Here is a 142345-nt window from a genome sequence, read left to right as displayed (position 1 = left end):
GCAGGCAAGATGGAGAAGAAGTTTCTGCGAGCAATTTCACCGTTTTATATGTTTTGTCTGTAACCACATACATGTACAGTATATAATAAAAATTATGCATGGAGAGGAAAATGTCGGCAGTCTAAATGAGTTTGATTCATACATTGATATATCCTTCATCTTATTAATGATATGATGGACTGAGCACTGCTGCAGTTCATATAAAACACTCTCCCCTGCAGAATGTGCATTGTTAGGGGCACATTTTTACAACAATATCTTAGTTTTAATGGCAATATGTCTTATCTGTGATGATATTTTCAAAAGATACTGCCAAACGTGCAGTCCGCCAATAAAATTAGAACAAAAGCAGTAGGAACGTGCACTAGCGTCTTCACAGTATGGGACTAGCTATATCAAGTGATAAAGTCGCTGCATGTGTGAACAGGGTTAAATCCTACATTTCCTCTGACCCCTAAATGACTCCATTGGCAAAAAAAAAAAAAAAAAACTTATTTGGGTATTCTTTTTCAACCTGGTCTCATAGAATCAAGTTCCATGATCACATTTTTGCAAAATGATTTTTATGTGGCTTGTTGTACATATCACTGCAGTGAGATAAACACAAGGCACTACAACACAATGACTGTTATTCAGTTTCACACAAAGCACTTGTTAAAGGGCAGATTATCACTTCATAAACACTTTTCGCCCTGTTTCTTACACAATGCTATCTTTTGACATCTAAACAATTTTACTATAGCATATGACTTGTAAGTTGATACAATTTTACGCTTGCATTACGTAATCAACTACATTTATAAGCTTGTTCAAACCTGATCAAATTCGAGCATTGCACTTGTGATGCAAATGATGCGAGTCCAGAAGAGCACACGAGTGGCAGGTGGGAGAATTTGCTTTTAATGGCACTATCGGTTAGGTTTAAGGTTTATAGTAGGGAGGTATGTTTTGTTGATATAAAACTCACTAGAGTGTTAGCCTTAAAAACCTCATCGGTTTGGGAGAAAATGTAAGTTGCTTTTAGCGCCACTCTGTGGACATTTAACCTCAAAATTGCTGCGAAAATTGCAAGAAGCCACATAATATAATTTTGCAAATATGTCACCACTGTCAAGTAATTTTCATGAGATCAGGCTGTCCTATTAGAAAACCTAAAATATAGTTGATATATGTAGTCTAAACCACCAAAATCTGTAAATCAGTGTGTTTTAACTTAATCTCATATGATATAATCCAAGTTACAAATGGTCAAATGAAACATTTCTTCATGTTTTCAGTTAGCTTATGATTTACAAGCTAACTGCAAGGCAATGGCTCTGACACTGGGGATGTTTTTAATCGTGACAGTTAATGGGGGTCATGCAAGATTCACAAACACACTCATCCCTCAATCTGATACAGTAGGGTCATTTGGTGCTATAAGCATTAGAGAGAGAGGGGAAAAATAGATTATTTGCGAGAAAAATATGGCATCTGTAGACAGATGGACACACACAGCTGTTCGCTACGAGCATTTCCCCAGCGTACGACCTCCACCTCCATTAATGAGCTTTCCGACAGCTGTAGTGTGCTGTTATTACACCTGCCCGCTCACACTAGAGATGTACACCGAAAAATACTATGAGTTCCATCAAAGCATGAGAGCATACTGCAGGCAGATCACTTTATCATAATAAATGTAAGAGGCTAGGGGTTACCAGGACCTGCTTTGAGCATATAAGCCTGATAATCGGAGAGCTGTTCTAACTGAAGACTGGATGACCTCTGTGACATACAGTGTCCATATGTGTGTGCATGTGTATGTGTCCACACGTGCCTATAGTATGTGTGTGTGTGTTCTAGTCATAAGCTGGATAGAGTTGCAGATGGTGCTGAAAGAGCATAACTGTTCATCTGTCATTTATTGTTTCAGAAACAATCATTTGGTTAGGCTGCTGTTGCAGGTGCAACAAGACAAGAATACCATTCGACAATGAGTGAGGGACATTGCATTAAACAAAAGACAATATTGACCGGGCTCTGATGAAATACTGTCTTACAGGATTAGCAGGTTGCCTCAATGTATATGTTGTGTTTAAATGTGTTACTATAGAATACAAGGCTTCTCCATTACAGTAGAAGCTGAGTAAATACAAACTAGATTTTCTGAAGAAAATGTGAATGGTGCTTGCCCATGCAAAACTAAATGGGTGGTTGACAGGGCTTTACTCTGCAGTTTGTTAAGGTGTTCTGGTTGTTTTTTTTATTTTATTTTTATAGATATGCAGTTGCTTAGGTGTCCTGGGTGGTAGTTAAGAGTTTTGCTAGGTGGTTGCTAGCATGTCCTGGGTGGTTGCTAGGTGACTGCACTGGCCCAAGAACAAAGAATCCAGCCCCAAGTCTCTATGATATTCTGGTCCCCAGTATTGGGGAGTAGTTACACAACTGTATCAAAAAGTAGTGAAGCTACAAAAATTTTCAGTAGCGTGACAGTAGCTCATCTATAGTAATGAGCTACATTTTTCAACAAGTACTACTGTAAATCATTTAAGTGAATCTTTTTTTTTTTCCTTTCAGAGAGTTCATGTAAATTAACCTATTTAAATAAACGATTCTCTTACATAGCATTGGGAACTCCGATTCATTTTAGTGAGTCGGTTCTTTCGGATAGTTCATGTAACTGAACTTTCGAAGGGAAATATAGAGTTAATTGCCATTGTTTATCACTGTATCTTGATTCAGTTATATAAATAGGGTTTTTCTAGCTTTATTAGTGTATATTAAGCATAAATGTATTTTAAATGTTATGTTGTCCCCCTATTTGTTTCACCCTTACACAAATCAACCATGGTTTTACTCTAGTAATACTGTAGTAACTGTGACTGTGGTAACCATGTTTTTTGGTTTTACTATAGTAATATTGTATAAATGTAGTGTAGCTACATTTATATTCTTCTTTCAAGAGGGAAATTTGTCTTAATGAGTGAGTTCAATGGTTGTCGTATCCAGGTGTCCACTGCTTGATGAGATTGCAATAAACATGCAGCAGTCAGAAGTTTTTCTAAGAAATATGAATGTTCTTCATTAAAATGATTAGAATCTATTGGCAAAAACAATCGACAAACTTTAACTCTGGTGAACTCTTATTCAATAGACGGGTTTGAGGAAAACAGATTATGGTACGCGTTGACCAGTCAGTGGAAACAGGAGTGTCAAGGCCAACCCACATGTGAAAAACAGATATTCAAGTTATAATCTCGGTTTATATGCACAAATTAATTTTTTTTCTTCTTATTTTTAGCTATTTCTTTTTCAATTGAAAAACAAGCAGATACAACATAAATTGCTGTGATGTGATGTGATGTGATAAAAAGAGATAACCAAAATGTGATAAATGAATGGTTTGTTGGTTATTTAGTTTTGAAGACAAAAATGAGAAAACAAATTATCCGAGGGTACACGGACCCCGGGGGCGTGGAAGCAGATTTGAATCTCTTTAGTTTATATTAACATTCCAATGACGTAAGCACCAGTGTTGGGGTAATGCAATAAAAGTAACGCCCATTACATAATCAGATTACTTTTTCAAGTAACAAGTAAAAAATATTTTTATTTTAGACCATAATATCTGAATTATGTTTTAAATAAAGTAACGCCTTGCTTTTGTACACCTCTACTGTCCCTGTATTGCGAGAAATCAGAAGTAAAAGTGTGCAAACTTGGAGTAGGAGACGTAGTGCATGATGGGTATTGCTGTTCTATAGAGTGTGAGGCCAGAATTGGAACGCCCAACCAAGAAGCTCTAGCACCCAACAGTTAATGGATGTAGAAAGGAAGTCCCACCTTGCAGGTAAAAGAGCCAATCACTTTTAGATACAGACATCGCCTGTCAATCAACTTGCTAATGCACATGCACATTTCGTGTTTTAGAGTAATATGAGGTCAACATTTAAATACACACTGCATTAAAAAAATCAGTAAATGCGTTTAGGCAGAGGGATTATAAGACTAGTCTTCCACTGGCCACAACATGATACACAGGGTGAAATACTCGCTTAATTCACAGACTTATGCAGCCAAACTACTCCATGTTAGAGCTCCCTGTAATTGGGAGAATGTGATGAGAAAAGCTGACTCTGGATCAGTGGCTCCGAGCAACATTCTACATCGATTGTGTACACAGAGAAAATGTCTTAGTTTCTAAAAAGATTATACATTTTTGTTTTATAATGTAATAAACATGTAGTTTGATTCATGAAACAAACCATTTAAATGACATTTTGGTGGCATTAAAAACGATTCCATTCAAGTTGTATCAATATGTGCCTTTGAAGTTGTGGCGTCTGTATGCACCGTGGATCAACTCAAAACAAGTGTGCACTGAGATGACTTAAGTGAAAAATATTCATTTATTCATCAGACTTATTCCTTGAACATGTTAGACTGGCATTCCCCACTAAATTTTATCCTGGCTTCTTCCTGTTCTGGTTGCTTCTGGCACACTGCATGAGTGTTTGTTGCTTGCTAGCCTGCTTAGCATTGCTTATTCTTTTACGTTCATCGTTTTATCTTTTGCCATTTAACCACGTGCTTCGGATTTTTCCACTTTTCTACTGTTTCAACTGCGTGTATTTTACCGCACGCACCCGTTTTCTCTCTTTTTTCTTTTCCCACTTGTCTACATTTTGCTTCTACAGATTTTGTGTGCATTTGTTTTCTCCACTGTGTTTTACAAGGATTATTGCATCAATCTCAAACACCTGCTGCTCAGGAACCACATCAAACCACATCGATCTCAAACCCTCACCACTCAAGAACAACCATAACAACAACAAACAATTGCGGTGAGTCATGGCATCCGCTCATATTATTTCTTCCTGCATTGCACTCTTGATAGTGTTGCCCCCCTTCGATTAAAGAAAATTCAAGAAAAAAGCCCCGCACTATGATACAATGATCACACTCATGCTCTCAAGAGAGCAGCTCGGAAAATAGAGCACAAGTGGAAGAATACAAAATTAGAGGTATTTCATGGTGCATGGAAGGATAGTGTCTTTAGCTACAGAAAGGCATTAAAAGCTGCCAGGTCAGCATATTTTAGCAAACTCATAGAAAATAACCACAACAATCCTAGGTGTTTATTCAGTACTGTGGATAAACTGGTTAGGAATAAAGCATCGACTGAACCAGATATTCCATCGCAGCACAATAGTAATGACATCATGAATTTCTTTACTGATAAAACTGAAATAATCAGAAATAAAATTGGAACTATGCAATCAATTGTCACAGCACCTCAGAAAACAGTGTCTCATAATTTTCCTCACGAGCAACTTCTATCCTTCACTGTCATAGGTCATGAAGAGCTAACAAAACTTATCAAAAAATCAAAAGCAGCAACATGTATGTTAGATCCAATACCAACTAAGCTCTTAAAAGAGGTATTTCCTGTAATCTCAGAATTTCTTCTTAATATTATTAACTCCTCGCTCTCCTTAGGACATGTCCCAAGAAACTTTAAAATGGCAGTTATCAAACCGCTTACTAAGAAGCCACAGCCTGATCCTGGAGAATTGGCTAATTACAGACCGATTTCAAATCTACAATTTATGTTGAAAAGGTAGTGTACTCCCAACTCTGTTCATTTCTGCAGAGAAATGGTATATATGAACATTATCAGTATGGATTTAGGCCCCATCACAGTACAGAGACTGCACTTATCAGAGTTACAAATGACTTGCTCTTATCATCTGATCACGGCTGCATTTCTCTTCTAGTTCTTTTAGATCTTAGTGCTGCCTTCGACACGATAGAGCACAACATTCTCTTGAATAAGCTGGAGAATTATGTTGGCATTAGTGGACTTGCATTAGCATGGTTTAAATCCTATTTATCAGACCGCTACCACTTTGTATGTGTAAACAAGGAATTGTCAAATCAAACAAAAGTTAAGTATGGAGTGCCACAGGGATCAGTTTTAGGGCCTCTACTTTTCTCCTTATATATGCTTACCCTGGGAGATATTATCAGGAATCATGGAATAAGTTTCCACTGTTATGCTAATGATACCTGTCACGAATCCCGCCTCTGTAGTTCCTCCCACTTACCACCTGAGGCTCCATCACCTGAATATTGACTTTTACACTCTGAAATCCATTTCCCATAATTCCTGTACCTGGCACTGATTACCTTGCTCACCTGTTCCTCATCTACTCAGCTATTTAAGTCTCACTCCCACTCACTATCATTGTGAAGCCTTGTTTTGCCCTGGCTGACATTTCTGAGCGTGCTCTGAGTTTATTGTATTTCCTGTGTATGATCCTGGACTGTTTACCCTGTTTTGACCCATTGCTGCCTGCCTACTATTACTGCCTTGTTTACCTGGATATAACCTGTGATTGTCTGCCGCCTGCCCTGACCTCTTGCCTGTTTATTGTCTACCTCTCTGGATTACCTAGGATATTACTGTTGCTGGTGATTGACCCCTGCATATCTGTATTACTACGTTTATTGTTATTAAAGCTGTACATGAATCTCAACTCCATTGACTCATCATTACAGAAGACTTCGCCACCAACTGATCCAGGTCTCAGCGCAAGCGAATGTACTGGCCGTACACCACCAACAGCTTGATCAGCTGACATCACTAACAGAAGAGCTTGTTAAGACTTTGCAAAGCCTCCATTTACCAACACCAAACCCATCAGCTTCTTCATCTAATCCAGTGACTCACCCGGTCTCACCTAGCACGTTCGCCGCAAACCCACACCTCACCTTTCCTGAGAAATTCAATGGGTCACCAGCTAAATGTAAGGGATTTCTGCTCCAATGTTCCCTGTTTGTTAACCAGCAACCCGCACTATACCCCACTGATGAGAGTAGCATTTCCTTTGTTTGTTCACTGCTCACCGGTAAGGCTTTGGACAGGATTACAGCAGTGTGGATCAGTGACTGAACAACATTCCCTTCGTTCAGTTGCTTCCTCCAACGATTTCTTGCTGTGTTTGAACATTCGATACTCTTGATGCTGTGGGTGGAGGACACTTTAAAGCTGCTTTTTCGGAAGGGACTGAACTTAGAGCTTCAATCAGAGCTGGCCTGTCGCGACAAGGTTAAGACTTTGGATCAGTTCATTGAATTGACTATACGTATTGATAATCTCCTCCAAGCATGTAAACCCAACACTCCTATAACACATGCTACCACTGCATTCAACCCAAGTGAATCTGAACCCATGCACATTGGACACACACACCTTACTTCTATGGAGAGAGATCATCGTATTAAGAAGCATCTGTGTCTGTACTGTGGTCAAGCCGGACATCAACGGATTTCCTGCCCAGTTCAACCTTTTTGAAATCGCTCCACTAGGGTGAGTGCCTGTATTTTATTAAACCCCTCTAATTCATGTGTTGAAATGCTTGTGATATTAACCTTTTCAGGGAGATCTGTCTCTACCACAGCCATGCTGGACTCTAGAGCAGCAGGCAACTTTATTGACAAGGACTTCACCAGGGCTCATAATATGCCACTTAACCTCTGTGACTCTCTTTTGGCAGTAGCAGCGTTAGACAGCCGCCTGCTTGGTCATGTGCATCACACTACCAAAAATATCACTCTGCAAGTTGGAGTACTGCATACTGAATCTATTCGCCTATATATCATCCCATCACCTCATTACTCTGTAATTTTAGGTCTACCTTGGCTGCAAAAACACAACCCTCAAATCTCATGGAGTGATCAGCAAATTACCCAGTGGTCCAGTACCTGCATCTCCACCTGCCTAAAGCCCATTCCTTCCAGGACTATTAGAGCCGCTGCTGTTCGAGTTGAACCCACTTCAGTTCCTAATCTACCTCCTGGGTATTCCGACTTAGTTACATTTACATTTTTACATTTATTCATTTGGCAGACGCTTTTATCCAAAGCAACTTACAAAAGAGGAAAACCTAAGCGAATCATCTTAGGAGACAGTGGTATGAAAAGTGCTGTATTACAAAGTATCACTAGCATCATAATAGTATTCAAAACAGAATAAAGTGCAACAGGAATTTTTTTTTTTTTTTTTTTGTTTTGTTTTTTTTAATGACTGGTTAAGTGCTCATGGAAAAGATGTGTTTTTAGTCGTTTTTTGAAGACAGAGAGTGAGTCAGCTTCACGGATGGAGTTGGGAAGGTCGTTCCACCAACGTGGTATGATGAAGCTGAAAATCTGGGAAAGTGTTTTGGTGCCTCTTTGTGTTGGTACAACAAGGTGACATTCCTTAGCCGACCGCAGGCTTCTAGTGGGCGTATAGCTCTGCATAAATGATTTTAAGTATGCTGGAGCAGACCCAGTGACTGTTCTGTATGCCAGCATCAGAGCCTTGAATTTGATACGTGCATCAACCGGCAGCCAGTGGAGAGAGACAAGGAGTGGTGTAACGTGCTTTCTTTGGTTCATTAAAGACCAGATGTGCTGCTGCATTCTGGATCATTTGCAGGGGTCTAATTGCACATGCAGGGAGGCCTGCAATGAGAGTGTTACAGTAGTCCAGTCTAGTTATGACAAGTGACTGGACAAGCAGTTGTGTGGCATGTTCAGAGAGGAAGGGTCTTCCTGATATTGTAGAGTGTAAATCTACATGATCTTGCGGTCTTTGTGATGTGGTCTGTGAAATTTAGTCTGTTGTCGATGGTTACCCCTAGATTTCTGACCGATTTGGAAGGCGTTACTGTAGTTGCACCCAGCTGCACGGTGATGTTGTGTTCAACAGCATGTTGGCTGGAAAGACCCTTCAGCAAAGCCAAAGCATCGCAACTACCTCCTCATTGCTCCAGTGATTGTGCCATAGAACTTATACCTGTTTCCTCACCTCCATGAGACAGAATCTTCCCCTTGTCTAAACCTGAGTCCGAGGCCATGAAGTCATACAATGAGGAGGAACTAGCCAAGGGATTTATCAGACCCTCAACTTCATCTGCATCAGCCGGATTCTTCGTGTGTAAAAAAGGAGGGCTTCGCCCATGCATTGATTATAGTAGTCTCAATGAAATCACTGTAAAGTTTCTTTACCCCCTGCCATTGGTTCCATCTGCCCTTGAACAACTCTGCACTGCCAAGTATTTCACCAAACTCGATCTTCGCAGTGCTTACAATCTCATCCGCATTCGTGAGGGGGACGAGTGGAAGACAGCTTTCTCAACCAGTACAGGCCACTATGAATACCGGGTCATGCCTTTCGAATTAGCCAACAGTCCTTCAGTGTTCCAGGCATTCATCAATGATGTCTTCCATGATCTACTGAATCAAGGGGTAATCGTACACATTGACGACATCCTCATCTACTCTAACTCTTACGAGGAGCATGTCAAACACATCAGGGCTGTTCTACAATGCCTCATCGCCCATCAACTGTACGCCAAGGCTGAGAAATGTGAGTTCCATCAGACCTCAGTGTCATTTCTTGGATATGTCATCAGCCCAGAGGGCGTAGCAATGGATGATAACAAGGTGAGAGCAGTTTTGAAATGGCCACAACCTACTACGTTAAAAGAATTGCAATGTTTCCTGGGTTTTGCCAATTTCTTCAGGCACTTCATAAGATTTTTCAGTACTGTGGCCACGCCTTTGACGTCTATGCTTAAGAAGAAAAGCTCACGGCTCTTGTGGTCTCCAGCTGCTCTCCAATCCTTCAAAGATCTCAAGCTTGTTTCACCACTGCTCCCATTCTTCACTATCCAGATCCTGATCGCCCATTCATTGTTGAAGTAGATGCATATAACACTGGTATCGGAGCCATCCTCTCTCAGCAGTACGGTACACCTCCTAAACTCTTCCCCTGTGCCTTTTACTCATGCAAACTCTGCTCTGCTGAACAGAACTATGATGTCAGGAACCGAGATCTACTAGCCATGAAAGCAGCACTCGATGAGTGGCATCATTGGCTGGAGGGAGCCAAACACCCTTTTCTAGTCCTAAAGGATCATCGGAACCTAGAGTACTTACGTACAGCCAAGAGACTCAACCAAGACAAGCAAGATGGGCATTGGTTTTACTAGCTTCAACTTCACTTTAAGAACGTCAATGCCGACACCCTCTCTCGCCAGTTTGAATACTCGCTTCAAACTCCTACCGAAGAATCCATCTTACCACCCACACTGATCATCGCTCCGGTTCAATGGGACATCATGACAGAGATAATTAACGCTCATTCCAACGATCCACTGCCTTCTGACTGTCCACCTGACAAAACCTATTTTCCACTCCTACTTCGTGAGAAGGTTATCCAGAGGGTCCACTCTTCGCTCAGCTCTGGTCATCCAGGCATCACTGCCACTCTCCAGTTGGTACACAACCGGTTCTGGTGGTCCACATTGCAGGCAAACACCATCCGTGAGGTCCAGAACTGCTCCATATGCAACATCAACAAGTCATCTAGACAACTCCCAGCTGGGTTACTGCAGCCTCTACCCATACCTCAACGTCCTTGGTCTCGTATCGCCATAGACTTCGTCACGGATCTTCCTCTCTCTCAGGGCCACGCTACCATTTTCACGGTAGTAGATCGCTTCTCCAAGGCTTGCCACTTAATTCCGCTACCCAAGTTACCTACTGCCTTTGAAACTGCTGAGCATCTATGTAATTACGTTTTCAGATTTTATGGCCTACCTGAAGACATAGTTTCAGACCGAGGGCCTCAGTTCACCTCCCACCTATGGACAGCTTTCTTTCGACAACTCAAGATTAATGTCAGCCTAACCTCTGGGTACCATCCACAATCCAATGGCCAGATGGAACGCATGAATCAAGAGTTGACCCGCTTCCTCAGAATCTTCTGCAATCAGAACCAATCTGACTGGAGCCGCTATCTACTCTGGGCTGAATATGCCCAGAATTCCCGCCGCAAACCATCAACTGGCATGACTCCCTTCCAGTGTATTTTTGGGTTTCAGCCTCCCCTATTTTCTTGGTCAGGGGAGCCCACAGACCTTCCTGCCAACAACAACTGACTTCTCAGAAGTGAAGCCACCTGGGATCAAGCTCATGTCCATCTTCAACGGGCTGTCAGGAGACAAGGGGAACAAGCCAATTGTCATCGTCGTCCCAATCCTGAATTCAACCCCGGTCAGTGGGTCTGGCTTTCCACCTGTGATCTCAGACTTCATCTACCCTGCAAAAAACTCAGTCCCAGGTACGTTGGTCCTTTCAAAGTGCTTAGACAAATAACTCCTGTTTCATACCGCCTTGCCTTGCCTCCCACTTACCGCATCTCTCCCACTTTCCATGTCTCATTGCTCAAGCCCGCTGTTCATCCAAGAGGGGAGGAGGAGGAGGACGGGGACCAGGGTCCCCCACCCATCATCGTGGATGGTGAGGAGGCGTATCAGGTACGAGATCTCTTGGATTCCAGGCGCCAGGGCAGGACACTGCAATAACTCGTTGACTGGGAGGGGTATGGTGCAGAGGAACAGTCCTGGGTCAATTCAGAAGATATTCTCGACCCCACACTCATTGCAGAGTTTCATAGGACTCACCCACTTAGACCGGCTCCTCGTTCTCGCTGTCACGAATCCCACCTCTGTAGTTCCTCCCAATCACAACCTGAGGGCTCCATCACCTGAATATTGACTTTTACACTCTGAACTCCATTTCCCATAATCCCTGTACCTGGCACTGAGAACCTGCTCACCTGGTCCTCATCTACTCAGCTATTTAAGTCTCACTCTCACTCTCTATCATTGTGAAGTCTTGTTTTGCCCTGGCTGACATTTCTGAGCATTCTCTGAGTTTATTGTATTTCCTGTGTATGATCCTCGACTGTTTACCCTGTTTTGACCCGTTGCTGCCTGCTTACTATTACTGCCTTGTTTACCTGGATATAACCTGTGATTGTCTGCCGCCTGCCCTGACCTCTTGCCTGTTTATTGACTACCTCTATGGATTACCTAGGATATTACTGTTGCTGGTGATTGCCCCCTGCCTATCTGTATTACTACATTTATTGTTAGTAAAGCTGTACATGGATCTCAACTTTGTTGACTCATCATTACAAAACCCATATATTTCTTCTAAAACCAATGAAAATTCACAATTCTCCAAATTAGCAGAGTGTATCAGTGAAATCAAAGACTGGATGGCCAGAAATGTCCTTCTACTCAATTCAGACAAAACAAAGGTATTAATTATTGGACCAAAAACCTCTAAAAATAAGCCACTAAAATATAATTTGTACTGTTACGTCGTCATATACAGCGAAAAACTTGGGTGTTATTTTTGATACCAATCTGTCCTTTGAAAATCAAATTTCCAATGTTTGTAGAACAGCATTCTTCTATCTCAGAAATATTGGTAAGTTACGACACATGCTCTCTGTTGCTGATGCCAAAAAACTAATTCATGCGTTCATGACCTCAAGACTAGATTATTGTAATGCATTATTGGGAGGATGTCCAGGAAGTTCAATAAATAAACTTCAATTGGTTCAAAATGCAGCTGCCAGAGTGCTGACTAGAATCAAGAAATATGATCATATTAGCCCCATTTTATCATCGTTACTTTGGCTACCTGTTTAATTTCTTATTAATTTAAAAATTATTTTAACTACATACAAAGCTTTGAATGGTCTAGCTCCACAGTACTTAAGTGACCTTCTGACACACTATATTCCATTACGTTCATTACAATCACAAATTTCTGGCTTGTTAATAGCTCCTAGAATATCAAAATCCACAAAAGGAGGTAGATCCTTTTCCTATTTGGCTCCTAAACTATGGAATAGTCTCCCTAACACTGATAAGAACTAATATTGACTAATATTTATGTAGTTAAATAACTAGTCAGTCACCATGATTTTGACAATCTTGGAAGCTGGTCTGGGATAAATTGGCCATATTGAAAGCAGAATGTTGTTGAATGATGATCTCATAACTAGCCGAGTTTGCGGCCCCCCACTTCAAAACTGGTTCTGGCACCAATGGTCTACACTAGGGCACCGAATGAACAGTTAGAGGAATAGTTTGCCCAAAAATGACAATAATCTAATCATTCTCATGTCATTCCAAACCTGTATGTGTATGACTTTCTTATGCAAAACAAAAAAAGGAGAAAAGTTAATGAATATCCTTGTCTATCTATTCAATACAATGGCAGTTGATAGTGACTCACTTCAAAGCTTTTAAAAGCACCCAAATGTATCATAAAAGTAGCCCATGTGCAGGGGTGTAGCAAGGTATCCTTTCCTATTAAAAAAAATAAAGTTTAGAATTTGTTGTGGGGCCCCCCTGGACCTGTGGGCCCCTAGAATCAATACCACCTTTCACCCCACTAGCTACAGCCCTGTCCATGTTACTCGTGCATCATATTCCAAGTCTTTCGAAGGCATGTGAAACAAAATTTAAGTCATTCTTCAGTGAAAATCTTGATGTCCGCTGCGCGTTCATGAGTGCCGGAGAGAAGCTTGTTCACATTAGCACTATTTGAAGTGCTTAATAGTGAACAAACTTCTCTCTCATAGCTCTCATACAGGTTTGATCGACATGAGGGTGAGTAAATTATGACAGAATAATAATTTTAGGGTGAACAATTCCATTAACAAAAGCATTATATAGGCCAGGAACAGACCATGATGTAAAAAAAAAAAATAAAAAAAATACATGCAACTGAAGAGGATTGCGGTTTATATCCTGTTACAGATTTGTGTTCACAATCAGTCTTAATCACCGCACAAAATGTCAAATTCCATCAAACGGCATCCACTTAAATGAAATGAAAGTCTATGTGAATAAAATATTTCTCAAAACAAACATTTTGACCCTTGCTATCTTCTTTATACCTGTCATGCCACAGGCAAACGCTCAGATGAGAATGCAAGGTGTTCAAAGAATACAATGTAAAGCAATGTAATGCATTCACTTTCAAAGAATTCAAGAGCACCGAGATATTCACATTCATGAAAAATTCATTCTTGGGTACTAATCAAGATTTGCCACTTTGCAGTGGCTTGTTATAGATGTGAAATTCAAGCAATAATAATAGGGTCTCTTAAGAGCTTGTAGACCTGAAAAGTCTGTAGCTTTATTTCCTGTCAACTTATTGATGTGCTTATTTGGCAAGAGCTTTTACATCGCTATATACTGCTTTATACAGAGTCTGCAAGTGCCAATTCCATCCTCTATTCATCTGGCTCACACTCAGGGCAGAACATAACTCATCTCATTTAAGTCAGGTCTTGGACTGGCTCTCCTGTGCACTTTGTAAAGGAATAAAATGTGTGCACACAAATACAAACAAAACTGCAACGACACTCGTAAAAGTCTGTTTCCACGCTAAAACACGGTTCTGAAATACTGCACGGATGAGCAACTCCTCGACAGGAAATCTCTCTGAGTGAGTTTTAAAATTCAGGTTAGATGTACAGTTGCACTCAGTTGGAAAGTAAATGTTGATCACCAGTTAGACAAAAATGATTGGACCTGAAAGAGAATTACACCTATAGACCAGCTGGACCATGAATGCAGTTTGACTTGCATCCCCTATTGAATCTCTTCCCAAAGAGGAATTAAAGTGTAAGAGAGTGGGAAACAACAAAGAGGTTTAGCATTTGGCTAATGACCCCTCAGGCAGTGGCATAAATATGTATGTATTAGATTTCATGCCAATGTTTTCCTAAAGGGTATAGAGTAGTGATATCTCTTACACAGTGCCCAAAAGCAACAAATGAGTGATGGCTATATTACTACCACAGACACTGAAAGTAACCTAAGGACTTATTTAAGCTACAGAATTGTTAATACAGTGAGTGTAAAGGAAAATATCAGCACCAAAGAGACTCTTGAAAATTACTTGTAAAATCTCTATAAAATTACGTGCAGCAATATGCATTCATTCTCTGAAAAAAGTGGTATCCTGCAGTGTTACATTAAGGAGCTAATTCTACTTTGACTTTTGTCTTCGCAATTTTTCTTTATATATAGTATTTGTCTTCATAATTTTTCATCACAATGTAATTCCTCGCTCTTCCTCTTTTCACGATCCAGTTCATCCAATCTAGTCCCACACATTTTTTCTCATTGAATATCTTTTTTCACTTTTAAATACTGTATGTTACATTACATAAGTAAAACAGGTTGCATATGTTGTTTCATGTTGATTTTAAAAAGAAATGCTTATGTTTAATCAACTGAAATGTCATATTACATAACTACTAGCTATAGTAAATTCCACATTACTCTTATATTATGAAACTCCAGGATGCTTAGACATTGCATTACACTTGATCATGACGTTTTCACTTATGATGACGTTATAGTGACATAACAGACTAGTGGTTTATTTCAAAATACGTAATGTACAGCATAGTAACTTCAGTTTAACTTCCAAGGTCCTTTTATAATACCATAACAACAACACAGGTATGACAGCTGGATAATCTCCCAGCTGTACAAGCTCAGATTAAATTCAGATAACACCTTTTGTACCCTGCACACCCTGCTTAAACAAACACACACACACAAAGAAGGTCAGCTGTTCTGTTGTTGCTGACGGATAAAGAAATTATATGGCAATGGTTTTCTGAAGCAATAAGCCATGAGAGGCTGTTCGTTACTGTAAATGATTCTTAGCCTAGGCCTAAAATCCCACTACCTATTTTAAAAGCACAATAATGCATAGCCTTGAGTGGCTTATTGCTGTTATAAAACAAGGGCAACAGAAAAATGATAAAACACAAGTCAGATATTCAGACTGTGAGAAAGTCAGTCAGTGAGTCAGACAGACTTTCAGATAGACAGATAGATAGATAGATAGATAGATAGATAGATAGATAGTATGGAAAATGCTCATAAAAACAAAAATGAGTGATTTGTCAATTCTATTCACCTTGTGCTATATTGAAAGCACTTCAACAACACAGTACTTGATGTTTTACCATGTGAATTTGATTGTTTTTCTTCTTTTTTTATATACACTCATTTGAAATCAGATTATTGCAACACAGTCCAAAAAAGTTGAGACAGGGACAAAAGTCTCATCTGAGATGGTAAATAGAACAGAGGAATTGTGTTTTGTGGTTTGACGGGTCCACCTTTCAAGTAGTTTTTGTAAAAAACAGCCGCTGTGTTTCCAGGCCAAACAGGAGAAGTGCCAACCATGCAGTTATCAGCGTTAGGTCTGAAAGCCAGTGTCTGTCATGGCACGGGACTGTGTCAGTGCCCATGGCATGCAGAAAGATATGTACAAATTTTGGAGCAACATATACTGTCATTAAGGTGTTGTCTTTTTACAGGGACGTCCCTGCATTTTCCAGCTGGACAACGCCAAACCACATACTGCCCAGATTACAAGTGCATGGCTGTATAAGCAGACAGTGTGGGTGATAGACTGGCCTGCCTGCAGTCCTGACCTGTCTCCAACTGAGAATGTGTGGTGCATTATGAAGCACATAATACAGCAACAAAGGCCCTGTACAACTGTGCAGCTGAAGCCCTTATAATTGATGAATAGGGGAAATTCTGCTTGCTAAACTTTAAGGAATAGTTCACCAAAAAATGAAAAAATGCTGATAATTTACTCACTCTCAGGCCATCCAAGATGTTCATGACCTTCTTTCTTCATCATAACAGCATTTAAGATTTTTAGGAAAGTATCCCAAGTTTTTAGCTTCATCCAATGCAAGTGAATGGACACCAATTTTTGATGGTCCAAAAAGCATATTTAGGCAGCATCAAAGTAATTCACACGACTCCAGTCGATTAAGTAATGTCTTCTGAAGTTAATCGATACGCTTGTGTGAAAAACAAATCGCTTATTAAAAAGTTTTTAACTTTAAATCTGCGCTACCGCCAGCTCTCTGTAGCTGTTTGAATTAACCCAACCCTCGCATGAAGTACGTTCCTCTGTGGTAAACCGAGCGGAACTTCTGAAATCTCGTGTGAATGCGCCAATGTGATGACGTCATGCGACAGCGACGAGAGGCATTGAGTGTTTACAGGAAGTCATTTTTTTTAAAGTTAATAAAGTTTTAATTAGCAATTAGTTTTTCACCCAAATGTATTGATTCACTTCAGAAGACATTACTTAATTGACTGGAGTCTGTGGATTACTTTGATGCTGCCTAAATATGCTTTTTGGACCATCAAAAATTGGTGTCCATTCACTTGCATTGGCTGAAGCTAAAAACCTGGGATACTTTCCTAAAAATCTTAAATCCTGTTCTGATGAAGAAAGAAGGTCATATACATCTTGGATGGCCTGAGGATGAGTAAATTATCAGCAAATTTTCATTTTTAGGTGGACTATTCCTTTAATAAAACTTGTGTCTTCAGTGTCCAAATGCTTAACAAGTGTTATAAGAAGAAATGGTGATGTTACACAGTGATAAACAGTCGACTGTCTCAACTTTTTTTGGAGTGCATTGCAATCATGTGATTTGAAATAAGTGTATTTAAAACATTTAAAACTTAAAATTAAAGGGATAGTTCACCCAAAAATGAAAATTCTCTCATCATTTATTCACCCTTATGCCATCCCAGATGTGTGTGACTTTCTTTCTTCTGCTGAATACAAATGAAGATTTTTAGAAGTTATATAATACTGTAGGTGTAGGTGAGAAACATATCAATATTTAAGTCCTTTTTTTACTATACATCTTGAATCCTGTGAAATGTGGAATTCACTTCCATATTATTCTTCTTTTGTTTTTTTGTTTTTTGGTGATTCGCACTCTTCATGCATATCACCACCTACTGGTTGGGCTGGTCAAAGGTGGAGATTTATAGTAAAAAAAGGACTTAAAAAAGAACTTCCTTTTGTTTTTGTTAGCATTTTCTATACTGTCTCAACATTTTGGGAATTGGGGTCGTACCTTGAAAGCTCTAGGAGGTGTTAGTATTAGAAGTTTTTGTATCGGTTTAGGGATTTTAAAAAAAACTAAACCAAGTTTATAGGATAAGACTATTTTGGCTTTATCAAGTCAACATAAACAATTCTTTTGCCAAGTAATATAGCTCACTGGCCTAAATGAATGTTGTTTATGGTTGCCAATCAAAGTAACAACTTGACATTAATATAGAATGTGCAGTTAATTGGCATTAACTCAGAATCTTTAATCTAAGCTATCCATTTAATAAAAAAAAAAGTTTAACAATTAGCAAGAATTATATTCAGCAATAAAATTTCAGACAAACCTGTCAAGTTAGTAAAAAAACAACAACTGCAAAATAATTTAAAAACCACTGATGATTAACAAATTAATTCATTCTTGTCTCAAACCTGCACCTGCTTGAAGTTGTTAGGGGATCCATTTTGAGCTTCTGTTGCCAGGTTCAGTGGCGTCTCCTGCCAACCAGTCTAGAACTGCCTGACTGTTCAACCAGGAGAAGTCACAAACACATAAATCCCCTCACAGAGAGCTTCATGCTGCTTCCCATTCCTGAGATCTACAGTATCTCCTCAAACTGTGCCTGAAGGTCATTAGTCATGATCAGGGTAGAGAGACAGAAAGGCTACATGAGTCAAACAGTAACAGTTTAAGTAGTGATATTGACAATAGGGATGGTGCATGATGTCCAACAACCGACTAGTCGATTAGTGAGGTTGACAAGTTTATCTAGTTTTGTTGTTGTTGTTTAGTTTTGATATGTTTTAAATTAAATATCTTTAAATTCATACCCTTTAAAGCACAGGCTACACCCATATTGAGACTGACCTCTTTGGCCATTGGGTCAAATCTCACACTGTTTTTGAGCATTTTGCCATGTGTGTTTTAAAACAGCGTGTCAAGTAAAAAAAATATTTGTCTCAAGACCCCTGCATTCTGCTCCATTCTGTTGTTCTTTTAGCTGTGTTTTTTTAAGCAAGAATATGTCTTTTGTAAAAACCTATAAAAAAATGCGTCATATCAGGTTCAGGTAAACTTGAAGCCAGAACAAACTAAAAAATGTTAACTTAAAAATATGCCTCATATGGTAACATTTGAATTAACTGGTTTGACTCAGGTCAAACATATTATTTAACATCACTGAATCAACCTGAACACATTAGGTTACACCATCAAAACTAAATTTAAGGGTTAGATCAGGTTGAAATAGCTCCTTAAGGTAACAATTGCAGGTTACCACTTTTTACAGTGTTATAATTAAGGGCTTTCTTAAGACCAATTAGTTGGCTTGTCATTTAGGAAACCCAACTAGTTAATTTTGAAAATATAACGTCACATCCCTAGCTGTCAAGGGCTTGCATTATGGTACTTTTCTGTACTCCGGTTTGCACATTAGTTCAAGAGAACCTGAATTATGGAGGCAACGTAATTAGAATGTTATTTCTGCTTTGGATTTCCTATTTTTCCTCTGGGATGTGCAATGCAATGGAGTGAAGCAAAGATAGTACATCACTAATTCCCCCAGAGATACCTGTTGCTGGAGTCTTTCTGCAGATGTAATTCCCACTGACTGCGATTTGGGCATCAGCTCTCAGTGTAATAGCTGGAGGAATACAAGCAGCATTTCTCAGAGTCTGATCTTATTCATGAAGGAGGTGATCAAGGTTGTGAGCAATTCAGTATTCAAAGTCTTTATCCCATCAATACGGGAAGATGTCGTCAAGCATCAACACTAGGAGCAATATACGTAAACGCCTTAATTATCAGAGCAAAACATTAGCTACAGTATGTATATCTTGTCTTTAATACTGAATTGCTCAAATCCTTGATAACCTTTTCAGTAATAAAATGTACAGTCAGCTGGTAATTATTGCAAAATAAACCTCAATGGGGTGATCAGAAACACGATGCAAAGTACACTGCACAGGTTATGTCTAACATCTTGGAATAGTCTCAAACGAAAGCCTCATACATGTGACACTACAATAAGGAAAAATGGTTTTGGACTATTTTTGTTCTTGTCACTGCTTTACTAAGGCCAGCTCTCCTGGGAACAAGAAGAACAGGAAATAACAGTATTTCAATCAACAGACAATGACGTAAAACCACCCAGAGTTATTTGAACATTTCTGCAATCTACAACTCAGTCTGCAGTCACTTGTCTAAACCTGTGAATTCTGGGAGCCTGGCTCCTGGTGGTCTTCAGCCACTTTACAACTGCTATACAAATCACATCTGCTGCTCTGACAGACGCTTGTTAGAATAGCCATATTGAGCCCAACCACTGACTTGTTCCAAAAGCCTCCATTACCAACATTTCACAATCTGCTAATAACAGCAGCAAAAACAGACAGTATAACGACCATAAGCAAAAGAGTACCAGCTGCAGTAATGCCTCTAATGTGTAGTAATTTGAATACAGCTTAGTGATTTTCAGTGTTTTTGTGTGATTTCAATTAAATTAAAATGTATTTTAATAGAATTTTCTGCACATGTATTCAGTGCTGAATCTACAGTGTACACACTGCTGCATTTACAGCACCAAGGCTAAAGAATTTATGTTTTACACAATTTTGTATTCTGAATTGAATGTGATGAGAGTGAAAGACTGGGTACCACAAAATAACACAAAAGAAATAAATAGAAAACACATTCCTACTGTGCCTGAGAGCATAACGGATTTTGTGGAAGTTTCCATTAATGGAAGCAGAATGTAGTGCAGCTCATTCCCATTTTTAACACCACTGAAACACTGAAAAATGGCTGAAACGATAAGTCGACGTAATCGACAACGTCGACAATAAAAAATTGTCGACAAAGATTTTCGTTGTCGAATAGTTGTTTGATCTCATTTAACATAACATGAGATCACATTAAACTCTAATGATGAGGCGCGAGAGCAGCACTGCAGTTCACGCCTGACTGAGGAGAGGATGAATTACACAGCTCACAGTCCAGATACACTCTAAACTTTCAAAACAGCTTCAGGTAATGTAGGTCGCAAAATATGAAGGTAATTATACTGCAAAAATACAAAATAAGTAAATACAGAAGCATTCTCGTTGTGGAATAAGTGGAGCTGGAGCTGCCGATCTGCTGAAGCAAAACTTACGTGTCGAGCGTCTTTAAAGGAAACACCTCATCATTACATCTTTTTAATGCAGTTATATTTAATGTGTTATAGCTTTGTTAAAGTTCAAATAATATAGAAGCAGATCATGTAAATAACTACAAACTCCGAAACTGGCAACTCTCTGTGCAGTCAGCGCCTCTTCTATGAGTTGAACGAATGTCCTGATCTAAGGGGTAGAGATTGAAACTGCACCCGGCTGATGCAGCGTGGGGACGCTCATCCCTCGAACGCGCACACTTAATGCAGCTAGATTATAACGTGATTGCTCACGACTTATTGAATCATAATATATGTCACTGTGCATTTCTTATCGTGAAGAAAATTGGCAATACGCAGCTTTATTAATAAGAGAGAGTGTTTTTGTGAGTTAAAGATCGATTGAAGTTAACAGAAATGTGAGAGAGGTAGTCTTCGCCCCATTATACACTGCAACAAAATACATTTTTTATTTGTTTTTGTTTTGGCTTGTTTTACAATATAAATGTCTAAAACTCCTTTAAAACAACATACATTTTCTTTAGCAGCTATACTGCAGAAGAAAAATTGTTATCTGAGAATGTTGAATATAATATTAAAAATACAAATATTTTAAAATATCTAAAAATCCTTTAAAAAAAAGATGCATTCATCTGAGCAGCAGCATATAAGATATTTAAACTTGCTTTTAGAGAATAGATCTTGAATATAGGTATATTTTGTCTTTACTGCACTCACAGAAGTATAAACAAGTGAAAAAAACACACTTATAAACAAAATACACTTATATTTAAGATACATTCTCTTAAAGCAAGTCTAAATATCTTATATGTTGCTTCTGAAGTAAATGTGTCTTGTTTTAAGGATTTTTAGAACATTTTAAATGGAAAACAAGACAAAAACACTTGATAACAATAGGATTCTTTGCAGTGAATTTCTTTACTGAATTAAACATAATAAAAAGTATTTTGTTCCCTTTAAAACAGTGAATGTCATTTAGAGGTATTTTTAAAAGATGATTTTGTCCTCTTTAATGTTAGTAAGCACGTTTAATACAACCTTTTAAGTTGGGGCACAAGCTGAATAATCAGTTAAGAGCTAATGATTAATCATTGCAATAATTGAGAATAGTCGAATAATCATTCTAATAATCATTAGATTAATCAATTATCAAAATAATCGTTAGTTGCAGCCCTACATCGAAATGTGCCAGACTCAAATGTCACCCTCCATCCTACATCGTAATTGCCCAGGGCACCACTGTATTCAGGTCAAGGAGAACATATCTCTCACTTACCGGGTCTATGATGAAAAAGAAACAGGCTTCAGGGTGGGCAGTTACTGCCAGACCTCCAAAGTGCTGACCCTTATGGCTGTCCAGACATCAGCCAGGCATGCCAACATCAGCACGTCTTCATGACAGGACAGCAAGACAAGTAACTCTTTCCGATTACATCTGAGATGAGATTTGGATTCAAACTGTGCAAACTCATGGCTGAGGGAGGCCATATTGTACACTTACTAGTTTGTAGATTTACTTTGATGAATGCATAACACACAAGACAGTGTCAAATCCAAATAAATTCAGATTTATTTTAAATTACTGTAATTAACTTACCTAATGGATATTGCAAGGATTCAACAGCATAAAATGTTTCCAAGTGTGATCAAAAATTTGCAAAAAAGTATGACAAAGATTGTAAACGACTACTTGGCTATATTCATACACTCCATGTTTGGGATTGACAACCGCATTTACAAACAGGAATGACTTTCAAATTGTTCTGTTCATACAACAGCAGAACCTTATTTTGCACTCTAAATCTGAACTGATTACTGTATTCTGCTGCTATATGTGTTTTCACACTACAGCAGTGATATTCCCAAATAAGGATGAAGTATTCCACCTATTATTTAGAGGAAAGTCTTAAGAAGCTGTGTTAATGGTTGGGTGAAAGGGCAACAGAAAATATTTCAAAAAATAATGCTATTTGAGACGTTATGGAGCCCACTATCCCATTTCCTGTTGAGATGAGGCCAAGACTAAAAATACACATCCCCTTTCATCAGAACGCAAATTACCCCCTCAGCATGAATTTCTCCTTCAACCGCTATCATGTTGCACAGAGCACAGTCTCAGAGTAGGAAATGAGCCCCCACAATCCCCAAGCCTCCGATCAAATGTGCCACGCTGTTGGTTTACTTTGATCCTGTAATGGGTTATGTGCTTTTACACTATGTTGACCTTACTATTCCTCTTGACGTAACTCAACATTGTTGCTATGTTGTGTCAGACCAAAGGAGGTCTGAAGGCTAATTGAGTGCATTCAATGGTTGCTCTTATTTCGTATAACATCCACATATCTTTTGAGACAACTTAAAGTATACTATTCAAAATAAGAATCTAATGTACGAGTAAATGATTTTAAAGTTATAGCAGCCCTTGTGGTTCATCCAAACGATCAACAAATATGCAAAGTAATGCTTAAGGAATCAACAGACATCAATTTTTCAGTAGAATTGCTACATAACAAGGCATTGAGTCTAAAGTAATTTTTTGTATATGATTCGCTGGCTCTTACTCACCTTTGCAGTGCTATCTACAGAATTCTGTTTTCACAGCAGGGGAGCCTGTTAAGTTAGTTGATAACAACAGATAACTCCTGAGTTTGTGAGTCTTTCTGTCTGTCTCATTAAAAGGTGTGCCTTAATCAACATTACCACAAAGAAACTATACTATCCTGACTAGTTTCGATACCCTGACATTGACCACATTCTACCGAGTTATTGACAAGGACCATCTCCCATGTATTGCATCAATTCAAATGTGTTTACCTTTTCCTGTGGCCTTATTGATGGCACATTAAGAGAGCAGCCTTATGTACACACTACAAAATTTTGGGAGTGACAACCACATTTAAATGTGGGAGTAAATCCTCTAAATTTTAATTTCATGTGTGAACGGAATACAGGGTTGACTCCCACAGTTGGGATGATTGACAAGTGATAACCATATCAATGCTTCTGCGTCTCGTGCCTGTGAACAAGAAACATGAATGCCACCAGCTTAATCCATTCTGTGCTCGCTATTTTTGAGCAAAGAGATTATCCACCAGAGATGAATTATCATCCGACAATGTTTAGTTAGCTGCCATCAACAGAATTGTCGTGTTTTGTTTATGCGTGTCTAAGCGACTGTTGTTTGAGAACGCAGGGCTGATGAGAGAAACATCAGTGGAGAGAGAGACTGGAATATATGAATGAATGAATGAAGACACATACCTCTTTTTATTTGATTAACACCAGGAGAAGACGGACACATTTCACAAGCACGTCATTAACAACTAGTTGTTAAATTTGGTTCCGTACACACTGTGTGGAATTTCTGAAAATGCGGTTGTCAATACCTGAATTTTTCGGGAGTTGATTCGGTTGTAGAATGCGGTTGTCACTTCAGTATTTTATCGAACTGTGTGTGTACAGAACAGGATTAAGCACTAACAGGTGAACTGATGACTGAATTTAGCTGCAGTGTGTACGTGGCCTTAGAAAAATGGGTTCTAGTCCCAAGGACACCAGGAAGTAATCACGTAAACATTATCAAAGTTGAATGTGTTTTCCTCTAAGATTAAAATTTTACTTCACTGATGGGGTTTTGTATGGTTACTAAAATATGCATTCATGCATATTTATCATTTAAAACTAAAAATACTTCATTGTATAACTCACTTTTGGAGCCACTCTGTGAACAATTAAGTCAGAAACGTAAGTGTATCTGTTTGCGTCCTGAAAGACCATAAGGAACACCCACTAAACAACACACCAACTACAACGCAGTCCTATTAGCTGAAAGAACTTTAATAATCCTATAAAATCGCAGTATGATTCATGTATGATTTGTCTTAACTGTGTAAATATGATAAAAAAATGACTTTTAAATGATGTGTCACATACTGTATCATATTATTAAAGGGAAGCAATAAATGATGAAAATAAACATTTCTCATTCTGTTTTCTCTAGTTAGCTCACAGGCTAACAAGTTAGCCTACTAGCGTAGAATACCGCTAGCCGATTAGCCTGGTAGCAAAACAGTATAACAACTTATTCTCTTTTATTTTCATAGGTTTTCTCTTCACTGTTTCCACCTAGTGATATGGTTATGATTCTATTCACTAGAACTTTTAGGTTTCTGTATATTCAATAATTTTACAAACTTTAATTTTTTTTATCTTTGTGGTTAGACTTAAGGTTATCAGTCTGCCTCATTACACTGTTCACATTTAATGTTTGTTGTTGTGTGCAGCCAGTGAACAAAACACAATAAAATGGTGTGTTTATTTTTAGTTCTATTTATTGCAAAACTCTGGTAACATATCATTTTGTTTTATATACTGTAATCTTTAATATATTTCTTTACATAATTTCTTAACAGTGGTGCATGAAACACTCAATGACACCTATCAGCATGGAGGCAGCATCATGTAAAAGGGGGGGAAATGCTTTTTTTTATTCTGTTAAAAAATATATACTTAAGTGTAAACTTTTTTAAATTAAATGTTTTTTTGTTTGTTTGTTTGTTTGTTTGTTTTAAAGTTCAATACTCTTGAGTTGATGTAACCTTTATTTGAAAATTAAGCTTGAATCCAGTTCATTGCTTGTTTTTGTTTTGTTTTTTCCTGAGTTTGTACAGGGAACTTCTTTGTGTTGGTCTCCACATTTCACAAATCAGGAAACTCCTTCACAACTGCCTTTCTATTTGGTCTTCCTCTGTTTCCCCTGCTTATCTCTTTCTGCTGCTAAGTCATCCTTAAATACCCAGTATCCCTCCAAATTCCACAGTGCCAATGAAAGGTCGTGCAAGACACGACAGGGAAAGGAACTGACTCATAATGTCACAGTCCTGTCACTCTGGATTTTTGTCTGACAGGACTGTGGCATCATCATCCTATGTCTGTCTTGTGTTTTGTTGTCTGTCTTGTGTGAGCGCATGGTTTCAGTTGTATTCCCTGCCATGCGCTCTTCGGTCTGTCTTGTTTCATCTCCAGAGCGTGGTGTCTGGATCTCCTGACTACCTGTCTGGTTCGGTTTCGGTGATCCGGACACTCATGCTCCATGTCTGTCTGTTATTGACATGGGTGCATTGCGCTTATGTCATCTTGGCAGCATGCACTCACGTCAATAGTTTGTCTGTCTCTCGTGAACGCGGGTGCACCTTGTGTTGCGCTCGCGTTGTGTTGCGCACGCGGGTCGCGAGCTATCTTCATGTTGCGCTGAGGTTCGGTCACTTTAGTCTAAGGTGTCGGGTGTGTGTGTGGCTGAACTCTCACACAGGTCTTGTCTTGTTTTTGTCACCTGTTGCGTGCACTGCGTGCCGTTTGCCTCGCGATGTACGCTCAGGTTTCATTTAGTGTGAGAATGAGTGGCATCGCTTTGTTTGCCGTTGCTACGCATTCTCTTGTCTTGTTTGTAAGTTGGCATGGGCGTATAGTGCCTTATTGTCTTGGCGATGTGTGCTCATGCGATTCGGGTGTTTTGTTGTCTTATGAGAGCATGTGGCTTTGTTTTGTTTCTGTATCGCCGCATGTCTCTCTGTCTTACGTCATACTCTGAATTTCGTGAAACACAAGAAAGCAGTGCATTTTGAAAACACGACAGACCTGAAAAGTGGTCTATGTGAATACAAATACCACTATCTTATCACTGTGGCTGTGCTGCAGCCCGGATGAGAAGACCCACTGAGTCAGGCCAAACCATCAAAATTCCGCAAGAACATCAGGCTGGACATACTGTGGGTCAGCAGGACCTCACTGAAATAGAGGCATAAGTACTTGAGACATTTTGTCCACAACTTAACTTCTCAAATGAGTTCTAAGAAGAAGGAAAATGGAATACCATGCTAAGCAGGGCACTTGTGCATTTTCAGACTGAACATGATTAGCCACAGACATTATATTGCTCTTAAGTTTCTCTGCAGCCAGCAAACATTAAAAACATCATGACACTGATTGCATTTACTCACAGAAAGAGTCTAACCAAGAAACACTTCAGTACACACGGAAAAACAGACACATCCACCATACACATTCAGAGAAGAACAACAGTGGTTCTGAAAGAGCTGCTTAGAATCAACCACAGTGCGCCTGCTGGGAGTAATTGGCTACCCTTTCAGCAGTCTACTGGAAGGTGTGGGGTGAGGCTGGCTCTGGGTGTTCAATGGAAAAGGAAGCAAGGGCTTCTCAGTGGGAGACAAAAGCCACATCCTCCCTTGAAAAGGTTCACAAGTTCACAATTACATCCCACAGTGCAGCCACAATTGAACTGAGTGGAACGCAGTGGTCAGGTGAAAGGCAGGCACATGGCCTGAGGGTTTGAGGGATTTTCCCTCAAAATGAATGCAGAAAATGAAAAAAAAAAAAAAAAGGCTGCAGATTCCATCTGGGCATGCTTATTTCTATTACAAAACACTAAAAAGTAAAAATATTAAGGACACAATTGTAGTGAACTAGTATTTTGTGTCAAAGCTGTGACTACATTTTGGATTTTAGCATGGCTGTTTCGTTTTCTTGACCAATGAGCATCCAGGACCAGAACTGCACATTCTATTAAACTAAAGCAGTCCTCAAATTAACAATCTAAAACTATTTGAAGGCATTTTTAATTGCAGCACCACTTACAGTCTGCTGCATTAAAAATAATGGTACATTTAAATGTAAAAAGTGATGAAAAACTGTTCCTCCAATTTTCACATTTATATCTTGATGAACTTGATTACAGTGGGAACTTTAATATATTCTAACAACTACCACCGACATCTTCTTTAACTCTGAACAAGTGCCATGACCATTAAGAGCCAATACTATCATTAATGTCCATTAAATCACAGGTCAGTAATGTGGATGTTTTATGGTCCAGTGTTTCCACAATAACCTGTGCCATAATGCTACATTTAATGTGCAGCAAACCACAGTTTCTCTATACAGAGAACAATCAATCCCTTATTGTTATAAAAGGACAAAGTGGATGAGATCCACATTATTTTCAGCCTTTCACCAGTGGCAAAGAGGATCAAATGCTTCTAGCCAGTAAAGAAACAGCACAGTGAGAATTAATGAGACAACTAATGAGCCCACGAGATTTCTAAAAGAAATCCAAGAAAAAGCCCTGATGGGAGATTCTTGCCTTACAGAGACAATGCATCTTGTGTCTCAAGTACTGATCCTATACTTTCAAAGGGTGCTGTTAATGGCATGCAGAAACTATATAGCCCTTGAGTCACTGTCATCCTCTGTTTTCTTAGCCTTCACTTACATGAAGAGTAACTTTCAAAAAGAAGCTTTTCTTTAAGTGAGAAACATAAAACACTCGCAATCTGAGATCATTTTGAACAACATTCAGACATATCAACCCCCTCATACACATCTCTCACATGAGCAAATACACTCACATTAATATCAAACACTTATCAGCGCATCTAAGAAAAAACAATCCCTGACCCCACACTTGACCTCATGTCTCAAGACTTCCATTGATCAATGTGTTTCTTTGAATAAAGTGCGCCCCTGAAGGGATTCAGCAGGACCAGCAGCCTGATTGCAAACAGACGGTTACAGATGAACCCAACCCGGTTCACACTTATCTTCTTATATAACCAGAGCCACCAACATCAATGGCATAGAGAAGACCAGGACTGAAATACATGGATTTAATGGTCTAGTACAGAAGTTAATGTAAACCACAAGTAACACTTTTTTTTGTCACAATGTTTCCTTTAGACAGTAACTTCATAGTATCATCGCTAAGACACAGATTCTATAAAATATAGATAGGTTTTTTAATCCATTGTTTTGAAATGAATGAAAACACAAAATTATTTCAGAACACTATGCAATTCTACATGAATGAGAAATTAAAGTAATATTCTGGGTTCAATAAAAGTTGAGCAAAACAGCATTTGTGGCAGCAATTGTTGATTACCACAAAAAAAAACAAAAAAAAACATTTATTTTGACTCGTCCCTATTTTTCTTAAAAAACAAAAACAAAAAAAAAGCAAAAATCGAGGTTACAGTGAGGCACTCACAATGGAAGTGAATGGAGCCAATCCATAAACGTTAAAATAGTTACTGTTTCAAAAGTATACGTGTTAAAAATATGTGTGTTAACATGATTTTAGTGTGATACTATCACTTACTAACCTTTTCTGTGTAAAGTTATATCCAATTTTACAACTTTGTTTCCATGACAACATAATAGCATAAACTGTACAAACGACGATTTAAACAACTTTACGGCTAAAATGATAAGCAAGTTTTAACAGAATTAATATAAGTGCTATATAATAAGAATATACTAAGAATAAGAATAAGAATATAATGGTCTTTATGTTTGGGTCCCAAAGACCTTTAGACCCTCCAAAAATTTGGCCCCATTCACTTCCATTGTAAGTGCCTCACTGTAACCTACATTTTTGCTTTTTTTAAGAAAAGGAGGGACAACTCAAAATGTTGTTTTGTGGCAATCAACATTAGGCTATGCCACAAATGCTGTCGATTGAGCTTAACTTGGAAACCAGGAAAATCCTTTAATTAATAGACCAGATCTACTCAAAGAGATTTCATTTATTATGATGTGCATTTTAACATGTAAAAATGCATGCAATCACCATGAAACCTTTTTTTTTTTTTTTTTTAAGAAAAAAAAAAAGCATTCATCTTCGACTTCATGCCCAATTTTATTTTTGCCATCCATATTAAAGCAGTGAAGCAAGAAGAAATATGCTGCCGTCTGTTGGTAGTGGTGGCTTTATAAATTTCGTATAATGTGGCACACCAGCAACATTAGTACAGTATGGGATTCTTTGCAGCTTTAATCTAATCCATTAAATAATGAGGCTATTAGTTTATACCTATCATAAAATTGCGTTGTTCAAATGTTGATACAGTCGCCTTTCGATAAAAATGTAAACATGCCACTTTTTTACGAATTGTTTACAAGACATCGTAGCGCCAGTTGATACAAACTGCTTTTGGACAAATAGCCGTCTATTGCAACCTAATGCAGATGGCATTGCCACTCGGTTGCAGTTGTGGACAATAATTTTGCACGGAACACTTTTAGGCACGCTAGTCACTGATCCCTGTAGCCGAGACAGTAGAGTTGCCTGTGAGTCGGATTCATGTCCCACTCTTATAATACGCGGCTTCCTCGAGCTCTTCCTCACTGGCAGCTGAGAAAAGGTCGTCAGTTTGAACAATAGCATCGCATGACTTTCCAAACAGAATTACTGGAAGCGCGCACATCCGTAGAGCGCGACACCTGACCCATACAAACATTCGTCACAATCGCAAAATTCGTATCAATGCATTCATGAAGTACAGTTCAAATTACAACGAGGCTGCACAATGACCCAAATCCTGCGAACTGTAATTCAAGGAACGTCGTATATGCAACAAAAATGCTATTGTGTTATTTTACAATTACGTTCTTTTATATAACATGCTTACTTATGGAAATTGCATTAAAGCGTTGTTTTATTGTTTATTTCCACTAGGTTTCTTTTTCGAATATTCCACATATCCCAATTAGAGAAACCCGTTATTTCGCGCGTGGTTTTGATGGAATGTTTACAGCAGTTCAGACTGCAATACGAGAGCCAACGTTCCGTCATTAAGAATAAAAAATATGAATATTTAAAAAAGCAGGACGCACTGACGGGTGAAGATATCTGGCTTACCTTGTCCAAGAAGCACTAAGTTACCCTCGATGTGTTGATATGATGCGGAAGCAGAGCAGGATAAGCAGGGCACGCGCCTTCTCTTACACGGTCCAGCGAAACTGTCTACTGCTGCCACGCGCTGCAAACCATGTTACAGTCGGATGCCCCGCGAGATCACCAGCCACAGCGGTGCTCTGCTGAACGAGGAGGCTGTGCTTCTAAACAACTGCGCCGGAGGAGCGGATTTAAGGCAAGGGAGGAAGTTAGTACGATTACGTGGTGCCGTTTTAATAATATGTCACTACGCCGAATGGGATCGCTTCTATGGTGTCAGGGGCCCGTGCCCTCACGCTTTCTTTCAGAGAAGCATAGCAGCACCTTCTAGAAAAAGGAAAGCGCAAATATGAGCCATGATAGCTGACTTTATTTTGCAGAGAGTGGTTGCAATTTACTCACATGTTCGGTTTTGACGACTTCACTGTCTTTATGTTTGGGGTCTCAAAGACTCCAGTGATTTATGTGTAAAAGAACAACAGTAATTCAAACATTAACCTATTATTTTCCCTTTAGATTCTTTTACTACAGTTGAAGTCAGACATTTACATACACTTAGGTTGAAATCATTAAAACTCATTTTTTTACCCACTCCACAGATTTCATATTAGCAAACTATAGTTTTGGCAAGTCGTTTAGGACATCTACTTTGTGCATGACACAAGTAATTTTTCCAACAATGGTTTACAGACAGATTGTTTCACTTTTAATTGACTATATCACAATTCCAGTGGGTCAGAAGTTTACATACTCTAAGTTAACTCTGCCTTTAAGCAGCTTGGAAAATTCCAGAAAATGATATCAAGCATTTAGCTTTAGCCAATTAGCTTCTGATAGGAGGTGTACTGAATTGGAGGTGTACCTGTGGATGTATTTTAAGGCCTACCTTCAAACTCAGTGCCTCTTTCCTTGACATCATGGGAAAATCAAAAGAAATCAGCCAAGACCTGAGAAAGATTTTTTATGGACCTCCACAAGTCTGGTTCATCCTTTGAAGCAATTTCAGTATGCCTGAAGATACTACATTCATCTGTACAAACAATAGTACGCAAGTATAAACACTATGGGACCATGCAGCCATCATACCGCTCAGGAAGGAGACGTATTCTGTCTCCTAGAGATAAACGTATTTTGGTGCAAAAAGTGCAAATCAATCCCAGAACAACAGCAAAGCACCTTGTGAAGATGCTGGAGGAAACAGGTAGACAAGTATCTAAATTCACAGTAAAACGAGTCATATAGCGACATAACCTGAAAGGCTGCTCAGCAAGGGAGAAGCCACTGCTTCAAAACCACCATAAAAAAGCCAGACTACAGTTTGCAAGTGCACATGGGGACAAAGATCTTACTTTTTGGAGAAATGTCATCTGGTCTGATGAAACAAAAATTGAACTGTTTTGCCATAATGACCATCATTATGTTTGGAGGAAAAAAGGTGAGGCTTGCAAGCTGAAGAACAAAATCTTAACCGTGAAGCATGGGGGTGGCAGCATCATGTTGTGTTTGCTGCAGGAGGGACTGGTGCGCTTCACAAAATAGATGGCATCATGAGGAAGGAAAATTATGTGGATATATTGAAGCAACATCTCAAGACATCAGCCAGAAGTTAAAGCTCCGTCGCAAATGGGTCTTGCAAATGGATTATGACCCCAAGCACACCTCCAAAGTTGTGGCAAAATGGCATAAAGACAACAAAGTCAAGGTATTGGAGTGCCCATCACAAAGCTCTGACCTCAATCCGATAGAAAATTTGTGGGCAGAACTGAAAAATCATGTGCGAGCAAGGAGGACTACAAACCTGAATCAGTTACACCGGTTCTGTCTGGAGGAATGGGCCAAAATTCCAGCAACTTATTGTGAGAAGATAGTGGAAGGCTACCTAAAACGTTTGACCCAAGTGAAACAATTTAAAGGCAATGCTACCAAATACTAAAGAAGTGTATGTAAACTTCTGACCCACTGGGAATGTGATGAAAGAAATAAAAGCTGAAATAAATAATTCTCTCTACTATTATTCTGACATTTCACATTCTTTAAATAAAGTAGTGATCCTAAATGACCTAAGACAGGGAATGTTTTTTACAATTAAATATCAGGAATTGTGAAAAACTGAGTTTAAATGTATTTGGCTAAGGTGTATGTAAACTTCTGACTTCAACTGTATGTTTCTCTGACCTAATTTAAGCACATTAGACAGCTATTTTTAAAGCTTTCACCCTCTGTTGTGTCCAATACAGTAATGCAATTTCTGTTTTGGGGTCAATTTCACCTTTGCAAAAACACAAAATCCAAATTAACACGAGTGAACTGTTACAGTTTTTACACCAATCAGAAAGTCAAAAATTTTTCCATATTTGATCCCAAACAGAGTTAGCAGACTAACATTTTTTCATGGATGATGTGTGATCAATGATATCAAGTCATATCAGTTAATATAAGATTAGGAAACATCATAAAAATTAATAAAGCCCTTAAGTTAAGAAATAATAGTTATAATAAGCTATAGTAATAAGGGAATTATCACTAAGGTTTTTTTTTTTTTTTTTTTCAACTTAAAGGGATAGTTCAACCAAAAATGAAAATTCTGTCATCATTTACTCACCCTTATGTGGCTCCAAACCTGTAAAGCCCATTCACACAACAAACAACATAGTTGCTTGGTGTCACTTGACTCTGCGATCTGTCGCTGGTGGGCGTTCCTACTGCTGTCACTTTAATGTTATTGGTGGACTGCATGTCTGGCCATAGTAGCTTTGTAAAGTTAAGTTAAGACTTTCTTTCTTCAGCAAAACACAATATATATATATATATATATATATATATATATATATATATATATATATATATATATATATATATATATATATAATTGACAAATGTCTCAGTGTTTTTTTTTTCCACACAATAAAAGTCAATGGGGTCCAGTGCTGGTTTGGACTCCATTGACTTTCATTGTATGGACAAAAACTGTTCAAACATTCTTCAAAATATCTTCTTTTGTGTTCCGCTGAAAAAAAAAAAGGTCTTGAGCAAGATGTGGGTGAGTAAATGATGACAGAATTTTCATTTTTGGGTGAACTATCCCTTTAAGGGGTTTGGTACAACCGGCAGGTGATATTTCAAAGTTAAGCATCTTTTTTGGGGTGTTTAAAGATCTGTCAGATTCCAAACAGAACATGAAGGCTAAATGTAGATATAAATCGGAAATGTCAATCATTTAGTTTATGAAAAAAATTATAATTTCAAAGTAGTTTTCAGATTTAAGTATTATTAGGCCTACTTCTAAGATTTCAAATTAATCACAACTTTAAGAAGTATAAATTAATTTCGATAAAAATCTACTGGACTGTTACTGAAAATTCACTTGACATACATTTTTTTTTATCACTCATTAATTAATATTCAATGAAAAAGAGGTACTGTAGATAGGCGGTATCACCCTAGGTTCAGCAGGCCTATAACTCATTAATAGACTAATTCAAATATAAAACATTTGATCATAAATTATACAACAATTTAAAATTATTGCTTTTATGACAACTACTAAAAAATATTGCAAAAGAAAGCAGATAATGGGAATATGTGGTTCTAAAAGTGTTTTTAGGATATTAGAGACTACAGCCTGTCAGATGTAGACAACACCTGAGACATGACACCATTATTTTCTCGCTTTCTTGGGTAAGTAGCCTGGTGCATGATTTAATTTCTCACCCCGTTTTCCTTTTTCTTTTTTTAGAGATAAAAGGATTAGTCAAAATTTCCTTTCTTTAAATAAATGGTTGTTTGAAATACAATAAGGCAATGTGAATCCAAACCGTGACATCTCTCTGGTGCGAGACTAAATAGCTTTAAAAATTCTTAATGCACAATCTTAAAGGCCACCAGCCAGACAGAGATTTGACAGGAATCCAGCTAATTATCAACTTCCCAACAGGTTCTGCCCAAGACACTATGAGTACCCACCAGGAAGCAAACATCAAGACAAAAATCTTTTTTTTATTTTTTTTATCACATTTACTTGTCATTACTTGCACTATCGCATATCTTTTGGCAGTTTTTTGTGCAATAATGCATGTTAACATGAGCAGTTTTACATTTATTCCTTTGGCAGACACTTTGATCCCAGGCACTAACAGTGCATTCAAGGTATGCATTCCCTCAACATGTATAATTGTTTGGGAATTGAACCAATGACCTAAGCATTACAAGTAGTATGGTTTGAGGTACAGGAACATTTAATCAATTCTATAAAACTTGCCATTCTTAGTAAATCATTTTAATCTTTATAAAATGAGAAGTAGCGGTGTTGAGTTTAGTTGAGTATACTTTATTGTGCCATAAGGGAATTTTTTTTTGGACTTCATACACCACAGCCAAAACACACACAAAACTTGAACATACTCACAAATATTAGATAGCAACAATATCATAATGCAACAACATATACTAAATAAAAACAATAAAACCATGAAAATATAAGTCTCAGTTTGTCTTATTTAAAAGTCTAATTGAGGTACATGCTCAAAAGAGTTCACAAAACGATTTGACCTACTAATTGGGTTTCTATATCGTCTCCCAGAGGGCAAAACCACGCAATTGCGTGGTGCCCTGGACCTCGGGGTGGCCCCCGAGGAAACTGGGGATTGGGGCCCCAGAAATCCTAACCCCACCCCTGTATATAGGAGCTGCGTTTTTAAAAGTAAAGTTTTACATTTCATTTCTAACTAATTAAAATGAAATGTCCATTATATCACAAAACATAATAGGAGCCAGAATGGTTTGCTGTAAACTCATTCAACTAGTCATTACTAATTCTGGTCCCTGGAAGCATGACTGAAGAGTCTTTTTAAGGTACACTTGGCAAAGAACTAGAAATGGCATTAATCAAATCCTGGGAGAAAAGATCCCAAGGCTGATCAAGTTATGATCTATGAGAGCCTGTATGTGTGTGCGTATTTGAGCAGCAGTGTTACGGATATATAGAGATGGCTGGTGTAGAGTCTTATCCTAGGCCAAAGCTCTGACTCAGCTGTTGCTGATTGCATTAGTGTTGCTATATCTTCAGCTCCCTTGTCTCATTTCTCTGTCTCACTCCCCTCCCTCTCTCTCTCTCTCTAAATGTGAATGTGAAACTGATGTAAATGACTTTCTCTTCAGCTCCTCACCTGATTCCACTTCTTCATTTGTTGAGGCAAGCATTATTCTATTTCTTGGGGAAGCTCCAGAGATGGGGATGCATTTTCTCTCCTAATGTTATGTGTATCTGTACATCTGTCTTGTCCTCTCTTCTTCCAAGGTACGCTAGGTACATGGCCAAAATTATGTAGACACTCCCTCCTAAGGTTTGGCAATTAAAGGAATAGTTCACCCCAAGATAATTTAGTCACCCTCATGCCGTCTCAAACTCGAATTAGTTTCTTCTATGGAGCACAAATATTATTTTGAGGGATGTATGATGTGTTTTTTTCCATATAATTTCCTCTAAGTCAACTGTGCACAAAGCTAGGTCCATAAAGAAATGGGTCAATTAATTCCATTGTTTTTTTAAATTAAATGTTCAACAATGATATATGGGTGTGGCATTCAAGTTTCTTATTTTTGGCTATATAGTGTTTTTGTAACTCAAAATGACAAAAGACGGGACTCAAATGCCCAGAACTTATCGTTACAGTCAGGAAAGCAAACACATTGGAGTGAGTCATAAGAATTCAACAAAAAATAAAAAATCATCACTGTGTTAACATGCACCATCTTACACTGATTATGCTTAATAACCCAATGACATGTAAGGTCATGCAAATGTCTTAAACAATGTTCTTTTTTCCAGTAAAGTTCTTAAACCCTTGGCACACCTAGATTTTTGCCCATTATGCCGATTTAACTTTGCATGTAAACACTTTCACCTTCTTTCTGGCTGCTTATTCAAGGTGCGCATGTGAGTTTACGTTTTAACAGCAAAACTGGACAAAAAACTATGGTATTAAAACCTCATATAAGCTTGTTTTCTTGCATTGTCAGCTTATATATATATATACACACAAGGTTGGGAGGGTTACTTTTTAAACATATTCCACTACAGATAATAGAATACATGCTGTAAAATGTAATTTGTAACATATTCCGTTAGATTACTCAAGTTGAGTAACATATTCTAAATACTTTGGATTACTTCTTCAGCACTGGTAGATTTTTTTACTTGTTTTGACTATAAAAACTCTGCCAGTACAGTAAGACAAAATACATGTTAAAAATACATTCTCTGAAAAACCTAAATATCTTATGCAGTGTTGTTTCTAAAACAAGATAAATCAAACTGATCTTGTTTTAAGGATTTTTAGATATTTTTACAGGAAAACAATACAAAAATTATTATCAAGAATACGATTTTTGCCCTAATATCAAAGGTCTTATGGACATTATGATCCAACATGAATTTTCTTGATAAACAAATATGAGTGTGTCTGGTAACATGTGCATGTAAAATGGCTAGAAATAGCATTTTAGTTTAACGTAAAGCTGACAATTTACACAAGGTTTATTTCTATTTCTTCTGCTCCAAACTTACTTCAAACTTACTTCTCTGTCTGCTCGTATGAATGTAACACATCATAAGAAAGTGTTTCACCGCTGTTCAAATGCACTTTTGAATGCATCATTTATATGTAGAAATGTTTTCCATCTGAAAGGACTAAATATTAAATGAAACAAATGACAATAAACTGCAAAGTAATCTCTTCAGTAATCAAAATACTTTTTGAATGTAACTGTATTCTAATTACCAATGATTTAAACTGTAACTGTAGTGGAATACAGTTACTTATATATTGTATTTAAAATATGTATTCCCGTTACTTGTATTCCGTTACTCCCCAACACTGTATGTATATATATATATATATATATATATATATATATATATATATATATATATATGAGCAGATTTTTGATAGTTAACAGCTTTTGTTGTACATGTAAACACACTCAAAATGTGCTTTTAACACATATAGCTCTCAACAGTTAAATTTTATGTAATTTTTCTGTTCATAGTTTGTGTGTAAACAGGATCAGTTATTGAAATGCTGGCAAATCTGCTTCGGCAATTTTCCATCATTAAAAGGTCTAACATTTCCAGAAAATTTCCTTATTGATGCTATGTGTGAACAAAGGCATAAAATTAACCTTTTGAGTATCTACAAGGTTAGTACACTTACTGTACACACTTACACTTGCATAGTACACTTTTGTATCTATGCTGTCAAAATGGACAGAAGCTGAAACGCAAAAGCTTCTCTCCATCTAAGCGGAGCCTTTTTTGGCAAATGACTACTGTTTTAATGGTATTTTTGGTGCTGATGTGTGAATGACTCTCAGAAAAAAGGTACCGTTTGTGCTGTCATTCGGGGGTATACTCAGTGGGACCTAGTCTGTACATCTAGTTAAAATGTATAACTTATTTTGGGTGCATAATTTTACCCTAAGGACCTATTGTGTACCTTTAAAAGGTACTTTTATATATTTCGTTCCTCTGGGAACAAAACATTTTTTACTTTTTTGTCTACTTAATGGTACAAATACGTACCCAAAACAAAGGTATCACCTCAGTGGTGCCGTTGTACTTTAAAATGTGCCATTGTTTTCTGAGAGTGATATGGATAAAAGACAGAAAGCCATGGCATGTGAAAATAGCAGATGTGGTACAGATGTGTTACCATAAAAGATAATCCAGCAATTTTACTGCAACTGAATGAGTTTCATGTATGAAAGTATTTCCTCAGTGTTATGACATTAAAATTAACATACACTAATCTCTTAGTTTTCAGATATTTCTCTCTTTGATGGCTGTTCTGCCCTGTAAAACACATGATCAAAGGAGACTGTGCGAAGGGTGAGTAGTATTACATTTCTGGCTGACACGGAGACCTGTGAAGCAGGAGGCACTTTCACCTGGCCACAGTCTCATTCAGTGACAGCTAATCCTTGCGCAGTTTATGTCACCTCTGCTCAGTTAGGGGATTATCTGGTTGAGCTATTTCTGGTGAAACAGGACAAGCTGCCCCATAATCTTTATAGAAGCTTGACCAACCCCAACATGGTGGCTACTGAAGACAAGTAGACAGTGTTTAACACGCTGCCTCTCAGGGCTCAAGGTGAGGATTGATTTAATGTGCTTTTCACAGCCGTAATGCTTTGACTAGGTAACACCTTTCAATTAACGCCTCTGAACTTGAATGGAGCACATTTTATTTAATGCACATTTTACTAACCTAACACCCTAACACAAACCCCAACCCTAAACCTAACAGGGATTAGGGTTGGGGTTTAACCCACTAACGGGGAGTAAATTATTATTATCTTTTTTATGAAAATGCAACCTCCGAATCAGGCTTACCATTGCTTATGTGAATGTGTTTACTTCCTGGTTATGAATGGGATTGATTTAGGGTAAATTAACTTTTCGAAGCAACATGAGGATTTCCCATGTCTTCATGATGGGTTTCGCCAGTAAAATCTAAAAAGAAGAAATTATGCCTGAATGCTTTAAATGTGTATCTTTTTCATTATAATTGGATATTGTTTGGCTTAAATATTCTGAACAATGTGAAATTTTAATGAAGTGTGTGATAATATTTGTTCATATCAATCATTCAATCCTAGAGAACTGTTATAATATCTACAATATACTGTATTTCACAGATACTGTGTTCATAAATCAAAACCCGTAACCATATCCATCTTATCAAAATGCCATATTTTAAATATAGTGCAAGCTGTGGATCTATAATGACCAGATTGACTCATAAAAACATTGCAACATTGCCACTAATATCATACAAGAATTTATGATGTGAAGAATCAGCAGATAATGAAAAAAAAATAATAACAATAGTAATCAATTTAATTGATTAAATTTATACCATGATCAGTGGAAATATGTAAATGCTGCAATTGATAGATAGATAGATAGATTCAGTATTATCGTATCATGACCCAGATATCAATATAATATTGTACTGGATTCCAAAGTTATATGGCAGGTTTACCATTCAACACAGGTTGCACAAAAAGGACAATCTGCATGCTCAACATTCATAGATCAGGATCAATATCAAGTATCAATATAAAGTAGTCAATTTCTATTGTGATGTCAGTATGGAGGTGGGACCAATCTGACCATCTAATATTAACCTGAAAACCAAAAAGCAGTTACATACTGCTGTAAGTGAGAACCAGCTTTGAGATATACAGAAAGAGCACTTGCGGTCAGACTGTGTGAATTATTAAATTGTTTGTCTTTCCCATTACAATAAGCTGTAAATTGCCTTAAAGGAATAGTTCACGCAAAAATTTAATTCTTTCTTCATTTACTCACCCTCAAGTTCCAAACCCATGTGTCTTTCTCTCCTCTGTGGATCACAAAAGGAGAAATTGTGAAGAATGTACTGGTTGTAAATACAAAAGCGTTATTGAAGATTAGATGAAAAAGACACATTATGATGACAATTAAACAATTTTAATTAAAGCATACTGTTGATGAAAATTTGACGAGAAAAAAAGTATTAACAGTCCACAAACAGAAAAAGAAACATCTGTTTTTAGAAGAAGAAAGATGGAATTGATGAATATAATCCAGTAACCGAGTATGTTTCCTTTCCAGAGCTGTGTGAACAAAAACTGCTGAACACCGGAAAAATTAACCGCCTTACAAACGGTTAATTACCTCACTCAAACGCATCCTATTTACATATGAGAATATTTTCTATATCCACAACATACACTCACTGAGAACTTTATTAGGTACACCTGTACATCTACTTATTTATGTGATTATCTAATCAGTCAATCGTGTGGGAGCAGTGCAATGCATAAAGTCATCTAGATACGGCCAGGACCTTCAGTTAATGTCCACATCAACCATCAGAATGGGGGGAAATTTTTATCTCAGTTATTTCAGTTATTTATTTTCAGTTATGATTGTTGGTGCCAGATGGGCTGGTGTGAGTATTTCTGTAACTGCTGATTGTCAAGTTTTCTTGTGTTTTTGTTCATGTCTTTTATTTTGAAAACTAAGCTCCTTGTTCCTGTAATGTGATTTCTTGTTTCTGCCATGTTTTCATGTGTTTAGTTCTTATAGGTTCCTTGTCATGTTACTGTCATATGACCCTCTTGTTCCACTGTTTATTAGTCCTGTCTCCTCATTGGTTTGTGTTCATGAGTCTTGTTATCAGTTTTGTTATGTCATTGGTTCATATGGTTATTGCTTGTTTATCTTGTTAATAGTTTAGTCTTGTTATTGGTTCATGTTTCATTGTCTTGTTAACTTGTTTATCTAGTCTGTGTATTTATAGCCTTCATGTTCTCTAGTCTTTTGTTGAGTATTGTTTTGGTGTAATGTTGTTCAAGTCAAGTCAAGTCTCTTGTTTTGTATCTTAATGTTTTGTTGGCACTGAATAATAAACTGCACTTGGTTTCTCACATTCATCTCGTCATCATCTTCATCCTGCTCATGCTTGCTCTGCCCTGCCTGAAAGTTACAGAATACTCGACCACCAACATGAACCCAGCAGATTGCAGATTGCAAAACAGTTATGCCAGGGAAACCGTTCCGTGGAGGAATATGTGGAAGATTTCTGTGCTCTGGCTAGTAAGGTGGATTTCAATGAGATCGTCCTCAAGTACATTTTCCGTTTTGGGCTAAATGAGCCCATATCCTCCATGCTGCCTGGAGGCAGATATAGTTGGAATTTGGTCGAAAATATTGAAATTGCTCTTTGATTGAGTGGCTAAGACTTCACTGTGGGAGTGGCTGATGAGGAACACGGCACTCCTACAGTAACCGTCTCATCCGAGTCCTCAGCCGCCCTGATTTCACCATCGTCCGAGTCCACCAAGCCAGAGTTCCCCGTCATGGCCACCAGGCCAGAATTCCCTGTCATGGCCGCCAGGGTCCACGAGCCAGCGCCCACGCCTGCCATGGTTCACAAGCCAGTTCTAGAAACCTCGTCCGTCCCAGAGCCAGCATTGCAGGCCTCGTCCATCCCAGAGCCAGCGTTGCAAGCCTCGTCCGTCCCAGGGCTAGCTCCTGAAGCCTCGGCTGCCACATCTGCCTCATCATGACATGTTGCCACATCTGACATGTCATGCCATGTTGCAACATCTGCCACGTCATGCCATGTTGCCACGCCTGCCACATCATGCCATGTTGCCACGTCTGCCAGGTCATGCCTTGTTGCCACGCCTGCCACATCATGCCATGTTGCCACGCCTGCCATATCATGCCATGTTGCCACATTTGCCAGGTCATGCCTTGTTACCATGCCTGCCATGCCTAGTCAAGAGGCCCTGCCTTGCCTGGTGGCCACGTCAACTACATCATGCCATGTAGCCACGTCTGCCTCGTCATGCCATGCTGTCCCACCTGCCATGTCAAGCCAAACCACTATGCCTGCCATGCCTAGTCAAGCAGCCCTGCCTTGCCATGTCGCCACATCTGCCCCACATTTTCAAATCGGCATGCCTATCCCATCATGCCAAATCACCATGACCCCTAAGCCTGCCACGGCTCCGTCTTCCTTCATCAAGCCTCCCATGGCTCATTAAAGAATGAGTTACTTGTGTGACGAATCTGTTTCTGTAAACACATGCAACATGCAATGTAATATCCTGAACTGGCTAAAACAAAACAAAAATTAATAACAGTCTCTAAAGCATGAAGTTTTCAGAATACAATAATTAAAAAAAAAAGTAGCTAAAAATTCAGTATTTCCATTATAGGCTATTGTGACGAGGAGGAGGGCAGGGCCGGGCCGTGACTACGCACAACCAGCCCCCGATCGGGCTAATCAGCCGAGGAGAGGGACAAGAGCAGCAGAATGTGGCAGTTCGAGAGAGAGAGAGAGAGTCACATGCAGCTGCCATGTGTGCGTTTATGTTTTTGTATCTTTTTAAGTTCCTATTAAAATATTACTTTGATTGTTCAGCCAGTTCACGCCGCCTCCTTTCCAATTTCAACCTTGTTACATTGGTGCCGAAACCCGGGGAGGAGGAGGGATGCGCTGTCATGGAGTCCTCACCACTGCCATCCACCCAAAGGAGCAGCCAATTAATTGAAATTCACTGACTCGATTCAAAAGAACGATTCATTCACAAATCTGACATCACAATTTCTCTCATGAACGCACCAATGAGAAGCTATAGGGCAGTTGTCAATATTTTCAAAGAATAATGACTTAAGTTTAAGTCTGTTGGCTCCTCACATTGTATGGCTTCAGCAAACTTGGAATATAGCACACAAGTCGTATGGCCTACATTTATGATACTTCTATGCTGCTTTTGCCTCATTTTTTAAGCTTGAAAATTCCAGTCCCCACGCATTGTAATTGTATGAAAAGGAGCAACCAATACATTCTTCAAAATTTCTTTGAAGGATAAAGTTGTTGATGGAATGTTAGCGGGAAACCCTTGTTTCACAAAAAAATCCCATCGTAAAGCCAAAAAACACATGCGCACGACTGTGTGCATCTGCAATGCAGCCCCGGCTATTAAAGTCTTGTATAACAGCAGCTGAGCAGCAAGAGAATGAAAAATGAAAAAAACAAAACAAAACTAAATTAATAATGATGGTGGAGCCCACCAGCAGCAGGAGTGTTGCTGCAATATTGATGAGACCTGAATAGGAGCAGAGTCTGATTTTAAAGCTTGTCTGTGCAGAGGCTTAAATGCGTCATAAAAAGCTTGTTATCACATTTAACATATACTGTTATCTGCTTATTAAACTACATAAGGCTTATTTTTGCCTGCCTCACTTTTGACCCATTTTGGGAGTCAGCAAGCTTTTACCAAAAAAAAAAAAAAAAAACAAACAAAAAAAGAGTTACATAAAGATGTAGTTCCTTCTGCAGTGTTGGATGCAAAGTAATACGTTTTCTCTAAAAATTGGAATACATTTCTTCAAGCATATAGAATAACCCACACAAGCTTTCCTCGATCAAACATCCTTGAAATTACACATCACTTTTTTTTGTAAAGCATATATTGTAGCTGGTTTATTAACCAATAGTGTTAAAAGCATTTAGATGAGAACTGTGGGAAAAGTATTGAAATAAACAAGTACCAATGCATGAATAAGCACAAACCATTTGAAACCCAGAGACATTCTTGAAGGTTGATTAAGAAACCATTCTTCCTAAGCCTTTCCCTTGATTTCCTTTGCCTTGCTACTGGGTGCAGAATAGATACAGAATGTTCCTCATAAACTGTGTTCTTCACTGATTATTATGCAAGCGTATGATGACCATTTTGTCCAAAAGGGTGAAGTGTTTCTCACAGGACCGAAAATGGCCACTTATGACAATGATTAATGATGCCAAGGAATAAAACTGATGTGACCATTTGTTCTCTCACACAAAGATACACATTCACCCATCATTGCAAACCTCTCATCAACAACCTACACACATACAGACAGAACACAGAAAAGCAGTCAGACTAATAACATACAGCCATAATAACGCAATGAGAAGATTCTTTGTGGTCATTTGCTTCATATTGCTTTGCAATATTTTGTCTCATATAAGACTGGAAGACATACAAATTACTCAAACCAAAGGTCTGTTGAACTCATTGCATAACACAGTGATGAATCCTGCCATGAATATGGCTGGAAGACTAAGTGGTTGGGAATAAAATTTTAAACAAGTGGTATAATTTTTTTAGGCATAATACATTTTGGAAATATAGAGTGAATAAAATGAAATATAACTTAAAATATAACAAAGTTGTTTAAAGTTTTCTGTGTCTTAGCTTTTTCAATATTCTTTAACTTTTGATCAAAGTGTCTTGATCTTTCCATAATAAGTATGGATAATGGATACAAAAAAATTCTAAAACAATTTTACGATTCCCTGCAAATGAAGTAATTATGAGAGCACAATAAAAGAGACATGTACAGAGCTGCCTTCTTGCTGTTCAAAAAACACAGCACATGATCTTTAGGTCTAATATGTTAGAAGTAATGCATGCTTATAAATGTGAATTCTTGTTAAAGGTGCACTCAGATAATTTTTCCTCATACATTTTTTCCCCTAAAGAAATAAATAGTGCTAACTGGTTTAAAATCATGTACAGTCACAAGCTGTTGACATGTTGAGTCCATATGACCAGTCGAGTACTACTTATTTTGTTTTTGTAAGCTCCTAGTATCGGACTTTCGCTTGTGGAGTAAATTAAATATGGCTGACCATCAATAGCACATTTCTAAAATGACATGACCGAAAACTATTGCTTTTGCATAATGCTTAACATAGTCGCATGACAACTCTAATAATTCTTACATTATTACATTACATTATACTCTTGTAATTTGTACAAGATGGAGAAATCCTAAGATATCGTCTGACTTGGCTCGTATGAAAATGTATGACTTTTATGCATAGAAATAAACCAATCAATATCCAGAATTTCAAATCGATGCAATACAGGCATCAAATTAGCCTCCTATCCAACACTTTATTTTAAGAAAGGGAACATCTGCGAACAAATTTGGTTACTCATTCCATATTTATCTATGCAATAAAACATTTATAATGTATGTCAATAACCTGTAATACACTTCACTCGTCTCGTTCCAAACCCGATGTTTTCTTGTTTAGGGTTTGGGTAAGGGGTTACATTTTATGGTTAGGGTAAGGGGTTAATCATCCTACTAACATGCCCATTGTACAAAAGTGCCTCAGTTTGTTCCTGGCAGGCAGCAGATACCCTAACCCCGCCCCCACCCTATTCCTAACCAAATGGCACCTGTAAGGCTGAGGAGCCTGCCAGGACCAACATCTGGCACCTTTCTTCCATCGTGCAATAACATTACTCATTGGTTTGTTTAATTTTCTTCATGTGAGTAAAAGTTGTACACTTTTGTACAAGTCATTTGTACAAGTCAACTCATAGGATTTCACCATCACGTGCTATTATTCTGACTTTTCAAGAGACTGCGTTGATAATGCATGTGCAGGCTACTAGGTGTTACTGTAAGTCCAAGACAACGGCCATACTGACCATCGCAACATAAACAAATCATTACAAAGTGCACTTTAAATTAAGCCTCACTATGCAGCAGACACCTGTCTTTGACCAGTTTCCTTGTGTATAACAGCAGCAGTAAATCCTATTCAAGTGAGGCCGTATTGCAATAATTGGCTTGATGCACTTCATTGACTCTTGTGACAAACTTTAACTCTCAGTTGATGCTGCACCTCATTGAGATGGGTCAATGTGATCTGCATGGAATCTTCTTTTTAATGGGTCTCATGACTCAACAAAAACACTTTGGGACCACCTATTTGTTCAGATCAATATTCATATCTTCTGTGGACATCAGAGTGTGTTTCAGTAGTGATAATTCTTTGGAGGTTTACTGGGCAAAAATTGAGTGCATATCTCTTTACACGTCTCTCAGCTGTTGGGTGAGTGGAACATGGCTCATCAATAATGCATGGCTAGTAATGCACACTTTGTCCATACTGTAGAGTCCATCTGTTAAAAGATGAAAACACTTTTAGAAAAATTATCTTGGATGGATATTAATTAAGAAATCCTCCTCCAGTTCTAAGACTGATACAAACTGTGGCCCAAAACAGTATTTGGGCATTTAATATTTAAAAATATAGGAATGCCTTTATATTAGATAAAATAAATCAAGTAGCTTTACACTTTCTGGTTGTCAAACCGGAACAAAGTTAATGTGATGAACTACATTTGCAGTAACTCTGCCTGGAAATGTGTGTACTTAAGGGGAACTGTTATACATCCTTAAAAATGAATGCATTTACATGCACAATCTTGCACTGATTATCCTTAATAAGCCAACAACGTGGCTTCTGGTCATTTAAACACCTTAAACGGTCATAAACAGTTTAACAATAAACCGACTGTCACACGTAGATGTTTGCCCATTACCCCAATTCCGTGTTGCATGTAAACACGTTAACTGATGTTTTTCCCGCCTTATCCAATAGACCTTATTCATGCTAGCGCCATCTTTGATTTTTAATGGGAATGACAACAAGGCTGTGAGGGATAGTCTTACAGTCTCTTCCATGGCACGAACAGTATAAAGCTGTATAAAGCTCCTAGATCACATCTGATTTTCCACAGCTCATGTTGTCTGGAGTTCTTTGTATACTGAATGATATTTTATCAATGTTTTGTCTGCAGAACGATCCAAAAACACTTTAAACTGCAGTACAGCCCATTGAAGAGACTGTAAGTCTATCCCTCACAGCCTCGTTGTCATTCCCATTAAAAATCAAAGATGGCACTAGCGTGAATAATGTCTATGTGCGCAAGTGTTGTGTGCATTCCTCTTCATGTTGTCATGTCAAATGTTGAAAATTATCCTATCATTTCAAATCTCACGTAAAAGCAGTTTTCTTACATAGCAATTTTTCTGAATGTGACAGGGTAAGTGGTAGCTCCACCTCCCCTTCCTGATGATTAATCAGTCGGGCACCATTGTTTGATCTCCCAATGGCTTATTAGTGTTGGGGAAAGAGCGTATTTATAGATCGCATTCTTTCACCAGGAATTGTCATTGAGTAACCGCCCTTTTTCCGGTGTTACACGTCATTGTCAGAGAGGTAAGGCTATGAGTTACGTGGCTAATGAACGCTTGTGTTTGGTGTGTTGACTAATGTTAACCTGCTTGTTTTGTAGTGGGGTTTGGAGATCCTTTGTTTTCTGGCCATTGGCGGGTTTGATCGTTGCCCATCCACAAGTAGGAAGATCATTTTGATTCCGCATTAATGCGCTCATTCTCCCCTTCCTGGGGTGTAGGTTTATATATGACAAATGGTATGTTTTCTTTCCATCTACAGTGTGTATTTCTGATTTGTTCGGTGTTGATCTGTGTTTGACGTTTCCTTTCGCTCCTGGTATGTAGCCCTTTTCATACGATTGTTCTAGAATTAATATTTATTCTAATCGTAAATATGTGTGTTCTAGGCGACCTGAGTGCATTCTCAAACAGGGTCCCTTTGCCGGGGTTGCGGGGAACTCTCGGTCTTTAAGACGCTTCTGTCTTGCTTTGTTTCATTTTGCGTTGTTTTGTTAACAATAAATGGAGCTGCCGCTCGCCGTCTAAGGCCAGTGTTTCTCTGTACGCTTAATGATTTCTGGTCTTTCAGTTATTTCGGCCAGTGTGTGAACTAAATATCAGCTTTGTGACCTGCTTTGGACTTGTTGGAAGTCACAGTATCCTGTTTAACTCCTCTGAGCTAAGTTGCGGTTTCAGCCCATGCGGTTTGAATTAGTGTTTTAAGTGCTTTTGATCTTTTTCCTATTTTGTGTTTATGTATGTCTGTAATGCTCATTGAGCAATATTGCATTCTGTATGTTATTTTTGTTTAATAATAATTTTATTTTATTTATTTTACTTATTTTGTTTGTTAATTGTGTGGGGAACTTTTATTCATTTTTGTGTCTGTGTTTTGGTTTGTTACAGGAGCTGAGGCCTGAAGAGCAGGGGGTTGGACTGCTGGTGGCAGTGTTTCATTTTCCCTTTTGTGTTCAACTGGCGTGCGTGCATGTATGTGAGGGGGATTTTGTTTTTGTTTTAATTTTTGGTTGTTGATAACATGTTCATTCAGCCTACTCCCTGCTGGCAAGCCTCAGTCTCGTAATTGTGTTTTTCTTTTCTTTTCTTGTTTTTCTGTCAACCCGATTCTGAAGATGTTGTGATACCTGGACATTTTAATAATTTATTGTCTCAGTGCTGCATCACTTTTTTACTATTTACTGCTTGTGTGTTGTGCCCCTTGCATAGGGCAATAAATGTTTTAGACTCTTGTGTAATAAAGAAACTGTCGTGGTTACTGGTGTAACCTCCGATCCCTGATGGAGGGAACGAGACATTGTGTCGATGTAGTCACACTAGGGGTCACTCCTGGGAGCCCGAGAAACCTCTGGTCTTTGATAAAAGGCCAATGAAAATTAGCGAGTGGTATTTGCATGCCACTCCCCCGGACATACGGGTATAAAAGGAGCTGGTATGCAACCACTCATTCAGGTTTTATGCTGAGGAGCCGATATAAGGTCCGGCCATTTCAGCGGGTAGTTCAGCGTTGTGGCAGGAGGGACACTAGTCTCGTTCCCTCCATCAGGGAATGGAGGTTACACCAGTAACCACGACGTTCCCTATCTGTCACTCACTCGACGTTGTGTCGATGTAGTGACACTAGGGGTCCCTATACGAAACGCCACAACAGGCTGAACTGTGTTACGTGAACTGGCCGTGTGTGGTGGGCAGACTGCTGCGTGCCTCATAGCCAGCACACCAGGTTGACACGTAACCTCCCCAACATAGTTATGAGTGTCGAACGGCCCTTTTTGGGGACAAGTCGACTACCCAAAGATAGAGACAGGCTTAACCCAGTCGTGGCCTCTTTTCCCCTTCTCTTTTTCCACTCCCTAAAAAAGAAGGGGGATTATCCAACTGGGCCACCAGGCCTAGTCGGGGGGTGTCCCTCCCAAGGGGAAGATACCGCGGAGACCACACCCCGCCCAAAGAGAGGGGGGGATATTTAAGTGGAAGAATACGTCACACAGTCTTTCCAACCATGTGGAGAGCCTTCAAGGTAGATCCTGCCCAATGGGGGAGGAGTTACTACAAACATGGAGACTGGGGCAGAGGGGCTTTGCCCAAGGAAGATGCAGTTTGCCAGCAAGGAAATAAACTAGCAGAAGATATATATCGCATGGGGTTAGCCTTACCGGGAACCGCCACATGCAGAGCACCTACCCCAGAACAGGGCTCTTAGTTAGTGCGTGTACTGGGCTGGCAGCGAGTCTCTCCGAAAACTCGACTGCCACAGGGCTCGGAAGAAGTCAACCAGGGAACAAAGTTTGTGAACACTACTGGGAATTAATGGTGCACGTCTTCAGCTCCAAGGGAGGTGGAAGGCGCTATGTGCAAGTGATACACCCGGCCAGCTATCCCGGGCTTATCCGCTTGTGTTGCGTGCCACTACCTGGGACGAAATCAGTTCCACCCGGAGGTTGTAGAACCTTGCACAGATGTTGGGTGTTGCCCAGCCTGCTGGCTCTGCAAATGTCTGTTAGAGAGGCACCACTGGCCAGGGCCCAGGGAGCCGCTACACCCCTGGTAGAATGGGCTGGTAGCCCTACTGGGGGCAGCATGTCCTAGGCGACATATGCCATAGTTATGGCGTCAATGAGCCAGTGGGCGATCCTCTGCTTGGATACAGTGCTTCCTTTCCGCTGTGCACCAAAGCAGACAAAGAGCTGCTCAGAGATTCTAAAACTCTGCGTGCGATCCAAATAGATGCGTAAAGTGCGCACCGGACACAGCGATGACAGGGCTGGGTCTGCCTCCTCCTGGGGCAGCGCTTGCAGGTTCACCACCTGGTCCCTAAAGGGGTGGTGGGAACCTTAGGCACATAGCCCGGTCTGGGTCTCAAGATCACGTGAGAGTAACTTGGACCGAACTCCAGGCACGTTTCACTGACAGAGAACGCTTGCAGGTCACCTACCCTCTTGATGGAAGTGAGCTCAAAGAGGGCTCTCTGTAGACCCTGAAGAACTATAGAGGTCCAATGAGGGAACGAGGCGTGGTCTGGAGGGATTCAGCCTCCTGGCGCCTCTTAGGAACCTGATGATCAGGTCGTGCTTCCCTAAGGACTTACCATCGACTGCGTCGTGGTGTGCTGCTATTGCTATGGCAACGTACACCTTCAACGTGGAAGGGGACAGCCTCCCTTCCAACCTCTCTTGCAGGAAGGAAAGCACTGATCCGACTGCACATCTCTGGGGGTCTTCCCGATGGAAAGAACACCACTTAGCGAACAGACACCACTTAAAAGGCATACAGGTGCCTCGAAGAGGGGGCCCTATCCTGAGTGATCATGTCTACCACCGCAGGTGTTCCGCATCCCGTCCAGGGGCCAGACATGGAGATTCCAGAGGTCTGGGCGCGGGTGCCAGATGGTGCCCTGTCCCTGAGAAAGAAGGTCCTTCCTCAGGGGAATTCGCCAGGGGAGAGCTGTCGCGAGGAGCATGAGGTCCGAGCACCACGTCTGGGTGGGCCAGAGGGTGCTGCCAGGATGACCTGCTCCTCGTCCTCCCTGAGGGGAGCTGTCGCGAGGAGCGTGAGGTCCAAGCACCACGTCTGGGCAGGCCAGAGGGTGCTAAAAGGACGACCTGCTCCTCATCCTCCCTGACCTTGCACAGGGTCTGTGCAAGCAGGCTCACTGGGGTAAACGCATATTTGCGCATGCCAGGTGTGCCAGCGCGTCTATGCCGAGGGGGGCCTCGGTCAGGGCGTACCAGAGCGGGCAATGGGGAGGATTCTTGGGAGGTGAACAGGTGCACCTGTGCCTGTCGAATCGACTCCAAATCAGCTGGACCACCTGAGGGTGGAGTCTCCACTCTCCCCTGAGGTTAACCTGTCCTGACAGCGTGTCAGCTGTAGTGTTGAGGTTGCCCGGGATGGGAGTGGCTTGCAGCGACTTGAAGTGCTGCTGACTCCAGAGGAGGAGACGGCGGGCGAGTTGTGACATACAACGAGAGCGCAAACCACCTTGGCGGTTGACATATGCTACCGTTGTCGTGTTGTCTGTCTGAACTAACACGTGCTTGCCCTGGATCAATGGCAGAAACCTCCGCAGAGCGAGCAGAATTGCCAACAACTCATGGCAGTTGATGTGCCAATGCAGTCGCGGAGCCATCCAGAGGCCGGCGGCTCCATGCCCGTTGCAAACAGCGCCCCAGCCCATTTTGGAGGCGTCTGTTGTGACCACGACGTGCCTGGAGACCAGTTCTAGAGGAAAACCTGCCCATAGAAATGAGAGGTCGGTCCAAGAGTTGAAAAGACGGTGACAGACCGGCGTGATGACCACGCGATGTGTCCCGTGGCACCATGCCCATCTCGGGACTCGAGTCTGGAGCCAGTGCTGAAACGGCCTCATATGCATCAACCCGAGCGGGGTGGCCACCGCCGAGAATGCCATATGCCCCAGGAGCCTCTGAAAAGGTTTCAGTGGAACCGCTATTTTCTGTTTGAACGCCTTTAAACAGGCCAGCACCGACTGGGTGCGCTCGTTCGTAAGGCGCGCCGTCAAGGAGACTGAGTCCAACTCCAAACCAAGAAAAGAGATGCTCTGAACCGGGGGAGCTTGCTCTTTTCCTAGTTGACCTGAAGCCCTAGTCAGCTGAGGTGTGAGAGCACCAGGTCCCTGTGTGCGCACAGCATGTCTCGAGAATGAGCTAGGATTAGCCAGTCATCAAGATAGTTGAGAACGCAAATGCCCACCTCCCTTAACGGGGCAAGGGCAGCCTCTGCGACCTTCGTAAAGGCGTGAGGAGACAGGGACAGGCCAAAAGGGAAGACTTTGTACCGATACGCATGACTCTCGGACGCAAACCACAGGAAGGGTCTGTGTCGAGGAAGGATCAAGACGTGGAAGTATGCATCCTTCAGATCTACCACTGCGAACCAATCTTGATGCCAGACGCTCGCCAGAATGCATTTTTGCGTCAGCATCTTGAACGGGAGTCTGTGTAAAGCCTAGTTCAGAACTCACAGGTCCAAGATTGGCTGCAACCCACCGCCTTTTATCGGTACGATGAAGTAGGGGTTGAAAAATCCCTTCTTCATCTTGGCTGGAGGGACAGGTTCTATCGCGCCCTTCCGTAGGAGGGTTGCGATCTCCGCGCAAAGTAGCAGCGTTTTCGTCCTTCACCAAGGTGAAGTGGACACCGCTGAACCTGGGTGGACGCCCGGCGAGATGAATCGCGCAGCCGAGTCGGACGGTCCGGACCAGCCCTCGCGACGGACTGGAAAGCGCCAGGCAATGAAACCTGCTGCTGTCCAAGTTCCGCGCAAGGGGGACTAAAGGGACAACGTCATCGGACGTACCGGCAGGTGGGGCGGAGCTCGAGGTGCCACACCACATCGTGGCCGTGCTGAGTCTAAGGACATCGAAGCACTTACCTGGCTCTTTGTGACCACCCCTGGAACAGCCTGGGAAGGGGGAGGAAGAGGCCTGTCCTCGTGACCCGTGGAGACTGTCACATCGGGGGCAGATTTGTGCCACAGCTGGGCGCTCAGGGGTGGGAGACTGCCGCTGGAGTGCCAAATCTGCCAAATAGTGTGGTGGATGGTGGTCGTGATGACAGCCGTGCACACCGGATACGTGACCCAGGGAACAAGGAAACCGCTCTTGCTGAGCTCTTGAGTACTGCAGCCACTTGGGCATGCAGCGCAATTAAATGCAAAAGGTAACAAAAAGATGGAGATCTGCTTACTAGCTCCAGAGCAGCAGGTTTCGTTGTCCCTGGGTCGCCCGTCTCAAGGGCACTTTGAAGCCTTTCACGGGTTCTGGGCGGCCGTGAGATAGGTGGCGTCTGCTTCCTGCGGTGGGCTCCACGCTGGGGCCGTCATCGCAGGGGGATGCCCTTGGCAATGAGTAGACGGGGTGCAGGATCTTGAGCCATGCTGGGGCAGGATATGCCGGCTAGCATCCATCTACTGCTCTACCATAGAAAACTGCTGGGCAAAGTCCTCGGCGGTGTCGCCGAATAGGCCCGCCTGGGAAATGGGGGCAGCAAGAAATTGTGTCTTGTCGGCCTCACCCATCTCGACCATGTTGAGCCAAAGGTGGCGCTCCTGGACCACTAGTGTGGCCATCGTCCCCCCGAGAGACCGCGCCGTGACTGTCGCTGAGCGCAGTTCCTGCATCAATCCCGGGGCGGAACTACCCTCGTGCAGTTCCTTTAGGGCCTTGGCGGACTTGCAGGAGAGCCATGGCTTGCAGGGCGGAGGCGGCTTGTCCAGCGGCACCGTAGGCCTTGGCCGTCAGAGACGACGTAAACCTACAGGCCTTGGACGGGGGCTTTGGACACCCGCGCCAGGTGGCAGCGCTCTGCGGGCATAGGTGCACCGCAAGCGCCTTTATCCACCGGGGGATTGCCAAATAGCCCTTGGCCACCCCACCATCGAGGGTAGTGAGGGCGGGGAAGCTGAAAAGATCGGGACCGGGCAGTAAAAAGTGCCTCCCGCGACCTTGTCAGCTCTTCATGCTCTTCCGGGAAGAAATGAACGGGGGCGGGGCGTGGCTTTGAGCGGCGCCGCGAGCCCAAGAACCAATCACCGAGCCACAAGGGTTCAGGGAAGAGCAGTTAGTTCCACTCTAGCTGACGCACGCGGCTGCCCGGGAAAGCATGTCGTCATCTCCGCATCAGCCTGTGACTGGGCAATCGACCCCGAAGGGAGGAGCCCAGCTGAGGCTTCCGACTGGACGAGCCTGCTCTCCAATGCTGCGCTCGAGAGCTCATCACTTTCGCGGGCTCCGAATAAGAGGTCGAATTCGCCGTGAGACGAGCCGGCGGACTTATCCGGAAGCCCGATCGGGGCAGACGAGCGTGCTGGGGAATGGGAGGTCCGCGGGGGGATATCCGGCGGAGGCGGTCCCATTGGGGTCCCCAAATCGCCCCCAGTGCTAGCTGCGCTGGCTTCATACCCGTGGGTAAAATGACCGAGGCAGGAGCCTCTGGGGTGGCTCGCTTTCTTACAAAGGCAAGCCGCGACCGCAATGTTGCCATGGATATATTCTCGCAATGAGAACATGACCATCCATGAACGCTGTCTCCGCGTGAGCAGTGCCTAGACATGAAAGACAGTGATCGTGACCATCAGAAGGCGAGAGATAACGAGCGCAACCAGGAATAACACACGATCAGAAAAGCATCTTTAAATAGACGCGTCTTTAAAAAGATGTTCCGTGTGTGCCGCTCTTTTAGAGAAATATACTCTTTTATTTCTGCCGAAGCGCCCAGGGGCATTCTCTGCAGTGCACCAGTGCAGAGGGGGGAGAAGCCGCTGAAATGCGCCGTCAGATCCAGCAGAGGTGAATGAACAGTAGTATTCAGCTCAGTGAGCATGACCGTTCGGCTCCGAAGAGAAAATCTGAATGAGTGGTTGCATACCAGCTCCTTTTATACCCATATGTCCGGGGGACTGGCATGCAAATACCACTCGCCAATTTCCATTGGCCTTTTATCAAAGACCAGAGGTGTCTCGGGCTCCCAAGAGTGACCCCTAGTGTCACTACATCGACACAACGTCGAGTGAGTGACAGATAGGGAACATTATTTTGTACACCTGCGTTTCCTGCCCTGTTAATGGGACCAGGACTTGTGTGGCCTTATTATTGGTCTTCGCTTGAGAATTCCCAGGGTGGAAGTCCCTGGGTGGCGTAGTCGTTAGTTTAACCTTGGAGTGTGAATTCCTTGTGCCCTCTTATGCCACATTAATACGATTATTTTTGGTTATCAGTGATGGAACCAGATGGTTAGAAGTAAATGCAAAAATGCCAAAGAAAAGTGAAGTTCGTTCTGAGAAAAGGTCTAGCATCATTTGTTTGTACTTTAATTGATTGCCACTTGATTTGATCATTCATTATCTTGTGCAGTGACATTCATTTATAAGTGTTGCTTAATAGTCCAAATACTTTTTGTGGCCACTGCATTTCAGCTGTATTGTTTTATAATCTGCAAGTTATAAAGAATTCAGAGGAAAGACCAGAGGGGTATTCCAGAAAGCAAGGTTAACTTACCCTGACTTAAACCCTGAACTTTCGGTTGATTAACCCAAAAATTGCTTAGCCTACTCGCGGACGGTATGTGAGTTCCAGAACACCTGCGCGGGGTTAGTTCACTCAACCGTGAGTTTGAAACTCAGAGTTTGTATGCGTTGACGTTGAACTCAGAAAGGCATTCTCAGCAGATACAGAATTCTCAAGTCACCATGAAAACAGACGCCAAGCAGAATTTCATATTTCAGTGGCAGAACATGAAGTTTTAATGACTGCATCATTTTAGGACTGAGAGTTTGCTTGACAGAAAGTATACTGAATAATTGCATGAATTTTTTAATTAATAAAACTATAAAGTTTTACATGTAAAAGCTTAATTCAACATTATTATTAGACCTCTTTCGCCTACCTTAATGTTTCATAGGTCAACCATTATGTTATTTGTTTGCATTGAACTTCATTATAAGAATTAACATTCATATTCTATTAATATTATGATAATAGTCTATAGGTTTACTATACATTTTAATTTTAAGATTAATTTTACTGGTATTTACCATGTTCTGTGCATGCTAATTTTATTTTAATGTATATCATGTGAACTGAATGTATTTCCTTTATTTTTAATACCATTTGATGTACCCAGCTGGGGTTTCTAAAAACTTCATATCACCTTTAATTTCCCACAGTTGCTGATGGTGTCATTGCATTAATAGACCCTCTTTCAAATGTAGGATCTCCCACAGTTGTCATAAATTTCCATAGATTAATTGTAATGTTTTTCAGTAGGCCACACATAATTATTCATGTGCATTGTAAGATGAAGATCTGCTGTAACAGAGGTGGACAATGATAGGAGTTACATGTCCATTGTGTTCTTTTCCTATTTGATGTGGCATTCTCATGTAGAGGAGGGTCCATCTACCTCCAGCAACGTGGTACTGAATGAAATGATGTTGTTTTAATTGAAGATCATGTGTCTGATTATACATTATAGATGTTCATGATTTCAGCATTAGGGAAAAGTAACTCATCCTTTCCTTATTTATAGGAAGCTGTAAAAGGTCCCTATTTAAAGGTAGATTAAAAATGTAATTTAGAGAGGGACTATGTACAGCTTCTGATGGAGTAGAGGAGGCTGAGCATCAGAAAGATACATCTTTTCACTGAATCACCTGACCACCAGCTAAATGAGGGCACTGTTGGTGACTTTAAATGACAGCATGTCTCATTTGAATTTTCAGATAATAAAGAGAGTACAATGAACAAATCTGGAAATGTGTGCATTTATATGTACAGTACATGCATTAAAGTGATAAGAAATTAAATCTCTAACCTATATGCTATATCTGTGGAGCATGAAATTATCACATATCTAGTTAGTGAAGAAGAATAATGAGTGATTAATTGCTTAAGCTTTTAATTGTTAGACATTTCATACATATTGATACTATGGAATGTCATTTTATAAATAACATTAATATTAATTTGCTGAAGGAACTGTAAATATAATGTGGGTGTGTAACAACTTCAGGGAAGCAGGTTTTCCAGGCTCAGGTAAGACTTTTAATCAGCCACTTCAATGCTTTACAACTTCACAAACTCATCAGCTTCACAGGCACATAGTCACTTAAACACATCAGCTTCACAAACACAGATTAAACGCAACAGCTTCAGGAGCACCGTGGCCTTCCTTGTGCCAGACTCTCTCTCCCCACTGCTGGTTGCGTGGCTGCTTATATGCCGCTCTCCCCATGCTCACTGGAATCAGAGACGGGTGTTAAACATAATTTAGCTCAGGTGCAAGCGCCCTTGCCGCTTTCTCTCTCTCTGGACGGACGCTTGACCACACCCCCGCTGCCACATATCCCCACCACCCGACTCAGGCCAGGGAGATATCCGGCCTGTCTACCACTCTCCCCCATTTCTGGAAAGGATGTTGGCAACAGCCATCTGCGCTCTCGGTCTGTGGACCACCTTGAACTTAAACGGCTGAAGAGCCAGATACCAACGGGTGATCCGCGCATTGGTATCTTTCATGTGGTGGAGACATTGGAGTTGGGCGTGATCCAAGCAGAGGGTGAAGGCCCGCCCCAACAGGTAGTACCGGAGAGTGAGGACTGCCCACTGGATGGTGAGACATTCCTTTTCTACGGTGCTGTACTTAGTCTCCTTCAGAGAGAGCTTGCGGCTAATGTACAGCACCGGGTGCTCCTCCCCCTCCACCACCTGCAAGAGTACGGCCCCCAGCCCTCTGTCTGAAGTGTCCGTCTGCAAGACAAAAGGGAGAGACAAATCGGATAAATGTAAATGCGCCCCCCCCCCCCACACAAAGTGCGGCTTTAACCTGCGTGAATGCCTGTTGACACTGCTCCGTCCACTGGACCGGGTCTGGAGCTCCCTTTTTAGTGAGATCAGTCAGCGGGCTGGTGACATCCGAATAATTAGGCACGAATCTCCAGGAACTGTCTCAATGCCTTTTTGGTCTTGGGCCTCGGGCAGTTCGCAGTTGCCGCAGTCTTGTCAATTTGGGGACGCACCTGCCCGTGGCCCAAGTGGAACCCCAGATACCGTACCTCCACCCGCCCAATTGCGCACTTCTTGAGGTTTGCTGTGAGTCCCGCTCATTGCAGCGGTCGCAAAACCGCCCTCAGATGCTACATGTGCCGCGGCGTAAGCCGAATGTGGTCTGAGGATTCGGTCCATGAGATGCTGAAACGTAGCCGGGGCTCCAAACAAACCGAAAGGAATCGTCACAAATTGGTGTAATCCAAACAGTGTGGAGAAGGTTGTTTTTTCACGGGAAATTGGTGTCAAGGGGATCTGCCAATAACCCTTTGTCAAATCCAGTGTCGAATAAAATCGAGCAGTGCCCAACTGATCGAGCAACTCGTCAACGCGAGGCATTGGGTACGTGTCAAATTTAGACACTGTGTTGACTTTTCTATAATCCACACAGAACTGTACAGACTCGTCACTCTTAGGAACTAGAACAACTGGGCTGGACCAATCACTGTGGGATTCCTCTATTACCCCCATATCGAGCATTGCATCCAATTCTTCCCGGACAATTTTCTTTTTGTGCTCGGGCAAGGGACGGCTACATACCACCACCTCCAGCTTGGTCTTGATGTGGTGCTGGATGAGGTTTGTATGACCCGGTAGAGGGGAAAACACATCTGCAAACTCCTTTTGCAACTTGGAAACCTCTGCGAGTTGATACGGTGAGAGGTGGTCTTCACAAGTGACGGGTGAAATGATTGTGTTTTGTATTCACCTCTGGCCCGAGCTCCACCCTCTCTGGAACTACCGTAGCCAACGTCACAGGGACTGCCTCCCTCCACAATTTCAGGAGGTTGAGGTGATATATTTGACGTGCGCCACCTCTATCGGTTCGCTTAACCTCATAATCGAGATCCCCCACTCGTCGTGTGACCTCAAAGGGTTCTTGTCACTTGGTGAGTAATTTGAATGCTCGATGTGGGGAGTAATACGAGTACCTTATCTCTCAGTGCAAATTCCCGCAGCCGAATTTCCTGTCATACAGTCAGCTCTGTCGTTCTTGAGCTTGGAGCAAATTCTGCTGTGTTAGTTTGCCTAGAGTGTGGAGTTTTGCTCTAAGATCAAGAACGTATTGAATTTCATTCTTACTGTTTGAAGGTCCCTCCTCCCAAGCTTTGCGTATGACATCAAGCACGCCGCGCGGGCGCCACCCAAACAGCAGCTCGAATGGGGAAATCCCAGTGGAGGCTTGTGGGACCTCTCATACTGCGAATAACAGGGGATCGAGTCATTTGTCCCAATTTCTAGCATTCTTGTGCACAAACTTACGAATCATGTTCTTAAGGGTTTTATTAAATTGTTCCACCAGGCCATCTGTCTGTGGATGGTAAACGCTGGTGTGGATTGATTTAATGCCCAATAATTCGTAAAGCTTGCGTAGTGTCCGTGACAAAGGTTGTGCCCTGATTGGTGAGGATTTCTTTCGGAATCCCCACCCGGGAGATTATTTTGAAGAGTGCCTCTGCAACACTACGTGCTGAGATGCTGCGTAGAGGCCCTGCTTCCTGATATCGTGTTGCATAGTCCACTAGGACCAATACAAAGCGATGTCTGCGTGATGACCGCTCTAATGGCCCGACGAGGTCCATGCCAATTCTCTCAAAGGGGACCTCGATCAGCAGAAGGGGGTGCAATGGCTCTTTTCAGGTGGCCAGTGGATTCACCAGCTGACATTCGCTGCATGACGCACACCACCTGCAGACAATCGCCGCCAATGCCCGGCCAATAAAAACAGGCTATTAGGCGGTTCAGTGTTTTTCCTTCCCCTAGATGACCCGCCATGGGATTATAATGTGCCGCCTGGAAGACCATTTCCCGACGGCTTCGCGGTATTAAGAGCTGGGTTGTATCCTCCTTTTTTGAGCGTCCTGCATCATTCTATACAACCGCTCATTTATAATTATGAAATACGGATATGAAAGTGCAACATTCGGCTGGAGTTGCTGACTATCAATCACTCTCACTTCGTCAAAGGTGTGCTTGAGGGTTTCGTCTCACAACGGCTCCAAAGGGAAATCCCCTGAGGATGGGAGTGGCTGCAGCCTCTCCCCCCCTTATGTCATCCTGACATGGAGCTGATGAAGATGGCCCCGGCTCCGCCTCCCCTGCCAGAGCATCGCACATTTCACATCTAATTGCTTTTGTGCAGGACCCATCCGCGCATATTCCCTTTAATACATTTCTAAATTCAGGCCAATTAGTTGAGGCAGGAACTAACCGCGGCCTCCAATCTATGTTTTGTTCCCTGAAATTTGATCATAAGGGTCACCACGGGGTAATCATGAATATCCCCATGCACACACTTCACCCTCACCCTTTTGGTTGTGCCCAAAGCCTCACTTTGAACCAAGCGGACTCATTCCGCAGTCCTCTCCAGTAGTCAACGGATCAGCTGCTCCAGCGCCACCTGGTCGATAATTCCCTCGATGCCGTGGTCCCCCACCAGCAGCCATTTTCAGCAGGCACCTCGAAGTCGTTGGGAGAAGGCAAACGGGTGGCCGGACTTTTCAAATTCCATAGACCGGAAGAGCTGCCGGTACTGTTCTGGACTTTGGCCAACCCATTGCAGTATGGTCTTCTTTAGGCCACTGTAGTCCAGGAGACTAACTGTCGGCAGTTGTTGGGCTGCGAGTTGGGGCTCCCCGGACAACAAAGGAACGAGCCGGGCCACCCATTGAGCTCACAGCCAGCCCCAGATCTCAGCAGTCCGCTCAAAGAGGTCAAGGAAGGCTTCTGGGTCATCCGCCACCCCCATCTTCATGAGCATGGGCAGGGGCATGGGGCTACTGTTGTCCGGGGCCGCAGCCGGGGCGTTCCCCTGACTTAGGAGGCTCCAGATCGCCTGCCGGTCCTCTGCCTGAGCTCTGAGAATCTCGTGGAACCGACGATCTTGGTCCTGTCAGAGCTCAAGCAGGGCCTGTTGATGGGAATGGTGTAGGCTGGCGAGGGACTTGAGGACCTCGGCCAATGGTGAGGACATGAGGCGTACTGTCTTTAATCTTGATTCTCAGGTTTCGGCACCACTTCACAGCAGAAGGGAAGGAGAACACAGGGAAGCGGGTTTTCCAGGCTCAGGTAAGATTTTTAATTGGCCACTTCAATGCTTTACAACTTCACAAACTCATCAGCTTCACAGGCACATAGTCACTTAAACACATCAGCTTCAAAAACACAACAGATTAAACGCAACAGCTTCAGGAGCACCATGGCCTTCCTTGTGTCAGACTCTCTCTCCCCACTGCTGGTGGCGTGGCTGCTTATATGCTGCTCTCCCCATGCTCACTGGAATCAGAGACAGGTGTTAAACATAATCCAGCTCAGTTGCAAGTGCCCTTACCGCTTTCTCTCTCTCCGGACGGACGCTTGACCACACCCCCGCTGCCACAGGGTGCTATAATAATTTTATTCTATGAAATGTATAGAGTAAAAATGTGTTATTAGCAGGCCAAAAATAAATACATAAAGCTCTGTCTTTGCAGTGAAGTGTGTGGAGGCCTTTCCAATGTGTTCTACGTTAAAAATATTTCAGTATTAAAAACTTCCCATTAAAAAAGCACAATATACACAATTTGTTCACTTTTGAGTGCAAATCTGAGGTGTGTGAGACTGGAAATTCCGGGGTAAAGAAGATTGATGTTTACCATAATATTGCTTTGAAAGTATAATATTGTGTATACATCCACTGTGTCACTATCAAAAGGGGCACGCATGCGCTGACAGCCTCTGAAACTTACTGACATCTACCTGATATAAACTAACTTTGAAACATAACCTACTCCGGAGCAGGTTATGTTCAGAGAGCAAGTTGCTATGGCTACTAGCATACCCTGAAAGTTACCTCAGTTTTTGGAACTGAAAGCTGAGGTTATCTGCTTACTCTGAGTAAATTTACCCAGATAAGTCGCTTAACCTGCTTTCTGGAATACCCCTCAGTACTTGTTGCTTGTTTCGAAGAGTGTTTGTTTTTATTGTATCTGAGCTGTCAGCTCTAAGCCTTGGACCAATTTCTCTTCCAATCCCTCATTAATATCCCATAAACGTTGCTTTTGACAATATCGTGTTGACTTATTGTTTAACCTCTTTCATAATATCCTTTTATGTCCATACACTTGGAATGGGATACGTATTTTGCTCTTTACACAGAGCTATCAAACTCATTCCTCAATAATTAAACTCGGAACAAAAGTGAATTGAAAATCAAACCAAAGCTTATTGACTTCTACTCCCTAAAGTATGCTCACACATCTGTGTAAGAGCCTTATGATCAAAGAGCAGAGTGCATAAGATCCATCTATGAAAACATCAATCACATTTGCACAAGTCCTTCAATTTGAGTCCAATTTGAGACCAGCTTCACATGGGAGCGATTTTAGTTAATATGGATTGCCCTAATTAGCCTCTTTGTGACTGTCTTAATTACCAGGACAAAAACCGGGACACCCCAGTCTGAATTAGCATCATGCTAGAGGATTCTGAGCCTTATTTTTATGCGACGTTCAAATGTTTTCGTTCTGCTCTCCTTGCATTAATGAGAATGAATTTGCATGTGTATTGAATTAGATTTGACAGATTATTGTTCCTTCGCTAATCTCTGCCATTGGTCTCCAGGGAGTATTTTTGAAAATAAAACTCAATTAAGCCTCAACAATGTTGAAGGTGAAAAGTTTTACCTTGTATTTATGAGAAATAGCCATTGAATGAGTATTGGAAACCTATCTTCTAGGTACAATAAATGCATTAGGCTTCACACATAATATTTCTAAATTTCAACTGCATCCCAGGCTCTCAAAAATGAAACGTGTAATAATACAATATGAGAAAGCCTCTAAACCTGAAACAGAGGATTTGCGGAGCTCCTAAAGTCAGCCTGGCAGACAGCAAAATACATTACACTTTAAGTCAAAACAAACATGACTTGACAGAGCTGATGCATGCAAAGTCATATGCCGAACAGCCTTTGGCAGCTCAGGAGCTTTAATTAAATGGAGATTGAAGAAATAAAAGCTTCGCCAAAAGTACTGAGCTTCCATGGCAACAAAGTTGGGATGGTTTAATTTATGTGTGGGATCTTAAGCATTTTCTTGCTCTCGCTCTCTTTGCCCAAAATATGAGAAGTCTCAATAAAGGCATCAGTGAATAGTGATGACATTGCTTCTATTGGAGGGCCTTGTCACCCAGGGCTACTCATTGGTCTGAAGATATAGCTCATCAGGCACTGTGGATTTGGTTATTGGTATGGCCTAAATATAGTACCAGCGCAACACGAGACATGAGCAGACAATTGGTCCCTGGAGTAAAGGGGTATTTGTAGAGGCATTCAGGCAGAAGATATCTAATAGAAATGTAGATATTGTTGGGCCTCATGTATTCAGATAGAAGACAAAGGCAGGCCTAACAGTCGTAAAACCTAACTCAGGCCCCCACATGACAAGTTATAAATCTTACCGATAAAAACTGCACCAAAATCAAACAAAGGGAGTCCAAAACAGACTACAAATCCCATGAAGCCTTGCTCACTAAAGGATCGAATTTTCAACTCCTATTGGATGAGGCACATGACAGAACGCACCTCAACCATGACATCATCAGGAGTAGAAATACCTCTGAAATGCTTCCGCGTTTGCTTCCAGCAACTTTGCTCACCGTGTGTAGACGCAGCTCATCGCTGCTCTCAGGTGCAGCCTCGTGGCACAAGGAAGTAACGTCCGATTTGAAACTGTGGCCATACAATCTCCATCTCGCTGGACGAGTTGAGATTACTCTGTGTTCCACCGAACACTCTAACGGATCCGAAGGAGACCGCCGAGCAATCCGCATCTTCATCCGTTTGCCTGTAGAAGTGAAGAGATAAAAGATTTCTCTTCCATCTTCAATCAAGTCAATGTCGCTGATTTCTCCGCCAGCCCGCCGAGAATCAACAGCCATACCGCCCCTGACAGAGCGAGGAAACAGCCTCCCGTCATCACCCAAGCCTCAAGGAACCGGGTCAGAGTTAAAGGACGGATGAACACACATTCTACGTCCTCGTACAATTCAAGTAAAGGTTTACGTCTGGGCAGAGATAGAATATTATAGTGTGTTATTCTTGTGTATCAAGGTTATTGCTTGTACAGTTTACAGACCGCCATGTCTGCTCATTGCTAATACTCAGGGTATTAATTATCACGAATTTGATTTGCTGTATTGTAGTCCAACCACACTGGACTGTTGTGCATTTCCACCATCGCGGGTGAGACTGGCAAACTGAGTTGATCCATTAAAAAAAATCAAAGACCGCGGGACGGTTTACGAGCCGTCCACCGCGTCTCTGAGTGATAAACTAACAACTGCTTTCTCTCCCACGATCGCGAAACCGGCTTTGGGGCCATCAGTTTATTCTCTCTCTCTCTCGTACTAACCACACACACACGCGAACCTTCACAAACATTCTCGCATACATTTTTGGCTAGTAGATAGCTTTGTGATAAAGCTCAGCTTTGTCCCTAAGCTACCATTGACTGGTTTCTCTCTGCCCACATTCGCGGCCATATTCTCTGGCCGGAAGTCTCGCTCCACGAGAGTCACGTCCGCCATTTTGTGCGCGTCCCTTCTTACACACACACACACACACACACACACACACACACACACACACACACACACATCCTCATGTGTTATAGGATTATTTTGATTTCCATATCTAATCATATCACTGTTTAGTTTGTAGTTGTAAGTCGGAAGTTTATTGATTGCATTGTATTAATTATTAATTGATATTACTGCATAAATAAACTTTGTTATACTTCAAAGAGAAGTGTTTTGGTTTGTTTTGCATACATCTGTGTCATGCTGATGGGATGTCAGTGCTCGGATTCAAGCCTTCATTCATTGTTTTTTTTTCTCCGAAAATCGATATTCTTCGGATGTCAATTTTCCTAAGAAAACAATCTAATATTGAGACTGTTATACTATCTGGTTATTAGTCCCTGATTCCAGGGTGGTGCCCCGTCAATATTGATGCTTGTTAATATTCTATTGATTTTTGACAATTGATAATTATCTTTGATGATTGTTGAATTTGAATGATCAATAAGCTAGTGTTAATTTTAATTAATGTTTCATCGATGTTAATGATTGGTGATTATCTTTGATAGTTGTTGATTTAAAGGATTAAAAAAGCTAACATTGATTCTCATCAATGTTCTATTGGTTTTAATAATTAAAAATTATCTTTGATAATTATTAATTATTGCTAATAACCAAACCCGCTCCTAAACGTAGCGCACTACATTTTCTGGAGCCCCATATGAGGTTTTAATGAGTTAGATTCAATTAATGTAAATATTAATAACTAAAGAAATAATACCAATTATTTCTGATAGTAACACTGATCTAAACAACCAGTAAAGCCCTACAATATAAAGTAGGAGAATGGACTGGGGTTTGTATTTCATTTAAGTACAATATTGTTTAGAGACTTTCAAATCAAACATAATGCTCATCATCAATTAAATGGCCAAAAGAATTTTAAACAATGGCCTTATTGGAAATATGAGCTTATATTAAAGGGATAGTGCACCCACAAATGAAAATGCTTTCATCATTTAATTACCCTCATGTTGTTCCAAACCCATATAACTTTCTTAAGTGGAACAAAAATAGATGTTAGGCAGAATGTTAGACTCACCCTTCAATGCTGATTTCATTGCAGTGATTTGGTCACAGTGAATGTCGAGGAGTGCAGAAGGGTTTGATCCAGAAGCAGAGTCTGTCCATCGCACTCATTCCCACATGAAACCATGGTTTCTGTAGTAAAACCAACCAAGGTTATTTTTTCTAAGGTAAGGTTAAGGTTAGGTTTAGGGGTAGAGGTTAATGTAGTTTGTCTGTGGGACTCTAAATGAACACAAACACAATGCAGTGATGCCTATACTGTATGTTAGCATTTAAATATGGGTGCAAATATTATCTACCATTAATTGCACCAGGGTACAAATAATATCTACAAAGTTTACAAAGTTTTTGAAAGTGAAACCATGGCTGAAGCCCAGAGGCCTACAACTGCCATGGGGCCTAGCTCGTGGACGATTCAGCCCGTATAAGCTTGTTTGTTAATGCGCACCTGCTTATTATTATTTAATATATAGAGGACAATATTGCAACGAGAAAAATTATTTTGCGCAATTAGTCATGCAAATGTTTAAAATAGTAACAGCTTGTGGAATGTTCTGCCATACAGTTTACTGCATATTCTTCTAGGATTTTTATGACGTGAACGAGCTGTGCTCCCAAACCACACATTTACGATACACTGTAAACTTTAAAATTCGCCACGGTTTCACTTTCAAAAACTGCGAGTGAAGCGAAAGAAAAATAAGCAGATGCTCACTCCCATTTAACTGAGCTAATGGGATTTTTTTTGTCCCTGAAATCTTTCCTGCTAAAACTACTAATGGTTAAAATGTTTCAGCAACATATATATATATATATATTTTTTTTTTTTTTTTTTTTAAATATCAAGTTTACCTGTGGTGGCACAGACTGTGTTGCTGTCGACTGACCTGCCAGGACTCCAGTGCTGTGAGTCAACCAATGACACGGTGGCTTTGAAAGAATTTATTGACCGTTATATTTAAAAACCAAAAGAGCGGGAATAAAGAAACACTAATGCCCAACACAAATAACCATTTCAGCACAAAAGGATTCTTTAGGAAGATATGGTTCTAAATATAACTATTAAGGTCAGTAAAGAACCTTTTTTAGAATGTAGCATGCACTTGAGCTAGCATGGACTCCACAAGTTTGTGCCAAACCTGATGATCCACATTATCCAGAATGATTTCAGAGTGTTCCATAGAGCATCTTGTGTGCTTTAGTGGAAGCATTAAAAACTGACCTTTAGTACTAAAGTTAACTTGGTCAATGTCACAAATTTGATTAGTGACCTAGAAATAGTGTAATTGGAAATATTTCTTACTCATTCTACATCATAACTTTTTAAAGGAGTATTCCGGTTTCAAGTCAAGCTCAACTGAGAGCATTTGTGGCATAAAGTTGATTTCCACAAAATTTCCCTCCTTTTCTTTAAAAAAGCAAAAATCTGAGTTACAGTGAGGCACTTACAATGGAAGTGAATGAGGCCAATTCGTAAATGTTTAAACAATCACCAGTTTAAAAGTATAGCCACAAGATGTAAACAATATACTGTATGTTAACATGATTTTAGTGTGACAAAACTGCTTAACCTTTTTCGTTTAAAGTTATGTCCAATTATAAAACTTCCTTGCCATGACGACATAACGCTAAAAACGACTGTAAAAATGGCAATTTAAACAACTTTACAATGCAAATAAATCACAAGCTTTAACAGAAAAATGTGTGCTTTTATTTAAAAAAAAAAAAAAAAAACTGTGACCCAGATAATACTATATATATTTATTTTTTTTAAAGGAGGGAGTCGAAATTAATTGTTTTTTGGAATTAATAAATTTGTGGTAATCAGTATTATGACAAAAATGCTGTCGATTGAGCTAAACCTGTATTGAACCCAAAATATTTCTTGATGAGTAAGAAATGAGTATGAAATATTTACAATTCTGCACTTATTCTACACAATTTCTAGGTCAGTGTTTTAGTCTTGAGAAGCAGCATCTCTAACATTTGACACGTGATGTATGTGAAGTCACTATTATTTTGTAATCCCCTTTTCCAAGAATGGCCTCATAACAAGGCATTCTGGAGGTCTCCACCTCTGAGTCATGTTGACTCAACATGGGAACTGTTGATGTTCGGGTGAGTAGAGTTTGGAGGGGGGTACCAGATGTAATGCATTTTACAAAATGTTTTTATATTCCTCATCATAAACCCAGGGAAATAAACTGGTGCTGCAGTGGATTAAAGATTATTTTCATTTTCTTTTTACAGTTGTTGCTAGCAATATGACTCAGTGGTACTCAGTTCTTTCTAAAAGGGCCATCTAAACAGATTCTTGAATGAACCTTACACCATATGATCTGGATGCAGCCCAGTGCATAAATAGGTTGCCATGGTGAGCAGGGAGAAAGGTTCAACCCCACGGAGACTGACTCAGACAAATTCGAATCAGGCAAAAATATGTTGCTGTCTGAAAAACCTTGAGTCTGAGGGACTTGTTAAAAGGACAAATTTATAACAATGTCTTGGGGGAAGAGAGAAAATGTGTACTTGATCAATCTGAAAACAAACCAGAGAGAAAGAAATAGTGAGACAATTGTCATCCATCTTATTGGGACAAGGACCTCATCAAACATCAGCTAGTAAAATTGTGAGACTGATATACTTTTCATTCAGGAGAAAACCTGCTGATAAAAGCAGCCTAAGCTGGTTTGCTGGTCATAGTTGGTCTTCAGCAGAGACTATTTAGCAGAGATGGGCCACTTCTATTAAAATGAACGGGAGAAACTGGAATGCCCAACAGTCAACGGATGTGGAAAAGGAAATCCCGCCTTACAGGTAAAAGAGCCAATCATCTTTTAGATACAGACATTGCTAGTCAATCAACTCGAGAATGCACAAGCACATTAGCTAGACAAGCTAGGAAAATTGTGTTTATTACGTAATCTGAGGCAAAGAAGCACAATTTATGATACCATTGTTGTAAGATTTTACCGCTGATTTGAAATATGTTCTTTGATCATAATCTTAACCAACCATTTTGGAGATTTCGTTCTTTCCCTATTCAAGAAGATAGGAGCTGTACTTACATGCCACTTGTTTTCATAGAAAAATAGCTGCTGTTCTACCATTGCTTTAGTATTTGTTTGATCAAGTTCATCCATTTCATCTGCATTTGCCCCCGTTTCTGATATACATCCACTGTTCAATTGCCATTTTGCTTGATTTATAAAAAAATAAATAAAAAAACTGTATACGCAAGTGGGTTTTGAATCTGGGACTACTCGCATCAAAAGTAAAGAGTGTACCACTTGACCAATATATTATATATTATAAAGGACTATTGTGTTATTTATCTGTATGGGTCAATGACGCTATTTTTATTTATTTTTTTGTCCAGATCTATTAATTTATTCAAAACATATAACATATGCAATTAACACAAAACAGTGACTTGAATACACCTCTGCTATGATGAGTTCATGTATTCAATTACTGAATTCAAAGTCATATTGATATGTTTTCTGTGGCTTAAAGTAAAAAATCTCATGTGCATGCGGTGTAACAGTCCATAAAAAATCAATAAAAAAAAAACCTTTTTAAAAGTCTCATTTAAAGCTCAAATTCTTGAAAAGATAAATGCTGGCATGAGTACTGCAGAATAATCTTGTATTATATATATATATATATATATATATATATATATATATATATATAAAGCATTGAAACTATTGTATTTTTTAAATATGATTAATATTTGAAATAAAATGTCCACCAAGTCATGTGGTATAACCAACATGTACGTGAACATTTTGTTGTCATGTGACCAATAAATCAATAAAACAGAGAAGACTGTTTGCGAAGTTTAAAAATAATCAGTCTTTTATAATTTCATTAATTACTTATATTCTGACATTTTTATAAAAAGGCTAATTTTGTTCAGGTCATTTGGTGTAATGCTGAGAAAACTTTGACTCCAAAATGCATGATATTTGTAAAATAAATAAATAAATTCACCCTGAAAAATGTTTATATATGTTATATTTATAAATATGTTATGTTTAATTAACGATTGAGTTCCATACACCCTCGTTTATTCAAGATGCAAGGAAAAATATTTTAATACATTTTACTTGATGGTTACCACTAGAAATTTGTGAAACCAACATGGACTCAAAGATTACATTTCTAGGAATTTGACACATGCATTTTAAAATTGATTTTTAAGAGATTTCTCATTATTATAACCTCGGACAACCTTACAGTATACAGGTGCATCTCAATAAATTAGAATGTCGTGGAAAAGTTCAATTATTTCAGTAATTCAACTCAAATTGTGAAACTCGTGTATTAAATAAATTCAATGCACACAGACCGAAGTAGTTTAAGTCTTTGGTTCTTTTAATTGTGATGATTTTGGCTCACATTTAACAAAAACCCACCAATTCACTATCTCAAAAAATTAGAATACATCATAAGACCAATAAAAAAAACATTTTTAGTGAATTGTTGGCCTTCTGGAAAGTATGTTCATTTACTCTATATGTACTCAATACTTGGTAGGGGCTCCTTTTGCTTTAATTACTGCCTCAATTCGGCGTGGCATGGAGGTGATCAGTTTGTGGCACTGCTGAGGTGGTATGGAAGCCCAGGTTTCTTTGACAGTGGCCTTCAGCTCATCTGCATTTTTTGGTCTCTTGTTTCTCATTTTCCTCTTGACAATACCCCATAGATTCTCTATGGGGTTTAGGTCTGGTGAGTTTGCTGGCCAGTCAAGCACACCAACACCATGGTCATTTAACCAACTTTTGGTGCTTTTGGCAGTGTGGGCAGGTGCCAAATCCTGCTGGAAAATGAAATCAGCATCTTTAAAAAGCTGGTCAGCAGAAGGAAGCCTGAAGTGCTCCAAAATTTCTTGGTAAACGGGTGCAGTGACTTTGGTTTTCAAAAAACACAATGGACCAACACCAGCAGATGACATTGCACCCCAAATCATCACAGACTGTGGAAACTTAACACTGGACTTCAAGCAACTTGGGCTATGAGCTTCTCCACCCTTCCTCCAGACTCTAGGACCTTGGTTTCCAAATGAAATACAAAACTTGCTCTCATCTGAAAAGAGGACTTTGGACCACTGGGCAACAGTCCAGTTCTTCTTCTCCTTAGCCCAGGTAAGACACCTCTGACGTTGTCTGTGGTTCAGGAGTGGCTTGACAAGAGGAATACGACAACTGTAGCCAAATTCCTTGACACGTCTGTGAGTGGTGGCTCTTGATGCCTTGACCGCAGCCTCAGTCCATTCCTTGTGAAGTTCACCCAAATTCTTGAATCGATTTTGCTTGACAATCCTCATAAGGCTGCGGTTCTCTCGGTTGGTTGTGCATCTTTTTCTTCCACACTTTTTCCTTCCACTCAACTTTCTGTTAACATGCTTGGATACAGCACTCTGTGAACAGCCAGCTTCTTTGGCAATGAATGTTTGTGGCTTACCCTCCTTGTGAAGGGTGTCAATGATTGTCTTCTGGACAACTGTCAGATCAGCAGTCTTCCCCATGATTGTGTAGCCTAGTGAACCAAACTGAGAGACCATTTTGAAGGCTCAGGAAACCTTTGCAGGTGTTTTGAGTTGATTAGCTGATTGGCATGTCACCATATTCTAATTTTTTGAGATAGTGAATTGGTGGGTTTTTGTTAAATGTGAGCCAAAATCATCACAATTAAAAGAACCAAAGACTTAAACTACTTAAGTCTGTGTGCATTGAATTTATTTAATACACAAGTTTCACAATTTGAGTTGAATTACTGAAATAAATGAACTTTTCCACGACATTCTAATTTATTGAGATGCACCTGTATATCAATGACACATTTATAATACATTTTTGATTGACCATTTATTTTATAAATGTTATATTTTTGTTTGTTTTTTAACATATCAGTCATACAGTACTATCACAGAATGGTTTAAACATAGGCTATAATGCTTTTAGGGAAGGGGGATTGAGTTATGTCATATTTAACGTAGGTTACTAGAATCACCACCAAATTTTAGGGTTCCCCTACCTCCAAAATCCCTAATTTAAGTGCTGCATACATCCAGTTTCAAATTGCTCTCAAGTCTCTGGTGACTTAGTGAATAAGATTCTAAATTATGGTTTAAGGTGCATAATTTGGGTGACAGCAGAGGAGATATGTTGTGTCTGTGCACCCAGGTTTGCTGTTATAACATTAGCCTCTGTTTAGTCACAGAGAGGAGGATGAGCTCAGCCTTATGAGGATAGCGGTGCAGCCTGACAGGGACTGAAGATAAATCAACAGTGTTAGGGGGAGATGCCTGTTGCTCAGGATCAAACTGACAGAGACATCAAATAACCCTGATTTCCAGGAACAAGCATTTCACACATAGAGCGAAGTGTGACTCAAAAGTGAAAATGTCACTGGGAGGTGAATGAGTGACCTTTACATCACATTTTGTTTCTTATAAAAAGATACTAAAATTAGGCCATCAAAATAACTGTTGGAGGATACATACAGAGATGCATATCTGGGGGCCGTTTAAGTCTATCAACTCCCTTGGCCATAAAGTCCAGCTGGTTTGTATTTGTTTAGCTATATTCTGATCTGTCACAAGGCTTTGGATCATCACATTAATATGCTAGATATAAAAGCAAATATAAAAAAATAAAAAATAAAACTGTTTGACATCACAACAAGCATCACTGCCTAATTAAATGTTGTTCTCTAAAACATCAAGGAGTGAGGTACTAGTTTCCATCAGGCCACAAGCAAATGTAGGAATTTAACTCAAATTCCATGTTGATGCATGTAATCAACCAGTGATGAGTGAAACATATGGAGATGTTGTTTACGGGTGATCTTAACTCTCTCTGCATCATCAGACCGCTCCTGACTGAACAGACAGATGGGGAGAGCTATTTAAAAATCACTGAAAAATGTAAGGAGTTAGATTTGTGGAAACATAAGTATTTTTGAATAATTGTTTGACAGCTCTTGCCATAGGGGCTGTCAAGCTTCAAAAAGGGGGAGAAAAAAAAGAGAAAAAAAAACAAAGTTGTCCATTCAACTTTGTGTGCTATATGGTTCTCAACCTTTTTTACTCCAAGGCCCCCCACTATCCAACAAAATATATGAAGGCCCCCACCCCCTGCCCCTGTAAAGTATTAATATATAAATGGATTCAAATGATTAATCACAATTACTTTCATAACTCCAGAGGTTTCAGGAAGTGTCAGTTTATAAGCTGTAGGCCTCTATCTTTATTTTTTAAGCATTTTAATTAAGTTAGATAATTTTAATACACAACATATTTTAAATAATTTTTAGTCATATTGCGGTCCCCTTGGAAGTTCGCTGAGGCCCCCTAATTGGCCCCAGCTCCCTTGTTGAGAACAACTGCTAATCGTACTCCACGCAGTAAGGATATGAATAGCTGAATGCATAACATTTTTTTCTTCAATTATTATTATTATTATTAACATCAAGATTTTAGATTATACATTTTTTAAGAATGTATAGGGGGAAAGTGAATATCTAGGTGCCAATTTCAACATTTTATTATTCAATACTTCATTTTACACTCAAAAAATATTTTAGCCAATTTCAATTTCCATGGAGTCTCTTAATTAACATGAGGAAATAAAAACTACATGCATTATGATTATAAAAGAATGAGTAAAATGTTGTTTAAAATAGGACTGAGTAAAGTTGTTTAAAATAGGAATGAGTAAAACACTTTAATAACTGCGCTTTTAATTCAGAACTGTTGTAAAATATTTTCAATTTGAGCCATTCATGTGCTACACAAAAAATGTAGAGTTGCCACAAAAAGTTTGCCATGAACTTTTGATTTTTGTAAGAGAAAAGGCTTTATATTGCTAATAAAGAAGGCATGTTCAGCAACCGTAAGGATACAGTGCATCCGGAAAGTATTCACAGCGCTTCACTTTTTCCACATTTTATGTTACAGCCTTATTCCAAAATGGATTAAATTCATTATTTTCCTCAATTCTACAAAAAATACCCCATAATAACAACGTGAAAAGTTTGTTTGAAATCTTTGCAAATTTATTAAAAATAAAAAACGAAAAAAAAAAGAAAAAAAAAAAAAATCACATGTATATAAGTATTCACAGCCTTTGCCATGACACTCAATATTGAGCTCAGGTGCATCCTGTTTCCACTGATCATCCTTGAGATGTTTCTACAACTTGATTGGAGTCCACCTGTGGTAAATTCAGTTGATTGGACACGATTTGGAAAGGCACACACCTGTCTATATAAGGTCCCACAGTTAACAGTACATGTCAGAGCACAAACCAAGCCATGAAGTCCAAGGAATTGTCTGTAGACCTCCGAGACAGGATTGTATCGAGGCACAGATCTGGGGAAGGGTACAGAAAAATTTCTGCAGCATTGAAGGTCCCAATGAGCACAGTGGCCTCCATCATCCGTAAATGGAAGAAGTTTGGAACCACCAGGACTCTTCCTAGAGCTGGCCGCCCGGCCAAACTGAGCGATCGGGGGAGGAGGGCCTTAGTCAGGGAGGTGACCAAGAACCCGATGGTCACTCCGACAGAGCTCCAGCATTTCTGTGTGGAGAGAGGAGAACCTTCCAGAAGAACAACCATCTCTGCAGCACTCCACCAATCAGGCCTGTATGGTAGAGTGGCCAGACGGAAGCCACTCCTCAGTAAAAGGCACATGACAGCCCACCTGGAGTTTGCCAAAAGGCACCTGAAGGACTCTCAGACCATGAGATACAAAGATTGAACTCTTTGGCCTGAATGGCAAGCGTCATGTCTGGAGGAAACCAGGCACCGCTCATCACCTGGCCAATACCATCCCTACAGTGAAGCATGGTGGTGGCATCATCATGCTGTGGGGATGTTTTTCAGCGGCAGGAACTGGGAGACTAGTCAGGATCGAGGGAAAGATGAATGCAGCAATGTACAGAGATATCCTTGATGAAAACCTGCTCCAGAGCGCTCTGGACCTCAGACTGGGGCGAAGGTTCATCTTCCAACAGGACAACGACCCTAAGCACACAGCCAAGATAACAAAGGAGTGGCTCCGGGACAACTCTGTGAATGTCCTTGAGTGGCCCAGCCAGAGCCCAGACTTTAACCCGATTGAACATCTCTGGAGAGATCTGAAAATGGCTGTGCACCAACGCTCCCCACCCAACCTGATGGAGCTTGAGAGGTCCTGCAAAGAAGAATGGGAGAAACTGCCCAAATATAGGTGTGCCAAGCTTGTAGCATCATACTCAAAGACTTGAGGCTGTAATTGGTGCCAAAGGTGCTTCAACAAAGCATTGAGCAAAGGCTGTGAATACTTATGTACATGCGATTTTTTTTTTCGTTTTTTATTTATAATAAATTTGCAAAGATTTCAAACAAACTTCTTTCACGTTGTCATTATGGGGTATTGTTTGTAGAATTTTGAGGAAAATAATGAATTTAATCCATTTTGGAATAAGGGTGTAACATAACAAAATGTGGAAAAAGTGAAGCGCTGTGAATACTTTCCGGATGCACTGTATTTAAACTGCGTGATTATTCTGCAACTTCAGGAGAAGCGAGTTTGTCACTGAGACAGCAGTGGTCAGTAAGTTTGTGCTCAACCTCATGAGACCTGAGCATGACTGCTGTGTGCATTTTCCATTTCTGATTTGAAACTAGTACCACCTAATAAACAAGCGGGAAAAAATCTAGAGCAAATAGTTTTCCTAAAAATTAATGTCCACATATTTTTCAGCTTTTGCATGAATACACTAATTTTCAATGTGAAAATGCACAGTACATATATAGGAATGCATTTACTAAAGTTAATGAATAGAACCGTATTGTACAGTGATAAAATAAAATAACAAAATGTATATTAAAATTAAGCGAAATGACCCACAACTGTGATAAAGTTGAAAGTTATTCAAAATAACATGTTTTTTTCAACTTCTTAGTGAATAAGGTTTTTCCACACGTGGCTTTCTTGTTTATCAGTGCGCTGACGCGTGAAAAATGAATGGATTTTTTTAAAGGGGCATATCAATTGAAACTTGAGACGTTACTCTTTACAACCAAACATGAACAATGAACAAACTTAGAGATTTTTTTTAACCAGAGGCACTTTTGTTGGCACTCAGTGTCGAATTCTCACGGCCAGCAAAGCCTTCTCTGCTGGCCTAACATGCCAAAAAATATATTAAAAAAAAAAAAATTCTCATCCTTTCATTCTAATTCACCTTTTTGCCTATGTATTTTTAACCGCTTTCCACTCTTAATTAATCTACAAACAAATAGAGAAAAACAAAAAGTTTATCCAGTCTTACAAGATGCTTACAAGCAAAGTGTGACAACTGTTTCACAAATCGCATGCCCAAAGCAGCACGTGAGTCTGAGCTCCACCCCCTCAGGCCTTCAGAATTTCTACAGAATCTCTCAACAGTGCAAATGTATAGGCATCTGAAGTCAGATTGTCAGATTCATCAGCCAGTCACATTGATTTATTTGTTCTTGGTAGGTGTGATCTTTAGGATATGTCTTTATTCGGGAGACATTCATTTCACAAAACAGTCATGCTGCAGTTAAAATTGGGCTTGCTTGAGCATTAATTGTCTTTTCAAGTTCTAGCTTTTGTGCGTGGATGTGTTTTTAAAATGTCAATTGGTATTACTAGTTAGCTGCGACATAATATGATGCCCAAAGGCATAGGGTGTCTTATTCATTGTGAAACTGTGTTTTCTTAATGGCATGAATCACACTGAAGGCCTAGAATTTAAATGCACAGCCCGCCACTGTTGGTTCTGCACCCGTAGAATCGCTTCAGGGAAATCAACGTCATGCTGTTGTCACGTGACTCGGTGAGCCAGAAGTTTAACCCTTAAATGACGGTATAGAGTGTTGTGAACAGTATTTAGTCAGTTTAAATACATTTTAATTGTGCGTTGCATGTAGCGAAGACAAAATATAAATGTCCACACATGTGGACGAGGGGTCACACAAGAATAATACTTTGCTTGTGTTGCTAGGACTAGTACCTGTTGCTAGGAAGAAGTAAATTGTGCTACACCATTTACTAACTGCACTTTTAATTCAGAACCGCCGAATAATTGGAGCCATTCATGTGCTATAGGCTTTATATTGCTAATTGTGAAGGCGTTGACGAAGGTACTTGCGGACCTGGAGGATCTCGCTGTAATATGTCGATCGATTACGGCAATGGAAAAAAAATTCTCTGAGCTAGTCACAAGAGTGACAGATGTTGAAAAACTAATCGATTATTTGGAGTCATCAGAGAGGGAATTAGCCGCTAATCCGCCCACGACCAAAGTTGATTTGGAACGTGTTCTTGAAAAGCTTGAAGATCTTGAGAATAGAAGCCACAGGAATAACATTAGAATTGTTGGCATTCCTGAGCATGAGGAGGGCAGAGATATGGTGAGATATGGTGAAATTCCTAGACGAGCTTTTCCCGAGTCTGCTCGACATAACAGGCCACAAGCTGGAAATTGAGAGCTCACAGAGTCCCAGCTCACAGATCTACTGAGGGAGGAAGGACCCAATCGATTCTGGCCAAATTTTTTAAATCATCCGATAAAGATCTCGTGTTGCGCCAGGCAAGGAGCAAAGGAAAGCTTTCTTGGAAGAATTACAATATTTTCTTGTTCCCGGACTTTGCGAACTCGACAAGGGAGAAACGCGATCGGTTTAAAGAATGCAAGAAACTCTTACATCAGCGGAAGATCACTTTTGCTCTGATGTTTCCAGCCAAACTGAGAATAAACACCAAGGATGGCAGCAAAGTATTTACATGTCCCAATCAGGCAATGTCTTTTATTGAAACAATGGGTGAGTAACCATTGGGTGTTTTTCTTGTGAGTGGATTGACTCACTGTACATACTCTGGCTTTCGGAGGAAGCTGGGTGCCATTTTTGTTTCTTTTTGCGTTGGCTCTGCCGAGCGGCTGGAGTTTGTTTTGTTTTGTGGATTAACACTTTTCCTTAAAGAAACTTTTCATTGACGGAAGATCACTTTTACAGTGAAGTTCCCGGACATATTGTGAATAGACACTACGGATGACCGCAAAATGTCTACATGCCCACACAAAGGATGTCTTTTATAATGTTAGCAGACTGTGTAAATTATGGGATATACTTTTGTGGCCTCCATGTGAATTGACTCTTGACCATCCGAGGAACCAGGATGCCGGTTTAGTTACCTTTTGTGCTGGTTCCGCCTAGCGATTGGAGCTTGTTTTGTTAAATAACACTACTTCGGGCCAGTTATGGATGAATCTGTCAGTTCCTTGTGCTTATGCCTCCTGTTGGCTGGAGTATGATTTGTGGAGTATTTTCGTGGGACATTGGAATGATTATGTCATCTGCTGCACTCATCAGCTGGCTCACTGAAGATTCGTTTGTCTGACCAGGAAACTGAACGGCTTTATATTGGCTGGAAATTGTTTTTTGAAGGAACACACCTTCAAGACAGTTCTGTGAATGAGTCTACACATTCTTTGTGTTTATTCTGCCTATTGGCTGGGGTTTGTTGTACAATATATTTGATGTTATGTAATTTTGCCTTACAAATTTGTGAGGCAAAATTGAGCAATCCGATGGCAAAGTTGTCGTGGGGGCTCTCGTAGGCGTACATGGACTCTGAGTTTAAAAGGATTGACGCCGGTTGGTGCTTTGGTGCGCGGGGTTAATGCGCACGTTTTTCTTTTTTCTGTTTGTTTTGTTCGGGGGGGGAAGTTCGGGGTTTTATTGTTGCATTGATGTTGAAATGTGGTCTTCATAATTTTGTTTTTGGCACACAATTAATTTTTTCTATTATATCAAAATGTCAAATGTTGGTAAGAGTGTACTCTCTCTCTCCACATGGAATGTGAATGGGTTGGGGCACCCCATAACAAGAAGGAAGGTTATTTCTTTTCTTAAATGTAAGAAACATGATAGTGTTTCTTCAAGAAACACATCTTTCCCCATAGGAAGCTGAAAATTTTGGGAAGATATGAGGTGGACATGTTTTCTTTAGTGTTGGCTCAAGTAAGAACAAGGGGAGTCATTATATTGGAAAATAAACATTTACAATTCAAATTTCTCAAACAGCTTAATGATACATTAGGAAGAGTCATTATTGTTTTAGCAGAAATTCAGGGGCAAATTCTGATTTTGGCTAATATTTACACACCTAACGTTGATGATCAGAGCTTTTTATAGATCTTGAAGGGATGTTGCAAGCTGCTGGCACCCCTCATGATATAATATTGGGAGGAGACTTTAATCTTTTGATGGACTCAGTCCTTGATCATAGTGAAGCAAAATCTGTAACCCCCCTAGAGCAACATTGACGCTTCACAGGATGTGTAAAAATCTTGGTCTTACAGATATTTGGAGACTTTCGAACCCATCTGGTCGAGACTATAAATTGTTTTCATCAGTCCATAAGATTTATTCTGGAATAGATATATTATATATATATATATATATATATATATCCAAATCCCTCATTTCATCTGTTGTTGATTGCTCAATTGGAAACATCTTAGTCTCGGATCACGGCCTGGTGAGTTTAGAGGTGTTGCCATATATAGAGAAAAAGAAATCATATAGTTGGTGATTTAATGTATCCCTTTTGCAAAATCCTGATTTCCAACAAATGTTGAAGACTGAAATCAGTGTTTATATGGAGACCAACTGCTCCTCGTTATCCTCTGTGGGCATGGCTTGGGAGGCACTTAAGGTGGTTCTTAGGGGTCGGATCATACAATATGCCTCATTCATCAAAAAATCCAAAGCACGAGAACTCATGGAGTTGGAAGAAAATATTAAAAGTGCAGAGGCAGAGCTGAAGTGCCGTATGTCATCTGATGGCCTCAGAAAATTGACCCAATTGAAATATAGATATAATACCATTTTGTCTTGGAAGGTGGAGTTTTGGTTAGACTGGGCAAGACAGTCATACTTTGAGTCAGGGGACAAAGCAGGGAAGCTTTTGGCTAGATATATAAAGCAAAGAGTCTTTTTCTACCATTCCCTCAGTGAAATCTGCTGGTGGTGAAATTTTTACCTCAGCCATTGATATTAATAATGCCTTTAAAGAATTCTATCTTGATCTTTATAATTTGTCTACTGATGAAGATATTAGAAACTTTGTGGAACCATTAGATCTTCCTAAACTGAAGACTGAGTAAAAAAAACACTCTTGATTCTGAGATATCCTTGGAGGAGCTTGATGAGGTAATTAAGTCCCTACCTACTGGCAAGGCTCCGGGGCCAGATGGTTTTGCTGCTATCCTATGCTACAGAACTGGCTCCACTTTTGTTAGAAGTTTATACTGAATCATTAAAGAAGGGAAAGCTTCCTCCAACCATGACACAAGCCCAGATCAGTCTGATTCTTAAAAAGGACAAAGATCCAAGCGAGTGTAAAAGTTACCATCCAATCTCCCTGATCCAACTAGATGTAAAAATTGTGTCAAAAATTCTGGCTAATCGATTAAGTTATGACATCACTTATACATATAGATCAGGTAGGGTTTATTTGAGGCCATTGCTCTTCTGATAATATTAGGCATCTCATCAATATCATGTGGTCAGTAGCGAATGATCAGTCTCCGGTCGCTGCCATCTCTTTTGACGCCGAAAAGTCATTTGATATGGTAGAATGGGATTATCTTTTTAAGATTTTGGAAATGTATGGGTTCGGGAGTACAATTATTGGTTAAGTTACTTGATTAACAACCTGTAGCAGCAGTACAAACAAATGAACTAATTTCAGATTATTTTACTCTGGATAGGGGCACTCGGCAGGGTTGCCCTCTTTCCCCATTATCGTTCTGTCTTGCCCTGGAACCATTAGCAGCCACTATAAGAAAGGAGGATGATTTTCCAGGGGTGACGGCAGGAGGTGTGGTGCATAAGCTTCTGCTTTACGCAGATGATATTTTATTATTCGTCTCCGACCCCACTAGATCTATGCCTTGCCTCCACAGAATTATTAATTCCTTTTCCAAGTTCTTAGGATACAAAGTCAATTGGTCTAAATCCGAAGCTTTGGCTTTGACAGCGTACTGTCCAGTAACGGCCTTCCAGACGGGCGCATTCCAGTGGCCCAAACAGGGCATTAAGTAATTGGGAATTTTGTTCCCAGCAAATTTGTCTGATTTAGTCAGAGATAATTTTGATCCCTTAATAGAAAGGTTTTCAAATGATGTGGACAGGTGAGCTTCATTACATTTAACGATGATTGGGAAGGTTAATGTAATTAAAATTAATTGTATTCCAAAATTCAACTACCTGTTACAATCTCTCGCTATAGATGTCTCCCACTCTTATTTCAAGCAATTTGATAGCATAGCAAAGTCCTTCATTTGGAATGGTAGGCGTGCCAGGTTAAATTTCAATAAGTTACATAGGTCGATTGACAAAGGTGGGTTAGGCCTACCCAAGATTGTTTTATTATTATGCATTCGGTCTCAGACATTTGGCTCATTGATCGCTTCCACCTGAGAGAGCCCACTCCTGGTTTTGTATTGAAAAGGAAGCTCTTGCCCCATCTTGCCTCTGCATAGCCTTTCGATCAAATTAATCGGAGAAGTTAAGTCACACCCTGTTATTTTGCAATTACACTCGATATGGACAAAAGTGTCCAGAGTGTTTAATTCGGATATTTATTTAAACATAGCCTTGAGCATATGGCAGAATCCTAAACTATGCATTAATAACGGACGGAGCTTTAAATTCCCTCAAAAGATTATGGGAGGAAGATTTAAATTTGTTTTTGGAGGAAGGAGTGTGAGCTAGGATTCTTAAAAATGTCAAATCTGCACCTAGAGATGCAAGGGTGCACCTTATGCAATTTAAGATTCTACATAGATTTTATTGGACCCCTTCTAAATTGTATAGACTTGGTCTTAAAGACACACCCACCTGCTGGCGATGCCATTTAGAAGATGGAGACACCACCCATGTTTTTTGGGGGTGTCATAAGATACAGGCGTTGTGGTTGAGGGTCCAGAATTTTATGGCCGACGTATTGGGTACTCGGATCTCCTTTTGTCCCAGGCTCTGTATTTTGGGTGACGGAGTGGTTATTGATGTAGGAGATAAGTACATGAAGAACTGGATCCTGGCCGGGGTTATGGTGGGCTGACAGATTATCCTTAGAGGATGGAAGTCAGCTGGAGCCCCCTCGTTTCGTGAGTGGTGCGAGGAGATGGGCAGGGTGGCAGCTTGGGAAGAGTTGTCATATAGAAGGCTAGGCAACATAGATATATGTTCATCAGGAGGTGGGGCAGCTATTTGGCCTTTTTGGAGGGCTCTCAGGGAGGGACAGTGGAGGGAGAAGTGTTGTTTTAAATGTGTATGTTGTAGCCTTTTTGTTTTTGAACATATACTTTTTTTTAAATGTATTTCTTAATATTTTCTTCCGTTTTATTGTTTGTTTGTGTGTCTTTGTCAATTGTATTTGACCACTGGGGTATCCGTTTGTGTTGGGTGGTGGGGTGGTTAATGTTCGGTAGGAAGGGTTGTAAATAATATAATGTGATTCCAAATATTCTGTTATTTTTATTTATATATATATATATATATATATATATATATATATATATATATATATATATATATATATATATATGGGTTTTTTTTATGTTATATGGAATCAATAAAAACTTTTAATAAAAAAAAAATAATAATAATAAAAAATTCAAAAAAAGCACTAAAGCAAGGCATATAGCTGTCATGGAAACATCAAGACCGAATTTGTGTAAAGACCTGCGAGTCTACCTGCGCAAGTCCAGCAAGCAGAGACTCTGACAACGCACACAAGTATCACTCTTATTACCTTTCACTTTCTCCTTTTAGTTGTTTTTCTCTCCTGCTCTACCATGTGCTTCCATCACATTCCCACTATCACTCATACTCATGCTTCAGACACAAGAGCAATCCTAACAACTTGTGCACTCTCTCCACTTCCTCTGCTAAACCTCTCTCTCATTCTATCGGCCTTTGGAACTGCCAGTCAGCTGTAAACAACGCTGACTTCATTCGTGTCATTGCTAGCAATTAGCACTGCCCCCTCGATCCTATTCCCTCCCATCTCCTCCAAGCCATTTCCCATTCAATCCTACCTGCACTCACACACATTATTAACATCTCTCTTCTCACTGGCACATTTCCCTCTTCAATTAAGTTGGCTCAAGTAACCCCACTGTTTAAGAAACCCACACTAAACCCTACGCTCTTAGAAAACTACAAAACGGTCTCCCTTCCCATTCATAGCAAAAACACTTGAATGTGTCGTGTTCAGCCAAGCCTCATCTTTTCTCTCCTAGAACATCCTGCTAGATGGCAACCAGTCCGGCTTCAGAAGCGGACACTCCACTGAAACAGCCTTGCTGTCCATTACTGAGGCTGGCAAGAGTAGCATCTAAATCACCGGTCCTCATTCTACTGGATCTGTCTACTGCTTTTGACACAGTCAACCACCAGATCTTCCTTTTAACCCTCACAGTAATGGGCATCACAGAAAGTGCTGGTTTGAGTCTTACCTCACAAGTAGGTCCTTTGGGGTGTCTTGGAGGGGAGCGGTGTTCAAATCACATCAACTAGCTACTGGGGTACCTCAGGGTTCAGTGCTTGGGCTGCTCCTCTTCTCCATACTCATGACATCACTGAGATCTGTCATTCAGGCACATGGCTTTTCCTATCATTGCTATGCCGATGACATGCAACTTTACCTCTCATTCCGGCCTCGCATTCCTACAGTAGCTGCACAGATCTCAGCCTGCCTGGCAGATATTTTGTGTTTGATGAAAGAACACCACCTCCAACTCAACCTAGCCAGAAATCTTAGAGTTGTGTTTGATGATTAGTTGAACTTCACTTTTACCACTGTCTCTCACCTTTCTCTCCACTTGTGCTTCTCTTTGCAGTTTGAAACTTTGTATTACAGCACATCTCTTATTTGTGGCTCCTTAGGATGAATTGCTTCTGTTGAATTTGTAAGTCACTTTAGATAAAAGTGTCTGCTAAATGAATAAATGTAAATAGTTTAGATGGAGTTTTGCATGTCACACCACAGGACAGTCAAAAAGTCTTTACTTTCAAAAAGTATTTCTTGTCAAAGTCCTAAATATAGATAACCGAAAGAACAATTTTCACTGAATTTTCAAAAGACAAGCTAGACAGTTTGTTTATCTAGACTGAATAGAAATCACTACTGCAGTGTAGATCCTCCTTGTGGACCTTAAAACCCAAAGCAAGCCACCCACCACTAACCTGTCCACCCACAACCTGACAAAAAGTTAAGTCGAGGTGTAAGAAATATGTGTCTGAAAGCTTATTTTGCCAATTCTCATTATAAAACTCCGACTCTGCATTCGGATAAAACACATTCCATTTTCACAGAGTTCTCTAGACTTGGAAAAACAATGAGTTAAATTATAAAGGTGTTAATTGTTTTATTTTAATTTTTTTTTTAAAGATCCTGTTTTTTGGCAGAGCCCAAGCCAAGTCATGGATGATTGCTCTAACAGTGCTACTTGGGCTCTGGTTACTATGGAGACAGCAGTAAGCGGTTTCTAATTTAATAAATACTGTAAAGATTGACCACAGATTGCCCACACCGTGGGACAACTTCATCCTGTTGCCATGGATACCTCCCCCGGCCACTAACGCCAGGTTCAGTATAGCAAGATATTCAAATACAGTAAATGAATTAACCACTTTAAATAAGAATAAAAGCTTGAAGTTATATAAAATGTTTAAACACTACAAACATATCAGCAATTAACCAAGATGTCAATAATAAGTAACTAAGCTCGATCGTCTCTGTTTCCATGAGACTTGATTCTGTGCCACTCAGACATCAGCAGAAAAATCGCTGTTCTTTTTTTAGAAACAGGTAAAAGAATGCATTTAACTGTTGCTTTCAGTCAGAATGGAAATCAATGTTCTACGGTGCATGAGCTTATTGATTCGATCTGCATGCTTGCTTAAGGAGACATTTCAGTAGAGCTGTTGCTATAGAGAGGAGCTCTCTACCAATACTCAGCTTCCTCCACCAGTGTCAAATGTTCATGCCTGTCATCCACAACTGATCGCTCTGTCTGTTCAGAGGCATTTTGACAAAGCTTGATGGATCTGTCTGGACCCATTCATTCTCAAATTGGGTTGTCGGTCTTGGTCCATAGGAGTCCTGACATTGGTCTGATGAAGAGACGTCTGTGTTAGGGCCAAAAGTGAGAGAACACAGTGAGAACAAAGAGAAAAAGGTGATATTCTAGCTAATGTCATATGTGCTCATGAATGTGGATGCACAATGTCCCTCTCAAATTCATTGTCACTCTCAAAGACATCCTAGCCTATTAATTGCACAGTAACTGATGCTCTTTTCAATGTATAATTCTTTTCAACTCCACATGGAGTCTCTTTGCTCTTTCCTCTATGTCCAGTGTTTGCACCCAGGGGTCCATAATGGTACTGCAGGGAGTCCACAGAGAAGATATATAAAGCAAACAGAACTTTCATTTTTCTTTAAAACTATTAATAAATCTAGTTGAATGAACATTAACTAATGATCTGGTAAACATTACAGCATATAATGTAATAATGTTAATGTTTTTCATGAAAGTTACTATAAAATGTTGCTAAGAAAATCTAACTTTTAATTCTGGGGATCCCTGGGCTTGTAAAGTTTAAAAACTCCTGCCCTGCACAGACTTCCACTCACTGATTTTCCGGTGTACAGTTGTCATACTTTTTGCTCAAGTTAATATTTCTCACGTATTTACACATTCTGTATATATATATATATATATATATATATATATATTTTTTTTTTTACATAGGTATGTGGCTATGTAGTTGTCACACTATTTGGGGTAAGCTGTCACAGTTAGAACCTGAATTAAACCAGTGTTATATGGAGGTGGGGGGGGGGGGATAATGAAATAATGAAATTTATTTGTGTTTTTCCAACTCCAATTTTTTATTGTTACTGTGATAACTAGCCCCACTCTCCCTTATTTTATGTTTATTTATTCCTTTAGTATCATTAACAGTATGTGTACATTTATGATTGTAACTGTATTCATGTGAAGAAAATCAGTACTGGAAAAAACATTTTCTTTAAAGCCAAATATCATGGTTAGGTGTTATATTGGATTATAATGATGATTAACTCGCTGGGGCCATTCCCCATCCAGTCTCCACATTCTCCGTAATTAATTTCTGCAGCTGCTGATAGACTAAATTATTGTTATTAGTTGAAAGGTATTTGCCAGACTTACTATTAACTCATTGCCACGAAGGCCAATTCATTAGCCACCATCAGAGGGGCATTAGGCCACTGATTTCAGACAGGATATTAAACATTGGGTCTATACAGAGCTTGATGTAGCCCATCTGATTAGAAGCAGTGGAATGTATTTGCTAAAACAGTGGTTTGAATACATAAACATAACAGTGGAGACTAAATGATTAACTTAACCGAGGCCATGCTGAGGGAGAGTGTAACCTTCATTGAGGCAGAGAGATGGAGAAAACAAGTGATAAAGAACAAAATTGAAATGAAATGTATATGGAGGTCTTCACTCCTGTCCCAGCCAATAACAACAGGTTACAATAATTGTTACAAGTTTTTCTTCCATAAACACAAAACAAAGTATTAAGACTTCAAGAGGGGACCAGACCAAAATAATAGACTTCTAATAGAATCTACTTACCTTTACAAATAAAAGAAATGGAAAATTAACAACAAGTCTAGTCTTACTCCCTATCTAGCCATAAACAGGAGAAAACAGGGTTAACAAAAAAATGGCACCCACCCCTCTACTACTTGCATAAATGGAAGGAAATAAGCACACACCCAACAAAAGATTTTATACTTACGAGGTTTAAAGAAAGGTAACTTTTTATCATAGAATGCAACATCAAGTCCTTATTAATAAAAACACTAAACACCAAAGCTACACATGCTGGGACAGAAGGAAAGAATCTCTTCTAGCTGACTTTCCACCTCAGCTTTAGCCACATGTTGTCCACCAATCAGAACAGCTCAGCGCTTGCCCTTAATCATTGGCAGCTGATGTCAGTTAATCTGGTTGGGAAAATGACAGAGAGAGAACACAAGGAAAAACAAGGAAGACAACATAAAACATACAAACACTGTATAATCAATATACAATCAAGAACTACATCCTGGAACGTAACATAGCAGAATTTCCAAGCTGCTCTTTTCCACACAATAAACATGAATGGTGACCACGGCAAGCCAGGAACATTGTCATGGCAATATGTTCAGTGAATAGTAACCTCAATTTCAGTCTCAAACAAAGCTATCATATAGATTTGGAAGACTTAAAATATAGTGCATGAGTCCAGTCATGATTGTATGGTGTTTTTTGACATTTTTGGAGCTTGACAGCCACCATACGTTTTCATTGTTAGTAAAAGAGCAGTGTGAACATTCCTCCAAACATCTACAGAAGAAAGTCAAATGGGTTTTGACAACATGAGGGTGAGTAATTGATTAATTAATTTTCATTTCGGTGTCAACTATTCTTTTAAGCAAATAATGTATGCTGACTTGATGTTATTAAAACAATTCAGTGTTAATGCAACACTATATTAATATTAATGCAACATAAAATGCAATACTGTGTGCCGCTCAAAAAACATGAAAAAAATGCAAATTTGCCTCAACTCATATTGCTTCACTCTTTGAGACTTTATCAGGCCAGCACCAGGGTTGGGAGGGTTACTTCTGAAATGTATTCCACTACAGATTACAGAATACATGCTGTAAAATGTAATTTGTAACGTATTCCATTAGATTACTCAAGGTCAGTAACGTTTTCTAAATACTTTGGATTACTTCTTCAGCACTGGTAGATTTATTCACTTGTTTTGACTATAAAAACTCTGCCAGTACAGTAAGACAAAATACACATGTTAAAAATACATTCTCTGAAAAACCTAAATATCTTATGCAGTGTTGTTTCTAAAACAAGATAAATCAAATTGATCTTGTTTTAAGGATTTTTAGATATTTTTACAGGAAAACAATACAAAAATTATTATCAAGAATACGATTTTTGCCCTAATATCAAAGGTCTTATGGACATTATGATCCAACGTGAATTTTCTTGATAAATAAATATGATCGTGCCTGGTAACATGTAGATGTAAAATGGCTAGAAATAGTATTTTAGCTTAACGTAAAGCTGACAATTTACACAAGGTTTATTTCTATTTCTTCTGCTCCAGACTTACTTCAAACTTACTTCTCTGTCTGCTCGTATGAATATAACACATCATAACAAAGTGTTTCACCGCTGTTCAAATGCACTTTGGATCGCATCATTTATATGTATAAATGTTTTCCATCTGAAAGGACTAAATATTAAATGAAACAAATGACAATAAAATGCAAAGTAATCTCTTCAGTAATCAAAATACTTTTTGAATGTAACTGTATTCTAATTACCAATGATTTAAATTGTAACTGTAGTGGAATACAGTTACTTATATTTTGTATTTTAAATACATAATCCCCTTAAATGTATTCCGTTACTCCACAACACTGGCCAGCACACAATGAACTGTGTGCAGAACTTCAGGAAGGAAATAAAAATGTTATGGATTTATTTTCCTGAAAGCATAAAACATGGTATTCCCAGAGCAGCAAAACTAGTTACAACATCACCACTGATTTGCAGTTAGAATTCAATTTCTGCTTAAGCTTTATCACACAATCAGTTCTACATGTCTACATGTAGCCAAATTACTTTTAATAAGTATCCCCATTCATTTAGATTTGTCACAATAATGTGTGAATTATGGTAGAATTTAAAATAGCAACAGTTCAATATATACAGTATTTAGTCTTCCATTTTAACACTAAAGTCCAGCTTTAGTCTTGAAATGCATAGAGTATGCCTGTTACAAAACACATATTTATTCATTCATTCAATCATTCATTCATTAATTTGGAGGGGTAAATGTAAAAAATTATTATATAATTAAAGATATATTCTGGGTAAGCTCAATCGACAGCATTTGTGATATAATGTTGATTACCACAAAAATGTATTTAGACTCGTCCGTCCTTTTCTTTAATAAAAGCAAAAATCTGGCTTGCAGTGAGCCACTTACAATGGAAGTGAATGGGGCCAATTTTTGGAAAGTTTAAAGGCAGAAATGTGAAGCTTATAATTTTACAAAAGCCTTTACGTTATTTCTTCTGTTAAAACTCATGTATTGTTTGAGCTGTGAAGTTTTTAAAATCGTAATTTTTATGGTCATTTTAGGGTTTACAGTGTTTCAGCGCCATGGTAATGAAGTTGTGAAATTGGATATGACTTTACATAGAAAAGGTTAGTAAGCGATTTTAGCTCACTAAAATCATGTTAACATATTGTTTATGACTTGTGGCTTTACTTTTGAAACATTGAGTATTTTCATGTTTCCGGATTGGCCCCATTCACTTCCATTGTAAGTGCTTCACTGTAACCTCGATTTTTGCTTTTATTAAAGGAGGGAAAGTTGAAATACACTTTTGTGGTAATCAACATTATGCTACAAATGCTGTTGATTAAGCTTAACTTGTTGCATTGAACCGAAATATTCCATTAATGCAAATTAAAATAAAATACAAAATAAAGTAAAATAAAACACACTGTTTTTGAATTATTATTTGATTTATTTGTTTTGCTGTGATTCAATCAATTCTCAATGCAAATCATAAAGATCTATTAAGCAAAAGAGTTTACTGTGCTTATTTAAAGAAGGCTTGAGAATGGTGGATTAATAAAGTGAGCCAGATGTCAGCGGTCCCTCCTCAGCACTTATCCGTAGTAATAAAGTGTAAATGGTCTCTGATCAATCACTTCACACAGGGTGGACACGGTTGGCCTCATTTCCAGGATGGCGTCTCAGAAGCACAGTTGCTTGATAGCCCTCTGGTTTATCAGAGAATCTGTGCCTGTGGTTAGTAAGCCTGTTGGTGCTCAGTAATTGGCATCAGTCAAGAGTGCATTCATTGCATCTCTTTTTCATTTAAAAAATGAGCCAGCTGAGCTGTAATGTGTCTTGTGTGTCTGACTGTACAAGAGCACCTAGTTGAATTTTTTGTAATAAAGGTCAGAGGTCATGAGCCTCCTATTTGTATTCTGAACAAAAAAGTCTTCATGCTTCAATGCTTTAATGTTGCTAAAAAAAAATTTGAGATTATGGTAACGTTGTGCTTTCCTCGACTTAAATCCTCTGCAACCATTCAGGATACCATAAAACATTGCTTCCACCTAATGGTATGCTGAGGAGGTGCATGCCAAGAACACAAAATCAAAACTCAAAAATACTCTTTAAACTGATCAAGAGACAGCTTAAATACAATTATACATTTGTCATTTCTGGTGCATTTGTGGAATACATTTATGCTGTCCTAATAAAAATGTGCATTTCTTGAAATTGTATGCTGTATCATGATTTTAAATGTTAATTTTCCCCTAATGCCTTGCACAGAACAGCTATTTACCATAAAACTAGTCACTTCACAGTGAGCTTGCTCTTGATCTTCCAGAATGCAACATTTTTAACAGCAAACTACTGTATTTAAGAATCACAGTAGATTGCTGTAGGAATTTGGCCATAAATTTACAGCATTTTTTTACAGTGAAGATATGCCATTAGGGTTGCCACTTTTGAAGTTTTATAATAAGGGACACTTAAATGTGGGGCCACATCCTCCACACTTTTAGCAATAAATGTGTTGAGTTAATATGCATTATTAACAAAATTGTATATCCTTTCTTATATGCTAAAATGAGAACTTTCCTGATCCATGACTTTAAAAAAATACATCATTTATATTTTAAAAATATATTTATTTTTATTGTTTTCGATTATTTGTCTTCTCTATCTTATGTAAACATATTGGATGGTTCATATTTTTTTTTATTATTATTATTATTTTCTTATCATTTTTATTTATTTGTTTATTTTTTTCATTCACCTGTACTTGTCTTTATGATTGTATTCATACATTGTTTGATCTTATTGAACATTTTTATAGAAAAAAAACTCCACAGTTTTACCACCATTTGTGGACTTTTCAGACGGTCCCTTAACACACTCTCCACAGTATTAGCACGTTTTAGCACAATGTGTGGACTTTTCAGACGGTTGGAATTTTCCAACATATATTAATGTTAAATTGCTGATCTGGAACGATTTCACTGCCATCTGACCAGCTTAAATACGGGACAAAATACGGACGCATCATTTTATCTTTAAATACAGGACGATCCGTTATTTTACAGGATGGGTGGCAACCCTATGTAATTGTTTTAGAATCCACAGATGGCAGAGAAATATTAGGCTGCTTGGCAAAATGAACTTTATCTTGATGACAATGTTCATTATTGTAACTGTAATTATGCACCTCTGATTACACGTAGTGTACTAAAAAAACATTTTCTCATACTAAACCATACTTTTTCTATTACTGTACTTGTCCCTCAAAATGTATACATAACAATATTAATCTTCTCCCTGCAGCTGCACAACTCCATTATCAGGAGAATAACTGGAAGGTGAAAGACAAATTATCTCTGAAATTAGCAGACACTTAGAGTAAGCAGCTAAACTAAAGAGAGCGGAACAGCTAAACAGCTAAAAGGCTGCGCTGTCTGTGTGTTTTATGTTATGTTTAAGTTCGTTCGTCATTAAAGTTATGTTGACTGCTCAGCCAGTCCCTACCTCTTCCTTGCCCATCCTTTAACCATTATATTGGTGCCGAAACCCAGGAAGGAGGAGGGATGCGCTGTCGTGGAGTCCTCGCTGCGGCCATCTGCCAGGGGATGGAGGATTCGCTGCTGGCTGCCGGGAGTCAAAGGAAGTGCTGCCGTCCACCAGGAAGGGGAGGAGCCGTTCGGTCCGCCAGATGTAGGAGGACTTACTGCCATCCGCCAGGGGAGGAGCGGCTGTCGTCCGCCAGAGGGCGGAGGAGTGGCTGAGGACCAGGCGACGGCGTGTCCGGGGACCAGCGAGCGAGTTATTCTCTCTCCTCTCTGTTTCTCCCCCTTGCTCTTTCCCTCTCCCCTCGTCTCTCCCAGGGCTCCAGAGAGGCGGGGAAGACCTGCCGGCAGTAGGACTGCTGGAAGGGCAACACCTCCCCTCCAGGAAGGGAGGGGAGTACGTCATGCCGGAGGTTTCCCTGGCCTGAATCGGGCGGTGGAGGAGTGTGACGAGGAGGGCGTGGCCAGGCCGCAACGATGGACGCCCGGCGCTGAATCAGCCCAATCAGCGAGAGAGGGATAAAGAAGAGCCAGAGGCGCCAGTTCGAGAGAGAGAGAGAGAGAGAGAGAGAGAGAGAGATAGAGAGATGCACGCTGCCGCGCTGTATTGTGTGTGTGTGTTTTATGTTATGTTTAAGTTCAGTTATGTCATTAAGAATTTCGTTGACTGCTCAGCCGGCTCCCGCCTCCTCCTTACCCGTCACACTGTCACAGGTATCATTTAAAGTAGATTTAACAATGGGAGGGTAATTAATTAAAGGATACAGGCTAAACAGTGATGTCAACACAATTTGTTCCAATAATATTTACAGGATAATATTTACAGCGGTTACAGCTCAGCGGTTAAGGCTCTGGGTTACTGATCAGAAGGTCAGGGGTTCAAGCCCCAGCACTGCCAAGATGCCACTGTTGGGCCCTTGAGCAAGGCCCTTGACCCTATCTGCTCCAGGGGCGCTGTATCATGGCTGACCCTGCACTCTGACCCCAGCCTAGCTGGGATATGTGAAAAAGAAGAATTTCACTGTATATGTGCAAAATGTATAATGTGTGATAAATAAAGAAAATTATAAAAAAAAATATTATAATTATAAAATTATTATAATTATAATTATTATTAATTATTATAATTATAAATTATTATTAAATTATTATTATAAAAAGGATGAATGCTGCTCAACATTACTAAATAGCACAGTGAAACAGGAAATCAAGGCACCAGAAACATGTGAATAAACAATCACATCATGAACAGGGAATTATGTCATCACAACCCTAAAGTAAAAGTAATTTGCTGCCAATTCAGAATGAAAAAGTAATTTATTTATTCACTTTTATTTGTGAACAAGGATTATTAACTCCATGATTAATGAATCTTCTTGGAGAAATATTATGCAGTTTAGAAGTGACTTCTTTCTTTGGTTTGACATTTGTAGACATATCCTTCCACTGTATTTCCATTATAAATTCTGTCATAAATTGTAAAATAGGCCCAACTTTTTCAAAATTTCTGGGCTGGGAATAAATACAGTATGTATTTATTATTTACAGTACATTAATTTATCACATATTTTATTCATAAGGCCCATAAGCACAGCTGGATCAACCCACAGGGAATTATTTAAGTGCTGCAGGTGGCAAATCCACCACTTTATACAGAACACAAAAGCAATCACTGACAAACAATTGTTTTCTGTCAAAAAATATCTTATATGCACATTAGGTAAACATAAAAGCACTGTTTGACTTTACAGATGAAAATATGACATTCACTACTATTAATAGTTTTAAATCTCTCTAGATTATTTCATTCTCAAATGTAAAATATTACAGCATTTTTGCAATGTTAAACGTTGCATTTAAGGACTAGCACTCCATCCATTATATATGGCCACATACATTAGATCACATGAAAGAATACTGTAGCTTTGCTCACACAACACACACATACAGCACACATAAACAAGAGCACAATCACAGTCTATTGCTGGATTAGATATAGTGGTTAAAGCACACAATGTGTATACTGATAATACACCATTTCAGGGTATCAGTCTTTTTCCATTTTCAATTCACCGGAGGAAAACTAATGATGGCTTACAAGAATAGCTGCACACATTCAGTTTTAACAGTCAGCTCAAATCATGTGCACTGTGCACTAGCTATTGAAGAGAAGCTGCACCCAGACAATGCTTAGAGGAGGAAGGCATGGCCAGGCCGTGAGGATGCATGCCTGGCACTGAGTTGCCACAATCAGCGGGAGAGAGAGATAAGGAGGAGCCAGGGACACCAGCTAGAGAGAGAGAGAGATACATGGCGCTGTGTTTGTGTGTACGCACACGTGTTTTGTTATGCTGAAAAGCAATTTTATGTTTGTGCCTTTTTGGTTGATAACCCGGTTCCCACTTCCTCCTTTCCGATGAACAAGAGGCTTGTTTGCCACACCGGTGCCGAAACCCAGGATTGGAGGAAGACGCGCTGACGGAGGATCACGACGCCGAGGATACACGATCCGGTGGTACTGGAGTGGTTCGCCAGGAGGCGGAGGAGCCCGATGCCGTCAGCCAGGAGGCGGAGGAGCCCGATGCCATCAGCCAGAAGGCGAAGTCTAGTGTCATCGCCCAGCGTCACAGAGGATCGTTGCACAGCTGGCTGAGGACCAAATGGCACTGTGGTCGGGAACCGGAGTGTTTTTCTTTTTTTTCTCTCGCTCTCCCCTCTCTCTCTGTTTCTCCCCTCTCCCACCCCTCATCCTACTCAGGTTCCCAGGAGGCGGGGAAGACCAGCTGGCAGTGGAACGGCCGAAAGGGCAACTCCTCCTCTCCAGGAAGGAGCTGTGTTTGTGTGTGTGCACACATGTTTTGTTATGCTGAACAGCAGTTTTATGTTTGTGTTATTAAAGTCTTTTTGGTTGATAACCCGGTTCCCCTTCTTCTTTTCCGATGAACAAGAGGCTTGTCTGCCACAGTGACTTTTCTTTGTAGTGCTTCGGCATTGCATGATTTTTGAGAATTGTAATATATACAGAATAATTGATTGTGGGGCTGCTGTAAAAGAGCTGTAAGCTTTAAAAAAGAACATCACAGTGTTGAATCTTCAGTTGAGTATACTCTATGTCAATGAGTAGTTGTGTGGCCTTATATAGGTCACATCGAAATAAGGCAAAGAAAGAGATCTGTCCCGATCCAACGTGTGCATAACTAAATTTACAAGATCTGCAACTTAAGAGTCTCTACCAAAATAAGAAGGAAATTTGCCATATGTTGCCTATGGCATCTCCTTAATTTTTCCAGTCTGTTATTTTGATGTATTGGTGCTTTTCTTATGCGGGTATTTCTGTGCGATCCCATAGGGCACGTGGGCGGCAATGGCACCCATCTCTGCAGCCCCCTCCACGTGGAACATCTGGTCATCAAAGTAGATGTGGGGCCGTATTTTCTCTAGCATGGGGCCTTTAGGTGCCCCAGCCAGGAAAAGAGCCTCATCGATCTCTAGTCCCCAGGCACGGAGAGTCTTTAAGGCACGGATGCCTGAGCTGGCTGCACTGCGGGCAGTCACGAGGTAGGTGCGGATGGGACAGTCCATGCGATGGCCTTTAGTGTAGAATTTCTTCTAAAGCTTTCCAAGCACTTCCAGGAAACCCTTCAGTGGGCCCTATGACATGGAGACATTATATAAAACATTTACTGTGGCAATTATACTAGAGTCAGCTACACTCTAGAACTAGGATGCTCAGTTCTCCTCCTGGAGATCTACCTTCTCACCCTTAATAATAAATGTTCCAAAAAAGTGTTTACAGCCCGATACCATAGGTAGGAGAACCTTTATCCTTCATGTTCCATGGATTTTTAGAAAACTACCTATGTACCCAGGAGGGCTGATCTGAAGAACGTACGATGTAACATTAAAGGTACTGTAAGCGATTTTTTTCATGAAAAAGTATGCAAAACATTTTCCTACTCCCTTAAAAATATTAATGAAATAAGTGTCCTTAGATATCTCACCGGTCTCTGTGACAGCTGTAGACTTTGTAAACAGCAAACAAAAATGTGTCCGCAGACCTCTGACATTGACACTTTTCAACTGTCAATCATTTTGCTCGTTCTCATAGTGTTGTATTTGAAGCAGATCACTGAGGCTATGACTCATAATGTTTGTCAGTTGAGGGCGCTATTGTGCCACTGTTGAATTTGACAGACACAGGAACAAACAGTGCTGCTCTTTTGCTCAGCTTTTGTCTCAAAATTATCTTTGGAGGACAGGGTTTTGGAATGAGGGGGCATGGCTAATTCAAGGGCTCAGTAACGCAAATGCTTCTGATGCTTAAATCGCTTATAGCCCCTTTAAGACCTTTTTTCATCCTATAAAACATTCAATAGTTTTTGATAAGAAAGGTGATGAGTTCATTGCAAAACCTAAGATACTGCAAAGAACAATTAAATACATTTTATATTATTAGTTTGGTTTCAACACTGCTTTAACACACCAGCATGTAACTTTCAGTTGGACTCAATTAACTTGTTTAGATCATTAGTTCAATTTATCTCCAGGTAAATGGTTGGGCGATTTTCACAAAGCCTGTCAAGAAAATGCCCTGGTACTATATTACTCCAAAATCAAAAGAAACAAATAAGAAATTATATTTTGCATATAGAAAATAAAGCCTAAGTTGTTTTAAATTGTGACATCATGACAGCTGCGTATATTTTACCCTCCAATTTTCATTAACACAATGTGAATTTTTTTTTTACCATGATAATATTCTCATTTCCGCAACATGAAAAATATTCTTATATTGTTTAAACTGTAAAGATTTATACATCATAGTAGTACTCCCTTGGTACCGTCTTTCAATTACGCAAATTTTTAACACATTATTATTCAATTGTATAACAAAAAAAGAGAGACTGTGACGGTAATTTGAATCCTCATTGAAAATAATGGGAGTAGTAAAAGTAAAACGTCCCGATGCAGTTGTGAGAATTGGGAGATAAAATGTGTTAAAGTGTCCTGAAAATAATGTCAGGATTTAAAAAATCTTATTTGTCCAGTAGGCTTAATTTTCTTTATGCAAAGTAAAATTTCATATATTTCTTTTTTAATATCTTTATATGGGGGTTTAATATGACCAAGACATTTCTTGACAAGCTTCATGAGAAGCACCTTTTTCATTTAATTATTCAGTTAATTTCTGCTCATTTAAGATGTCACAAGGAGGAAGAAAATCATCTCTCAAAATAGTCTTGTAATGCATAATAACAAAATGTCAATCTTATCAAATAACATTATTACATACAGTATAATGTATTATTTAAACATTCATTTTGCATGTGCACTGTAGCAAAATAAACAGCACAAAGGAGTAGCAATGAAATTCATGTACATACATGATCTAACAGTGTGTTTTCATTTTCCCTCTCATGCTCGAAGAACTTGTCCAGACCATGGGATTTAAAAATACGCTCAGACTCATCAGAGAAGAGAACAGCATCTCCATCGAATGCCACTCTCAGCTGGGACTCTGACACCTCTATTTGTTTTTCCGGCATAAACATGGTGGCTGCTGCAATCTCTGTTAGCAAAAAAAAAAAAAAACTTTTACCTAGGAAAAAGCAGTATGCCAAATGCCAGTAAAAGGGTGTTCTTTAAAGACATTAGTACCCATTTAGCCACTGAGAAGCAAATAGGTCATTGGATTGTAACACAGTCGGTTTGGAGCACAGGATAATGGACAATCAACTTGAAGTGATATAAGCCTTATTAAATGAATGGGTAAAAAGCTTTGAAAAAAATCCTGAAAGGTGCACTAGTTGCTCACAATCCTTAAAGTTCAGTGTTTTTCCATCAAATCAATTACTTTTTTATTATGTATGCAATATATCAATTTAATGAATGTGATACTGAGTAAACAAAGCATTACATGATGCACATATGCTTACAGGTTGATTTGATGTTGAGATCTATAAATGGCAAACTGCAAATGCAATTCCTTTGGAGGCACTTTGACCACTCAGTAATTTGGTACTTCATTTCAAAATAATTGACAGGTTACCTCTCAAATCTCTGTCTAAATATACCACAACAGGTCTAATGTCTGTGAAGAGCACCTGTTTTTGATTTTCAGTGCGTTCTTTGATTTTTTTTTTTGGCAAATTCCTGTGTTGTCAATGAAACTTCTAGAATCTACAGTTCCATTAAGGCATATTATATTGTTTATATACCTATAAATGTACTGACACCAATTCTGTATCACATATGGTGAGTAAAAGTGATGTGAATCCGGTTTAATTGAAACCTTTGTAAGCAAGTTTGCCATGCTGGCAACATCATTGTATTTCAGTCATGACAACTCTCAGAACGATTTAACATGTTAATGTGGGTATGACATATTGATAGGATATTGGTCTTGGTGGACTAGATCTTCTATGCTGCTGCTGCTGCTGCTGCTGAGCAAGTACAGAGACTTGCTACTGCTAGAAAATACACAGACATACTGACTTAAGCATGTGAACATGAGCTGCTGCTGCACAATTAGACAAAATGCAAGATATGCTGCATCAAGCATGTATGACAAGCTGCTGCACAAATAGACATTACAAAGAATCCACATGTAGCAGATTTAGACAGGTGAAGCTGGGATGGAGGAGGGTTTCAGAGAAAAAGTCTTGCAGCGCACTGCAGTGAATCCGGATTATCTGCAAAACTGAGCAATTGAAATGTTACACAAAAAGAGAGATGCAAGTTGACTGGGTACTCGATTACATGTCAAAGCACCTATCAGCTTACACTATGTGGGCCGATTGGCCTATCATGTCACATATGAGTGAGCCAACTGCCTAACAAGTAGTCAAAAACCTATCAGCTTACACTATGTGAGCCGATTGGACTATCATGTCACATATGAGTGAGCCAACTGTCTAACAGATAGTCAAAAACCTATCAGCTTACACCATGTGAGCCGATTGGCCTATCATGTCACATATGAGTGAGCCAACTGTCTAACAGATAGTCAAAAACCTATCAGCTTACACCATGTGAGCCGATTGGCCTATCATGTCACATATGAGTGAGCCAACTGTCTAACAGATAGTCAAAAACCTATCAGTTTACACCATGTGAGCCGATTGGCCTATCATGTTACATATGAGTGAGCCAACTGTCTAACAGATAGTCAAAAACCTATCAGCTTGCACCACATTGAGATGCAGGGCTGAACTTTGATCATCTGAATATACTACAAGATTAACTACAAGGCATTTGCATGTGTTATCTCGTATTTACTGTTTACAGTGTCCTAACCTTCAGTGAGAGCTTCCTGAACTTTTTCAGCATCAGCAGACAGATACAGGTTTGTATGCCACGCTTTCAGGTACCCAATGGGACTGCTACCTCCTGTCATGCAGAACCGCTCAATGAATAGATCTGAGGACAAAACAGGAATATTAATCAGCAGTTAACATTTACATGAGTGCCAGTTATTATTGTAGCCAGTGGCCAGCCTAGACCACAATTGTCATTTCATTGACATTTTACAATGTGCTTGTATATCCATTAACATTAGTTAATTAAATAGTTGACATGAACTAATAATGAACAACGCTTTTACAGTATTTATCAATCTTGGTTAAAGTTTATTTTCTAAATAAACAAATTTTTACAGAAATACTTCAATAAAATAAAGCTTTACGTAAAATATATACAATTTAATTTAAAGCACTTTGTTTGAGATTTTTCCAGTTTAAAACCAGTTTAAACAGTGTTTTAATCTTTTCAATTAGCAGATTTCATAGTTGATACACCTCAATGTTGATAGTTGTAGAAGTTGAACTGTTTAACAGATGGAAAGCTTAGACTGGTGGGAAATGTTGGGGTTATGTGCCCCTTTTAGCCTCTGACACACAAGTGCATGAGCAGTGCCAGCTCAACTTATGCATCATCAGCAGGTGTAGTTTACATGAAAGTGTCAAGCCAAGTTTGTCCAGGAAGGAACAAGATGCAATATGTAACATACTGAGAATAGGCCTAAATGAGACTAGGGTACGTTTACACGACAACGTTTTCAACTAAAAACGGAAAACTTTTTATGCGTTTTGGCTGTCGTTTACACGACAATGCCGTTTTTGGGCCTGAAAACGCAAACTTTTGAAAACGGGTTTCAAAGTGCAAGTTTTTGAAAACGATGCCGTTATCGTCTCTGTGTAAACATACAAAAAAGCGAATTTGTGAAAACGATGATGTCATGCACACGCATATTACGTGTTCAGTCTATAGGCATGCGCGCGAGTACTTCAAAACAACGTGCGAGACATTCAAAACTACAATGGCGGACTTCAGGACTGTGTTTGTGCTGCTCGAGACTTTGAGTTTATTGACGCTTCTCCAGCAAAGTGTAGATTTACTGCATCACTACTATGACCAGCGATCGCCATCTTCATTGTTTGTATTCACCGCTCAGTGGAGGAGTGCTTATGTGCGCAGGCGCGTAGTGTTTCTTTACAAAGTGACATCTCCGACTACTGGCCTGGCATGCATAATACAGCGTTTTTAGTCTTATTCGCTGATCCGTGTGAACGGGGATCGTTTTGACAACGTTGTTGTCTGTACGCGAAACTTTTCAAAAACACAAAGGAAAAACGTTTCCGTTTTTAGTACATCGTTGTCATGTAAACGTACCCTAACTGCAACGGATAAAAAAGTATGAAAGTTTCAGAAGAGGGCAGCTCAGTATAACTTGTTTCTGCTGACTGGACCCTTTCAAGAGATTTGGGTTAGAGGTTTCATTACAGCACAATACAACATGTTCTCCAATGAGATTAGCATTGGAACCAGGGTTTCTGCAGGTTTTATGAAGCTAAATTTAAGACTTTTTTTAAGACCAACTAAAGAAAATTTAAGGAATCAACTGAAGGGAACACAATACGTCAATATGTTCTCTAAATGTAAATGTCTAGGGAGCACATAAAGAGTCTTATTTATAGCAACACTTCAAAGTTTAAAATTGCAACTTTCAATAGATCTCCATTACTTTTTAACTAATTTTTCAAAAAGTCTCTTAAGGCTTGAATAACTCTGCTCCCAACCACCAGAAATTTAATAACTTTTACCTTCTGATCAGACCCATTGTATCAGCTATACTCCTCTACAACACTGACGCTTACTGACAGATGAAGCAGCACATACCATCACCTATAATGTATACTGTTCAATGAATATTTAGCGATCTAATGTAAGCCGTGTGGTGCATTTAGAGTGAGGCCTAGTCTTCACTCTAAAATAACTTAAACAGGGTGACCAGATTTTTAAAGTCTCAAAACGGATGAGACATTTGTGTGTGTTTGTTTGTGAGTGAGTTTACATTCCTTTGGTTTTTAATATGGTGTGTTGCTTTCTCGATGATCAATGACTGTTTGTGTAATAACTGTTCATGAGTCCCTGCTTTGTCCTGAGCAGTGAAGATGTCCACTTTTCTTAAGAAAAGTTAGGTCTTAGGTCACCCTACTTAAATGCAACGAGAAAACAATCCCTCATGCAACATTTAATGCCATGACCTTATGAATTTAAGACTTGTTGCTCCAATTTAAGACATTTTTAAGGCCTTATTTTGCAGAAGGGCGAATTAAGACTTTCTAAGACCTGTGGAAATCCTGGGAACATTGGGGACCTTCTTAATATGCTCTTGGTATTTTAGCTCACATATTCTTTCATATAATCTGATTGGCCTGTTTGAAAAAAAATAAATAAATCTGCTAGATTTGTTTCATAGCCAAAAAATATAGACATTAATTATTTGGCTTGAGTTCAGTGGATGCATTGTTTTTTGTTGTATTTTTAGGGGTTCAAGCCTGAAGGGCTAGAAACCCTATTATTTTTGTCAGGATTTTTATTAATTTTATTGTTATTCTGCTCTAAAACTGATCGTGCAGACTAAACCGTAAGGCCTAGAGACTTGAAACTTTCAGGGATGGTAGTACTCCGGCAGGCTAACAATACATATGGAATCGCCCTGATCAGCCCATAGGTGTCGCTATAGTGAACAAAACAAAAAAAAAAATCACATTTTGGGCCATAACCACTGATATATAATATAGAACTAGATTGCTCATGACGTCATATCAGTGAAACCACTGAGCCACCATATTGCTATGACCAAACATTCCAATGTCCCTATTGACTTAACAGGAAATCATCTCATTTCAGTGAGTAAACATTAGTCATTTAATCACCAATTTTATATCTGAAATCTGCATGTTCATCCCTACAACGCAAACGTCCTACACATGTAATTATTTTTTTAAAGTTGTGAATTTTTCCTGTTTCTTGAAAGCCAGAGCAAGTTATGTGTATCTATATAACAGTATCCACCTCTAACAATCTTCATCAGTGAACAGATCAGCTGAATGTAAACTAGTTCACTGAAACTGAAGTAAGATTCAGACTTATTTATTGTGAACATTGAAGTGTTTGTTCAGAGTTACTTGTTTTATGGTTTTATCAAAAAGTGCCTTGATCTCGACATGGCCGCCATCGACCAATCAGATTTTAGCAGCTATTTGACAAGGTTAAAGAGCACCTATTATGGTTTTTCAAATATTACCTTTCATGTAGTGTGTCATATAGCTGTTTCTGAATGTAAAAAAGTCTGCAAAGTTTCAAAAATCAAAGTGCAAAAATCCAGACTTCCTGTACTAATCTTTTTTTATTTTATTATTAACAGAATATAATATATAACAGTATACAGAAATATACATAAATATACCAGAGTGTACAGAACATTAATTCCTTAATCAAAAAAGTAGCCACGAAAAATACTACAAGTTTTTTTTTTTTTTTTTTTTTTTTTACTTTTTTGTTGACAATATTCTCCAAGCAGGTGCTGTAGTTCTTGATCTCCTGGAGAAAATGAATGAAATTTGGCTTGGACCCTGACCATTTCTGCTTATGTATGTGGAACTTCCCAAAAATAATAAAAAGTTGTACAAGAAAAATACAATTATTATTATTGTTTTCATTGGAATAATATATACATATATCAAAATTATTAAGCTTGAATATAATTTTGGTTTTCCTTCTGATAAAATGTTCCATATCCACCCAAAAAATCTTAGAGTATACACAATTACAAAAAAGATGGACAATAGATTATTTTTCTATTGAACAAAAATCACAGGAATAATCAATATCCAAATGAAATCTCTCTAATACACCTTTAGCTGGATATATACCATGTAAAACTTTGAATGTAACCTCTTTTACTTTATTATTTAAACAATATTTTTCACAAAGATTCCAAGCTTTAGTCCAGTTTATATTTCTAAATACATTGTTCCACAATGAACTTTTATGAGTAGTAATTTCATCTATTATAATATTTCTAATATGTTTATTAGTACAATGGTGTTTAAGGATATCAGTATCTCCTGTCTTTAACATATATTGTCTCAGAAATATCACTTCCACAAGCTCTTACAAAATGTGTAACCTATTGAGGTATGGCGTCAAACACAACAGCATACACTTTTGGTGTAACTGAAAACCCAGATTTATCCAAGAATTCACTATAAGTTAACAAATTACCGTTTGAATTTTAAAGTTGTCTAACTTACACAATATTATTTTCATACCAACTTTAATAGAAGAGAGATCTATTTTTATATTGAATACTTCTATTATTCCAAATAATATATTTATTTGGGGAAAAATTGTGCTTAAACACCAGCATCCAAGCTAATAAAACTTGTTTGTGAAACTTAGCTAATTTCACAGGTAGTTTATCAATTTTATAATCGCATCTCAACAAAAGATCTATGCCACCCAACATATCAGACACATACTTTGGAAATGTGTACCGCATGCTGTCCTTTTCTTTCATGAATTTAATTAACCAATTAAACTTAAATGTATCATTCAAGGTTTCAAAGGTAAGCACAGATAACCCACCTTTACTCTTTTGCTTACATAAAATGTCCTTTCTCAAATAATGTTGTCTGTTTCTCCACAGAAAATTAAATAACATTTTGTCTAATTCCTTGGATACACTAGATGGCATATCTAAGGCTAAAGACACATAAACAGATCTTGATATCCCTTCTGCTTTAGACAGTAAGACCCTTCCATTCAGGGATAAATCTCTTTGAAGCCATACATTAAATCTCCTTTTAATTTAGTTAATTATAGGTCCGAAGTTAAGCACACTGCGTTCATTCTTATCTTTATCTATGATAACTCCTAAATATGTAACTGTATGCTTAATGGCTTCCTGTACTAACCTACATAATTTGGTAACAAAAAACCCGCCTCTGGTCTTCATTGGCTGCTCGCGAACAGCTTTGACCCGCCCATAAACACTACACTAAGCGGTAGACCAATCACAACAGACTGGGACATCTGACCAATCAGAGCAGAGTAGGCTCTCTGAAAGGAGGAGTTTAGAATGAATCCTTTAGAACGGATCATTGAAGGAGTCGTTTTTGACACTGGGAAAAAAGGTAATGCTGCAATTTAAATTATGAGCAAATTAAAGTGTTTTTTGACCTTGGATGCATGTAAATCTATTGTATGAGACCTTTAAAACAAAATTAGGCACGTTTAAAAACCATAATAGGTGCTCTTTAAAAAATACGGATCGAAATGAAACGTGGTAGGCCTATTTGTCTGTTGGCCCAAGAGGTCTGTGCAAAATTTGAAAAACATTGGCCACCGGGAGGTGCTATCGCGTTTTAAACACTTTTAAATAGAGATATATACGGCTGTCTTTCACAAAGAAACACGTTATTAATATCATATGATAGAACTCCTCTTTCTGAACAACTTTGCCTCAAGAACCATTGGTGTGAATCAAACTGTTCGTTAAATATTTGAGATTATTGAACAAAACTACTTTTTCGAACTAGTTATAGGCCGTTTGCCCAATCGGAACCAAACTAGTGCAGAAAGATTCTCTACAGTACCAATATTAATAATTATCAAAAAAAAGTCTGAACTTTCGATTCATCATCACAAAGGTGTGCCAAACATACGTAGGGGGCATGGCCACTTTTACTAAAACGGTTATAACTCTTGAACGGAATGAGGAATCATCACCAAATTTAAAACACATATGTAGGAGGTCAATCTGAAGACACATGAAAAAATTGGATTGGATACCTCTGCCTCTTTGTGGCGCTAATAGTCAGAAATGTAAAAAATACCATATCTCTGTGCTACCTAACCTGATGTTTCTGAAAATCAAGGCACTTTATCATTGTTTTAGTTGCAAACAGGCTGTCTAATTAATACTTCATATATGTTACATATGTACTTAAAGGACCTTAAAGGCTTGAACCCCATTAATCGCTGCTTGCAGCTATATTTTAAATAGCTTTTGCTGCCAATAATGGCTTTTGGAATTACTTGTCATATGCAACATTATACAAATTTCTATCTTTTTTAGATCAGATCATGGCGTTCTGACTTTACACGGTTCTGGAAACGTCAGTCCATATCCGCATATTTGTTATTTTGTCCATAGAGAGGCCAAAGGATGGACTGATGTTTGTTTTTTCTTGAGTTAGCCACCGGAACAATCAAAACCAGTCCAGCTGGGCTGCTGCAAGGAACTGAGCAGGAAGTGGCTGGTTTGTAATACAGAGGTTAGAGGTGTCACATGCATCTCTGTGGGAAGATATGATTGGCCAGCTGGAGATTTATCTTCCAGGAAAACATAGTTAAGAACAATGAAATCTCTGCATTTACAGTTTTATGTATACAAGAATCATGCAGTTATTTTCCATCCCATGCTTACGACTTATTAGTTGGTTGTAAATATTTAATTTAGAGAGTGGAACATAGTTTCAATGGCAAATTCAATTAATTAAGGGTTTTTGTGCTAATCGCCAATTTTTTAATCTACTACGTGGTACTCATACACTTAGTTTGTCAGTTTCATCTGTTCGTCATGCTGCAAGTTTGCTTACATCAACATGATCACATGGGAAATTGACATGCTGTATCCAAATATTGATGTAACCTAAAATCGATCTCTTCGTGATGAATTACTGATGAGCACCAACCAATCAAACATTTTTGGATAAATTCAAACATGTTCAGCTTTCCCTGTGGTGCCACTGATAGCGTGTTGTGGTCAAATGGAAACCAAGAAGTGATCATGTTCACTCCAAGATATGGGATTTGGTCCCGTGGAAACCAGGAAGTAATCATATTTACATAAACAATGGTGAGCGTGATTTTGAGGTTGCAATTTTGCTATAGAATTAAATTTTTTCTCCACTGACGCTTAGGGTTAGGGTTTGGGAGTAGGTTTAAAATATGCATTTCTATTTACTGTATTACTTAATTTACTACTAAAAATACAATTTGCTTTTGGTGCCACTCTGTGGACATTTCACCATAAGAACATTTCCAGATTAGGCCAAACCGATTTCAGCAGCAGAACTTTCCACCTCTTGTGGACTCAAGATGGCGTCGAGTATGGCTGCTGTGTTGCGAGCTCCGACACAACATGGTAGTGCTTTGTTTGTTTTGTTTACAATTCTTATGTTTTTTGTCTTTGATGTTGTCTGCCTTATTGTCTACGACAGCCAAACACTTTTGGACATTGGTTCAGCAATCACACACTGTAAACCGGACTTCAAATTCCTCAATGCCGACCCGCTGTTTACAAACACGGCAGCGGAGCCCTTTGTCTGGGCTGCCCGGCCACGGAAACACAGGAGGAAAAGGGGAAACAGAGCCGGTGTTCTCATCAGAGTAAGACGCCGCGCAAATCGACCCCCGCTACCCAGTATTCTACTGGCAAATGTTCAGTCTCTGGATAACAAGCTCTGCGAGCTGAAAGCGCGGATCTCTTTCCAACGAGAGATGAGGGACTGGTGCATTATCTGCCTAACAGAAACTTGGATGTCTACGGAGATTCCGGATTCAGCCATCGAACCCGTGGGGTTCTCCGTGCACTGAGCGGACAGAGCGAAAGACCTCTCAGGTAAAAGCAGAGGTGGTGGTGTATGTTTTATGACCAACAAATCCTGGTGTGATCAGAGGAACGTACATTCTATCAAGTCTTTCTGCTCTCCTGATCTGGAATTTCTCATGCTTCTGTGTCGACCATTCTGGCTACCGAGGGAATTCACAGCGGTCGTTATCACTGCTGTGTACATTCCCCCACAAGCCGACACAGACCGGGCACTCAAAGAACTGTACGGGATTATAAGCAAACAGGAAACCGCGCACCCTGAGGCCGCGTTCATTGTGACCGGGGACTTTAACAAAGCCAGTTTCAAATCAGTAGCACCAAAATACCACCAACACATTAGTTTTAACACACGAGGGGACCGGGTTTTGGACCATTGCTACTCTCCCTTCCGGGATGGCTACAAATCCCTCTCCCGCCCACCATTTGGCAAATCAGACCACTCCTCCATTCTGCTTCTGCCCGCTTACAGGCAGAAACTGAAATTGGAAGCACCCACCCTCAGAACGATCCAGTGCTGGTCGGACCAATCAGACTCTACGCTACAAGACTGTTTTGATCACACGGACTGTGAGATGTTCCGGTCCGCCTCTGTTGACGACATCGAGATTTACGCTGATAGCGTAACGTGTTTCATCAGAAAGTGCGTAGAGGACGTCGTTCCGACCAAAACAATACGGATCTATCCAAACCAGAAGCCATGGATTAATAGCGATGTTCGTGCGGCACTTGATGTGCGGACCTCCGCTTTTAATTCCAGGAATGCGGAGGAGCATAAACAAGCCAGTTATGCCCTCCGAAAAACTATCAGAGCAGCAAAACGTCAGTACAGGAACAAGATTGAAGGACAGTTTAACACCACCAACTCTAGAAGCATGTGGCAGGGAATTAACATCATCACAGACTTTAAAGGAAATAAAAACTCCGCCATGAACACCGCTGCCTCTCTCCCAGATGAGCTAAATACTTTTTATGCTCGTTTTGAGGGAAATAACACCGCCCTCGTGGAGAGAGCTCTCGCGGCCGAAGCTACAGAGGTTAGTTCACTCTCCGTCTCTGTTGCGGATGTAACCCGATCCTTCCGACGGGTGAATATCCGCAAAGCCCAGACAGCATTCCGGGCTGCGTCATCAGAGCATGCGCGAACCAACTGTCTGGTGTTTTTACGGATATTTTCAATCTTTCCCTCTCTTTGTCTGTAGTCCCCACATGCTTCAAAACATCCACCATTGTGCCTGTTCCAAAGCAATCCAAAATCACTTGCTTAAATGACTGGCGGTGGTAGGTCTGATCACTGACAATGATGAAACAGCCTACAGAGAGGAGGTGCACACTCTGACACACTGGTGTCAGGAGCACAACCTCTCCCTCAACGTCAGTAAGACAAAGGAGCTTGTGGTGGACTTCAGAAGAAAAGACAGAGAACACAGTCCCATCACCATCAATGGAGCACCAGTGGAGAGAGTCAGCAGCTTCAAGTTCCTGGGTGTCCATATCACTGAGGAACTCACATGGTCCATCCACACTGAAGTCGTTGTGAAGAAGGCTCATCAGCGTCTCTTCTTCCTGAGACGGCTGAGGAAGTTTGGAATGAACCGCCACATCCTCACACGGTTCTACACCAGCACTGTAGAGAGCATCCTGACTGGCTGCATCTCCGCCTGGTACGGCAATAGCACCGCCCACAACCGCAAAGCACTGCAAAGGGTGGTGCGAACTGCCAGACACATCATCGGAGGTGAGCTTCCCTCCCTCCAGGAAATATATACAAGGCGGTGTGTGAAAAAAGCTCGGAGGATCATCAGAGACTCCAGCCACCCGAGCCATGGGCTGTTCTCACTGCTACCATCAGGCAGGCGGTATCGCAGCATCAGGACCCGCACCAGCCGACTCCATGACAGCTTCTTCCCTCAAGCAATCAGACTTCTGAACTCTTGATCTCCCACGATCAAAATACATCAGCACTGCACTTTATTACCCTTACTCTTATATCTCACACCGGATTGTCATAAATTATATTATTATATTATATTCTCTCTTAACAACCAACAGCCTGAATGTCAATACAGTACAATACTGTACATTCTATATTTACTACTATATATACTTTTTTATATATTTTTATATTTATTGAATAATGTGTATCTATATAGTGCGTATTGTATACTGTACAGTGTATGTTATTATTTGTATATTGTTGAGTGTAATTGTGTGTATATCAGATGTTTAAATTGTGTTCTGTTAATTTGATGTTATTGTAAATTGGTATATGTCTCATCACTGTCATGACTGCTGTGTTGCTCGGAATTGCACCCAAGAATTTCACACACTATTGCACTTGTGTATATGGCTGTGTGACAATAAAAGTGATTTGATTTTGATTTGATTTGTTGCCGAATTCACAGTTGAACAAATGGCTTTATTATTATTTATATCCCTCAGATGGGTTTTAGAATTTGTGTGGAACATTTTGATTCCACCAGTTTTTAGGAAAAGAGTCTACATGTTTGAAAATGTAAGGGTAGGTAATAGTAGGCTACAATGACAAATATTACATTTATTCCACCTTAATTTACATGTAGCTGTTTTGGTGGTACAAGATAGTTACATGTATACTTCTCTAATATTAGTAATAACTCTATGAGTAGGAATTATTTTAATTGAAAGTTTTCTGTTCTTGCAACAATCAGTTTTTTCCATTTATAGTGAACATAAATGGTAGTTCTGGTCTTTCTGTATGCTAAAATTCTATATGGTTGTGGTATTATGTTTACAAAAATGGATCTTTCTGTAAGGGTCAGTAAGAATACTTACTATGGTAGTTGATGGTGTTGATGAGTCTCACCCCTACATGGGCATGGTTGTAAGTTACCAGCACAATGTCAAACAACTCCTCACTATCTGGGTATAGTTCTCGTAACCGAGTATTCACTGTCTCCAGTGCCTAAAACAACACACAAATGTAGATACATCTAACTGTCAATATTATTATCAGTACTGTTAAAGGGGTAGTTCACCAAAAATTACAATTCTCTCATCATTCTCACCCTAATGCCATCCCAGATGTGTATGACTTTCTTTCTTCTGCTGAACACAAATTATGATTTTTAGAAGAATATTTTAGGTCCGTACAATGCAAGCAAATGGTGGCCAAAATTCTGATGCTCCAAAAAGCACATAAAGGCAGTGTAAAAGTAATCCATACGACTCCAGTGTTTGAATCCATATCTTCAGAAGTGATATGAAAGGTGTGGTTGAGAAACAGATCAATATTTATGTCATTTTTTTGCTAGAAATTCTTCTCCCTGCCCAGTAGGGGGCGATATGCATGAAGAATGTGAATCACCAAAAACACATGAATAAGAATGTGAAAGTGAAAGTGGAGATTGACTGAGCACAGAGGATAATTTATAGTAAAGGACTTAAATATTGATCTGTTTCTCACACACCTTTCATATCGCTTCTGAAGACATTGATTTAACCACTGGAGTCAAATGTATTACTTTTATGCTGCATTTATGTGCTTTTTGGAACTTCAAAATGTTGGCACCATTCACTTATATTGTATAGACCAAAAGAGCTGAAATATTCTTCTAAAAATCTTAATTTGAGTTCAGCAGATGAAAGAAAGTCATACACATCTGGGATGGCATGAGGGTGAGTAAATCATGAGAGAATTTTCATTTTTGGGTGAACTATCCCTTTAAGGCACTTTCCTGTTGGTTGCCCCTGCCACATATTAAAGTGAGATCTATGCATCTTCCTATGAGTATCAAGAAATGAGAGCGGCATTTTCAAATAATTATATTTTTACATTTGTTTAAACAAAATAACTTATTTTAACTTGATAAGGAATAATAATAATTTTTTACAACTATAACCGATATCATTATGTATAATTACCTTAACAAATGGGAATGCTGGACCAGGAGCAAAAGGCTCATTCTCATGTTCCACCTGATACTTGAGGTACTCCTCGATGCCTTTCTGTTCATAAACCTTCTGCTCTTTCTCTGTGCGGAACAGCACCCGCGATGACACGGCTATAGTGACCGCGTTCTCTGGTTTGGGCTGAATGGGGATGATGAAAGAGCTGTGAGGTATTCATCACAAACACAAGGTCATGCAAATGAGCTGCAAGTAAAGAGTAACTGACTCTTCTATTGGTTAAAAGCATGTGTGCATGTGTTTGAGATTTTCAAATGCTGAGATCTCTGTGCATTATAATCAGGGTTGGGAGGGTTACTTTTGAAATGTATTCCACTACAGATTACAGAATGCATGCTGTAAAATGTAATTTGTAACGTATTCCATTAGATTACTCAAGGTCAGTAACATATTCTAAATACTTTGGATTACTTCTTCAGCACTGGTAGATTTATTCACTTGTTTTGACTATAAAAACTCTGCCAGTACAGTAAGACAAAATACACGTTAAAAATACATTCACTGAAAAACCTAAATATCTTATGCAGTGTTGTTTCTAAAACAAGATTAATGTAATTGATCTTGTTTTAAGGATTTTTAGATATTTTTACAGGAAAACAATACAAAAATTATCATCAAGAATATGATTTTTGCCCTAATATCAAAGGTCTTACTAGAAAATAAGAAATTATGATCCAACGTGAATTTTCTTGATAAAAAAATATGATCGTGCCTGGTATTGTGCATGTAAAATGGCTAGAAAACGCATTTTAGCTTAGTGTAAAGCTGACAATTTACACATTTAGGTTTATTTCTATTTCTTCTGCTCCAAACTTACTTCAAACTTACTTCTCTGTCTGCTCGTATGAATGTAACACATCATAAGAAAGTGTTTCACCGCTGTTCAAATGCACTTTGGATCACATCATTTATATGTAGAAATGTTTTCCATCTGAAAGGACTAAATATTAAATGAAACAAATGACAATAAAATGCAAAGTAATCTCTTCAGTAATCAAAATACTTTTTGAATGTAACTGTATTCTAATTACCAATGATTTAAATTGTAACTGTAGTGGAATACAGTTACTTATATTTTGTATTGTAAATACGTATTCCAGTTACTTGTATTTCGTTACTCCCCAAACCTGATTATAATCAACCAAAAATCGTAAATCTGGCCTGCTTTATAATGAGGCAGCAAGAATTCTGTGAAGGGTTCACAGAGCCATTTAAAACGATAGTTTGAAGTGCAGAAGTCAAGTGATAATGTTAGATCCCGGCTAACGCATGCGTCATTTCAGATCATCTTGTTTAGGTGAAATGGAAAGAGGAGCTGGTTAATGAAGAGCACATTAGGTTCTCCAGTTTCAGATGGGGTCAAGCAGGATTAGAACATCTGAGATTATTGCAGTCATCACTGCAGCTCTTGACCTTTAATGGGCACCAGTGCAGAGATAGATATGGGCAGAATTTTGTTTCTGGCACCTCTTTGTGTAGGCTTACATGCATTTTAATGTCCCCATGGTATAAGTCTTAGTATATTGAATTGTCTTAGTATACAAAATCTTAAACTAAAAAAGAAGTAAATAATTTCATAAATATTTTAAATCATATTTATAAATATAATCATCTTTCTTTTATCACATCCTCACCATGTGAACATATGGGAACACAAATTTCAAATAACTCACTTTGGTTTGAGCGGATGTTGCCAGTTTTGCTGTGTGTTGCTATACACACTTCTAAAATGTAAAACAGGCAATTTATTAAGAAATGTTCCAGGTGTTTCTTATTTTTTTATTTTCTCTAATCAAAATACTTCAAACAAAACAAGTTTTATAGGGAATATTGTAGCAATTTATAGTTTTTTCCAATGTCCTCTATATCATTTTACATCCTGTTAGTCTTTTGTAATATCCCTTTAACTGACACAAGCCTTCTTCCTACAGTAAATGGCATCATTTTTGGTGGGAAAACATATGCACAAACATCAGTAAGTATAGCAGTGTATTTGATTAATTCTGTTATGTTTTTCTTTGTCTATTAGTCAGTATGTCTCACTTTAAAACACTCCATCCTGTTTGATGAAATTACTGAAATCAGTACAACAATATCAATATTTCAAAAGATGGTTAAAAAATTAAAAACTTCGAGCTATTGTCAATCCCTGAGCAATGGCAAACTTCAACTCTTTATTTAAATCCTGTTAGGCATCAATGTTAATTTTCTTAATGTAATTAGTTAATTTATAGTTAATATAATGAATTATGATTAAATTGATTTCTATAATGTTTTCCATAAGTGTTTATGTAATATTCAGTGGAAGTTGTTGGTAAATGTATCAGATGGCAGAGTCTGTAATGTGATTCCCAGCAGCAGAGCATAGCACATGTACAGTCCCACATGCAACTAGTCACATGGCCCACAAATCAGCTGGCAGCTCAATATGTCACAGGAAACCACCAGGAAGAGAAAGGCTAGTTAATTTTGGAAAGAGGCTACCATATGACGCTGCCAGATTGCTGAACGTGTGGTACAACACGCCCTCAAACCAGCCCCAACATGTACTGCCTGGGGGGATTATGGGAAAAGGACAAGCCTGTGTAAATTGATCTGTGATGGGTTAAAAGCCTCTTCCCCTAAAGAACAGGAGACCGATTTGCCATTCCAGATGAAGCATGTCGCCAATGCTGGGAGGGGAAAAGAGTCTGGATGATAGGGGATTTCAGGGGGCTCTGGTGGTTGTGGAAATGAGACATTACTGAGTGGATGAGTGGCCAATGTACGGTTATTACAAAGGGAATGGGCTGTGGGGACAGAGGGACCAGAATTTAACTATTCAGCACAATGCTAGAGGTGGAACATTTACTCTAAAATCCTTATACTGACTGGAAAAAAGTGAACACTGACCAGTTTTGGATCTGTCCCCAAATGAGAGTCATTGTATGGATTGCTAATCTTGCTACCAGTGTTTTGGCCTGTTATGTGGCACTTTATACGCTATCCTTACAGACACTAACTGTCTTCTGAACAGACCAAATACTGTTCCAGACAGACATGTTAGGACATGATCACAAGTAAGAGATTTACAGGAGGAGTGTGTAATTTGTTAAAGGTGCAGTGTTTTTTTTTTCTTTTCTTTTTTTTCTCATGAATAAAGTTGTATCCCTCAATAATGAATTGTATTTTTGAAAACATATATTTTAAATCATGATGTCTCACATGAGTTGAAGACTCCAGTCATATCAGTAACCTAATAAAAGCTGTTTTATCCTACATGGAGAGGGTCCCCTAATGGGGCGGCCATGTTGAGATCACCTGATCAGTCGAATACTACTCTCTTAATCTCTGTAACCACCCTGTAATTGGACACTTTCACTCTTGGATTAAATTAATCATGACAGACTGTGAATAATTAATTTCTACAATGGCATCTGTACCTGAAAATGATTGCATTTGAATGTTGTTGCATCCACACCACTAGGTGTCAGTGTAAGTCTAAGATGAAAAATTACTGAGTGCACCTTTAATGTTAAAATACTTCCTCTTGTTACAGCATATTATGCAGCAGAGACAGTAAACACTGTCTCTGTGGCACTCTCAAAACCTTGCTCTGTTTGTTTGAGCATCTCAACATACATAGCAACATTGACTCAACCAATGGGGTGAGTTTGGTACGTGACTATCTGTTCTTCAACAGCAGAAGAGGGAGTGTTCGGGAAACTTGTTTGAAAACTTGTTTTGGGGCCGCTAGAGGTGCAACAAATTACACACTTCCCCTTTAATGTTTGGAAAAAAGAAGTTACAGTCTCACTTTCAGCACATGCAAACAATTAGGATGTTACAGAAAAATCTTAAATATCAGTGAATGTAGGATTAACAATGAAAATGCAATGTATATTATGTACTGTATTTTTAAAGTAGAAAAAATTATGTTTTCTACAGATAATTTTCAGCGCAAAGATACTCAACAGCCTGTAAATGATCACAAGTGAAACACATTCACATATAAATAAACAATTATACAGTTTATGATGTAAGTTATTGTGATCTCCTGTCTCTCTTGTGTAGTCACTCACAGGAAAATCACCATTCATTATGCATACAACAAACTTTTTTTTTTACAAATGCAGGCACACTTGAGGGCATATATTTCTTGCCATCAGTTAAACACTGTGCACATGAGATAAACACATTAATATACCATAACATAGAAATGGATTTCTAAATGTATTTTCTTTGCATTTATTTAATAACAAATTAAAACAATGAAATTTTAATTATCAAATTGTACTCTTAAGAATGCATTAAGTTATTTGTTTGTATGGTTCCATATCGTGGGTCAAGAGGTCATGCATTTAGTACAGAGCCAAGAAGAACAAGCTGTTAATGAAGTGGCAGATATGAAAGTCTGCATGAGCTTTGACACCATTTTCAAATACTTACAAAGAATATGCCTCCCTCCACTTTCCTGGTCTGTCTCACTGGTCCCTTTATAAAATTATATTTAATATCAGCCTCCATGTCATAAGTATATTGATTAGTCTGTTATGTAATAGGCTACACATCAAAATACATTTACATTCTGGTTGGGAGAGATTGCCAGGGTAAAATCGTAAAATTAGCAAGAAAAAAGCATATGTGGGAGAGAGCTCTTTAACTTACATGTCAATGTCAGTGGTAATCTGCCTAATGCCAAATGACAGTAAAACCCAAAAGCTTATCTAAACAGTAATGGTCAAATTTCTTATGATTCAATAAAACACATTATGTTTCACTAAGAAATTAAGGAGTGATATCTAAATCATACAGGGCTTTGAAGTGGATATTCTTAAGGGCTATCTCTCCTGTGGTGATATTATATATACCCAGTGTGTGAAAAAGCTCCTCAAATGCTTTCTCAATAGTATGTGGTGTTATTCATGGTTCAGACTCAATGCCCTTGATATAGAGACACTTTAATTACACTCAATTGGCACAGATACAGACACCATAGGTTGGCTCAGTATTGCTTGTTACCAGCAGTAGCTAGTGTCAGGACACTAATGGTATCATCTCATCTCATGGTAAATAAACTACATATGTTTTGACAAACTAGAAACCTTGGGGCCCTAATATGTAGTGGGCATAGACAGTCACCATAATGTTCAAAAATGCTTGCTTTTTGTTGAAGTTCAAAATTAAAGCAAATGAGATTTTGCCGTTTTATTTGGAAATTGGACCTTGAGAGAAGAGAAAATGACACTGATCATTGGGCTGGTGTGATGGAACCATGTTTGTCTATGTTCATAAATCTCAATTTATGCCATTTCTCCTGACAGAAACATTGAACTTCACTGACAATAGGTTGACAGTTGATAGACCTCCTATTCAAGTCATTTTTTGATGCAAGTTCTAGATTTTATTCTCTGGCTAGAATATTCCAGTACTTTATAAATGTATTGCAGCTGTGCTTTGGGTCAGTGCCATGCTGTCATCATTTTCCAATTGTAACTTCTTGGGGTCTGCAGGTTTTCATCAAGATTTTGCAAAATTCATCTACCCCCTATCCCAACAAAGTCCCGCAAGCATCTGGCAGAAGAGAAACACCTCCACAATGGGATGTAATCACCAGCATCCTTAACTGTAGCAGGTTTCCTTTGGATGGCAAGACTTTGGACGGTCTTCCTTGAAGGAACTGTAATTGGATTTATCTGACCACAGCATATTTTCGGCAGTTGGCCACAGAATTCCTTAGGTGCTTTTCAGCTAAACAAACAAGACTTGCTTGCAATCCTACCATACAGGTCAGCTCCAAAGGCCAGGTAACCTTTTTGTTCTGGGCCTCGTTTCCCAATTACGATCGATAGTTTTCAAAGAGCGATTTTATGAACGTTCGTTATTTTTTACGTGCGTTTCCCAAAATTGCACTTAACTTGAGCGGGCTAGGATGCACTAGCGGGGTAAAGTTGTTTTTAAGTTCGATATTCATTGGATATTCGCCTACGGCGAGTTAGGGCCTGTCTGAAAACTCCACACAATAAAATTCACCAACATGATATTTTCACATTCGAAAGGTTGTAGTAACTTCCTAGAGGATAGACAGACTTACTACAGATGAGATTATTCAATTATTTAAGAAAAATATTCATTCAATCAAAAGCGTAAGTCAAAGGTGTGAGCGCAACAAAAGGGAAGACAGAACAGTGTATATCGGATTATTTCAGGAAAATATTTAGGCCACAAACACGTCAATTACATGTTTGCAGTAATTTATTTTACACATATAGACTGATTCTACACGGTCATTGCTGTTCATGACACTCTTTCTTTGCTTGCATATCGCTGATTGCAGGTTTGCAATGTTTTTGGTCATGTTTAGGCACAAAAACAGTGCCAATAGTGTAAGCGCAAAAAAGTCAGTAGAATACACACCAAAGTTACTTTGTGTTAATACGCAATTACAGATTCACAACACATGAATTACTTGCAACTTGATTTATACCTTTACAAAACGTTCTGTGCGCATGCAATTTATTTTTACGCTTGCAATTTGATTTACGCTTTCACAAATCTTACTCTGCGCATGCAAATCATTTAGGCACAATTTTACCTTCATATTTTCACAAATTTCTCTTGATATGAAAGCTTCCAGGATCAGTGAAGACAGCAGAAGACCTGTGTATGATCCTGCTAATTACAAGCATTCATTGAATATTACGAGGTTCACTGTGTTATCGTGCAGCGCAAAATAAGGAGACGTTTAGAAGATGCGCTTTAGGGACATTCACCAATGATGTGGAGGTCTGCTCTTTACTTCCAAAAATGATAACGGTTTACTTCCAAATGTGCGGTGCTACACAACCTGACATGCTGGCGAGAGAGCCTTTGGGTCTCAGATAGGAAGAGGAGACAAGGATGATAAGCCAATATATACTGATGATTTTCATGCAGTTATTGACTTTTTTCTTCTCTCTGATTTTAATTTATACAGTTATCTGCATCAATCATGCCACCTCAATGTTGTTACTAACTAGTCCACACAAGTAACTTTATTAGTTTACTAATGAATCTATTCATCCATTTATATAGACTGTCTATTTTATGCATTTTGTTATTATTATTATTATTATTATTATTATTATTATTATTATTAGACCCGTCTGTTAAAATAAAAATAAAACATAGGTATCCTGATATTAAATTTTTAGCATAAAGTTTAGCTATAGGTTTTTTAAATTGTAACAGGTAGAGCATTCGTTAATCTATGAGCATGTTCAAGTACTACTTCAGTTATGATGCTTTTGGGGAATAGGCCGCAGAACTAAGATGAATCATAAGATGGATTCTACGATCTACTTAGGCTTACGATGCTTTTGGGAAACGAGGCCTAGTCATTTTATATGGAGGGACAGCTGCAGCAGCTTAGGAAGGTCTATGCAGAGTTATATTTTCTTGATTTTGCCCAACTTAAAGCTTTTCCACAGCATTATCTTCATTTCAGATCTTTTTAATGCATATTATCACCCATTTTTGCTTTGAAGTACAAAATTATTCTGAAGAAATCAAAATGAACACAGTTGATCACAGGAGAAAGCCAATAAATTTGTTGTGTGGTCTGTCAGATGATTAGTTAAATCTGTGGGCATTTATAAATGCAACTGTAAGGGGAGTCGTACACTAATCCATATAGCCTAATGTTTTGAAGTAATATTAATTAATTTCCTGTATTTCTATTAGTTTCTTCCACTTGTCTATTGTGGGTTGATGCATATAAATAAAGACTGTCATACAATAAAGGGGCCAACTTTGAAAGGGTGTGGTGACTTTCTACACCCACTGATGACCTGCAGTTGTCACTTTAAGGAGCTATTTCTACTTGATCTAACCCTTAAAGGGTTAGTTCACCCAAAATTGAAAATTCCCTCATCATTTACTACCCTCATGCCATCCCAGATGTGTACGACTTTCTTTCTTCTGCAGAACACAACAAAGATTTTTAGAAGGATATCTCAGCTCTGTAGGTCCATATAATGCAAGTGAATGGTGATCAGCACTTTAAAGCTACAAAAAGCACAAGCAATCGTAGTTTAAGTAATTGATTTGACTCCAGTGGTTAAATAATGTCTTCTAAAGCGATACGATCACTTTGGGTGAGAAACAGATCAATATTTAAGTCCTTTTCACTATAATTGTTTACTTCAGGTCGCTCTCCAATGCATGTCCATGAGGAGAATCAGTTTACGCTGCCTCGTGTAAAGTGCGTTGGCATGTTCACGCGAGAACTGACGCAATACAACTGGAAGTGCTGCTCACAAGCTTCATTGATTTTGCTTTCATTCGAACATGACAGTGCAATCAAGTCACGCGAGAGGCAGTGTAAACTAATTCCCCTCATGAACGTGCACTGGAGAGCGATTGGAAGTAAACAATTATAGTGAAAAAGATTTAAATGTTGACCTGTTTCTCACCCAAAGTGATCATATCGCTTTAGAAGACATTACTTTAACCACTGGAGTCGAATGGATTACTTTTTCTATGATTGTCTGTGATTTTTGGAGCTTTAAAGTGCAGATCACCATCCACTTGCATTGTTTAGACCAACAGAGCTGAAATATTCTTCTAAAAATCTTCGTTTGTGTTCTGCAGAAGAAAGAAAGTCATACACATCTGGGATGGCATGAGGGTGATTAAATGATGAGAGAATTTCATTTTTGGGTGAACTATCCCTTTAAATTAGTTTTGTTGGTGTAACAATGTATTGAGGTTGATTCTGTGGTGTTAAATAATATTTTTTACTTGAATAAACCAGTTAATTCAGATGTTACCACATGAAGCACATACAGTATAGTCTGGGTATGCCAGTAGACACTGCTGGGAACAAGTACTATGAGTCACTCTTGGGGGTCTTGTGTGGAATGACTTGAAGTTCAGTCATGAAACTCTACATGGTGCATGATGATCGGTTCTCTGAACTTGTTATCTGCTAGCCAATTGGCGCGCTCACAAGTGATCTGTTAAGCCAATCATGTAATCAGTACACTGCAAAAAATCATTTTCCTAATTTTTGTCTCTTTTTTCAGTAAAAATATCTAAATATTATTAAAACAAGAAATATTTACTTTACCAAAAAAATGGCATAAGATATTAGGTCTTGTTTTCAGATAAATATGACAAAATTTTGTAAACTTTATGCTTAAAATAAGAAAAAAATCTGCCAACGCGGTGAGAAAAATTATTTTTCAGTCAAATAGCCATTTGTTTTTTTGTTTTTGTTTTTTTTAAGCATAAGCCTCACTAAATTTAGTTAGATTTATTTAAAACCAAGAAAAAATATCTAATGCCACTTTGCTTGTCAAGTAAATATATCTTGTTTTAATAATGTTTAGATATTTTTACTGGAAAACAAGACAAAAATACTAATTAGGAAAAGGATGTTTTTTTATTTTTTTTTTTTTTTTTTTACAGTGTAATGTAAAGACATCTAATCAGTTTGCCAATCCACTTGCGTACTCTCTCTTTGTCTAACATTTAAATTGCTTAGTTTTGCAGATATGCCGATTTCATTGCAGCACACTGTGGGAGTTTTTTTTTTGTTTGTTTGTTCGTTTGTTTGTTTTTTTCCTGAAACCCTCCTCCTCCCCAGCTTCACTTATCTAGATCTGCTACATGGGGATTGTATGTATTTCTAATTGTGCAGCAGCATATCCTATATGCACGATGCAGCATGTCTTGTATTTAATTGTGCAGCAGCATGTCCTATATGCAGGATGCGGTATGTTTTGTATTTAATTGTGCAACAACAGCATGTCCACATGCATATACATTATGTCTGTGTATATTCTAGTAGTATAAAGTCGTTGTATATGCTCTGCAGCCACAGCAGCAGTGTAGCAGATCTAGTCCGCCAAGACCAATATCCTATGAATATGTTATACCCACATTACCATATTAAATCATGCATGAGTGTTGTCATGACTGAACTCAAGGTAATAAAATGCAGTCTGGGCAAAAAGTGCAGGTACTGAGGCAAGGGGATAATACAAGAGGATAACAAAGAAGAGAACAACATTGCAGGTTATTAATAGAACTGGAAAAGGCCATTGACGCTTAGAATATACTAATGGCTGTGGCGGAGAACAGAATTATCCACACGGTGTTAACCAGCTGCCTGTTGCATGCAGCTTCAGTGAAAAACATAAGTCTGCTGAAGCAAGCTAAGCTATTTAAAGTGTATTTGCTAATAATTAAGAATAGTCTATATGAAAATAATGAAGTCTCTTGGTTTTCTAAAAGCTTTAGAACAGCATACACTAACTCTCAATCTCCTATGATAAAGTTCAGTCCTAGCAATGTAACTATTTTTTTTATTATTTGACAGATGGCATTTAGATATCCATACAGCAGTATTAGCACTGAGCTGCACCTCAGATGGCATTCTCTCCTTTCATTTAATACTGTTACCTAATAGTGCTATAACTCCCTGCCCATCCTTTTCCTTGAAACCTGCCGTGTTTCTCATTTATAAACACTGACACCACAGCCAGGCTACACAACATGAAAGGCTATGCTGTTCTTTATGTAATTACACCTCAAAACATGTATTTTAATTATGTTTCATTTAATTACGCTCTCTTGGTAATGTCCAGACCTACTACACTTAGTTCTATGGGAGACAAAGTCTCTGTAAATGCAGTCTTAATAATAGATGAAAAACTGGTTGCCACTAAAGCCTAACAATAGTAAAGATGGCCATAGAAACATGTGCTGTGTAAACATTTAATTAACACATTAAATAGGAGCCAAGTGTGATCTAACTAGAAAAAGGACTAAAGCGACAGGAAAATCACATTACACTGAATGTTAATTACAAAGATAATAGCCAGACTGATTAAATCTGAAATTCTGATAAGGAAACATTACAAATGAGAGACTTACTGATTTGGGCTTCTTCGTAGAACCCACATTCTCATGGATATCCTTACTGTCCTCCCAGGATGCTTCACTATCACCATTTGAGGCTGACAGACAGGTATTGGGCATCAGGTCCTGCCCTTTCATGACCAGCACAGGGTCGAGACTCATTCTCCCCAACTGTTCTCATTAACCACACACTGATCCAGGGCTGTTTCACACTGCGCTTTCTCTCCTTTCACATGCATGCATACTCAACCTCTTTTCCTTTCTCCCACTCACACACACAGTTTTAATCTATGTGTGTCCACCAACCTTAGGTAGCCAAGTATTGTTTGTATATAATACTGCTACTGATGGTGTAATGTAGCTCCTGGTTCTGTGTGTAATGACAGTGCTGGCTTTGCTTCTGTGTGGCTGAATCCTCTTCTCTCTGACTCTGTGTTGATATCTGTCCCCTTTTTTCCCTCCCTTTCCTCTCATCCCTCACTCATGCACATGCTGTCCTCCTGACCCCCTCCCTTTCCCTCTATTTCGTGCTATCATCTATCTTCATGCTATCTCTCTGCATACATACTGTACAGCAAACTGGCATGTAACCTACACACATAATTTAATGTATGCTGACCAAATCAGCAAATATATGATGACCAGATCAGCATTTTTTACCCAATGAATAACGGGCTTCCATGAGATAGATGGATGGATGGATGGAGGCTGATGTATACAGAGAATGCCTTATGCACACACCAACACAACAAACTAATTCTTCCTCTACCCTTTCTCTCCATTTACCCTATGATGCCGTTTTGAAGGATCAAACAGCACAAATGTAAAAGTGCCCTTTTAAGTGGAGGTGCCTTTAAGAGTGCAGACATTTAAGCGGAGGTGTCTTTACTACAGCACAACCTCCCCACCCAACAACTATTGCTCAGAAGTTCAGAATTAAAAATATATATATAAAGATGCTGATGCTTTAATCAGCATATTTCAGTTGGCCCAATTTCTCCCACCAAAGAAGCAGATAGTGAAAGCAGATGAGTTGTGTGAGCATTATTTATTGCACATTTAAAGGCATATGTAACAAGGCAGGTGAGGGTTAAGTATCTAAATGCAGCTTTAAGGAAACAAAGATAAACTAAGTAACAAAACACAGGGAACCAAGCACAGAGCATAACACATGCAAAGACTAACAAAGAAACCAGGGGAAACAAGGGCTTAAATACACAAGGGAAAACAAGGGAATGAGGAACACCTGGGGAAACAATCAGAGTAAACCAATCATAAAATGAAACTACAAAGGACTACAAAACACAGGAAACAGGAATGGGGAATTAAACAAGAATCGTGACAGCATATTACTTTACAATAGAGCTGTTCAGCCATCAATTTGAGAAAGCTGTTCTGACTGCAATTTGTAGACAAACCCAAAAGGCTAATTCGCCATGGGTTCCCTCTGGAATTTCCTATGGGTTTTTATTATGGGGGTTTTCAATTTATGAGTAAAATAGGGACTGTGAGAAACATTACTTGAAGATACTTAGATGTTTTGTTCTACAACATAAATTACACACAGTCATACCTCAGACATGAATTTTAAAGCTGCCGTATATAAAAAAATATATATTGCTAATGAGTTGCTACATAGTGACTACAAAAACCACAAGCATGTGAGTGAACTTGCCTGACGAAACGGAAAACCATTGTAGTCCTTATTTAGCAACTTGTTAGCAACATAATAAAACATTTTTTTTTTCAAACACAGCATCTTATAAATTCATGTTCAGGGTTTGACTATGTATAATTTCTGTTGCACAACAAAACATTTAAGTATCTTAAAGTAATGTATATCAACAGACCTTATTTTACTCATAAATCCAAAACTGCCATTATAAAAAAAACATATGAAAATCCAGAGGGAATGGCTAAAAAATGCTAATTCTCTTCTGGGTTTTTGGACTACAACCTGAACATCTCTATAAATCGTCTCGGTTACATATGTAACCTCGGTTCCCTGAGACGAGGAGAACGAGACAATGCGTCACTAAGCTGACGCTCTGGGGGAATGTCCTTCTATATGACCTATTTGAAACCTTTCTACAATAACGGCAATTCTAAAATGGCCTTTTAGGCACCTCAAAGAAATCTGAGTCTGTAGTGCGGCCAGCTTACACAATGTCTCGTTCTCCTCAATTTTTGGGAACCGAGGATACATACCTAACCAAGGCATTCCCTTACGACTCAGTACACTTGACATTGTGTCACTAAGCTGACACTATGGGGAACAGAGTCTCATCATGCCACACTACACAACATAACCTTCCAGAGAGGAAAAATGATGCCGCAGTCCCGCGGGACGGCGACCGACATGAGTATGCCATAAGTGAATGACCCTTATGGTGGGTCAGGAGGGGAACACTCAGAATGGATATATGAACTATAGTCATATAGTATGAATTAATCCCTTCACGAATCCAGATGGGAAGGAAGTTTATTTGTAATGAAAGTGCCTGTGACTTTTGGGAAATACAACAGTCTGAATGCAGGCGGTTGTGTAAAAAGTCAGGGAGCCTGTACTTAAAAAGAAGGGCATAAGTATATATTTGGCCAATGAAATAGCAAGTGTTCTAAGCTATTATTGCTATGAGAGAGAAGTTACGTTTAGGTTGTAAAACCTTGCAAATGTGTTTTGAGAAGACCATCCTGCTGCAAAACATATGTCTTGTAAGGACACACCATTCATCCATGCCCATGAAGAGGCCACGCCTGAGTGTGCTTTAACACCAACTGAGCAATTCGCACCCTGGGACTCGTAAGCCAGGGCGATTGCATCAACAATCCAGTGAGAAAGTCTTTGCTTGGAGACAGACATACCTTTCGTGCATCCTCCATAGCACACAAAGAGTTGGTCAGATAGTCTGAATTGGCAGGTGCGCTCAACATATGTGTGTAGCACTCGCAAAGGGCATAACAAATGCAAGGACTGTTCCTCATCCGAATTAAATGGAGGAGGGAAAAAGGCTTGAAGGTGAACCACCTGCACACTGAAGGGTGTGGTTAGAACATTAGGCACATAGCCTTTTCTGGGTTTGACAGTGGTTTTTGAAAGACCCGGACCAATATCCAGACATGAATTGTCATCTGACAGTGCTTTCAAATCACTGACCCATTTTACTGAGGTCAAAGCCAGCAGTAATGCGGCCCTAAGAGATAGCACACACAATTCAACATAGACCAGAGGCTCGAAGGGAGGCCCCACGAGCACTTTTAGGACCAAAGTTAGGTCTCAAGTCGGGACTGTAGCCGGGCAAGGGGTCTTTAGCCACCCTGCCCCCTTAAGGAATTATGATTAAATCATGTTTGCCTATAGAGGTGCCGGCTTCAGGTGTGTGATACGCAGATATAGTCACCACATAAGCTTTGAGCATTGATGGAGTGAGCCCTGTGTCCAATCGCTCTTAAAGAAATGTACGAATTTCAGGTATTGGGCAGTTTACTGTGTCTTTGCCGTGTGAAAAGCACCAATTAGTGAACACATTCCATTTCAGTGTGTAAAGGCGTCTCATAGACGGTGCTTTAGCCTGTAAAATGGTGTTCATAACCAACTGAGCCAATTCTGGCTCGTCTGCTGTGCTCTGTTCAAAGGCCACACGTGTAGGCTTCACAGCTCTGGCTGGGGATGCCAAATCATGCCTTGTGTTTGAGAGAGAAGGTCTCTCTTCAGCTGTATTTCCCATGGAGGCCCGTCCAGTATTTCTACCATCTCCAGAAACCAGGACTGATTGGGCTATTAACAAGACTGTTTTCATGTCCACTCCGACTTTGCTGATGACAGAATGAAGGAGGCTCACCAGGGGAAACTCATACTAGGCGGTTGACATGCCACGTGCATTTCGCACCTGTCCAGGTGTTGAAAATCTGGTGTCCATCACACGCCCTGCCCCAACCTGTGTTGGATGCATCTGTGGTCAGCACTTTCGAAACTTTGACCCAGCATAACACCCTGTTGGTAGAAGGCCAGCACTGTCCATGGTGCTAGATCAACCAGACAGCGGCGAGTCACTGCGATGCACATGCGCCTGGGGCTCTAGGCGCAATGTGGAACATCGCTTGAGTCAGTACTGGAGAGGTATCATGTGTAAAAGACCTAACAGTATGATGGCGGATGCTGCCGCCATAAAACCTCGCATTTTCTGAAATGACTTCAGTGGAAATGTTTATCCAGTTTGAACTGAGACAGACATTGAAGAATGGTCTGTACGCGCTCATTCATGAGGTGCGCACGCATGCTTACGGAGTCGAGTTGAACTCCTAAAAAGGAGATTTACTGGCTGGGGAAAATTGTGCTTTTCGCTCAGTTGACATTAGACCAGATTTTTCATATAACAAAGCAGCAAGTCTCTGTGTTCGCTCAGTAGTGCCTCTGATTGGCTAGTAATAACCAATCGCTGAGGTATTTCAAAACACACACACTGTTCATTTTCAATGGGGCGAGCGCTGCATCAATACATTTCGTGAATGTGCGGGGAGCCAGAGACAGACTGAAATGAAGGACTTTTAATCGAATAGCAGTTCCTTCGAACGCGAATCTAAAAAGCTGCATGTAACGCGGTGCAATTTGTACATGAAGTATGTGTCCTTCAGATCTATTGACGCAAACCAGTCCTGAAGACGGGTGTATGATAAGATCTGTTTCTGAGTTTACATTTTGAATGGGTGCGTTGTGAGCGTGCAATTCAAGCGTTTCAGAACTAGAATGGACAGAAGCCTGCCGTCCTTCTCCAGAATGAGGAAATAACGGCTGTAAATCCTGCTGTGTGTGTCGCAGTCTGCGGCAGTCTCTAGCATGTTTTTTCAAGGAGACTGTGAATCTCTGCGCACAACACCAGCACATTGTGTGGTCGGACCACAGATTGAAGCAAGGTTGCAGGCGTACAAACTGAATCATATGACCGTGTTTGAATGTTTTAAACACCCAGTCTTACACGCCCGTGAGAGCTTGCCACGCATTCGCGCAGTGGGACAGCAGGCTTATTAATTCATCTGAAACAACCTCTATCACATTCTTTGCGAGAAGATTATGTATATACATATACAGATGTGCTCAAAAGTTTGCATACCCTTGGAGAATTGGTAATATATGTACCATTTTTAAAGAAAACATGAGTGAGCAGGCAAAACACATTTCCTTTATTTCTTATGGGATTCATATTCAACTGTAGGTTAAACAGAATGGCACAATCATAAAACAAAACATGGCAACAAAGAAAAAAATGAAATGACCCCTGTTCAAAAGTCTGCATACCTTTAGTTCTTAATACTGTGTATTGCACCCTTTAGCATCAATGACAGCGTGCAGTCTTTTGTAATAGTTGTCTATGAGGCCCCAAATTCTTGCAGGTGGTATAGCTGCCCATTTGTCTTGTAAAATGCCTACAGGTCATGCGGAGTCTTTGGTCATCTTGCAAGAATCGCACGTTTGAGATTTCCCCAGAGTGGCTCGATGATATTAAGGTCAGGAGACTGTGATGGCCACTCCAGAACCTTCACCTTTTTCTGCTGTAACCACTGGAGGGTCAACTTGGCCTTGTGCTTAGGGTCATTGTCATGCTGGAAAGTCAAAGAGCGTCCCATTCGCAGCTTTTGTGCAGAAGAATGCAAATTGTCTGCCAGTATTTTCTGATAGCATGCTGCATTCATCTTGCCATCAATTTTCACAAGATTCCCCGTGATCCCCCATTTTAGAGCTCACACACCCCCAAAACATCAGTGAGCCACCACTATGCTTCACAGTGGGGATGCTAATCTTTTCACTATAAACCTTGTTGACCCCTCTCCAAACACAGCGCTTATGTTTGTGACCATAAAGCTCTATTTTGGTCTCGTCACTCCAAATGACAGTGTGCCAGAAGCTGTGAGGCGTGTCAAGGTGTTGTCTGGCATATTGTGACTGGGCCTTTTTGTGGCATTGGCACAGTAAAGGCTTCTTTCTGGCAACTCGACCATGTAGCTAATTTTTGTTCAAGTATCGTCGTATTGTGCTCCTTGAAACAACCACACCGTCTTTTTCCAGAGCAGCCTGTATTTCTCCTCAGGTTACCTGTGGAAGCTTCTTTGTATCCTGAACAATTCCTCTGGCAGTTGTGGCTGAAATCTTTCTTGGTCTACCTGACCTTGGCTTGGTATCAAGAGATTCCTGAATTTTCCACTTCTTAATAAGTGATTGAACAGTACTGACTGGAATTTTCAAGGCTTTGGATATCTTTTTATATCCTTTTCCATCTTTTTAAAGTTCCATTACCTTGTTACGCAGGTCTTTTGACAGTTCTTTTCTGCTCCCCATGGCTCAGTATCTAGCCTGCTCAGTGCATCCACATGAGAGCTAACAAACTCATTGACTATTTATACACAGACACTAATTGCAATTTAAAAAGGTGTGGGAAATTAACCTTTAATTGCCATTTAACCCTGTGTGTGTCACCTTGAGTGTCTGTAAGAAGGCCAAACATTCAAGGGTGTGTAAACTTTTGATCAGGGCCATTTGGGTGATTTCTGTTATCATTACGATTTAAAAAGGTGCCAAACAACTATGTGATAATAAATGGCTTCATATGATCACTATCTTTAAATAAAAGACATGATCTTTGTATGATCAGTCATATTTTCAAAATCAATGCCAAAATTTCACAATTTCTGCCAGGGTATGCAAACTTTTGAGCACAACTGTATATATACACAGTACTGTGCAAAGGTTTTAGGCACATAAGATGTTTCACAAACATTTGTCTTAAAACGGTTATTTATATCTTCAAATTTAGTGTGTCAATAGGAAATATAAATGTTATACTCCTAAACATTACTTTTGCAAATAGAATAGAATAGAAGAACAGGGTGCCCTGCAACAGATGTCATGGCCCTCACAGAGCCCCCCACTGAACATCGAGTCAGTCTGGGATTACATGTAGAGACCGAAGTAATTGAGACAGCCTAAATAAATAAAAGAATTGTGGCAAATTTCCAAGAAGCTTGGAACATCCTATCTGCCAACAACCAAAGAAAACTGTGTCCAGGTGTAAGTAGGAGAATTGGTGCTGTTTTGAAGGCAAAAGTGTTAACACCAAATATTGATTTAGCTCTTTTTCTGTTTACTGGGCTTTGTATGACGTTAATTGATTAATGACAATTATTTAAGTCATTATTTTTTTAAGGAATCCTCACTTTGAAAGTTTTTCACAAGTGCCTAAAACATTTGCACAGTACTGTATATATATATATATATATATATAGATACACTGACGTGCACAGAACACAGAATATATACATAACAATAGCTTATAAGGATACAAAACTACTGCTGAAGCACTGCAGGGAATCAGGATGCTGAAACGGCCCATTCACCAGCGAAGCCTCAAGCAGAGTAAATGTTCGCCGTAACACTGCAGGGGAGCAGATAGTATTCTTGTTGCCGTGAAGATCCTGCCTGCTGACTCGTGTATGTCAACAGCTAAGTAGTAGAAGGCTTCTAGATGAGAGATGAATTGCTGTCTTGAAGGAAGAAAATTAGGAGGGATGGTGTTTGCTCACCCACTTTTATACCGGACAGCTTCACGCCTAAAAGGGCGGGGCTTAAACACCATAGCCAATTTTAGAATTTGCTTTATTGTAGAAAGGTTTTAACTAGGTGGTATAGAAGGACATTCCCCATATGCGTCAGCTTAGTGACGCAATGTCAAGTGTACTGAGTCATAAGGGAACAGATATTTAAATGTAGCTTCTCTTGTTTGTGAAACTAAACGAAAATCCACCTCAACATTAATTCTCAAACTGTTTTTGAAATAATTTGTGTTGTTATATCTTGCACGAGACTGAAAGATTTACCATTTATCTTCTTTTTTTAATCGCTTTATCGCTTAAATATATCTGTACCCAATTGTGTACACACGAAATGTTTGAGATTTATGTATTATTTTAGAGTAATTTTATTGTACTTCATTGAACGTTGAAAGATATACAGGCTGACATCTGTTTATCTGTAGCTAACCCTAACGAAGGTCGTGTTTTAAAACGAGTTTGTGCTTAGTCTGCTGATCCTTTTACGTTATGTGATTATTCTCAAATATGTTTATATTGATTATTCCACGTTTCGAGTTATAGAGGGACTTTTATTTTGAAGGATTATTTATGATGGAAAATCCCACACGTCAGATCGCTTCACATCACTGTAAGCAGCGGTACGAATAGGCGGTTATCTGTGCTTCCTGAAAGTCTAAACAAAACATGCGTTTTAGCTCCTTTACTTAGATTATGATCCAATAACAGTGTTTGAAATTAACCGTAAAATACCAGTTAACTTAAATAACAAGAATGGATCAGCCGGTGCCCAGAAAGTAAGTAAAAATTAAGCTCGGCTAACCAGTCTAGCTAATATTTACAGGCCTCAACTCAACAATCAAACTGAAACTGCAGATCAGTGAAGAAACTTTAATTCGATTTTGTGTTTATAATCATAATGTACATAATTAACTATATATACAGAATAATGGGTGAACGCAGTCTGACTATTGTAATTATGTTTTATGTTCATTTTCTACTGTAAACACGTAATTTCGTTATAGTAAATATATAGTGTATACATAGGATATAATACGTTTTCTTAAAGCTACTAGTGTATGAATCCCTGACATATTATACCTTAAAGGAAGTAAGGTTGTTCTTTCTCATCAGTAAACTGAAGAAGCTCAGTGAAGATAGTCTAACCAAGCAGCCAGAGGAAGTGTTTGATGTTCTCGAAAAGCTTGGAGAAGGGTACGTATCAGTCTTTGTTTATTTGCTGTGTGATACTGAATAAGATGTTCGGCCTACTCATTTAAATTTATTCTGTGTTTTGTTTCAGATCATATGGCAGTGTTTTCAAAGCCATTCACAAGGAATCAGGGCAAGTGGTGGCCATCAAACAGGTTCCTGTAGAATCAGATCTGCAGGAGATCATCAAAGAGATCTCCATTATGCAGCAATGTGACAGGTAAAGCCCTTTGGTAGAAAATAATAAATAACCTTTTATTGATTAAAGGTAGCCATTGCATGATGTACACTTTTGTTTGCTCTATGTTATAATCTCTCACACAGTGATGTTCTCCTTGTCCTTACTCAGTCCATATGTAGTGAAGTACTATGGCAGCTATTTCAAGAACACGGACCTCTGGATTGTGATGGAATATTGTGGTGCTGGATCAGTGTCTGATATTATCAGACTGCGCAACAAAACTGTAAGTAATGGGAAGAGAGACAGTAAAATGCAACACATTTTCATCACATGGTTAAAAAAACACAAAGTGTTCTTTCTCTTGACAAGCTCACTGAGGATGAGATCGCCACAGTCCTCAAATCCACCTTGAAAGGTCTAGAGTATCTCCATTTCATGAGAAAAATCCACAGGGACATCAAAGCTGGGAATATTCTCCTCAACACAGAAGGCCATGCAAAACTAGCAGATTTTGGAGTGGCTGGACAACTCACCGTGAGTATCAAAATGTAGGGATTGTGTATATAATGTTAATGAATACATTTAATCATCAAATGTTTTGTTTTTGTTTATTTATTTATAATGGCCTGTAAAGGATACAATGGCCAAGAGAAATACAGTTATTGGAACACCTTTCTGGATGGCCCCTGAGGTGATCCAAGAGATTGGTTACAACTGTGTGGCAGATATATGGTCTCTTGGCATCACATCCATAGAAATGGCTGAAGGAAAGCCTCCTTATGCAGACATTCATCCAATGAGGGTGAGTGGAACATACAAATAAGTCTGCGGTTTTATTTCTAACCTTAAAGGGATAGTTCACCCAAAAAAAAAAATTATCTCACCATTTCCTAACCCTCATGTCATCCCAGATGTGTATGACTTTTACTTCTGCTGAACACAAATAAAGATTTTTTGAAGAATATTTCAGCTCTATAGGTCCATACAATGCAAGTGAATGTTGGACACAACTTTTAAGGTCCAAAAAGCACATAAAGGCAGCATAAAAGTAATCCATAAGACTCCAGTGGTTAAATCTGTCTTCTGAAGCGATATGATAGGTGGGGGAGAAACAGATCAATATTTAGTCCTCATTGATCATTGAGTCGTTGATCTATTTCTCCCACACCTCTGAGAGGCCAATCTGAGAGGCTATTCTGAAGCCATGGATTAAACCACTGGAGTCGTATGGATTACTTTTATGCTGCATTTATGTGCTTTTTGCAGCTTCAAATTTCTCGTCATCTTTCATTGCATTGTATGGATCTACAGAGCTGAGATGTTCTAAAAATCTTCATTTTTGTTCTGTCGAAGAAAGAAAGTCAAACACATCTGGGATGGTATGAGGGTGGGTAAATAAATGATGAGATAATTTTAATTTTTGGGAGAATTATCCCTTTAAAATACCTTGCAATACATTAACGGGAAACATACAACATCTGAAAATTATACATGATACCATTTTTGTCTACACTTTAGGCTATTTTTATGATCCCAACAAACCCTCCACCCACGTTCCGGAAACCAGAGCTATGGAGTGATGAATTCACAGATTTTGTGAAGAAATGTCTGGTGAAGAACCCCGAGCAGAGAGCCACAGCCACTCATCTGCTGCAGGTTTGGAAAGAGGCATTTAATGCTTCCACAGTTTTCATATACACGTGCACATGTAGACTGTTACATGTGCATTTAAAATGCAGAAACGTAATGAGCTGTATACTTATTCGCTGTAGAAAATGAATAAGCTGATAGATCATTTTAGCGTGAAGGCCAATTTACCATTTTCCCAGGTGCTTTAAATGAAGAAGTACATTTGACCACTCACTTAGTGGATAGTGCTTATACATTTAAAACTCACACGGGACGTTGTCCCCTCATGGTGTGTATTCAGATCACGTTCAGCCTCATACTGCTCATTTTATCTCGGTAACCCCTTATTATAAGTCACTTTTAGCTGGAAAATAAATTAATCATGGGTGACAAATAAGCCTGCGAATAGGGTATATTTATAACGGCATCTGGAAACTGAAAACTTTTGCATCATGCTCATCCATGCCAATCAGTAGAGGACCCTCTTTGTATCAGTAAGTGAAACATAATACAGGGTTTGTACAAAGCCTTGAAAGTTTGGAAAATGCTTGATTTTTCCTTAGGTTGACTTATAAAAGATCCAAAATGTTTTAGAATTTAAAATAGATATAAGGCTATACAGTTGTTATGTTTGTGGTGTCTCGTGAGCGCTTGAGGGCACGTACGCTGCTCCGCATTTTGCTTGATGTTGCGTGCACACATAAGTACTGAACGTCTCACTGCGTGGATTGGACATGCCAGGGTGCTGTTTCAATGCATAAAATATGGCTATGCCCAGGAGAGATCAACAACAAAGAATTCATTTGTCTAGTAAGTGTGCAAAAAAAAGACCAATGGATGTTTGCAATTTTCAGCCCTTATAGGATATTCTGAAGGTAAATGCTGAGAAAAGCATTTCGTTAAAACTTGAATTGACTGGAATAATTTACAATCAATAATTTGTATCACATGGATACTTTAAAGTAGGGCAGTAAGTTAACACATGCAATAAATAAGTTGAGGGCTGTACAGTTAATCAAAATAAAATCAAAATTACAACATGGCCCAGTGTGATTTATTGAACCTCCCAAAAGGCTGCAATTTCATTAAATAAATCTAAGGTCTTGTTGAATGTATGTCTAGCCTGGCTGTACAATTATCCCTTACATATTTTAGCTGTTAAAACAGCTGAAAACACTTATCATATTCAATATATTCTTCAAATCAGTCTGATAATTGCAGTCGTGTCTTATACTGGTTTGGGGGAAAACAGTCCCATCACACTGAATTTATTTCTGCTGCAGATGTGTATGTTTAAAGGTAAGATTTCACACACATCTGATATATTGTAACTGATTTGCTTGTATTTTTCAAAGCAGTCTTCTTTAAGCCTTTATTCAAATGGCTGGTGACATCAGTTTTTTTGCTTAGATTTATTTGAAGTAAAAAAAATAAATAAATAAACAACACACAAACTCTTTAAAAAAAATAGCCACATTTATTTTACATTTATTTTCATATTCCCAATAATTTAACTACAGAATTTGTTTTCCCCCCACAGTAAATCACACCCCATAGATGACCGGCATTGTCGACTGTATGTGTTAATGCAAAACTTTGGTTATAATCATATTAATGATTCTAGTCTTAGCTTTCGGTGTAAAGGAAATTGGGCAATGTTTGAAATCACTGACAATGTTTTATATATATATAATATATATATATATATATATATATCCCCTTTTTCTCCCCAATTTGGAATGTCCAATTCCCATTACTTAGTAGGTCTTCGTGGCGGCACGTTTACTCACCACAATCCGGGTGGCAGAGGACAAGTCTCAGTTGCCTCTGCTTCTGAGACAGTCAATCCACGCATCTTATCACGTGGCTCGCTGTGCATGACACCGCGGAGACTCATCACATGTGGAGGCTCATGCTACTCTCCGCGATCCATTGAGAGTGAGAACCACTAATCTCGACCACAAGGAGGTTACCCCATGTGACTCTTCCCTCCCTAGCAACCAGGACAATTTTGTTGCTTAGGAGACCTGGCTGGAGTCACTCAGCACGCCCTGGATTCGAACTCATGACGCCAGGGGTGGTAGTCAGCATCAATACTCGCTGAGCTACCCAGGCCCCATTGACAATGTTTTTTGTTTTGTTTTTTTTTATCATTGCGTTTTTGTCAAGTCATGTTTAGAATTTATCGTATGTAAAGCTTTGAGGTGCTTGAACAAGATGATTTTGGTACCTTGAAAGTGCTTGAAAAAATAACTGTTTGCTAAATTTTACATTTAAAAAATGATTCTGTATGTTTTGCAGCATCCCTTTATAACCAGTGCTAAGCCAGTCAGCATTCTACGGGACTTGATCACAGAGGCCATGGAGATGAAGGCAAAGAGACAACAGGAGCAGCAGAGAGAGCTGGAGGAAGAGGACGAGAACTCAGTAAGGATTGCACTTATTATGAGATTATTGACTGGAATTAGCTCGTTTCCACATTTTCCTGTTTAAGATGAACACAGCATTTGTGTTTTAGCTGATGTTGTACGTGATTGCGTTCCACAGGAGGAGGAAGTAGAAGTGGATTCCCACACCATGGTGAAGTCTGGCTCAGAGAGCGCTGGCACGATGCGAGCCACAGGCACCATGAGCGATGGGGCTCAGACCATGATCGAGCATGGCAGCACCATGCTGGAGTCCGACCTGGGCACCATGGTTATCAACAGCGATGATGAAGAAGAAGTGGTGGATGTTGGCTCAATGAGGAGTGAGTGTTGAAGATCTTATTGGGGTTCTCGCAGTCACTGAAAACCTGGGAATATCAGGCAATTTAAATTTGAGATTGTGGCCTGGAAATGTCCTATTTTTATTTATTTATTTTTTTATAGATATATTCAGCTCAAAAAAGGCTCTTTGTGAGTTCAATCTCTATGAAATTATATTAAAAGAAATCCTTAGCCAGTAATTACAAACAACTGGAAAGTCATTGAAATTCATTGTTCAATAGGAGTGTGAACCTTGTTTTATCTTTTCATTTTTATTTTTTTATGCCACATTTTGATAGAAAATATGAGCTAATGTTTTTCCCTTAAAATAGGAAATCCTACAGCTCAGCAAGCTCTGCGTCCATCCTTCATGGACTACTTCGACAAACAGGACTCGAACAAAGCACAAGAGAGTTACAACCACAACCAACAGGACCCTTATTTAATTTCCAAGACCGCTTTTCCAGACAATTGGAAAGTGCCTCAAGACGGAGACTTTGATTTTGTAAGTGCTTTAATACAATGTAATTTATAGTGGTCGACCAATATGGACTTATTAATGGCACATGCCATTAATGCCGATATCTAGAGAGCAGGATGGCCAATATGCTAATTATGCACTGTATATCTGGTTTGGTGTTTTAGATGATAGATAGATAGATGAATAGTTTTTGCTTTTTGTTTAGTCATCCCATTTTAGTAATTTGTTCACACACAAAGAAATTATTTTTATTTATTTATTTTTTTAAATTTGATCCCCATTTCTCCCCAATTTTGGAATGCCTAATTCCCAGTACTTACTAGGTCCTCATGGTGGCATGGATACTCACCTCAATCCAAGTGGTGGAGGACAAGTCTCAGTTGCCTCCTCCTTTGAGACCATCAGTCCGCACATCTTAACACGTGGCTTGCTGTGCATGACACCGCGGAGACTCACAGCATGTGGAGCCTCACGCTACTCTCCGCGATCCACGCACAACTTACCACGTGCCACATTGAGAGCGAGAACCACTTAATCGCGACCACAAGGAGGTTACCCTATGTGACTCTACCCTCCCCAGCCACCGGGCCAATTTGGTTGCTTAGTCACTCAGCACACCCTGGATTCGAACTCGCGACTCCAGGGGTGGTTGTCAGTGTCAATACTTGCTGAGCTATTAATAAAACAAAGAAAGAAATAACAACAGTGTGAACAGTATTCCAGTGGTCCACAAAAAAAGACTGAATAAAACTACTTGTACATATAGTGCTCAGTGAATATGACATCATTAGCTGCCAGTGACATAAAACACACTTTAAGAACTTTGAATTTAAAGTAAACCCGATGACGTTGAATTTTACAATACAATATATCCGCCCATTCATGCCACTCGAACACTAATTAGAGGTAGACCTATATATCGGTTTTACCAATTAGTATGTGCTGATTGTTGCTTTTTGGAATTATCGGTTATCAGCAAATATCTATGCTCAATTTTTTATTTATTTTTTTCACTTCAATGCATATGTTCTTATATTGATTAGAAAATCAAGTGTTCTTAATTGAAATGAAGACATGCAAAGAGATATGCGACTGTATAGAAACATGCCCCTCAGCACATAGATTTTGTCTCCAACTTCATATGTTGTGAATAATATTATTCCTCATTAAACCTCATCTGGTAATATATAGTTGAAGTCTGAAGTTTACATACAGTCATTAAAACTCATTTTTTAACCACTCCACTGATTTAATATTAGTAAACTATAGTTTTGACAAGTCGTTTAGGACATCTACTTTGTGCATGGTACAAGTAGTTTTTCCAACAATTGTTTACAGACCGATTGTTTCACTTTGAATTGACTATATCACAATTCCAGTGGGTCAGAAATTTACATACGCTAAGTTAACTGTGCCTTTAAACAGCTTGGAAAATTCCAGAAAATTATGTCAAGCCTTTAGACAATCAGCTTCTGATAGGATGTGTACTGAATTGGAGGTGTACTTGTGGATGTATTCTGTCTCCTAGAGATAAACGTAGTTCGGTGCGAAAAGTGCAAATCAATCCCAGAACAACAGCAAAGGACCTTGTGAAGATGCTGGAGGAAACAGGTAGACAAGTATCTATATCCACAGTAAAACGTATCCTATATCAACATAACCTGAAAGTCTTCTCACCAAGGAAGAAGCCACTGCTCTAAAACCGTGTGACCCCAAGCATACCTCCAAAGTTGTGGCAAAATGGCTTAAGGACAACAAAGTCAAGGTATTGGAGTGGCCATCACAAAGCCTTGACCTCAATCCGATAGAACATTTGTGGGCAGAACTGAAAAAGTGTGTACGAGCCAGGAGGCCTACAAACCTGACTCAGTTACACCAGTTCTGTCTGGAGGAATGGGCCAAAATTCCAGCAACTTATTGTGAGAATCTTGTGGAAGGCTACCTAAAACGTTTGACCCAAGTTTAAAGGCAATGCTACCAAATTCTAACAAAGTGTATGTAAACTTCTGACCCACTGGGATTGTGATGAAAGAAATAAAAGCTGAAATGAATCGTCCTCTTTACAATTATTCTGACATTTCACATTCTTAAAATAGTGATCCTAACTGACATAAGACAGGGAATGTTTTCTACGATTAAATATCAGGAATTGTGAAAAACTGAGTTTAAATGTATTTGGCTATGGTGTATGTAAACTTCTGACTTCAGCTGTATACTAAACCCATCATCTGGTGAATATACAGGCTATAAAAAGCTTAATTTGGTAAATAACCTACTTAAAGGGATAGTTCGCCCAAAAATGAAAATTCTCTCATTATTTACTCACCCTCCTAGCATCCCAGATGTGAATGAGTTTCTACTTCAGAACATAAAAGAAGATTTTCAGAAGAATATTTAAGCTATGTAGGTCCATACAATGCAAGTGAATCGGTGCCAAAATTTTGAAGCTCCAAAATGCACATAAAGGGAGCAAAAAAGTAATCCACATGACTCCAGTGTTTAAATCCATGTGATATGATGGGTTTATGTCGTTTTTTATCCTAAATTCTCCTCCCTGCCAGTAGGGGGCGATATGCACAAAGACTGTGAATCACCAAAAACAGAAGGAAAAAGGACTTAAATATTGATCTGTTTCTCACCTACACCTAGCATATCGCTTCTGAAGATATGGATTTAACCACCAGAGTCGTCTGCAGTACTTTTCTGTTGCCCTTACGTGGATTTTGGAGCTTCAAAATTTTGGCACCCATTCACTTGCATTGTATGGACCTACAGAGCTGAAATATTCTTCAAAAAAATCTTCACTTGTGTTCTGCAGAAGAAAGAAAGTCATACACATCTGGGATGGCATGAGGGCTGAGGGGAAATTATGAGAGAATTTTTATTTTTGGGTGAACTATTCCTTTAACTATAGAGCATTGTAATTGAGCTAAGTCTCCATTTAAAAATAAGAGTGGCCGGTGTGTTTTAGGCTTATTTATAGTTAAAAGTCCCGTGCTGTGCACAATCTTCATTTGTTCTGGTTATTATTGGGATTTTGGTTGAACATTATGACTTTGCCTGACATAGTAAGGAAAGACTAATAATTTTTATTTATTTTCACTATGTGATCACTATGTGTGTTTATGTCTGTGTAGCTGAAAAACCTCGATTTTGAAGAGCTGCAGATGCGTCTCAGTGCTCTGGATCCCATGATGGAGCGTGAGATTGAAGAATTGCGGCAACGCTATACGGCAAAGAGGCAACCCATTCTCGATGCCATGGATGCAAAGAAGCGCCGGCAGCAGAACTTTTAACTGAATTGTCAGATCAAAGCTGGCTGGCCAGATCTTAGTTCCCCTCCTGTATTCAATTTTGTACTGATGCATATTCTACTACACACCTGCTGTTTGTACATTTGAAGAAGATCCCAGTGGGTGTAAGAAACATGACAGAAAGTCACGTGATCATACTAAATCACTAATTTTTCCATAGAATTCAGAAGTCGCATTCAAGATATTAGGTGTTCATTTTAAAACAAGCGGAATAAGTCTTAATCAGTCTCATTCTTTCTCCATTGTTATGAAGTAATGTTTTCCAAAAAGAAATGATTTAGCCATCTCTACACCTTCAGTTAATACTTTCTCAATGCTGTAAAAGAAACCAAGCTGAATTGGTCAGGACTAGTTGTGAAAATAACTGTGAAAATGTGAGTTCTTTGGTGTAATGCATAGAAACTGCTGGCTGGACTGCTACAAAGTCATTTTTAGGTGTGAATGGATTGCTAAACCAAAGACAATCAAATGTAGAGAAAGCCTTAGTGAGCGTGTTAACCCTCTTTTTAAAGTTTCTTTCCTGTACATCAGACTATAGGTTAAGATTCTGCTATTGTGGGACCATGTTACAGTAGAGATTAACATTGAAGGGATCTGCTCAGCCTTGAGTCTTAAAGGTTATCTTTATTGGTAAAAATGGAGAGAGAAAATGATAGTTAATGCAGCTGTGCTTCCAATTCCTTCAAAACTCCCCTTCAACACAAAGATAGGCTTCAAACATCTGTCCACAGCTTTGTAAATATGCATGAATTATTTAAGCTGAATGTCACTTTCTCGGTTTGTGAATGTTTCTGTGTGATGTCTTCTCCCCCATTATGTTCTCTTCACCGCCACTAGATCCTTAATAAATTGTGTTGAGTATTTGTATGAGGAAGTGAGAACTTTTCCTGTGCCCCATTCAGAAGTTCTCACTTTATCTCAGGGTTTGCTTGGCTATGAACTCTCTCTCTTGGTCTCTCTCTCTCTTTTTTTCTTCTTTTTTTTCATTGCAGTCCAATAATTTTTTATTTTATTTTTTATATATCTATATATATATATATATATATATATATATATATATATATTATTATTATTATTATTATGGTAATGGTACCATTGTTGATGTTTAGTCTATCCATACCTACCAAAAGCAATACAGCAACTCAAGGACACGGTAATGTAATAATACCAGTAATGTGAATGGCCTCATAAAAGTCGTTTAAGAGAAGGATGAGTTTTAAATTGACCTTAAATAACTAAAGCTTCTCAACAATGTTCATGCCCTGATTGTTGACTAATGGTGTCTATAAATCGGAGTTGATTTGAAGTATAGTCTGTTAATGGTTGCATTGTTTTTGTATAAGAGTTAGTTCATGAGATGGTTAAAACCATGCTTTCAGTGCCTTAAGTTTCCTGTGGTTGAGTTGTATTCCATACTCTGACATTCACCTAGGCACATTCTTAATGATTACTAATTTATTGTGCATTATTCCTTTTTTTTGTGTGTGTTTTTTAAATAAAGGTCTGTTACTTGTCTCCTTATCCATCATCTTGACTTATTTAACAACAATTTTTAAGATATTACAATTTCACACCTTTTCACATTTGAAGGTAATTATATTATTTTTTGCCGTTAGAATATTTTCTCCTATCCTTGTTTAATGTAGAGACAAGTATAACATCGGGAGACCTAAAAAAACAAACACGGACAGTAAAAAATAAATGTAGCGTCATCTTAGTCTAGAACAGCACAAAACAATAACATTATACATTTTAGATGATGATTAAAGGGATAGTTCACCCAAAAAATTAAAATTGTGTTATTTGCTCATCCTCATGCCATGTGGTACTTTCTGTCATCAGCAGATCACTAATATTTCGGCTCTGTAGGTCCATACAATGCGAGTGAGTGGTGACGAAAGTTTGAAGCTCCAAAAAGCACACTAAGGCAGCATAAATGTAATCCATAAGACTCCAGTGGTTTAATCCATGTCTTCTGAAGCGATCCAATAGATTTTGGGTGAGAACACACCAAAATATAACACATTTTTCACTGTACATCTTGTCATTGCAGTCTCTAGGCATGATCGTGATTTCATGCTCAAATAACTGCCTAGTCTTTGATGCATGCGCAAAGCCAGAGATTCTAGAGAGCGTAATGGTCAACTAGCGCGTTACGACAGTAAGTCACCATTTGCGGATTCCACTCAAATGGGGAGAGCCGTAAACTGACACCTACCTGTCAGTGTCTTCTTTTATAAAGCAGCAATTCTATCGTAGTAAACTCTACACATAGTTGATTCCAAATAGATTGTTTGTTGAAGATTAGCGGACAGGTGATTAAGTAAGTGATAACCTGTTTCCTCACAAAAGCAGTTTATTCAGAACACTCAAGCAGCTCGTCCATAGACATCGTTTAAAAAAAAAATGGCCTTTTGTCTTCTCGCCAGTGTACAGCCCATTGAATGTCTATGGGACCACCGTGTTATGCTATTTTATGCTAAGCTTGTAGACTTCCCTTAGAAGGGCTTAGTCAGAGCGCTAGATGGCACCATAGGAAGCATAATCGAGCTTTAAATCAAGACAGTAACACTACAATAAGTTTCAATTTGTTAACATTAGTTAACAACATTAGTTAATATGAACTAACAATGAAAAATACTTACTCAGCATTTATAAATCTTAATGAATGTTAATTAAAATATATACTAATATATTTTTTAAATCAAAAGCTGTATTAGTTAACATTTGTTAATGCACTATGAACTAACATGAACTAACATTGTACAATTGTATTTCTATTAACTAAGATTAATAAATGCTGTAAAAATACACTACTGTTCAAAAGTTTAGGGTCACGTACTCATTTATTATTATTTTTTTCACATTTTAGAATAGTAAAGTCATCACAACTATGGAATAATAGAAATTGAACAATGGGAATTATGTTGTGACTAAACAAATTCCAAAATAAATCAAAACTGTGTTATATTTTAGCATCTTCAAAGTAGTCACCCTTTGCCTAGAATTTGCAGACATGTACTCTTGACATTTTCTCAACCAACTTCTTGAGGTATCACCCTGGGATGCTTTTAAACAGTATTGAAGGAGTTCCCATCTATGTTGGGCACTTATTGGCTGCTTTTCTTTATTATTTGGTCCAAGTCATCAATTTCAAAAACTTTTTTTTTTAAATAAAATTTTAGTTTTATAATGAAATAAATTAAAATGGTGGCACAATTATATTTTTGTCTACAAAACTAATTTCAAACATTTAAGCATACGCCTTCAGATCAAAAAATTTTAAGATCAAGAGAAACATTTCAGTCAAGTGTTTCAAAACTTTTGAATGGTAGTGTATATTGTTAATTGTTTGTTCATGACACCTAATGCATTAACTATTGTTAACAAGTGGAACCTTATTGTAAAGTGTTACCATCACGATCACCAAGGAGACTGCTGTCAAGATGTAACGTGAAAAATTACATTTTGGTCTGTTCTCACCCAAAACCAACTTGATCGCTTAAGAAGACATGGATTAAACCACTGGAGTCTTATGGATTACTTTTATGCTGCCTTTATCTTCTTTTTGGAGTTTCAAAGTTCTGGCCACCATTCACTTGCAGTGTATGGACCTGCAGAGCTGAAATATTTTTCTAAAATCTTCATTTGTGTTCTGCTGAAGACAGAAAATCATATAAATGTAAGATGGCATTAGGGTGAGTAAATGATGAGAGAATTTTCATTGATGGGTGAACTATTCCTTTAAGTAGTTCAGAATAAAAGTTTCTGCTAAGTAGAAACACAAATTCAAGGGTGTTAGAATTAAAGTAGGGCTTGAGGGTAAGGCTTGGGGTTAGTTGAGAAGCAAAATTGGCAATGGCAAGTACTTAAATTACAAGATTAGTGATAAAACATAAATTAATACCAGAACCAGGTTTGGGGAGTAACGAAATACAAGTAACGGGAATACATATTTAAAATATAAAATATAAGTAACTGTATTCCACTACAGTTACAATTTAAATCATTGGTAATTAGAATACAGTTACATTCAAAAAGTATTTTGATTACTGAAGAGATTACTTTGCA

At 39.2% G+C, this 142345-nt stretch overlaps 1 protein-coding gene and 1 pseudogene across 1 annotated transcript; one reads left to right on the top strand and one right to left on the bottom strand.

Moving 5' to 3' along the window:
* Positions 1–92696: 92696 nt before the first annotated feature.
* On the bottom strand, positions 92697–121542 carry LOC127421135 (cytosolic 5'-nucleotidase 1A-like; annotated as a pseudogene).
* A 7772-nt stretch (positions 121543–129314) lies between these two features.
* stk3 (serine/threonine kinase 3 (STE20 homolog, yeast)) lies at positions 129315–139795 on the top strand. Its single transcript, XM_051664522.1, has 11 exons — positions 129315–129507; positions 129845–129925; positions 130014–130142; positions 130272–130386; positions 130473–130637; positions 130738–130905; positions 131622–131759; positions 134034–134159; positions 134280–134481; positions 134812–134984; positions 138098–139795. The coding sequence occupies exons 1-11, from the start codon at positions 129485–129487 to the stop codon at positions 138254–138256; spliced, it is 1479 nt and encodes a 492-aa protein (XP_051520482.1). The 5' UTR covers positions 129315–129484; the 3' UTR covers positions 138257–139795.
* The last annotated feature ends 2550 nt before the right edge of the window (positions 139796–142345 follow it).

The sequence above is a fragment of the Myxocyprinus asiaticus genome, chromosome 30 (assembly GCF_019703515.2).
Source record: "Myxocyprinus asiaticus isolate MX2 ecotype Aquarium Trade chromosome 30, UBuf_Myxa_2, whole genome shotgun sequence".
NCBI lineage: Eukaryota > Metazoa > Chordata > Actinopteri > Cypriniformes > Catostomidae > Myxocyprinus > Myxocyprinus asiaticus.
This window is presented reverse-complemented; position numbering and strand designations above follow the sequence as displayed.

Bases quoted from the DNA above. Each gene is read 5' to 3' on its own strand.
- stk3 (XM_051664522.1), top strand. From the start codon at position 129,485: ATGGATCAGCCGGTGCCCAGAAA. The intron at 129,926-130,013 runs GTACGTATCAGT...GTTTTGTTTCAG, and splicing joins CTCGAAAAGCTTGGAGAAGG to ATCATATGGCAGTGTTTTCA. The intron at 130,387-130,472 runs GTAAGTAATGGG...TCTCTTGACAAG, and splicing joins TCAGACTGCGCAACAAAACT to CTCACTGAGGATGAGATCGC.